Source organism: Bufo gargarizans, chromosome 3 (genome assembly GCF_014858855.1).
Source record: "Bufo gargarizans isolate SCDJY-AF-19 chromosome 3, ASM1485885v1, whole genome shotgun sequence".
NCBI lineage: Eukaryota > Metazoa > Chordata > Amphibia > Anura > Bufonidae > Bufo > Bufo gargarizans.
Genome location: NC_058082.1, coordinates 34350941 through 34495119, shown reverse-complemented (window position 1 = coordinate 34495119; position 144179 = coordinate 34350941). Strand labels below are relative to the sequence as shown.

At 44.7% G+C, this 144179-nt stretch overlaps 1 protein-coding gene across 1 annotated transcript; it reads right to left on the bottom strand.

The window, feature by feature from the left end:
* Positions 1–33981: 33981 nt before the first annotated feature.
* On the bottom strand, positions 33982–110823 carry RAB38 (RAB38, member RAS oncogene family). Its single transcript, XM_044287250.1, has 3 exons — positions 110454–110823; positions 66388–66668; positions 33982–34224 (listed from the first exon to the last, which is right to left on the bottom strand). Exons 1-3 carry the CDS (start codon positions 110653–110655, stop codon positions 34072–34074), a joined length of 636 nt encoding a protein of 211 aa, XP_044143185.1. The 5' UTR covers positions 110656–110823; the 3' UTR covers positions 33982–34071.
* Between the last annotated feature and the right edge of the window lie 33356 nt (positions 110824–144179).

Below are 144179 nucleotides of genomic sequence, written 5' to 3'. Positions count from 1 at the left end.
GGTTTAAAACTGTGTCAGTGAGGCGAAGACTGAAGGACCTGTGAGCTTCTATTGGCTAACACTGGCCATGTCATGGTGTCATATTTGCATTTTTGGGGATTATCTCAAGAATGGTACGTTCTAGAGAGCGGAGACTTTTATGAAAACCTTCCCATGCACCTGTACCTATGTGCCAAATTTGGTGTCCAACAGTTAAGAAGTTTGGATGCCTATAGAGGACAGCCATTGATTTTTATTATATATATACAGGGAGTGCAGAATTATTAGGCAAGTTGTATTTTTGAGGATTAATTTTATTATTGAACAACAACCATGTTCTCAATGAACCCAAAAAACTCATTAATATCAAAGCTGAATATTTTTGGAAGTAGTTTTTAGTTTGTTTTTAGTTTTAGCTATTTTAGGGGGATATCTGTGTGTGCAGGTGACTATTACTGTACATAATTATTAGGCAACTTAACAAAAAACAAAATATATACCCATTTCAATTATTTATTTTTACCAGTGAAACCAATATAACATCTCAACATTCACAAATATACATTTCTGACATTCAAAAACAAAACAAAAACAAATCAGTGACCAATATAGCCACCTTTCTTTGCAAGGACACTCAAAAGCCTGCCATCCATGGATTCTGTCAGTGTTTTGATCTGTTCACCATCAACATTGCGTGCAGCAGCAACCACAGCCTCCCAGACACTGTTCAGAGAGGTGTACTGTTTTCCCTCCTTGTAAATCTCACATTTGATGATGGACCACAGGTTCTCAATGGGGTTCAGATCAGGTGAACAAGGAGGCCATGTCATTAGATTTTCTTCTTTTATACCCTTTCTTGCCAGCCACGCTGTGGAGTACTTGGACGCGTATGATGGAGCATTGTCCTGCATGAAAATCATGTTTTTCTTACCTTGCAGACTTCTTCCTGTACCACTGCTTGAAAAAGGTGTCTTCCAGAAACTGGCAGTAGGACTGGGAGTTGAGCTTGACTCCATCCTCAACCCAAAAAGGCTCCACAAGCTCATCTTTGATGATACCAGCCCAAACCAGTACTCCACCTCCACCTTGCTGGCGTCTGAGTCGGACTGGAGCTCTCTGCCCTTTACCAATCCAGCCATCTGGCCCATCAAGACTCACTCTCATTTCATCAGTCCATAAAACCTTAGAAAAATCAGTCTTGAGATATTTCTTGGCCCAGTCTTGACGTTTCAGCTTGTGTGTCTTGTTCAGTGGTGGTCGTCTTTCAGCCTTTCTTACCTTGGCCATGTCTCTGAGTATTGCACACCTTGTGCTTTTGGGCACTCCAGTGATGTTGCAGCTCTGAAATATGGCCAAACTGGTGGCAAGTGGCATCTTGGCAGCTGCACGCTTGACTTTTCTCAGTTCATGGGCAGTTATTTTGCGCCTTGGTTTTTCCACATGCTTCTTGCGACCCTGTTGACTATTTTGAATGAAACGCTTGATTGTTCCATGATCACGCTTCAGAAGCTTTGCAATTTTAAGAGTGCTGCATCCCTCTGCAAGATATCTCACTATTTTTGACTTTTCTGAGCCTGTCAAGTCCTTCTTTTGACCCATTTTGCCAAAGGAAAGGAAGTTGCCTAATAATTATGCACACCTGATTTAGGGTGTTGATGTCATTAGACCACACCCCTTCTCATTACAGAGATGCACATCACCTAATATGCTTAATTGGTAGTAGGCTTTCGAGCCTATACAGCTTGGAGTAAGACAACATGCATAAAGAGGATGATGTGGTCAAAATACTAATTTGCCTAATAATTCTGCACGTAGTGTATTGTGGTGTTTCGCTCTGGTAGATAGGGTAAGCGGACGCAGTACAGAGGCAAAAGACAAGTTCTTAACGCAAAACTTCAGTGTTTATTCACACTTGAGGCAAATGCACAAAACAATGCGTTACTTTGCAGTCTTGGTGTTTACTTCACACAAATTGGAAAGTTCATATAAGACAAGTGACCTTGATGTCAGTTCTGCCTCCAGCAGTCCACCGCAGGCTTTAGGGGGCCTGTTTCACACAGAGATCCTGCTGCTGAGCCCAGCTGCCTATTTAAGGACAGCCATTTGCTTCAAAAAACCCGGACCGACAATTAAAATCCAGTCCAGTATTTGACCTCACCTGGCTGCAAATCAGACCAGCAGCACACACTGGGAGGAAAATACCTGTTTGCCCAGACCATTACTCTCACTGTGTCACTACACCCCTGTTAAAATGTCAGGTTTCTGTGATGTAAAAAGATGAGAAAAAGATAAATCATTTCAGAACTTTTCCCACCTTTAATGTGACCTATAAATTGTACAACTCAATTGAAAAACAAACTGAAATATTTTAGGTAGAGGGAAGAAAAAATATAAAAATAAAATAATATAGTTGCATAAGTGTGCACCCTGAGGTCTCATGCACACGACCGTTCTGAGCCACAGTTTTTGTGGCTTGGATGCAGACCCATTCCCTTAAATAGGGCACTAAAAGATGCGGACGGCACTCAGTGTGCCGTCCGCATCCGTTGCTCCGTTCCGTAGCCCCGCAAAAAAAATATAACATGTCCTATTCTTGTCCATTTTGCGGACAAGAATAGGCATTTCTACAATGGGCCGCAAATTGCAGAAGGCACACGGACGGCTTCCATTTTTGGCGGATCCGCGGTTTGCGGACCGCAAAAAACAGAACGGTCGAGTGCATGAGGCCTTAAACTAATACTTTGCTAAAGCACCTTTTGATTTTATTACAGCACTCAGTCTTTTTGGGTATCAGCATGGCAGAAGCCTGAAGGTTTTGTGCCTATATTGACTGGTATTTGGAACTGTTCATAATTCCCTGTAGCTTAACTAAGGCCCCAGTTCCAGCTGAAGAAAAACATTCCCTTGGCATGATGCTGCCACCACCATGCTTCACTGTGGGTATGGTGTTCTTTTGGTGATGTGCAGTGTTGTTTTTGCGCCAAACATATCTTTTGTAATTATGGCCAAAAAGTTCAACCTTGGTTTCATCAGACCATAACACCTTTTCCCAAATGCTATTGGGAGACTTCAGATGTGTTTTGGCAAAATGTAGCCTGGCTTGGATGTTTTTCTTCAGAAGAAAAGTCTTTCGTCTTGCCACTCTACCCCATAGCCCAGACATATAAAAAATACAGAATATTGTTGTCACATGTACCACAGCCAGTGCTTGCCAGACATTCCTGCAGCTCCTTTAATATTGCTGTAGGCCTCTTGGTAGCCTCCCAGACCAGTTTTCTTCTCGTCTTTTCATCAGTTTTGGAGGGACGTCCAGTTCTTGGTAATGTCACTGTTGTGCCATATTTTCTCCACTTGATGACTGTCTTCACTGTGTTCCATGGTATATCTAATGCCTTGGAAATTCTTTTGTACCCTTCTCCTGACTGATACCTTTTAACAATGAGATCCCTCTGATGCTTTGGAAGCTCTCTGTGGACCATGGCTTTTGCTGTGAGATGCGACTAAGATCATTTCAGGAAAGACCAACTAGAGCAGCTGAACTTTATTTGGGATTAATCAGAGGCACTTTAAATGATGGCCGGTGTATGCTGACTCCTGTTTAACATGATTGTGAATGTGATTGCTTAATTCTTGTAAATTTGTTTTTATTAACAAATATAATAATAAGATTAATACAAGCTTACCAAGATATCAAATGAGGTAAATATCACCATTACAAGTGGAAGTTTGTGTACATTATAACTAGGGATGAGCGAACCCGAACTGTATAGTTCGGGTTCGTACCGAAATTTGAGGTGTCCGTGACACGGACCCGAACCCGGACATTTTCGTAAAAGTCTGGGTTCGGGTTCGGTGTTCGTTGCTTTCTTGGCGCTTTTTGAAAGGCTGCAAAGCAGCCAATCAACAAGCGTCATACTACTTGCCCCAAGAGGCCGTCACAGCCATGCCTACTATTGGCATGGCTGTGATTGGCCAGAGCACCATGTGACCCAGCCTCTATTTAAGCTGGAGTCACATAGCGCCGCCCGTCACTCTGCTCTGATTAGCGTAGGGAGAGGTTGCAGCTGCGACAGTAGGGCGAGATTAGGCTGATTAACTCCTCCAAAAGACTCCATCCAGTGATCGATCTGCAGCTGTGGATGATTGAACTGCTGCTATTAAATTGCTCACTGTTTTTAGGCTGCCCAGAGCGTTTTTCAGTCACTTTTTTCTGGGGTGATCGGCGGCCATTTTGTGTCTTGTGTTGCGCCAGCACAAGCTGCCACCAAGTGCATTTAACCCTCAATGGTGTGGTTGTTTTTTGGCTAAATCCTACATCAGGGTGAAGCTGTCACACCAAGTGCATTTTTACCAGCAATAGTCTGTTTATTTTTTGGCCATATACTACATCAGGGGCAAGCTGCGCCTGTCACCAAGTGCATTTAATCCTCAATGGTGTGGTTGTTTTTTGGCTAAATCCTATATCAGGGTGAAGCTGTCACATCAAGTGCATTTAACCAGCAATAGTCTGTTCATTTTTTGGCCATATACTACATCAGGGGCAAGCTGCGCCTGTCACCAAGTGCATTTAACCCTCAATGGTGTGGTTGTTTTTTGGCTAAATCCTACATCAGGGTGAAGCTGTCACACCAAGTGCATTTAACCAGCAATAGTCTGTTTATTTTTGGGCCATATACTACATCAGCGGCAAGCTGCGCCTGTCACCAAGTGCATTTAACCCTCAGTAGTGTGGTTGGTCAAGCTGTCACACCAAGTGCATTTAACCATCAATAGTGTGGTTATTTTTTGGCCATATCCCAGTCTAATTCTGTCAGTAAACGTATACCTGTCACCCAGCGCCTAAATACTAGGCCTCAAGTTTATATCCAGTTAAATCTGTCGTTACTGGTGTGGCTGGTAAAGTTATTTAGTGTCCGTCAAAGCACAGTTTTTGTTCTGGGTTGAAATACAATTCCCAATTTAGCAATTTCCTAATTTAGTGGTTTCTGCTGTATCAGGCCTACTTTAAATTTATCCCTAAAAGGGTATATCAGATTCAAGGTGCACATAGAGTCATTCTGAATAACGTCACACACACGCTACTGTGCATTTCCAAGTCTAATTCTGTCAGTAAACCTATACCTGTCACCCAGCGCCTAAATACTAGGCCTCAAATTTATATCCAGCTAAATCTGTCGTTACTGCTGTACTGTTGTGGCTGGGCAAGTTATTTAGTGTCCGTCAAAGCACATTTTTTGTTCTGGGTTGAAATACAATTCCCAATTTAGCAATTTCCTAATTTAGTGGTTTCTGCTGTATCAGGCCTACTTTAAATTTATCCCTAAAAGGGTATATCAGATTCAAGGTGCACATAGGGTCATTCTGAATAACTTCACACACACGCTACTGTGCATTTCCAAGTCTAATTCTGTCAGTAAATCTATACCTGTCACCCAGCGCCTAAATACTAGGCCTCAAATTTATATACAGCTAAATCTGTCGTTACTGCTGTACTGTTGTGGCTGGTCAAGTTATTTAGTGTCCGTCAAAGCACATTTTTTGTTCTGGGTTGAAATACAATTCCCAATTTAGCAATTTCCTCATTTAGTGGTTTCTGCTGTATCAGAGCTATTTGAAATCTATCCCTAAAAGGGTATATAATATTCAAGGTGCACATAGGGTCATTCAGAATAACTTCACACACACCCGCTACTGTGCATTTCCAAGTCTAATTCTGTCAGTAAACCTATACCTGTCACCCAGCACCTAAATACTAGGCCTCAAATTTATATCCAGCTAAATCTGTCGTTACTGCTGTACTGTTGTGGCTGGTCAAGTTATTTAGTGTCCGTCAAAGCACATTTTTTGTTCTGGGCTGAAATACAATTCCCAATTTAGCAATTTCCTCATTTAGTGGTTTCTGCTGTATCAGAGCTATTTGAAATCTATCCCTAAAAGGGTATATAATATTCAAGGTGCACATAGGGTCATTCTGAATAACTTCACACACACGCTACTGTGCATTTCCAAGTCTAATTCTGTCAGTAAACCTATACCTGTCACCCAGCGCCTAAATACTAGGCCTCAAATTTATATCCAGCTAAATCTGTCGTTACTGCTGTACTGTTGTGGCTGGGCAAGTTATTTAGTGTCCGTCAAAGCACATTTTTTGTTCTGGGTTGAAATACAATTCCCAATTTAGCAATTTCCTAATTTAGTGGTTTCTGCTGTATCAGAGCTATTTGAAATCTATCCCTAAAAGGGTATATAATATTCAAGGTGCACATAGGGTCATTCTGAATAACTTCACACACACGCTACTGTGCATTTCCAAGTCTAATTCTGTCAGTAAACCTATACCTGTCACCCAGCACCTAAATACTAGGCCTCAAATTTATATTCAGCTAAATCTGTGGTTACTGCTGTGCCTGTATTAGTGTAATACGGTACCTAAATAGATAGCCAGATAGTGTTAGGTGTCTGTAAAAAAAGGCCTGAATTTGAATTCAATACATTGGGCCAAATAATATTTTTGTTGTTGTGGTGAACGATAACAATGAGGAAAACATCTAGTAAAGGACGCGGACATGATCGAGGTGGTGTTAGTGGACCCTCTGGTGCTGGGAGAGGACGTGGCCGTTCTGCCACAGCCACACGTCCTAGTGTACCAACTACCTCAGGTCCCAGTAGCCGCCATAATTTACAGCGATATTTGGTGGGGCCCAATGACGTTCTAAGGATGGTAAGGCCTGAGCAGGTACAGGCATTAGTCAATTGGGTGGCCGACAGTGGATCCAGCACGTTCACATTATCTCCCACCCAGTCTTCTGCAGAAAGCGCACAGATGGCGCCTGAAAACCAAGCCCATCAGTCTGTCACATCACCCCCATGCATACCAGGGAAACTGTCTGAGCCTCAAGTTATGCAGCAGTCTCTTATGCTGTTTGAAGACTCCGCTGGCAGGGTTTCCCAAGGACATCCACCTAGCCCAGTGGTCAGCAACCTGCGGCTCTAGAGCCACATGCGGCTCTTTAGCCCCCTGATATTGGCTCTTCCAGGTGCGGGCTCACATGTACAGTGCGATAGCATTTTCGTTGCCCGTAGCAAAAATAGGTAGGAGGGTGAAGACCAGGAAGTGGTGAAGGCTCTGTACTCACCGCTTCCTGGTCCTCGGTTGTAGGCTGTGCAGGGCTGCGCACAGTGTGAGGCGCTCTGTGACGTCACTCTGTGCACGCCAGTTCACAGCACAGCCGACAACAGGAGGAACACAGAGAGCGGGTGGTGAGGAGCAGCGGCATCCAGGAGCCGGAGAGGTAAGTGCTTTTTTATTTTATGAAACTTGGGGCTGATCTGAGGCAATGAGGTGATGAGAATCATAATGGGGGATATGAGAGGCATCATGGATGATGAGAGGCATCATGGATGATAATGGTGATGATGAGAGGCATCATGGTTGATAATGGGGATGATGAGAGGCATGGGGCTCTTATCTGAGGTCTGATTGAGGGGGTCATTTACTTTGGGGTCTGAGCTGACATCTGATCTCAGGGAGGTCTTATTAACATTGAGGTTCTGCTTAAGTGCTTGAGGCATAAGGTCACTGACTTTTTGAATGTTCGTATTGCGCTTCAAACAATACCTTCATGGGAATAGGGGTTCTAAGTTAGTCTCCAACCTTATTAAGAACCAAAGAAATAAATCCTTTATTCAAGCCATCAAATCAGCCTCAGGCCCCCGACTTATTAATACTCCAGCGATAGCTCAGGAGTTTTGCTCCTTTTATTCAAATCTGTATAACCTCCCAATACCCCTCACCAGCCAGCAAATCGAGACACGCACGTCGGAGTTCCTTAGCTCTATTAACATCCCAAGAATTTCTGAGGTCGATATACATCAGCTGCTTCAACCGTTTACAACGGAAGAGGTAGAAAAGGTTCTAATGTCTATCCCTTCAGGCAGGAGTCCCGGACCTGACGGTTTTCCAAGCTCATATTACAAAAAGTATAAAGATATTTTAGTCCCACATTTTGTCACGGCATGCAATCTCCTCCTTACAGGTGGCTCTCTGACCCCACAAGCCTAGGAAGCGCACATAACGATTATCCATAAAGAAGGGAAGGATAAGGAAGCATGTGGAAGTTACAGGCCGATTTCACTGCTGAACACCGATTTGAAGTGGTGGGCTAAACTGCTTAACAGCAGGATGTCAGGGTTGCTCCCTGGGCTTGTGGGTGAAGAACAGGTAGGTTTCGTTGCAGGTAGAGAGGGTAGGCATAATATCAGTAGAGTCATACATGCGATCACCCACGCCATCAAATCTAAGTCCCCTCTTGTACTCCTGGGCACAGATGCGGAGAAGGCGTTCGATAGGGTTAGCTGGGCCTATATGGAGAAAGTACTACAAGCCTTTGGCTTCCCTGAAGGCCTCATCAGAGCTATCTATACTCTATACTCTGCACCATCTGCGAGAGTACTAGTCAACGGCACCCTATCGAACGCCTTCCAAATTAGAAACGGTACTCGTCAAGGATGCCCATTATCCCCCACCTTGTTTGTACTCACCCTAGAGACGCTTCTTCTTAAGTTCCGCCAATCCCCCACGATCAAAGGAGTGAAACTAGGCAGATTTACTGCTCCTGATGATTTACTGCTCCTGTTGTCAAATCCTGAAGAGGCTTTGCTGGAGGTTATGCAGATTTTCGAAACTTTTGGGGTTATCTCAAATTTTAAGATAAATTTCGATAAGTCGGAGGCCCTTGGCGTTTCCCTCCCAGCTGTCCTGCGTACTAAGGTCAAAGCCCTCACACCATTCAAGTGGCCTACACAAGCAATAAAATATTTGGGGGTGACGATCCCGATGGACCCCAAGTTGTTGTTTAGTCTTAATTTCCCCCCGCTACTCTCCAAAGTCACCTCTATTCTCTCTAAGAGCAGCTCTCCTTTCCTAACCTGGCTAGGCAGGAAAAATGTCCTCACCACCTACATCCTGCCGCTGATAATGTACACCTTGAGAGCCCTACCCATATCGGTACCTGTTAGTTTCATTAATAAACTACAATCCATCATGAGCAGTTATTTGTGGGATAAGAAGCGCACTAGAATGTCCTTTCGCCTTCTTTCCCGAAGAAAGAAACATGGGGGTATCTCCCTCCCTGACCTATCAACCTATATACAGGCTATTAGTTTGGAAAGGTGGCTTAAACTGGCCAGACAAGAGACATTCTGTATGCATGTAGATTTAGAATTGGCCCTGTTGGGTAAGGAATTGTTCCATAGGTTATGGACACCTGAGAGGACAGGAGAAGGGACCAAAGTAGATAGCGTACTCACCAGAGGAATGCTGCATATTTGCCATAAGTCTTTGGTCTTAACATCTGCTCAGGACAAGATTTCTCCCTTAGCTCCTATCTCAGTTATCCCCACACTACTGTTCCCACAAATTAAATCTCCATCAGACATTTGGCTATCAATGTCACATCACAGATTAGGAGATTTGAAAGGGTTACAGATCACTTCCGACTTCTATACTGCCCTCTCGGGTCTACCTGCCCTTGGTAAAGATTTCATTCAAAGAAATGACTTTGAGAATGCTTGTAGGCAGTTTATGATTTCCAAATTTACCCCTCTCCCTCATCCATCATGGTTGGAGAATTATGTTCTGCTGCCAAATTTACCTCATAAATGCACCACCCTCATTTATAGGCAGATTCTAAGTGAGAGCTATTCTAGCGTACCGCCCTGGGTTGCTGAGTGGGGAAAAGAACTCCACCTTGAATTTAGTGACACTGACAGTAAATGGATTCAGAAATCTTCGCACGGCTTTTCCAAGTGCATAAAAATTCAAGAAAACTCTGTTAAGACAGCGTTGCGTTGGTACAGAACCCCCGAGTTCCTTTTTAAAATCCGGTTGCTCTCTACGGATCTTTGTTGGAGGTGTGCTGCTGCCACCGGATCCTTATCCCACATCTGGTGGTTATGTCCTGCCATCAGATCCTTCTGGACAGATGTAGAAAGCGCCATTAACAGGATCTGTGCAATGACCCTGAAACTTTCAGCCCAGCTAGTACTACTCTGGATCCCTACCCCAGATTTTCGCCCCGGAAACAAATAACTTGGCCACGCATCTGCTTATGGCCGCAAAGCTCTTAATCCCAGTAAAATGGAGATCAGTTAACCCACCAACACTGAAGATGTGGCGGAGTAGGGTCCAACAGATATGCCAGATGGAGGAACTGATAGGCTGGACATACCATAGCAGAAATAGATTTTTACAGATCTGGCAACCGTGGTTAAATTATAGGACAAACCTTCTCAACGCTCAACAGTGGGACTCTGATTAAGGATATGGGAAGACGGTCACTTCTTTCAATCAATATGCAGAACCCCCTTTTTTTTTTATTTCTTTTATTTCATTACATTCCTTCTTTTCGGCACGCCTCCTATCCTCCCCTGTAGTTGTCTCCATTGATATAGTCAAAACTTGTTTGTGCCAGGTTATAGATAAATATACATAACCTTAGATAAATATAACTAGTCTTAGTTATATAGACGTTCCTGAGCGGGACCCTAACTGCACCTTGTGTTGACACACTGTTAGGGCTGTTATCCCCATCCCACCTCCCCTCCCCTTACTGTTATGTATCTAATGTTACCCGCATTTGTTTTGTAAGATCAATCACTTTAAGGGCCCCTTGCCCTAGCTGAGTGGTTGTCACATCCTAACCTGTATTGTTAGGCTATGCCTTCGATGATCTATGACTAGATTTGTTTGTGATGTGTCACCCGCTGTACTGCGCTACATGCGATTTGGTGATATTTATTTGCTTGTCTAATAAAAAGAGATTTCAAACATTGAGGTTCTGATTAGTGGTCTGACCTGAGGTGTAATGAAAAATATTTTTTTCCATATTGTCCTCCTCTAAAACCTATGTGCGTCTTATAGGGTAAAACGTTGTGGAGTGAAAGAAGATGTAGTGTCGAGGATTGAGAAAGGTATGTTCAGATGGTTAGGAATACCCTTATGAAGTAAATAACAATGTACCTTCCTATATATTTGAAGTTTAAAAAATTTGGCTCTCCAAAAAATAAAAATCGCTGTTTTGTCGATATTTGGCTCATTTTACTAATAAGGTTGCCCACCACTGACCTAGCCCTTCCCCAGCGGTGAAAGACATAGAATGCACTGACGCACAACCACTTATGTTTCCTGATGATGAGGACATGGGAATACCACCTCAGCATGTCTCTGATGATGATGAAACACAGGTGCCAACTGCTGCGTCTTTCTGCAGTGTGCAGACTGAACAGGAGGTCAGGGATCAAGACTGGGTGGAAGACGATGCAGGGGACGATGAGGTCCTAGACCCCACATGGAATGAAGGTCGTGCCACTGACTTTCACAGTTTGGAGGAAGAGGCAGTGGTGAGACCGAGCCAACAGCGTAGCAAAAGAGGGAGCAGTGGGCAAAAGCAGAACACCCGCCGCCAAGAGACTCCGCCTGCTACTGACCGCCGCCATCTGGGACCGAGCACCCCAAAGGCAGCTTCAAGGAGTTCCCTGGCATGGCACTTCTTCAAACAATGTGCTGACGACAAGACCCGAGTGGTTTGCACGCTATGCCATCAGAGCCTGAAGCGAGGCATTAACGTTCTGAACCTGAGCACAACCTGCATGACCAGGCACCTGCATGCAAAGCATGAACTGCAGTGGAGTAAACACCTTAAAACCAAGGAAGTCACTCAGGCTCCCCCTGCTACCTCTGCTGCTGCTGCCGCCTCGGCCTCTTCTGCTGCTGCCGCCTCGGCCTCTTCCTCCGCCTCTGGAGGAACGTTGGCACCTGCCGCCCAGCAAACAGGGGATGTACCACCAACACCACCACCTCCGTCACCAAGCATCTCAACCATGTCACACGGCAGCGTTCAGCTCTCCATCTCACAAACATTTGAGAGAAAGCGTAAATTCCCACCTAGCCACCCTCGATCCCTGGCCCTGAATGCCAGCATTTCTAAACTACTGACCTATGAAATGCTGTCATTTAGGCTGGTGGACACAGACAGCTTCAAACAGCTCATGTCGCTTGCTGCCCCACAGTATGTTGTTCCCAGCCGCCACTACTTCTCCAAGAGAGCCGTGCCTTCCCTGCACAACCAAGTATCCGATAAAATCAAGTGTGCACTGCGCAACGCCATCTGTAGCAAGGTCCACCTAACCACAGATACGTGGACCAGTAAGCACGGCCAGGGACGCTATATCTCCCTAACTGCACACTGGGTAAATGTAGTGGCAGCTGGGCCCCAGGCGGAGAGCTGTTTGGCGCACGTCCTTCCGCCGCCAAGGATCACAGGGCAACATTCTTTGCCTCCTGTTGCCACCTCCTCCTACTCAGCTTCCTCCTCCTCTTCTTCCACCTGCTCATCCAGTCAGCCACACACCTTCACCACCAACTTCAGCACAGCCCGGGGTAAACGTCAGCAGGCCATTCTGAAACTCATATGTTTGGGGGACAGGCCCCACACCGCACAGGAGTTGTGGCGGGGTATAGAACAACAGACCGACGAGTGGTTGCTGCCGGTGAGCCTCAAGCCCGGCCTGGTGGTGTGCGATAATGGGCGAAATCTCGTTGCAGCTCTGGGACTAGCCGGTTTGACGCACATCCCTTGCCTGGCGCATGTGCTGAATTTGGTGGTGCAGAAGTTCATTCACAACTACCCCGACATGTCAGAGCTGCTGCATAAAGTGCGGGCCGTCTGTTCGCGCTTCCGGCGTTCACATCCTGCCGCTGCTCGCCTGTCTGCACTACAGCGTAACTTCGGCCTTCCCGCTCACCGCCTCATATGCGACGTGCCCACCAGGTGGAACTCCACCTTGCACATGCTGGACAGACTGTGCGAGCAGCAGCAGGCCATAGTGGAGTTTCAGCTGCAGCACGCACGGGTCAGTCGCACTACGGAACAGCACCACTTCACCACCAATGACTGGGCCTCCATGCGAGACCTGTGTGCCCTGTTGCGCTGTTTCGAGTACTCCACCAACATGGCCAGTGGCGATGACGCCGTTATCAGCGTTACAATACCACTTCTATGTCTCCTTGAGAAAACACTTAGGGCGATGATGGAAGAGGAGGTGGCCCAGGAGGAGGAGGAAGAGGGGTCATTTTTAGCACTTTCAGGCCAGTCTCTTCGAAGTGACTCAGAGGGAGGTCTTTTGCAACAGCAGAGGTCAGGTACAAATGTGGCCAGCCAGGGCCCACTACTGGAGGACGAGGAGGACGAGGATGAGGAGGAGGTGGAGGAGGATGAGGATGAAGCATGGTCACAGCGGGGTGGCACCCAACGCAGCTCGGGCCCATCACTGGTGCGTGGCTGGGGGGAAAAGCAGGACGATGACGATACGCCTCCCACAGAGGACAGCTTGTCCTTACCCCTGGGCAGCCTGGCACACATGAGCGACTACATGCTGCAGTGCCTGCGCAACGACAGCAGAGTTGCCCACATTTTAACGTGTGCGGACTACTGGGTTGCCACCCTGCTGGATCCATGGTACAAAGACAATGTGCCCACCTTACTTCCTGCACTGGAGCGTGATAGGAAGATGCGCGAGTACAAGCGCACGTTGGTAGACGCGCTACTGAGAGCATTCCCAAATGTCACAGGGGAACAAGTGGAAGCCCAAGGCCAAGGCAGAGGAGGAGCAAGAGGTCGCCAAGGCAGCTGTGTCACGGCCAGCTCCTCTGAGGGCAGGGTTAGCATGGCAGAGATGTGGAAAAGTTTTGCCAACACGCCACAGCTAACTGCACCACCACCTGATACGCAACGTGTTAGCAGGAGGCAACATTTCACTAACATGGTGGAACAGTACGTGTGCACACCCCTCCACGTACTGACTGATGGTTCGGCCCCATTCAACTTCTGGGTCTCTAAATTGTCCACGTGGCCAGAGCTAGCCTTTTATGCCTTGGAGGTGCTGGCCTGCCCGGCGGCCAGCGTTTTGTCTGAACGTGTATTCAGCACGGCAGGGGGCGTCATTACAGACAAACGCAGCCGCCTGTCTACAGCCAATGTGGACAAGCTGACGTTCATAAAAATGAACCAGGCATGGATCCCACAGGACCTGTCCATCCCTTGTGCAGATTAGACATTAACTACCTCCCCTTAACCATATATTATTGTACTCCAGGGCACTTCCTCATTCAATCCTATTTTTATTTTCATTTTACCATTATATTGCGAGGCTACCCAAAGTTGAATGAACCTCTCCTCTGTCTGGGTGCCGGGGCCTAAATATATGCCAATGGACTGTTCCAATGTTGGGTGACGTGAAGCCTGATTCTCTGCTATGACATGCAGACTAATTCTCTGCTGACATGAAGCCAGATTCTCTGTTACGGGACCTCTCTCCTCTGCCTGTGTGCCGGGGCCTAAATATCTGACAATGGACTGTTGCAGTGGTGGCTGACGTGAAGACTGATTCTCTGCTATGACATGCAGACTGATTCTCTGCTGACATGAAGACAGATTCTCTGTTACGGGACCTCTCTCCTCTGCCTGGGTGCTGGGCCTAAATATATGACAATGGACTGTTGCACTGGTGGCTGACGTGAAGCCTGATTCTCTGCTATGACATGCAGACTGATTCTCTGCTGACATTAAGCCAGATCCTCTGTTACGGGACCTCTCTCCTCTGCCTGGGTGTTGGGCCTAAATATATGACAATGGACTGTTGCAGTGGTGGCTGACGTGAAGCCTGATTCTCTGCTATGACATGCAGACTTATTCTCTGCTGACATGAAGCCAGATTCTCTGTTACGGGACCTCTCTCCTCTGCCTGGGTGCCGGGGCCTAAATATCTGAGAATGGACTGTTCCAGTGGTGGGTGACGTGAAGCCAGATTCTCTGCTATGGGACCTCTCTCCAATTGATATTGGTTAATTTTTATTTATTTTATTTTTATTTTAATTCATGTCCCTATCCACATTTGTTTGCAGGGGATTTACCTACATGTTGCTGCCTTTTGCAGCCCTCTAGCCCTGTCCTGGGCTGTTTTACAGCCTTTTTAGTGCCGAAAAGTTCGGGTCCCCATTGACTTCAATGGGGTTCGGGTTCGGGACGAAGTTCAGATCGGGTTTGGATCCCGAACCCGAACATTTCCGGGAAGTTCGGCCGAACTTCTCGAACCCGAACATCCAGGTGTCCGCTCAACTCTAATTATAACCTGTTAAGTCATCACAGGAATAATACTTCCTATTTTTAAAGCGCATATTGAACAAGGGAATCATTCGAAAAATTCAATATAAATCATTGCAAAAACTGACTTGTAAAATGGTGAAAGGAAAGGTGGGAAGGGGAAGGGGAGAGGAGAGGGAAACAAAACAAGGGGTCAAACAATGTGGGGAAAAAGAAAAAGTTGTCACATCTTTCGTTAGATAGTTCAAGAGAGTAAGGAAAAAAAAAAGTAAATAGAGATCAGATATACAAATTTCAGTCAAAAAACTTAGATACTTTGTCAGTGGAGATATAATCACACCACTTGGTCCAGATCCTGAGGTACTTTTTGGGGTTGCCGGCAATTGTCCATTTAAGTTTTTCGAAGCGACTAATAGTTAAAACCTCCTCCATCCAATCCTGAATAGTCGGAACCTCCACGCTCAGCCAGTGTCTGGGAATTATGGTTTTTAATGCCGCAATTAAGAAAGGAAACAGACGGTCCTTAATGAAGTTGTGTTTTTTGTTATATAATCCAAGCAGAACCAGTTCTGCATCCCCTTCTATTTGTGACCCATATATTTATGTAATTATTTGATAAAATTTTTGCCACAGGGGTGCAATTTTAGAGCAGGAGAACAATATATGTGCTATAGACCCGATTCCTTCACCGCATCTCCAGCAAAGCGCAGAAATTTCCGGGTTAATTTTGTTCAGAATGACAGGAGTCCTGTACCATCTGCAAATTAGTTTATAGTGTGACTCTTGGAGTCTAGTAGACGTAATTTTGGGAATAGAGGAATGTAGAATTGACATAGTTTCTTGTTCATTGAATGATTTGTTAAGCTCATTCGACCAGCTAGACAGGAATGGTGGGGAGGATACCGTGCTATTGACAATGGAATAAAACCTAGAAATTCCGTGGCTTATGGGAGTCTTATTCAACATCAACTTGGTAAGATCATGTTCGCTATCTTGAGTCGTGAATTGAGGATTTAGCACTGAGAGATGCTTCAGTATCTGGTCGTATTCCTTCCTAGAAAATTGGGGGAGATCACCACTTTCCAGATATTTTGCGTATTCCACTGGAGAGGTAGCTGAATATAGAGCTTTCAAGGGTAGCATATAACCATTGGGGTGTGAGGCAATTTTACTCCTAACCAGTCTCAAACCGTTTGGGATCGATGCTAGCAAGGGGAGTTCCAGGCAATTAGGAAATGGAATAGTACGTTTCTTGATAAAACTATGCCAAACGTGAATGGCATGTTTGGTGTAGGGATTATCAATTCTAGCATAGAAATGTTTATTACTCTTAGTCTTCCAGATCAGGTAATGGAGGGGGCAAGGAGCACATCCCTCTTCCAGATCTACCCAGAGTTTTCTAGGTGGAAAGACATTCCATTCCTTAATTCTTGTCAGGGTCGCAGCAGTGCTATATTTACCAATATCCGGAAGACCAAGTCCACCCCTATATTTCGATCTTGTCAAAGTATCAAACGATAGACGGTTCTGCCCTCGCTTCCAAACAAAGGAAAGAATCTTCCTTTTGATAGCAGTATAGAAATTTTTAGGTAATGCCATAGGAATACCCTGAAGAAAGTATAAAACCCTGGGGAGGGTGATCATCTTAACTAAGTTAATACGACCAAACCATGAGATGGATAGGTCATTCCATTCTTCCAGGTCTGTCTTTATCTTCTGCATGAGAGTGGTGAAGTTCAGTCGGTAAAGGTTATTCAGGTTATTTGAGATGTTTACACCCAGATACTTAAAATATGTAACCGTAGGCTTAAGGCCACTAATCGATTTTATGGTATCCCACGTACGGCTATTTATGTTTACATTAAAAATTGTAGATTTGGTTAGATTAACTTTAAAAAATGATAAGGTACCAAACTGGTCTAGCTCCGAAAGAAGAGTTGGAATAGAAGTAAGCGGGTTGGTGACAAAGAACAATATGTCGTCTGCATAAGCTGCAGACTTATGGGTAAATCTATCCGTTTTCAAACCTGATATGTTATTATTCTGTCTGACTTTGGCTAAAAGCGGTTCAAGAGAGATAATAAATAGAAGGGGAGATAACGGACACCCCTGCCTAGTGCCATTTCGGATCCGGAAGTCTTGAGAAATAGTACCATTTACCAATACCCGCGCGGAAGGAGTGGTGTACAAGGCTTGTATTTTCCTAATGAAGGAAACGGGAAGACCGAACCTGGAGAGGGTAGCCAACAGAAAACTCCAATTAAGCCTATCGAAAGCTTTTTCAGCATCGGTTAAGATAAAAGCCAAAGGTATCTTATTCTTTTTACAATACTCCATGCCTAACAAGGCCTTCATTATATTGTCTTTGGCTTCCCCTCCAGGCATGAAGCCCACCTGCTCCGGATTTATAATTGAGGGTAAAATGGTCTGCATTCTATTTGCCAGGACTTTGGCATACATTTTCAAATCATTATTTAGGAGTGAAATTGGGCGGTAATTTTGGCATAAAGTGGGATCTCTATCCTCCTTAGGGATGAGTGTAATATTGGCCATCATTGTTTCCTGCCTAAAACTATTGGATAGACCGACTTCATTGAAATATTTAGTAATGTGGGGAACCAGGATTTCCTTATATTTTTTATAATAAAAGATTCCGAAGCCATCCGGACCCGGGCACTTACCAGATGGTAACTTAGCGATTGCTTACTCTATTTCGGTCTGGGAGAAGGGGGATTCTAATTGTTCTTTTTGAATTTTATGGTTCAATAAGATTTTATTGATATAATTATCATTTGTACTCATAAAAGAACATCACACATTGCAGTATACAAACCGCACACAAGGTTACATTGCGACATGCAACTGTAAACAGCAAAACCGCATCAAAGACAAGGCTTGCGGATGTAACTGTATTAGTATAATCAAGCAAACAATCAGCTTACAGAAGACGGCGGAGACATAGGCCCTGAAGGGCTCAACAAGGCCTCAAGCAAATGATGTAAGGGCCAATAATTCCAGACAATCTAGACAAAAATGTGGGGAGACAGGACGACACACAAAAGGAGGGGGGGGGGGGAGGAGAGATTGTAGGGCATAGCTAGAGAATAGCTGGGTAGTATTAAGGAGGGGAATCAGGGAGCACCCCGGATGCCACCCAACCCGAGAACGAAACAGAAGATCTAAACCTGGACCATGGCTCCCAACTCCGGAGAAACGCCGGAACCTGGTTACGATCAGAGGCACACATCTCTTCCATGTGAAGCAGCGCATCCAGAGCCAATGCCCAGGTGACCCTTTTCAATCTCTCAGTTGACTTCCAATTACGCGGGATAATTTGTCTCATGGCCAGCACAAAGAGCCTCAATGAACCTTTTTTAACATGTGAGATCCGCCCCGGGAAAATAGATAGCAGAGCGATGGAAGGGGAAAATGCTATGGAGGCCTGGAATAGAAAATTATACAGTTTGAGGACATCCATCCACAATGGGTGAAGCCTCGGACAACCCCACCATATATGGGTCATGGTCCCCCTATCACTATGGCATCTCCAACATAGGTCAGAAACCGAGGGGTAGAACCTATGCAATTTTTCCGGTGTCCGATACCATCTGGTGAGAATTTTATAATTGAGTTCTTGTAGATTACACGATATAGAGATCTTATGCGTAAGAAGCAAAGAACGTTTCCATTGATCCCCCGTAAATGTTTCACCCAATTCTGTCTCCCAATCAAGCATAAACCTGAGTTTGGGGTAGGAATCTCCAGATTGACTGCCCTCAGTCTCCTCGGCGTTCAACATGATATAAAGTAAGGAAATAGCATGGCCAGGGGCCGTCTGAGCAACACATAGCTTTTCAAAATCTGTTAAAGATGTGTGGGGCTGCAAACCAGGCATCAGAGAACCAACAAAACCCCTGAGCTGAAAGTAAAGGAACCATCTACCGGGAGATGGTGGGAGTATGTGCGATAGGTCCTCAAGGGGGCGTATCCCAGTAGAAGAACAGACGTCTCTCAGTCTGACAGTAGATGTGTGGTTAGTACGAAAGGCAGGAACCTGCCTTAGCCCCACAGGTAAATCTGGATGACCAGTGAGCATTGAGAGGGGACCTGGGATCCTAGCCAAATTCAGTTTGGTAGCAAACTTTATCCATGAGGCGGCTAAAGTAGGGAGAAGCATATCAGAATGGGCCAGCGGGAGGTTGCATAGGGAGTTAGGGGGCAACCAAAATATGCCTGTGGCAAGGTGGGGATTCGAAACATGCTCGATTTCCACCCACAGCTTAGTAGTCTTATTGTGAAAAAGATCTAAGACGCAGTTCAAAACTGCAGCTCTGTAATAAGACAAAAAGTTTGGTAAACCCGTTCCTCCCTTTATTTTAGGGCGAGTCAAAAGACTATGGCCAAGCCGGGCTCTGGACTGCTTCCACACGAATTGAGAGGTCAAGCGCCGGAGGCGAGTAAAGTAGATCAGGGGGATCTTACAAGGAATAGTTTGAAATAAATAGAGCAGGCGCGGCAATATATACATTTTAAGGGTGTTCATTTTACCAAACCAGGAGATTCGTAGGGGCAGCCATTTTTGTAGGCTCTCTGTAATGGATTTGAGGAGAGGAGTATAATTCAATTTAAATAGGTGCGAGGGATTGGCAGAAATGTGAACTCCCAAATATTTGATAGAATCTTCCGCCCAGTTAAAGGAGAAGGATTGTCCAAGGGATAGCACTTCCCTATGGGGAAGGTTAATATTCAGAATTTTGGACTTGTGTACATTAACTTTGAAGTTACTGACGCGTCCAAATATACCAAACTCCCTGAGAACGGACGGAAGGCCTATCCTGGGGGACGTAAGGTATAAAAGCAAGTCGTCCGCAAACAACGATAGCTTATGTTCAGTTTGTCCGATCCGAAAACCTTTGATTGCTGTGTTCGCCCTAAGGGCATTGGCCAGGGACTCCATAGTCAGTATATATAGAAACGGGGACAAGGGACAGCCCTGGCGTGTTCCGTTTCTAATCTGGAACGGTGAGGATAGAGTGCCATTGACCCGCACACATGCTGATGGCGTAGAATAAAGAGCCATGACACGCTGGAGCATCTTGACACCTAGGCCTAGGTGGGCTAGGGTTTCAGACAGAAACCTCCAGTCCACCCGGTCAAATGCCTTCTCGGCATCAATTGACAGAAGACAAAGCGGTGATTTATATTGTCTAGCTCTGGCTATGAGCCCCAGGGTCCTTTTTGAATTTTATTAAGGCATGGCAGATTTATCTGCTCAAGATAATCTTGGATAGCCGCATCTGTCGGGTTCGAGACCAGTTCAGTATCTTGCAAATTATAAAGTTTACTATAGAAGTCGCGAAAGACTACCGCTATTCTATCACTTAACTGCTCTATATTGCCTTTCTCGTTTCTAATCTTATGAATAGTGGATTTATTTTTTTGTTTCTGAGTCAATTTGGCTAAATCCCTTCCACATTTATTTGCGTGGATGAAGTGTCTAAATTTACTCATAAACAAATATCTTCCAGATTCCCTATTTAAGGCTTCTTTGAGTTCCATTCTAGATTGCATAAGTTCCCTTTCGGTATCCTTAGCGCAGGACGACTTATGTAATTTTTCTAATCTTTGTATTTTAATTGTTAGATCTAGGATCTTTTGCCTTTTTTCTCTTTTTTTCCGCACTCCAATCTGCATCAAGTGTCCCCTAATAACAGCCTTATGTGCCTCCCATAGGGTAGCCCAAGAGATATCATCCTTATTATTCTCCTCAAAGAAAAATTTAATTTGGGAGGCAATAAAATTACAGTCTGGGTCCGACGTTATCAGGGTATTGTTAAGTTGCCAATTAAAGGGCCTGGTACTTTTGTCCACAGCAGATAAAGTGAAAATAAGTGGTGCGTGATCCGAATGCAGAAAATAATTATACTTAGCTCCACAAATTGTATCAAGTGTATTTTGCTTTACATATATTTGATCTATCCGGGAGTACTGGTTATGTACTGTTGAAAATTATGAATAATCCCTATCCCCAGGGTTATAAAATCTCCAAGCATCCACAAGCAACCTATCATGTAGCATTTTCTTAATCTTTTTGAGTTTGTTATATGGAAAGGAGGTTTTACCTTGGGAGGTATCAATATTTGGTTCCATGGAAATATTAAATTCTCCGCCCAATATCAATTTACCTTCATAGAAGGAGTTGACCAGATCAAAGACATGTCTCAAGAACCCAACTTGTTCCCTATTTGGGACATAGATATTGACAAAAGTGATGAGTTCTTCTCCCATCCAACCCTTCAAGAGAATATATCTACCCTCTGGATCAATAATTTTATCCTTCTCTTTGAAGTCTAGTTGTTTATTGATTAGAATGGAGACTCCTTTGTTTCTTCTAAGTGGGGTATTAGCATTATACCACTGTGTATAAATCTTGTGCTTAGATTGGGGAGTGTAAGATTTTTTAAAGTGCGTTTCCTGGATCATGGCAACACCAACCTTTTTGTCCCTTAGGTACCTCAGGATCTGCGACCGCTTTTGTGGTATGTTAAGTCCGTTGACATTGTATGACACAACTATAAGCTCCTGCATAATAAGATAAGTAACAAAGTTATGCTCTTACATGTGACAAGTAAATCACAGTTCAACAGAACAGCGAAAATAAACATAATCAACTCAAAACAAGAACGTTTGACGCTGCACATCTCAACAACGAGCATCAGTACAGCAATGGGTGAAAAGAGAAAGCCTTGGACTAAACACAGGCCTGCTCTATGCCCGGTAGTCGTCCAAGTGTAAAATGGCTTCTACGGAGGGAGATCTCTGGGGGGGGGAAGAGAAAACTCCCTCAAGGTATTAATAATTTTGATCGTCCCGTGCAGGGCAAGAGACTATGCACGGGAAAAGCTAAAATATTTTAAATGTTACTATTTATGGGTAAGGGACAAAATCGACACATGTCCCCGACGCCTGTGAAAAAAAAAGATATCACCATAAATTTGAATTGTCTATCATTCAACATGGGTATGAATAAAAGAAAGAGGAACAGGATACTAAATAGCATGTAGATATAGAAAATGAAAAAATGCTTTGAGCAACTACACCATGAGTTACATAAGCATTACTTATATAGCATTACGAGACATACATAATACTAATGTATAAAGAATGGTAGTATGTGCACGAAGTCTATCTCAGTCACCACTCAGAGATCTACGATTCTTGTATGGAGTCTTCGGAAATGACTGGTCCAACGCTCTGGATTTTTTGGCTTGCGTAGGAGTCACGGAGTGCCAGTCGTCTCCCTTAGGAAGAGTGGGAAAGGGGGCTTCTTCGTCCCCCATCGTGGTCCAATCTTTAACCTGTATATGCGTAAGGTCCATTTTTTGTAAAACCATAGGAAGGTCCTCAGGTGTCTTGATAGTGAAAGTTCTGTTCTGAGAGGAAATCAGCAAACCCAGCAGGAACAGCCAACGGTATTTGATTCCCTTCTCACGTAGCTCCCTCGTGAGTGGCTGGAGAACACTTCTGACATATAGAGTATATCTTGAGATATCCTGATAAAGTGTTACCTCTTGATCCTCCCATTCAATTTTTTTGGCTATACGAGATTTTTGCAGGATAGCTTCTTTAGTACGGAAGCTTTGAAGACAGCAAAGAACGTCTCTCGGGCTGTCACTCTGTATATGTTTTGGTCTAAAGACTCGGTGAGCCCTTTCAATAAAAAGCTCCGTCTTTTCATCTTGCTGTAAAAGTTCGTTAAAGATCTGGGTGAGAACAGCATGTATATCCTTGTTTAAGACCGTCTCGGACAGACCTTTGATTCTGATGTTATTGCGACGTGATCTATTCTCGAGATCGTCGATGTGTAGTTTTAGTTTGTACATTTCTTTGCGATAATGTTGCATTGTTTTTTCTATACGAGACACATGTTGAGTCAGTCTATTGGTAGATTCCTTTACAGCTTCGGTTCTAGAGGCTATTTGTCTCAAATCGGCTTTAATTTCTGAAAGTTCCTCCTTCATAGTGGATGAAAATTCCTTGAAGAGACCTTTGATACATTCAGCAGTCGGGAGCGCTTTCACGTAATTTTTGAGTTTGTTTAAAGTGCCCATATCGGAGTCTTCTTCACTGTCTGGGCCGCTATAGAGAGCTTCAGTAATTTTCCTATCTGGATGTTTAACACTCTCCGCCGATTTTTTTGGTGTTTTGATACTTTTGGCAGATGCCTCCAACAATTGCCTAGATTTACCCATGCTGGCTATTCACAGGCGCCGGAAAGAATTTTATTACTTTACATCACAAAAAGACAGCAAAGTGATCTGATTCGCTGTGTGATTGAAAGTCAATGGGACACGAATATTCGGGAGCGATTAATTACTCACATTATACATTCAAGTTCGCAAGTATTATGCTGGCTTGTGAACAAAATTGCGATTATACGTACTGTTATTAGTCGGAACAAAGTTTGCAAGTTGTTTTCACTGTTAATAATTCGCAATGAGCTGAAGATGCCGCTCTGTAACAGATGCGATTATTCTTGACAAAAAAGTTCGCAATCAAAGTCACATATAGGATTCTTTGATTGAATAATAATTCGTCAATGAGTTGGTGTGAATATTATGCTGGCTTGTGAAAAAAGTTGCGATTATTCATACTGTTACCAATCGGAACAAAATTCGTAAGTTGTTTTCTTAGTTAATAATTCGCAATGAGCTGAAGATGCCGCTCTGTAACAGATGCGATTATTCGTGACAAAGATGTTCGCAATCAAAGTCGCACATAGGATTCTTTGTTTGAATATTAATTCGCCAGTGAATTGGTGGGGCTGTTAGAGGAGGTGCGGTTCAGTGATGCTGATAGTTGAAGTGCAAGTATATAGGTTGTGAATAATAGTCCGCTGGATATATGCAGCAACGCAAGAGTCAGGCCGACTTGCGATTATTTTTGCGAATGTTCGTAAGGTTATAAATCGCTGCCAGACTTATAAACTGGCTCTCTTTTGGGCGATTGTCTATCGGTGCTCCGGTAGTATCGGGTGCAGGTCAGATGCCGTTAACATAGGTGGAGGGGATTACGGGAGATAGTGTTGATATGTTTGTGTCCTTGACTCTCCAAGACTTACCCCAACCACCGCGTGCACCGGAAAACCGCCGCTATGAGCTCCGATCAGTCCACAAGTATTTCAGACTTAATTTGGGTCCAAGTGATGGTCTCTGGACGTTTCAGATCTTCCACCAATCTTAGATGTAGTGGAAGTCCTAGTCGCTTCTTCAGCTGGCCGGGTCTGAGGCAGCAAATTTAGCCTGCGGCTCGTGACTGCACCGTAGGCCGCAGATATAAAAATCCGTCCAAAGTCTCAATTTTGGTACCGGAATGATCCGGACCGTGTGCTGAGCACAGAAAAGTAGGTTTTGTGGATTTACCACCAGGAACAACGCTGTAGCAGAGTTTTAAAGTTGTTATAGAGCAGAGCTCTGCAGCAGTGCGACTTGCTCCTTCAGTAGCTAGCTCCACCCCCCCCCCCCGTGATTGCTTAATTCTGAACACAGCTACAACCGCATTATTTTAGTTTTTGTTTTTTTTGTTTCTTCCCTCCACCTAAAAGATTTCAGTTTGTTTTTCAATTGAGTGGTACAGTTTATAGGTCACATTAAAGGTGGGAAAAGTTCTGAAATGATTTATCTTTGTCTCATTTTTTTACAGCACATTTTAACAGGGGCGTGTAGACTTTTTATATCCACTGTATATATATATATATATATATATATATATACAGTGGATATAAAAAGTCTATATATATATATATATATATATATATATATACACACATTTAATCCGTTTGCTCTGTGACACGATATTCATCTCTGGTGGCATCTCGTTCTCTTGTTTAGATATTCAGTTGATAAGAGTTGAATTGGAAAAACACAGCCCTGTCTATGTACATAAGGTCCCTTAGCTGACAATGCATATCAGAGCAAAAACCAAGCCAAAGAGGGCCTTGATAAGTCGGGTGACCAAGAACCCAATGGTCACTCTGGCTGAGCTTAAGATCCTGTGTGCAGATGGGAGAAACTTCCAGAAGGTCAACCATCACTGTAGCACTCCACTAATCTGGGCTTCATGGCAGTGTGGTTATATAAATCACAGAAAAAAAATGCACCACACGGATATGCCACTGACTATACTAGCTAGTCATACAAGCAGATATTAAAAGCTGAGACTTTTGCCAATATATTCCTGTCAGGAACACATCGGAGCCCATCATGCACCACGTCACGGTCTCTCAGCATGGCAAGGGTCCTACCACTGCACTAACTATGGTGTGAACACAGTCTGAAGGTGATGAAATCCAGCTCACAGCCAAGCTTCCACACAACCGCATAGCAGGACAACTAATGCAATGTGAACACAGCCAGACTGTAAGCCGCACCCATATCAGATAATGTAATGGAGGTTACCAGGTGCAAAAGAATGTTTAAATGCCAGGTGAAGGCACATTCAATGCATATAAAACAAAATATGCAAATATGGGGGAGCAGTCCCACCGCATGTGGACCGCAGCAAACAACCATCCCCAGCAAAAAATGCGTACAATGGAGGATGCCTGCGCGGTCCACATGCACCACAAATGCATCCTAAACAAAATGGCGCATTGTGCGGATGAAAATATAATTATATAAATCACAGAAAAAAATGCACCTGGTAGCCTCCATCACACGGTCTGATATGGGTGTGGCTTACAGTCTTGCTTTATTCACATTGCATTAGTTGTCCTGCTAGGCGGTTGTGTGGAAGCTTGGCTGTGAGCTGGATTTCATCACCTTCAGACCGTGTTCACACCATAGTTAGTGCACCATATTTAGCGCAGTGGTAGGACCCTTGCCATGCTGAGAGACCGTGACGTGGTGCATGATGGGCTCCGATGTGTTCCTGACAGGCCCCATAGCCCCTTCTTTTGGATTTGTTTCCTACACATACCTAGCTCCCCGTTTTGTCTACTAAAGGGCTCTTTTACAAATCTATATATTTGGAGGGAGAATTAATTACTATGTTTACAGAATGATTTCTTCTGGAGCGTTTTTTGACACAATGGATCTTTCTTTTCATACTAATAAATTCCTATGATTAACTATAATTACACAGAAGACTTGGCTTTTTCCAAACATTTTGCTCTTGTTTTCTGCTCTGGTTTCCAGTAAACGTGTTTATAGATGTGCCGGAGCGCGGACCAATATCCTTAATGTCGCATGTTGCATCTTGAGCTCAGCAGAAGGTTTCACGCTCTGATAAAACATTTGTTTCTTTTTAGTGATGAATATCCAGACAGCAACATTTCAAAAATATATAAAAATGGCCAAATCGACAAATATCGACTGGACTCGTTCCCGACTGTCCTCCGTAAATTTACAGCAGAAGTTGTGTACTTAAATATGGCACCCCTGCTGCACTTGCACTTGTTTTAAACATCAGACACCTGGGTCTAATGTCTGTGATCAGCGATAACGGCGATTGCAGACATTGAACCCTTCAGATGCCGTAGTCGAATGTGACCATGATTTCTGAAAGCCGAAAACACAAAAGCGCCTCCAGGATTGGCGATCGGGGGAGCTGGTCATTCCATGCATCTGCCTCGGTCCCCTTGAAGGATCCCAGGCTGCCGCAGCTACATTCCTGTGAAGGCCCTGTCTGTGTCAGGGCTCCATAGGAGCATAGTGAAATGCTCATATCCCTAGCAGGACATTTAAAAAGTTAAAAGAAAGGAAAAAATAATTTTTTTAATTCCACACAACCGCATAGCAGTCCTCCCCAAAATTAAAATAAAAAGAACAAACAATAAAAAAAAATAAACATCATTGTAATCACTGTGTGTGAAAATGCCTGTACTATCAAACTATAGAAATATTAATCCCATACGGAGAATGATGTCATAACTGAAAAATACATCAAAATCGATGATTTGCCGTTTTGTTTTTTTGACATTTGACTTCCCCCCTTTAAAAATTATCAAAAAGTCACACACTCCAAAAAGATATCAATAAAAACTACAGAAAAAATGATCCCCCACACAGCTCCGTACACATAAAAATAAAAAAGTTATGAATTTTTTTTTCCCCTCTGAAAAACACAAGAAAAACTACATAAATGTGGTATTGTCGTACGGTATTCATACTGACCCGGAAAATTAAGCTGACAGATCAGTTTCACCACATAGAAAACACTGTACAAACAAAACCTATAAAACTGTGGCGGCATTGTGTTTTTTTTCCAATTCCACCCCATTTTTAAAACATTTCCCACTTCCCACTACATTATATGCAAGAGTAAATGGTGCAATTAGAAAGTACAACTTGTCCGGCAAAAACAAGCTCTCCTACATCTATGTGAACCATGTCATAGAGCAGGAGAAGCTGTTACAGTTTTCTGTTGTCTTCCCACTGAGCATGAACATGTGTCAGCGCCTGCAAATGGAAACTGTCATCGCCCCGTGGACATTTCAGCGGGACCTCTAATGATATTTCTGTATAAATGAGATTTTACCTGCTCACATCTTATGATTAGTCTGTCTTTCATTCCGGCCAAGCAAAAATTGAAAAATACGGTGACATTTTACGGAGGATTTATAGAATTTATCAGTCTTGACCAGTGATCCTGATAAATTCTTGCAGCAGATAATTTCTCAACTTTCTTTAGGGCTACCATAAAAAGTCTTTGAGCCCTAAACAGTTAATTAGTCAGGGCCCCCCCTCCAGCTAGAAGGAGCTTATTACATATAGTACATTTATACAGTTCCTATAAAACTCTGTCATTAATCTGTCTTCAGTAAACTCCCCCTAGTGGTGGCTGCTGGCAGCCATAATACTGTATTATGGTGGTGGGTAGCTCAGTAGTATTTTATTTGTCTGGGCCCCAAGGGCAACACCATCTGTGCTCTTTCTTATTTCCAGTGATGTTATGTCCATGGGTGGGGCAGTGTAACCAGGTGGGTGGGAGGAGCTATAAACTAGCTGGGTATTGTTAGTGGCAGTGCCACATCTGTGATAGAGAAAGGAGAAGTGCATCATGGGTTTGGTTGGACACAGCAACAGGAAGTGCTACATACAGGAAGGAAACAAACCAGAGAGACGAGAGAGCAGAGTGACCACCAAAATCCTGCTTTACAGGCACTGCTGCTGTAACACCCCGCAGTGGTGTTACCACTACTACACTCTGCTACTATCTTTAACCACCTCCCGACCGCCTAACGCACGGATGCGTCCGGAAGGTGGTTGATTTACTCCTCCTGGACGCATCCGTGCGTCATCTCGCGATAGCCGAGATTTCCTGTGAACGCGCGCACACAGGCGCACACGCTCACAGGAACGGAAGGTAAGCGAGTGGATCTCCAGCCTGCCAGCGGCGATCGTTCGCTGGCAGGCTGGAGATGTGATTTTTTTAACACCTAACAGGTATATTAGACGCTGTTTTGATAACAGCGTCTAATATACCTGCTACCTGGTCCTCTGGTGGTCCCTTTTGTTAGGATCGACCACCAGAGGACACAGGCAGCTCAGTAAAGTAGCACCAAACACCACTACAATACACTACACCCCCCTGTCACTTATTAACCCTTTATGAACCACTGATCACCCCTGATCACCCCATATAGACTCCCTGATCACCCCCCTGTCATTGATCACCCCCTTGTCATTGATCACCCCCCCTGTCAGGCTCCGTTCAGAGGTCCGTATGATTTTTACGGATCCACGGATACATGGATAGGATCCGCAAAACGCATACGGACGTCTGAATGGAGCCTTACAGGGGTGTGATCAATGACAAGGGGGTGATCACGCATATAGACTTCCTGATCACTTCCCTGTCATTGATCACCCCCCTGTCATTGATCACCCCCCTGTAAGGCTCCATTCAGACGTCCGTATGATTTTTACGGATCCACTGATACATGGATCGGATCCGCAAAACACATACGGACGTCTGAATGGAGCCTTACAGGGGGGTGATCAATGACAAGGGGGTGATCACGCATATAGACTTACTGATCACTTCCCTGTCATTGATCACCCCCCTGTAAGGCTCCATTCAGACGTCCGTATGATTTTTACGGATCCACTGATACATGGATCGGATCCGCAAAACACATGCGGACGTCTGAATGGAGCCTTACAGGGGGGTGATCAATGACAGAGGGGTGATCAATGACAGAGGGGTGATCACCCATATAGACTCCCTGATCACCTCCGTCATTGATCACCCCCCTGTAAGGCTCCATTCAGACGTCCGTATGATTTTTACGGATCCACTGATACATGGATCGGATCCGCAAAACACATACGGACGTCTGAATGGAGCCTTACAGGGGGGTGATCAATGACAAGGAGGTGATCACGCATTTAGACTTCCTGATCACTTCCCTGTCATTGATCACTTCCCTGTCATTGATCACCCCCCTGTCATTGATCACCCCCCTGTAAGGCTCCATTCAGACATCCGTATGTGTTTTGCGGATCCGATCCATGTATCCGTGGATCCATAAAAATCATACGGACGTCTGAATGGAGCATTACAGGGGGGTGATCAATGACAGGGGGGTGATCAGGGAGTCTATATGGGTGATCACCCCCCTGTCATTGATCACCCCCCTGTAAGGCTCCATACAGACATTTTTTTGGCCCAAGTTAGCGGAAATTGGTTTTTTTTTTTTTTCTTACAAAGTCTCATATTCCACTAACTTGTGTCAAAAAATAAAATCTCACATGAACTCACCATACCCCTCACGGAATCCAAATGTGTAACATTTTTTTGACATTTATATTCCAGACTTCTTCTCACGCTTTAGGGCCCCTAAAATGCCAGGACAGTATAAATACCCCACATGTGACCCCATTTCGGAAAGAAGACACCCCAAGGTATTCCGTGAGGGGCATATTGAGTCCATGAAAGATTTAAATTTTTGTCCCAAGTTAGCGGAAAGGGAGACTTTGTGAGAAAAAACAAAAAAAAAATCAATTTCCGCTAACTTGTGCCCAAAAAAAAAAATTTCTATGAACTCGCCATGCCCCTCATTGAATACCTTGGGGTGTCTTCTTTCCAAAATGGGGTCACATGTGGGGTATTTATACTGCCCTGGCTTTTTAGGGGCCCTAAAGCGTGAGAAGAAGTCTGGGATCCAAATGTCTAAAAATGCCCTCCTAAAAGGAATTTGGGCACCGTTGCGCATGTAGGCTGCAAAAAAGTGTCACACATGTGGTATCGCCGTACTCAGGAGAAGTTGGGGAATGTGTTTTGGGGTGTCATTTTACATATACCCATGCTGGGTGAGAGAAATATCTTGGTCAAATGCCAACTTTGTATAAAAAAATGGGAAAAGTTGTCTTTTGCCAAGATATTTCTCTCACCCAGCATGGGTATATGTAAAATGACACCCCAAAACACATCCCCCAACTTCTCCTGAGTACGGCGATACCAGATGTGTGACACTTTTTTGCAGTCTAGGTGGGCAAAGGGGCACACATTCCAAAGTGCACCTTTCGGATTTCACCGGTCATTTTTTACAGATTTTGATTGCAAACTTCTTCTCACGCATTTGGGCCCCTAGAATGCCAGGGCAGTATAACTACCCCACAAGTGACCCCATTTTGGAAAGAAGACACCCCAAGGTATTTTGTGATGGGCATAGTGAGTTCATGGAAGTTTTTATTTTTTGTCACAAGTTAGTGGAATATGAGACTTTGTAAGAAAAAACAAAAACAAATAATCATAATTTTCCGCTAACTTGTGACAAAAAATAAAAAGTTCTATGAACTCACTATGCCCATCAGCGAATACCTTAGGGTGTCTACTTTCCGAAATGGGGTCATTTGTGGGGTTTTTCTACTGTTTGGGCATTGTAGAACCTCAGGAAACATGACAGGTGCTCAGAAAGTCAGAGCTACTTCAAAAAGCGGAAATTCACATTTTTGTACCATAGTTTGTAAACGCTATAACTTTTACCCAAACCATTTTTTTTTTACCCAAACATTTTACAAAGACATGTAGAACAATACATTTTGCGAAAAATTTATATATGGATGTGGTTTTTTTTGCAAAATTTTACAACTGAAAGTGAAAAATTTCATTTTTTTGCAAAAAAATCGTTAAATTTCGATTAATAACAAAAAAAGTAAAAATTTCAGCAGCAATAAAATACCACCAAATGAAAGCTCTATTAGTGAGAAGAAAAGGAGGTAAAATTCATTTGGGTGGTAAGTTGCATGACCGAGCAATAAACGGTGAAAGTAGTGTAGTGCAGAAGTGTAAAAAGTGGCCTGGTCATTAAGGGGGTTTCAGCTAGCGGGGTTGAAGTGGTTAATGGTGTAACCTAAATACCATCTTAAGTATTTCATGACCAGGTCCTCTACACTGTGCATTCCTAATCTTGTTATGCTACAGTTTTATTCCATGTAATGTGCCTGGTTCACCAGCAGGTGGCAGTGCAAATGGTAGAGCAGAAGTGGATCAGTCCTGCTTGCTACCAGAAGGAGGGGTGGCAGTTCTAGATTGTTCCGGTTCAGACTCCATGTTGGAGCCGAGAAGACCTGAATGAAGTAGCAGTCAGAGGAAATAGTTCTTCGGCTGAACATAAGTTATTTACTGAGTGTCAGGAGGAGAATAACAGTCTATGGCACTCCATCCAAGAATACTATAACAGACCTAAAGTACAGGAACCAGACTAAAGCAGGGTTTAGTGCAGCATAAAGAAAGGAAATGAAGTAATTAAGCAAGCCTGTCAGTACATCAGAGATAGAGAGAAAGCAGAGTTATTGAGTTTGTCTGCCAGTTTATGCTAAAGCCTGCTGGAACCAAGACAAAGCCTGCCAATCGTTTGGATAAACATTTATTCAAGTAAAGCTGCCATTGAATTCATCACAAGGTCTGGACTCAAGTTATTTTTCCTTCATCCCTCAATTATTCCCCCTTTATTTTGCTTTGGAGCCAAAGCCTAGGGTCCAGCAGTATCCAGGTAGGAGCACTGTGACTTATAAAGAGACATTCAGGCCACACGCACTACGCCAATTGGCATTCTTACGACACCTAAAACGCGATAAGGATCCTGGGGGACAGCGTGTTGCACTGCAAGGTGAGGGATTACATCTTGGACACCCATCACCTATACCACCACTAGGCCAGATCACGTTCAAGCCTGAACCATTTATGAGGTAAGCAGCGAGATAAGCAAATCTATTTTAACCCATGGTAATCCTGGAAAATCCCTTTAATATCGTCCTTTCAGTTTATCCCATTACATTGCAATCAAAAAATTTTAAATATATAATTTTCTAATAATGTCCCTGGAGATCAGTCAGCCCCTCCCCCTTATTCTCAGAAATGTGTATCTGGCTGTAAGGCTACTCTCTCCCTATTAGAATAAGTATTATTAAAATAAGTAATAAGTAGTATAAAAAAAAAGTCACCTTACTGATCCCCGCCATTCCAATTCTGACATTTCCCAGTTTCCTGCCAGTCTCTGCTTCTTACTCCCTCTCCATACGAGGGAAATGACCGCTCAACCAATCATGGCCCTCAGTAGTGACCAGCCTCAGCCAGTGATTGTCTGTGCAGGCACTTCCTGTGGAGAGGGACTAGGAATCAGATCAATGGAGGACCAGGAAATTTGGAAAGGGAGTGGTGGGTGATCAATAGTGTTGATCGCAAATATTCTAATCGCAAATTTTTATTGCGAATATTGGCATTTCGAGAATTCACGAATATCTAGAATATAGTGCTATATCTTCGTAATCGCTAATATTCTAGTTTTTTTTTCTTTAGTACCCATGATCTCTCACTGCTTCTTGCTTGTGGGCAAATGAGAAGGCTGCAATATCTTTGACTTTAAGAGTAGCGTTGATCGCAAATTTTCGTATCGCAAATTTTTATTGCAAATTTTCCGATTGCCGATTTTCGCAATCAAGAAATTAATGACTGGAGATCACGAATTCTCGAATTCGCGAATATATGACGAATATTCACCCAAATATTCACAAAATATCGTGAATTCGAATATTGCCCCTGCCGCTCATCACTGGTGATCAGTGAGTATCACTTATTGATCAGATAACCCTTTAAGCCACAGAGAAAATTCAATTTGCAGCAAAGACAAATTTCCTTGTGGTATCGAATTGATTTTCCCTAAATGGTGGTAAAAAATAAATACAAAAATAGTACTTAGTTTGTCCGTTTGAGCCCGAAGAGCCAGCTGCTGCCATTTTGATTGAATTTCTCACACGAAAACTGGTGCCCGGTGACGTACGACGTCACCACGCAGCGTGAGATTTTGTGCTTGATCTTGAATCAGGAGGCTCTGAGGTAAGTTTTTTTATTTATTTTATTTTACACTGTTATTGCTTACAGATGCTGCGATCAGCTATGAATACGGCATCTGAGGGGTACAATGACGGGGGGCGGCGCAATCGCTGATCCCTGTCATTGCACCCACTACTTACAAAGAAATGCAGTTCATGATGAAGTAATTCAAATTTGTTTGTAAAATTTGTCGAAGCAACCAAATCGAATTTTTCAACACTTTATTCATCACTAGTTATCATACCCGATCCCCTGTAAATAACTTAGTGCAGTACCTGCTTTAGCATGAAGATGGCGCTTGAAGAAAAGTTTTTTATTTTTATTTATTTTTTGTTAATCAATTCTTACTATAAAGCTTATTATACTTTGTGACTGTTCTTGGTTCTGAAGGTATAACCGTGAATCTCTCTTATAGAATGGTGTTTGGTGTCTTAGAAAAGGACAAGACACGACCTTGGTCCAGAGAGCAACGTTCCCTTTAACAGATGAGTCATCCGGAGGAATCATTACCGCTGCTGCAGCAGGCTTAGTGGATTTTATTTAACAATTGAACCAAGGCAACAACAACAACAAAAATATATAATAATACAAATTAGGATTTAAAGCAAGCAGAACAACTAGCTATTTTGGAGGAATTCATTTGGGGTTTTACAATGTCCGGCTCCACGGATTGCATGAGGTCGCTCTCGCTAGCAATGATATGCTTCACCAGACACCGGGAGGCCTCGTCAATGTTTATGTTCTCCTGCGGAAACAGAAAAATCAAATATGAGAATTTAAAAATGAAAATATCTGTCCAGATAGTGACATAATAAAAGGAAAGATACAATAAAAAGGGGAGTTAATCTTTGATAATGACCCCCTGTAAGACAAGGAACATGAAATATTAGAAGTTTCTCATAGACTACTGTACATTGATGTATCCATCTTGTAGCTCTTAGCATCATATATTCAAATTTAGTTTGAGTTTAGTTTGTTATTTACTACATATTTACTAATATTATGTAGTATCCCAGACCTGAGGGTGCTAAAATCTGTATATACAGTAGTTTGCATTGTTATGTATTTTGTATTGTTTTTGTAATACCCCAGAGTGGTATTACCATTTCCTCACTCTGCTAATGTCTCTAATGGGCTAACTATAATGTCATCCTTGTATTTATTCCAGGTCCTTCACATTGTGCATTAATAATGTTGTTATGAAACTTTTATGTTTATGTAATATGCCTGGTTCACCAGCAGGTGGCAGCGTATATGGCAGAGCTATCCTTAGATGGAACTTACCATTCCATTTTCCCTCTTTTGGGCAAAAGTGGACTAGTCCTGTTTCCTACCAAAGTGAGGGGTTGCAGTTCTAGATTGTTCCTAGTTTAGACTCGATAGTGGAGATTAGAAGACATGAAAGATGTAGCAGCGAAGGGAAAGTTTCACCTCCTGCAGCAGAAGTCTCAAAAGGGAAGTAGCTCCTAGAGCACCATGACTGCCTTAGAGATCTACAGACAGAGTGTCACTGAGGGGGTCAGCAGCCAAAAGCACCCCACTCCAGATCTATCAGAACAGTCCTAAAGTCCAGCTACCAGACTAAAGTCCATGTCTAGCACAGTGAAGAGAGAAAGCAGAGTTATCAAGTTTGCCTGCCAGTATATGCCAAAGCCTGGAACCAAGAGAAAGCCTGAATATTGTCTGGATACAAGTTGATGCAATTAAAAAAGTAAAACTGTTGAACTTTATCAAAGTCTGGATTCTATTTATTCTTCATCTCCACCATTACTATTCACCTTTATTGCTTTGGAGCCAAGCCCTGGGGAGCGATGGTATCCAGATAGGAGCACAGTGACACAAACAGAGATTGTTAGGGCCACACCACACCACTTGGCATTCTTATAAACCTGGGACACGATTGGCCCTTGGGGGCGGCGCATTGCATTTTATTGTTTTCTGGCCAATAAACAGGATATGGGTGGCAAGGGTTGACAAGGAACAGGGCTAACCCTCTGTTTCTCCCCTCTTGGTAGTATTTGGGAGTTCCTGTCCAGAAACAGAAGGGAGGGGAAGCACATAGCAGAGCTCCTGCTCCTACTACTGATTCTCCTCAAACCTGCCTCAAGTAACATTTTGAGATGCTAGACAGCAGAGTGAACTGCTACAACCAGCATAAAAGACACTGCTGCAAGGTGAGGGACTACAGCCAAGACACCCATCACCTAGAATAATACTAGGCTAGGTACCATCTAATTGCTAAATTGCCACCATACAACCTGCCTCCATATCCTTGCTGGTGCCAGGGAAGATTTGCACTAGTAGTAGTAGTCTTCTACTACTGAATGTATTTAAAGTTCTATTTTGCACTTAGTAAAAATACTTTGTTACATTTAACTTTAGCCTCATTCTTCAGTACTATAAATTGACTGCTTCAATCGCCAGGGAGGAACGTACAATGTGACACAACACTTCATCGGAGCCACTACTACTCCCATCCCCTGCACTGGCTTCCCCAGGCAGTGTAAACTGAGAGGGTCAATGTATGAAAGGCTTAAGTTCCAGAAAATACGGATGTGTAGAGTGATTTTGGCTGGGAGTAGTGTCATTTTTATTACATATTGTATGTGGTTTGTGACATGCCCGGTCTTTTGCATTTACTAAGGGGCGGGTGTTGTTATATGGGCAGAGCTGCATCTTTAGCAAGATTTATCAAGTGCAACTTTTTAAATAGTCTCAAAAAAGTTTCACGTGTGTTAGCCCAGCGGTCCGTGCCGGCGATGCTGCACCTAACAGCGGGCAAGGGCGCCGGGCTCCCTCTTTCCCTGCCGTCATACGCGCGGGCAGCAGATAGCTTAACTATGGTTTCTGTGTTTCCTTCCTGCTGGAGACTTGTACTGGTGTTTGAAGTTGCATAGGTGTGTCTCTCTCCACCTATGAAGCAGCACATACACACCCTCTGTGTCACCAGCCTATGGTTGGAGTGCAGCAGATATTTATAGGCGCTTCCTACCACAGGAAGATCACTGAGCAACCTCATGTTTTAGCTTGTCTATCTCCAAGTGCTAAGGTGTCTCTCTTGTCTGCTTCGCTGTGTATAGGACCTTGCTTACTGAACTCCTGGACTTTGCCTGTTTGCCGCCTGCCTCTGACCTCAGACTTCGTTTATGAACTTTGCCTGTTTGTCGCCTGCCCCTGACCTCGGATCTCAGTTTATGGACTTTGTTTACAGCCTGCCTCTGACCTCGGACTTCACTTACTGACTTCGATTGATTGCCGCCTGTCCAGACCCGGAACCTCCTGGCCACGCTTGCACTGAGTACTCTGACCCCCTGGACAGCTGCCACTGACTCGGGGACTGCTCTGGAGTAGCCTCTGGCAACTACCCTAATGGCCCAAGCCTATCCTCACCATCAGAGGCTCTAGTGTAGACCAGGTAGTGGCTTAGTTACGCCCCTCCAGAGTATACCCAGTCAGTAGCGCAGTGGGTCCACACCCGCTTGCATAACAGTTTGCTCAGGCATGGATCCCGCTGATCTACACCCTCCAAGCCTCACAGAACTGTGCTAGGAGTTGGCTCAGGAGAGAGAATGTCAGGTTCAGATTCTGTCATATCTGCACAATGTGAACATGCGCCTTAATGACCTGTCGCCCACCTACCCTGCACCTCCAGCTCCCACAGCAGCGGCTAACCTGGAACCAGCTCCGTCGACACCCAATGTGTGATGTCCTAGTCCTTGTTTGCCAGCTCCACCACGTTTTGTTGGAGACCCTAAACAGTGCAGGGGATTTATTAACCAGTGCACTCTGCACTTTGAGCTGATGCCGCATCAGTTTATTTATGACCGACCCAAAGTCGCCTTTTTAATGTCGCACCTTACAGGAGAAGCCTTGGCCTGGATCAACCCACTCTGAGAGAGGAGTGACCCAGTCGCTATGAATCTACAGGCGTTCCTAGAGGCTTTCCGTAGGGTGTTTGAAGAGCCAGGATGCACCACCTCAGCTGCGTCTTCTATACTGTGGTTGCGCCAAGGAAGTTAGTCCATGGGCCAGTATGCAGTCCAGTTCCAGACACTGGCCTCTGAATTGGGCTGGAATAATGAGGCTTTAGTGGCTGCCTTTTGGGATGGTCTCTCCAGGAAAATTAAGGATGAACTGGCCGGTCGGGATGTTCCCACTACCCTGAACGACCTTATTTCCCTGGCCACCTGGATTGATCTGCGCTTCCAGGAGCGTGCTAAGGAGGTAGCATGTGAGAGTAGACCATATCATGCAGCGTCTTCAGTCCCTCAGTCTTCTACGTCTGCGGCTGCACCACAACCCTTGCAAGGTGACCGAGTCAGGCTGACTAAGCAAGAACGTGGTCATCGACGTACAAGGGGGCTTTGCTGGTCATCTTCTCTGTTCCTGTCCTCCCGAGCCTAGGGTCTGTTGGGGTGGCGACTCTAGGTGAAGACAATTCCTCTCCTCCTCTGACTCTGCCAGTAACCTTGTCGTTAGGCAATGTTCGATTTACGGAGACAACGCTTCTGGATTCCGGAGCAGCAGGGAACGTCCTGCAACAATGCCTAGTGGATCATCATCAGATACCTGTTCAATGCCTGCAGAGTCCTCTGAACGGTATTGTCCTGTCGATGGAAAGGCTCTATCTGAGTCCATACAGTTCATCATGGAACCTGTAAAATTACAGGTGGTAGCGCTTCATTCTGAAGAGATTTCGTTCCTGGTCTTCTCAAGTCTATCTCGTCCTCTACTCCTGGGACTTCCGTGGCTTCATCTTAATGAACCTGTCCTTGACTGGAGGTCTGGAGAGGTGCTTTGTTGGGGACAGTTCTGTCTTGGGAAGTGTCTTTCTTCTGTTCAGCCAGCTCTGTCACCTTGGGTACCACCCAATCTCGAGGGTCTGCCAGCAGCCTATCATGCTTATGCAGATGTCTTTGACAAGAATGAAGCTCAGATGCTACCTCCTCACAGGCCGTATCACTGCCTTATTGACTTGGTTCTGGGCTCCTCGCCTCCTCGAGGACACATATATCCCCTGTCACCAGCAGACACTCAATCCATGTCTGAGTATATCAAGGAGAACGTCGACAGAGGATTTATCTGCAAATCTTCCTCTCCAGCTGGTGCAGGTTTCTTCTTTGTGAAGAAGAAAGATGGCTCACTGCGTCCATGCATCGACTACAGGGGTCATAACAAGATAACCGTAAAAAATAAGTACCCTCTTCCCCTAATTCCTGAATTGTTTGATCGCCACAGGGGAGCTAAAGTTTTCTCCAAATTAGACCTATGTGGGGCCTACAACCTGATCAGGATTTGCCAGGGGGATGAGTGGAAGACCGCCTTCAACACCCGCGATGGTCACTATGAATACCTGGTAATGCCTTCTGGACTAAGCAATGCCCCTGCAGTTTTCCAGGAATTTGTTAACGATATCTTCAGACAATTGCTATATTCCTGTGTTGTGGTGTACCTAGATGATATCCTTGTTTTTTCTCCAGATTTGGCTACTCACCGGAAGCAGGTTCGTCTGGTCCTTCAAAGGCTAAGAGAAAATCGTCTATACGCCAAGTTTAAGAAATGTTCCTTTGAGCAGTCCTCTCTGCCATTCCTAGGATACATAATATCCAATACTGATCTGCAGATGGATCCTGAGAAGCTGTCAGCGATTAAAAGTGGCCTCCTCCTTCAGGTTTAAAAGCAATCCAGAGGTTCTTGGGATTCGCCAACTACTATCGCCAGTTCGTGCCGCAATTCTCGTCCTTGACTACTCCCATCTCTGCCTTGACCCTGTAAGGGAGCAAATCCAAAAAATTGGACAGCTGAGGCTGAATCAGCCTTCCAAGCCTTGAAGCAGACCTTTTCTGCGGCTCCGGTTCTCTATCGCCCTGATGCTAACAAGCAATTCTACCTAGAGGTGGATGCATTGTCTCTTGGAGCTGGGGCAGTGCTTTCACAAAAAGCTTCCTCCGGTAAGATGGTAAACTGTAGTTTCTTCTCCAGTGCCTTCTCTGCTCCTGAGCGCAACTATTCGATTGGGGACAGGGAGTTATTGGCCATCAAAATGGCACTGGAGGAATGGGGTTACCTTCTAGATGGAGCATCTCATCCTCTAGTGATCTACACCAACCACAAAAAGTCTGCACAAAGACTGAATCCTCATCAAGCCAGATGGTCCCTTATTCTTTGCCCGTTTTGATTTCGTTCTTCATTTCCGTGCCGCAGAGAAGAATATCAATGCAGATGCTCTCTCGAGGTCCTTTGATGCTACTGATCGGGAGGAGGAGCCTCGACACATCATTGATTCCGCAAAAATTGCTGTTTGACAAATTGTCTGAGATTCCGCCTGGAAATTTTTTGGGTTGCACAGAACCTCAGGAAGCAAGTTCTAATCTGGGGTCATTCCTCAAAAATTGCAGGTCATGCTGGACAAAGAAAGACTTTCAACTTCATTGCTCAATGGTACTGGTGGCCATCCATGCGGTAAGACATCCAAGAGTTTGTCGCTGCCTTTCCGTCATGTGTGCAGTATAAAACCTCCAAGCAACATCCAGTGGGTCTCTTACTTCCTCTTCCTGTTCCTGAGGCTCCTTGGCAACAGATAGCCATGGATTTTATTACTGGTCTACCATTGTCCTCTGGGTGTTCTGTGATCTGGGTTGTGGTGGATCATTTTTCCAAAATGGCGCACTTCGTCCCTCTGCCTGGTCTTCCTTCTGCTCCTCAGCTGGCGAAAATATTTATTGAACACATTTTTTGCCTTCATGGTTTTTCCCACCGTATTGTGTCAGATCGAGGTGTGCAGTTCACGTCTAAGTTCTGGAGAGCTCTTTGTAATCTTTTGAATGTGTCTCTGGATTTCTCTTCAGCTTATCATCCGCAGTCTAATGGTCAAGTGGAACGTGTCAATCAAATTCTGACCAATTTTTTGCGACATTTCACCAACCTCCATCATGATGACTGGGTTGAGTTATTACCTTGGGCTGAGTTTTCGTATAATAACCATGTCAGTGAGTCTTCCAAGAAATCACAATTTTTTGTTGTTTACATTCAATAGCCTAACATCCTGCAGCGGATGCAACTTTAAGAGAGTTCTCTAAAATCTGTGAGGAGACCAGGGCAGCTTGAAATAGGCTTCCGTGCGCATGAAGGAAGCTGCTGATAAAAGACGTAGAGATTCTCCTAAGTTCCATCCTGGTGATAAAGTGTGGCTTGCCTCCAAATACATTAGGCTTAAAATGCCCTCTTATAAATTGGGTCCATGCTTCATTGGTCCATTTGAGATCCTCAGGCAAATTAATGATGTTTCCTACAAGCTTAAGCTGCCTGCCTCTCTTCGGGTACTGAATTCCTTCCACGTCTCCCTGCTAAAACCTGTCATCCTAAATCGTTTTGTAAAAAAACTTGTCTCAGCTCCTGTTGCGGTCAGTGATGAAAACATCTATGAGGTAAAAGCTATTCTAGGGATGATGAATAGTAGAGCTAAAACCCTGTTTCTTGTGGATTGGAAGGGATTTGGTCCTGAGGAAAGATCTTGGGAACCTAGAGAAAACATCAATGCCCCATTTCTTCTGAAAAAATTCTTGTCCAGGACCAGGCCTGAGAAGAAGGGGTGTAAGGGGGGCTATTGTTAGCCTAGCAGTCTGTGCCGGCGCTGCTGCCCCTAACCACGTGCAAGGGCGCCGGGCTCCCTCTTTCCCTGCTGCCATGCGCCATGCAGCAGATAGCTTAACTATGGTATTGCTCCATGTCAGAGTTTCCTTTCTACTGGAGACTTGCACTGGTGTTTGAGCTTAAGTGGGTCTGTCTCTCTCCACCTATGAAGCAGTACATACACGCCCTCTGTCTCACCAGCCTATGGCTGGAGTGCAGCAGGTATTTATAGGCGCTTTCTACCACAGTAAGATGCCTGAGCAACCTCATGGTTTTAGCTTGTCTATCTCCAAGTGCTAAGGTGTCTCTATTGTCTGCTTCGCTGTGTACCGGACCTTGCTTATTGAACTCCTGGACTTTGCCTGTTTGCAGCCTGTCCCCTGACCTCGGATCTCGCTTATGGACTTTGTTTGTTTACCGCCTGCCTCTGACCTTGGACTTCGCTTACTGACTTTGATTGATTGCCGCCTGTCCAGACCCTGAACCTCCTGGTCACGTAAGTCCCCTCGGTGCTTGCACCGAGTACTCTGACCCCCTGGTCAGCTGCCACTGACTTGGGGTCTGCTCTGGAGTAGCCCCTGGCAACTACCCTAACGGACAAAGCCTATCCTCACCATCAGAGGCACTAGTGAAGACCAGATAGTGGCTTAGTTACGCCCCTCCAGAGTATACCCAGTCAGTGGCGCAGTGGGTCCACAACCGCTTGCATAACAACGTGTACTCCCGTTCCTCGGTCGAGTAAAAACTGACAGCACAATTTTAATAAATAATAAATATTAGAAATTTTGATTGATAAATCAGATTTAACAAATGGCAAGCAACATAAACAGTATTCAGAATATCATTTACATAGGACTGCAGCAAAACCTTCTACATCATCTACAGATTTAAGCAGGGCTGCAGAAAAACCTACTACATCATCTCGAAATTTACATAGGCCTGCAGCGAAGCCTACTACATCATCTACAGATTTACACCGGACTGCAGGAAAACTTACTGCATCATCTACTAATTGATTTTCCTTTAAATCCAGAGGAAAAAAGCAGTCTGGTCTGAAGCTGTTTGGGAGCTGCACTTATACAAGCAGGCAAGCAACGCTTGTTAGCGTTCGTGTGTTTGATTTCAAGTGTGTGTTTGTATTAAGTGTGTGACTTTAGATTACGTGACTTGAGATTCAGGGACTTTAGGAGGGGACTACAGTAAGTTAGATTCTTATCACTGCACTGTATTGTATTTTTTCTTGTGTAATCCCCATTTAGTTTGTGTTCCATTACTGACAGCGCAGTCCAGTGCACATCTTGTCTAATGTATGCAGTCCTGGAATAGCCGTTTGAGGGTGCATATGTTTGTTCAAAATGTGAGCAAATTGCCCGTTTGGAATCGCACATTGAGTATCTAACCGGGCGAGTTTCAACACTGAGAAGCGTAAGCGTTGACAATTTGGAACAGAGTTTGCTGCTCACTGAGCAGTCACTCTATGGGGTAGATGTGGTGGAGGGTAGTACCGTAGTAGGCTCAGGATCAGAAAATGTGAAGTAGGTAGCTGGGTAACAGTTAGAAAGCGGGGATAGAGGGAAGAGTGCCAGGGAGGCTAGCCCTGATCTGACACACCCCAACAAGTTTGCAAGGTTGGCAGATGAGGGGGATGTCAGTTCAAGTAGAGCGCTGCTGCAGCCGGACACTTCCTGTGCCAGTCAGGAAAATGTCAGCTCCAGTAAGCAGGGGACCAGGAGAGCAGGGCAGGCCAGACGGGTGCTGGTAGTGGGAGACTCAATTATTAGGGGTACATATAGGGCGATCTGTCACAAAGACCGGGATCGTCAAATGGTGTGTTGTCTTACTGGCGCTAGAGTTTGACTCATTGCGGATCGGGTTAACAGATTACTGGGAGGGGCTGGAGAAGATCCAACAGTCATGGTCCATATTGGAACCAATGACAAAGTTAGAGGTAGGTGGAACATTCTTAAAAATGATTTTAGGGATTTAGGTCGCAAGTTTAGGGCAAGGACCTCGAAGGTAGTGTTTTCCGAAATACTACCTGTACCACGAGCCACACAAGAAAGGCAGCAGGCGATTAGGGAGGTTAACAAGTGGCCTATGAACTGGTGTAGGAAGGAGGGGTTTGGGTTCCTGGAGAACTGGGCCGACTTCTCTGTCAGCTACAGGCTCTATTGTAGGGACGGGCTGCACCTCAATGGGGAAGGGGCAGCTGTGCTGGGGAGAAGATGGCTAGAAGGTTAGAGGTTTTTAAACTAGGGACTGGGGGAGGGTAATTACATTATAGGAGGGGAAGATAGTGCAGATAGAGACCGGGGGTGAGGTAGTGGGACTGGGGGAGGAATGGAAGGAGGGACTAGAACAGTTCATAAGGAAAGGTGTAGCGTAAAATAATATACACAAACCTCTCAATTATATGTATACTAATGCCAGAAGCCTGACTAATAAAACTGGGGAACTGGAATTAGTGATGTGTGAGGAGGACTATAACATAGTGGGAACAACTGAGACATGGCTGGATGATAGCTATGACAGTGGGAATAACTGAGACATGGCTGGATGATAGCTATGACTGGGCAGTTAACATACAGGGTACAGCCAAGAACAATAATAAAATACTAATAGGAGTTTATTATAAGCCACCTAATATACCACAGGAAAAAAAACAATGTGGATAAATAGAAATGTAAAGAAAGCAATAAATGACAAAAATAAAGCATTTAAAATCACTAAAACAGGAGAGGGTTTGAAAAACGATAAGGAAAAACAATAGAACATGTAAAAGACAAATAAAAGCGGCCAAACTAGAGACCGAGATATTAATTGCCAAAGAGAGTAAAACTAACCCTAAAATGTTCTTCAATTATATAAATGTTAAAAAGTATAAATCAGAAGGTGTCGGCCCTTTAAAGAGTAATGAGGGGGGAGTCGCAGAGAGCGATGAGGAGAAAGCAAAGCTGTTAAATATTTTTTTTTCTCCAATGTATTCACTGAGAATGTACAGATGACATGCAGAATGTAAAAATAAATTCCCCATTAAAAGTGTCCTGTCTGACCCAGGAAGAAGTACAGCGGCATGTTAAAAAGATTAAAATAGACAAGTCGCCTGGACCGGATGGCATACACCCCCGTATCCTAAGGGAATTAAGTAGTGTCATAGCCAGAACCTTATTTCTGATATTTGCGGACTCTATACTGACAGGGAATGTCCCACAGGATTGGCGCATGGCAAATGTGGTGCCAATATTCAAAAAGGGTCCAAAAACAGAGCCTGGAAACTATAGGACGGTAAGTTTAACATCTGTCGTGGGTAAACTGTTTGAAGGTTTTCTGAGAGATGCTATGTTAGAGCATCTCAACGGAAATAAGCAAATAACGCCATATCAGCATGGCTTCGTGAGGGATCGGTCATGTCAGACTAATTTAATCAGTTTCTATGAGGAGGTAAGTTCTAGACTTGACAGCGGCGAATCAATGGATGTCGTGTATCTGGACTTCTCCAAAGCATCTGACACTGTACCACATGAAAGGTTAGTATATAAAATGAGAATGCTCAGACTGGGAGAAAACGTCTGTAAGTGGGTAAGTAACTGGCTCAATGATAGAAAACAGAGGGTGGTTATTAACGGTACACACTCAGATTGGGTCACTGTCACTAGTGGGGTACCTCAGGGGTCAGTACTGGGTCCTATTCTCTTCACTATATTTATTAATGATCTTGTAGAAGGCTTGCACAGTAAAAGGCCCCATTCACACGTCTGCAATTTCATTCCGCATTATGCGGAACCGAATTGCGGACCCATTCATTTCTATGGGGCCGCACGATGTGTGGCCCGGCTCCGGAAATGTGGACCCGCACTTCCGGGTCGCATTTCCATTCCCCCAAAAAATAGAACATGTCCTATTCTTGTCCGCAATTGCAGACAAGAATAGGCATATTCTATTAGTGCCGGCTATGTGCGGTCCGCAAAATGTTTTGCGGATCCATTTTTGCAGATGACACCAAACTGTGTAAAGTAATAAACACGGAAGAGGACAGTATACTGTATATATATACTACAGAGGACTTATAAACTACGTTACTATGTTACATAGGACTGCAGGGAAACCTACTGCATCATGTAGAGATTCCCAAAGGACTGCAGGAAAACTTGCAACTCTACAGATGATGTAGTATTGGACTGTAGGGGAACGAACCTACTACAGTACATCATCTACAGATTTACAAAGGACTACAGTGAAACCTACTTTGTCATCTAGAAATGTACATAGGCCTGCAGGGAAACCTACAACACCATCAACATATTTACATAGGACTGCAGAGAATCCTACTACATCATCTACTACTGATTTACATAGTTTTGCTGTGAAACAGACTATGTCATCTGCAGATTTATATAGGACTGCAGGAAAACTTACTACAGCATCTACAGATTTACATAGGACTGCAGGGAAACGTACTACATTATCTAGAGATTTACATGGGACTACAGAGAAACCTATATAATCTACGGATTCCCATAGGCCTACTGGGAAGCCTACTACATCCTCTACAGATTTACATAGGGCTGCAAGGAAACCTACTGCAGCATCTAAAGATTTACACAGGACTGCAGAGAAACACAGTAACTAATTAACTCACTGCACAAAAAGGAACAGTTAAAAGACGAATTCAGCTCTGCTACATGTCACATATCAGTAAAGTTACGTCTCAGAGATCCCAGGAGGGTGTCTCGGGGCCAGGTTCCCAGATTTCACAGCTCCATAACATATCATTTTCAGAGCTCTGTGAAAATCGAATCAATTCAAAGAGCCAATCGGCAGCCGGCGCTTCCCAGCGGGTTACTCGCCTAACGGGAGATTAGGAATGCAGAGCTGAAAATAGTTCATCACAAGGGTCAGGGAGACCTCGGAGACTAGGGATGTCTATATTCCCAGTGTGGGGGCTCGGATCTTCTGCAGGTGTTCAGAAGTAGCTTATGTGGACTGTATCTTTTTCTGGAATTAGGATACAGCCACGCGGCCACAGCAAGTCCCAGAAACAAAAAAAACATGTGTGACTTGTCTCTGCGCCAAAACTGCACAGAAACCGCACATAAATCTGCACTATTTATTGTGAGTTTTGTTGCAAATTTTCTATTTATGTTAACAGCCCCATTGAAGTCTACGGGGAAAACCGCCGTTCAGAAGGTGCGGAATCGCGCAAACAATTAACATGCCGACGATTTTAATAACCGCACAACAGGAAAAAAGCTAATTGTCCATGGGATCTATTATTATTATTATTTATTATTATTATTTATTATTAAAGCGCCATTCATTCCATAGCGCTGTACATATGATAAGGGGTGCACATACATAATACAGACAATTGCATCTATCTAATCTCCTGCACTTTGCTGGCGCTGTATTAGGAATGTGCAGGTATCCTTAGGGTAGGGCTACACGGTCACATTTGATCTAATCATTGTCAATGGTGTCGCAATTCAAAACATGACATGCTACGATTACGATGCCACTGTCACGAAAACCCAGACTTGATGGATTTTTGTGTCGCAGGTTTTCACAGCCAAATCACAGTTCTAAAATGTCACGCAACAGCAAGTTGTAGACAAGTAGCGTGTACTTTTGTGTTGGGCGACTTTTCTGTGTTTCGCTGTCCCGCGACACATGTTGCCGTGTAGCCGAACCCTTACAGTTCCCATTAAACTCTCAGAGGATCATAGGAGTGACATTAGATTTAGCTGCACACATGCAGAAATGTATCACAGCATTATTTTCATGCATCTCTATATAATGTGATATATTATGGCTTAGGCCTCTTTCACACTTGCGTTGTCCGGATCCGGCGTGTACTCCATTTGCCGGAATTACACGCCGGATCCGGAAAAACGCAAGTGTACTGAAAGCATTTGAAGACGGATCCGTCTTCAAAATGCTTTCAGTGTTACTATGGCACCCAGGACGCTATTGAAGTCCTGGTTGCCATAGTAGGAGCGGGGAGCGGGGGAGCGGTATACTTACAGTCCGTGCGGCTCCCGGGGCGCTCCAGAATGACGTCAGAGCGCCCCATGCGCATGGATGACGTGCCATGCGATCACGTCATCCATGCGCGTGGGGCGCCCTGACGTCACTCTGGAGCGCCCCGGGAGCCGCACAGACGGTAAGTATGCTGCTCCCCCGCTCCCCACTACACTTTACCATGGCTGCCAGGACTTTAGTGTTCCGGCAGCCATGGTAAACATTGAGAAAAAGCTAAACGTCGGATCCGGCAATGCGCCGAAACGACGTTTAGCTTAAGGCCGGATCCGGATCAATGCCTTTCAATGGGCATTAATTCCGGATCCGGCCTTGCGGCAAGTCTTCAGGATTTTTGGCCGGAGCAAAAAGCACAGCATGCTGCGGTATTTTCTCCGGCCAAAAAACGTTCCGTTCCGGAACTGAAGACATCCTGATGCATCCTGAACGGATTTCTCTCCATTCAGAATGCATTAGGATAAAACTGATCAGGATTCTTCCGGCATAGAGCCCCGACGACGGAACTCTATGCCGGAAGAAAAGAACGCAGGTGTGAAAGAGCCCTTATGCTCTAGTCCCTTCTAAAGCTGCATTCAGACTTATGCGGGTTGCTTCTTGGAATCCATTATAATCATCCAGCTGCATTCTGTTGAATTGCATTGTAGGATACGTACTGTGATTCTTGTCTATATTGGTGTGATTAGATAGAGATAGATACATACCGTACTTTTTGTTTTATAAGACGCACTTCTGTTTACTAAAGTTCAAGGAAAGAGTTACAATTGACTCAATAAATTAATAAATCAATGCTTAAACTTCCTATAATCCCATTAGTTAGACTATATTAAGCTGATTATCAACTTTAATTTATTTAAACACCCCCCTTTCCCTTTATTAACCCTTTAACTCTACCCTTACTATTATATTCCATTAGCTTTTAATAAATATTATTTAAAAAAATTCTACGTACACATTTGCCTTGTTAATCATTCTATACTTTTATAATCTTTTCTCACTTATTATCAATAGCTTCTCTCTATCCTTATTATGGTACCTATCATACACACCTTTTTTATAATTATTATCTTATATGTCACTAATAACTTTTATTATAGATATTATCCTATTAATCATTGATAATTTCCACCTTCCCATGTTGGGTCAGTGATTTCATCGTCCACTTCCACTTCCTCACTCTGGTCATCCTCCTGACTTGTTAACCTAACAAGAACCTCACATTGACAAAAGTGTCTCATCCTCATCATGAACCTCTTGAGAAACTAATTGGTGTTGACTTATTGGCAACTGTGTCTCATCATCATCATCCACCTTGTGAAACGCTAATTGCCATTCCCCACCGTCATCATCTTCTGACTGTGGATGCTCAAGAGTTTGGTAATCGGTGCACACGATCTCCTCATGTCCATCTTCAAGCGGGCTTGGCGAGAGGTCCAAATCAAGGAATGGTGCTGAAAAGAGCTCCTCGGAATATCCGAGTGTGGGATCACTTGTTTGTCAAGACTCTCCATGGTGGGAGGAAGGACGTTCAGGGTGAGAATTCTGTTGACCAGACTCTTGGCTACGGAGACTGGACTTTGTTGAAGACAGGGTGGTGCTTAACCGATCTGCTGCAATCCAACCGACCACCTGGTCGCACTAGTCTGACTTCGAGAGTGGTGTCCTGCGCCGCCCTGCAAACTGGGACATGAAGCTAGGTATCATGGATGAGTGTGTTTCTTGTGCTCCGGCAGCAGGCACAGTTTCACCGCGCCCAGGGCCAAGGCCTCTGCGTGCACCATCAGCATCACGGCCTCTTCCCCGTCCCTTACTGCTCGCCTTGTGCATACTAAATGGTATATATGCTTGCAAGTATGTCACACGTACAGTACCGCAGGTTTTGTAAGTGTATGCGCAAAAAAATTCCACTGAATGTCACTGATATTTAGGATGCGCAAACGTTATACAGGAGATGTAGCGCAGGTAATGTCACTGTCACCAGTGGCTAATAAAAAATGACACTGAATGTCAGAGATATTTAGGATGCACAAATGTAACACAACAGATATAGCAAAGGTTATGTCACTGTCAGCAGCGGCCAAACAATTGCACTCAATTTAGCGCAGGTTGCGCTAATAATATATATTGCAGCCAGATAAAACAATAGTCCTTAAAGGGTTTCTGTCATCAGAACTGACGTTATGTAGCTGACTGACATTAGCGATGTGCTAATAGTACATGCCTGCCGCCGTTTCTTAAAATAAACACGTTTAAAATATGCTAATGAGCCTCTAGGTGCTATGAGGGCGTTGCTTCAGCACCTAGAGGCTCAGTCCACTCACCCTTTGGCACGCCCAGGTCCCGTTGATAGACTGGCGAGTTCTCCTCGTCTAGTAAATACCGCGCCTACGCCGTCCCATTTACTAGTCGGCGCAGTGAGTGAAGGACGCGCTCCTGTTGCCGGCCTCACTCACTGCGCCTGCACCGGCTTCACTCACTGTGCAGGCGCCGGCCCGCTTAGTATTCGGCGCAGGCGCAGTGAGTGAAGAACGGCGGCAGGCAGAGACTTATAAAGCACACTGTTATGTACTGCTGACATTAGCCCATCGCTAATGTCAGTCAGCTACATAATGTTATTTCTGATGACAGAAACCGTTCAAATGGACTTTTGGCTCTCTAACACCTTTTAACACTAAACCCTGCCTAAAAAAAAGAACAATTCCTGTCCCTACACTATCTGTCCCTTCTGCTGCAGCTCTCTCTGACTAAGACTGAGTCGAACCACGTGTCATCGGGTGCTATATAGCACCCCATGACGCATTCTAGCCAGCCAATCAGTAACCAACATGACTACGGCATTACAGTGAGTGCCAGTACCCCGGCACACGTTTATTGGCTGCGTAGCAGCCTACAAACATGCGGGGAGGAGACTCGAGCATCGCGCTCGAGCACATGCAGTGTTTGGCCGAACACTGCAATGTGCCGAGCATTGCGATGCTCGAGTCAAAATGGTGTTTGGCCGAGCATGCTCACCTGCTCACCTAACACTAGTTCATACAACTTTCTGCATGTTCTGCAAGAAACAATTTTTTTTAAGTATGAACAGCCAGCCAGTTCATAGGCTGTAAACACTGATCAATTACCCCCCTTTTTCTTAAAGTTGGAAATTTTCTGAGATTTCAGTGCATCAATATACCCATGTTATTGAACGCATTGTATTATAGTAAGATAGTATTTGATTGACAGCACAGTTGCAAAGCATTTCACTGCAATCACATGCATACCCATGTTAGTGAATGCATTGTAATACTGTAAGACACTGTGTAGTTACAGCAAAAGCATTTTACTACCAAAAACTGGATAACTATACCTGTGTTAGTGAATGCATTTTATAGCAAAAAAAATTGCATTACCATACTTATTTTAGTGAAAGTGTTGTATTACTTCACTATATTGTGCAGTTACAGCAAAAGCATTTTACTACAAAAACTGCATTATACATTGTCAGTACCAGCGTTCAGTGTGTCTTTAGTAATTAGTAAGGGAGGCATTTAATTGCACCTCTGTCTTTAAATCATTTGCAATTTTGCTAGTACCATTTAATAATCTGTGTACAAAACCTGTGACTGTTCATTTATAGGCCTCATGTTAATATGAGGCCTATAATGGCCCATGCCTCATCATCTGAGAGTTACAATGTGAGTACTAGTGAAAACAGCAGCAACAGAGGGGGCCAAGGAGCCCACAATGACATATCATAGTCTGATAAAAGTGTCGGGAGGGTGAGGACTGTAACGACGACTGTGTGTTGGGAAGGACCTGGGAACACACTGAAGTGCTGAGGAGGAGGTGACCTCTAAGGAGGAGGGTGGTGGCCTCGCTGGTGGCAATAAAGAGCAAAGGCAATGTAAGGCCAATGGCCCCAAAAAACTGCCAGGGCTAGATCTGCTTTTACTATGGTCAGCTCAGAAACTGGTGGTGGGGCTGATGCTGGAGGTACAAGCTCGGCTGCCGCTAGCTCTATTCAAGTATCTTCCATGTGGCAATTTTTCTCCTCAGTACCGACAGACAAAAGCACTGCTTTGTGCAAGATCTGCAACATAAAAATATGCTGACTTGCTACAATTGTTACCTCTGTGTTCTATCAGGCATTCAATGAGAGGAACAGCAGACTCTTAGCTATATGTATTATACTAATTAAATGCAACCTCCTTCATTCCACAGGTTTATTTTAATTAGTGTGATACATACTGTATAGCTGAGTCTGCTCTTCCTTTCATTTGATAACTGATGGTACACAGACGTAGCAATTGTAGTAACACAGTATACGTGTGGGTTCCACTCTCCTAAATTTAGATGCCCATATGACATAGAGATAGGTATTAAATAGAGTAGGTTCCCGTCTAGATTCGGGTCACCTTGTCGTGGTGGGTGGGCACAGATATTTTTTGCCAAAATATATTTATCATTCATCAAATGGGGTATTAGTTTATATATAGATTTTGCATTTAGTGCTTTGACAGTGACTGTTATATTCTGTTTTTTTCCCCATTGCGTTAAAGAGCTTAAAGGGGGGAGGGGAGAAAAAAGAGCTTTAGATTTAGGTAGAATCGATTCGGCCACAAATCAAATATTTGGAAAAATTCAACGAATTGGAGACAAACACTAAACGAATTTCAAGAAAATCACTCATCTCTACCTGGATCCAGCTAGAAGAGGCTGGCAGTAGAGCCAGTAGCCAAAAATGCCTGTTATTCAGCACACCTGTACGTATGGCAGTCCCATTTCAACTCCTTTAGTGAGGGTCACGATACTCAGCTTACCCAGGACTTGGGTGCCTTTAGCTGCTCCCGTCATTTATTATCTGGATAATGTCTTGCAAGAGGGGAGCTAGACCAATTGGGATTAGTACAGGGATTAAAGGGTTGTCCATTGAGGCAAAACTTTTAGTAATGTGCTCAGAATGGTGTAAAAAAAACAAGGATCGATACTCTCTTCACTGACCTCTTGCTGCTGCCGTTCTGACACTTTCCACACCCCTGCTGGGCTCCACTTCCTGGTTTTGGACTTCACACACAGAAAGTGGTGGGAGATGACTGCTCAGCCAATCACTGGTGGTAATTAGAGATGAGCAAAGTTTTTAAAAATTTGATTCTCGGCAACTTCGCCAAAGTTTGTCAAGAAATTAGATTTTTTTTCCGAATTCGGCATGAATCGCTATAAATCAGGTATACCCAGGCCACTCTGCCTTAGGGTACAGCAAGACGGAGCAGCCGTGCTGAAGGCAGGTTGCGGCCCTTCTGTGGTAAAGAACCGTGCAGCCAATTCGCCCGCAACGGCCTTTAATGTAATAATGAAGACCGCACTGTATAGTCCTTCTTCATTGTTAATGGCCACTCAGCACCTGTAATGCACCTTTAAACAGGGGCTGTTGCTGGTATGGGGTTTGTCTGGTTAGGTGGGGGCACAATATGCATATTATTGCTGTTCTGGCCTGCAATCTCCTGCAGGTTATTTGACAGTAAACACAGAATATTAATCATCTCTGGCAGACCCACTTCTCCAACCCCAGCGCTCTCCTGTCCTACAGGTGGGAGCCCTTCTTCTGCCATCTTCTTTTCCTCCTTTTCCACATCATCTAATATCGATGAGAATATGTCATCAGAAACATCCAGCTTCTCCTCTCTCTGCATCTTGCTGACTTTTTTCGGACATGGATTGGAGACCACAAAGGATGATTTGGAAGAAGTAAAGCCAGCAAAGGGGTGCGGACTGGATGGTATTGGTTGGCACGTTGGCAGTGGAATAACAAAGGCTTCCATCTTATTGGTATTGTATTACATTTACGGGTGATGTAGGAATAAGTAAATGTAAGAATAAATAAAACTGACACAAAATAAGTCTCCCTGCAATCTCTCTGCAGTCTCCCTTTACTGTCCCGGCAGTCTCCCTGCACTGTCCCTGCACTCTCCCCATCCAATATTCTTCTATTAATAGTTTTCAGCAACACTTTCCCTAGTGCATGAGCGCTTTCCACATCTCTCCCTATGCTCAGTTCACCGGACAATGTTGGAGACCGCACATGACGAGGGTTTTATAGAGCTCTGACATCACAGGGGATGGCTATCTGCGGATTGGCTGGCTGAATGGCATTATGGGTGATCTTGAGTTCCTGGGATTTTTTACTTCCACTTTGTGACACGTAAAGCTGTCATTTTAGGAAAAACCACGAAGAGCAAGGAAATTCGTATTCGTTGCAAATCAAAGTTTTCCTAAACTTTGGACCGAATTCCAATTCGAATGGTTCGCTTCATTAAATACTAGTGGTTATCCACATCAGCCACTGATTGGCTGAGTGATCATCTCCTGCCATTTCCTGTGTGCTGAGTCAAAACCAGGAAGTGGCATCAGTAAGATTGGTAGGGGTACACAGTTCTGAGAACTTTACTAAACATTTTGCTCTGCTGGACAACCCCAAAGCATATTTGGTTGAACCAAAGGTTTGGTAATGTAAGTAAGCAGGAGTAGGCATTTGTTACTGTAGGGGAAGTACTGGAGAGTAGTCAAATGAGCCAAGTGTTAGGTGAGGTGGTCAAGCAGAGACAGGTATATGGTACTGTAGGAGTATTACAGAAGAATAGTCAAACAAACCAAAGTGTTGGTGAGGTGGTCAAGCAGAAATGGGTATGTGGTACTGTATGGGTAGTACAGGACAAGGTTTTGGTGAGGTGGTCAAGCAGAGATAGGTGTGTAGTGCCACAGGAGTAATACAGAAGAGTAGTCAAACAAGCCAAGGTTTTGGTGAGGTAGTCAAACAGAGATGAGTGTGGAGTTCTCTAAGGCTAGTCCAGGAGACTAATCTAATGAGACAAGGTTTTAGTGAGTGGTCAAGCAGAAATGGGCATATAGTGTGATGGGGGTAGTACAGAGTAGTCAGACAAGCCAAGGTTTTGGTGAGGTGGTCAAGCAGGGACGGTTATGTAGTACCAAAGGGGTAGTGCAGAGCATTAGACAAACAAACCAAGGTGTTGGTGAGATGGTCAAGCAAAGCTCAGTATGCAGTACAAAATAGTAGTCTTGGAAGCCGTTACAACAGTAGTTTAGGATAAAAACACAAGCCAGAGTAGCGGCACAGAGGCCAGTGTATTGCTCATTTTGAATGTTCTTGCAGCTATGTGCCCTCCACCGACCGGCATGCCTGCCAGTCCTGCCAAGAGAGTCCGCATGAACTGACAGGTCATCGAGATGTAGCTGGGCCACAGCTATGTGACTGCATCACAATTGTGATAGAGTAAGAAAAGTATGTGCGCCCACCATGAAAAAAGCAAGCGTGACTGAGGCTTTAAATGTATTGTTTGTTTCAGCTGTTGGCTGCCTCTGCCACCAATGATGTGAACACCTGTGTTACCAGAAATACTTCTGTCACCTCGTTCCATTCGTGCCTGGAACAATGGAGAGGATTTTTATAGTAACCATTGTTTTCCATCTCCTTCTCCTGATGAATCCGGCTCTCGGTAATTCACAGCTAAATTTACAGTACTTTGTAATCAGCAGACTGGATGTGAAATCAATAGTCCTGGGTTTCATGAACGCTCGGGCCTGTTTATTGGTAGACTACACGTCGGCTGCTTGTTTTACTGCAAGCGTTTAGCAGAAACATGAAGATTAAGAAGCTGAGAATAAAAGATGCCAAATTCAAGACTAGCACAGGAATGTAAGAGGTAGCGGCATTTTAGAGGCGTATTTTCAAAGGCTGCTAGCTTTTACCATGAAAGGAAGCTTGCTTAATGCAAACTAATATTGCTTCCTTTGACTTCAATATGAGTATTAAATATTGCTTATGTAGAGAATAATGAGCCTCTAGGAGCAACGGGGGCGTTGCTATTACTCCTAGAGGCTTTACTTTCTCTGCATCTGCCTCACCCTCTCCACTTTGTTCCAGACATTATGATATTTTCATTGCCTGGCTCTGTCAATTAAAGTGCACGGCAGTTGCAGAGAGAGCAGAGCCTAGGTGTAACGGTAACGCCCCCGTGGCTCCTTTGCATATAGGAAAACATCATTTTTTCCAGAAGTTAAGGCATATCTGAACATGGGACCAACACAGATGCCTTCAGCTGCACATGCAACAGGTCATCCAGTTGTATAGGTACAAATCTACTGACAGATGCCCTTTAAAGAATAAAAGGATCCCTTGTGGCCGAGGATGGGCTTGATGGAAGCATCCCTAATGGTCTAGTGTGGTAAAAGAGTTAATATCTGTAAAGGGGTTAAAGGCTATGTACACCTGTGGGGGCATTTTTATTATTATTATTACATTGTACTCATTTTGAGTTGAAATAATATTTTGAATTGGTATTTATAAAAAATTTGAACCACTGTCTTTGTGCAGCCTTGAGTTTATCTAGTAGCAGGATCTGAATTTTCACTCTGTTCCGTCAGGCAGCACAGCTGAGGGTCTTCCAAACTCTGACCTTATAAACACTCATTATAGCTCAATTCTTATTTTACTGATAAGAATGTGGCTTATATTAGTGTTTATCACCTTTTAGTAATTTAGAGGTAAGGGTTATTATAAGACAGGCACAAAGTGAAAGTAAAAAACAGTTAACGCTTTGTGACAGAACGGCTCAATATTTTTATAAAAGTAAGACCGGTGAAAAAAATGATTTTTAGCCCAAAATGAGTAAAATACAATCATTAAAAAAAAATTGCCCCCTGAAGGTGTACATAGGCTTTAACGTCTGTATTCTAGTGTGGTAAAACGGGTAATGGTACCTGATGTCTAGGAAGTTACTCACCTCCTCCATCAGAGCAGGGACAGAGAGGACTCTGTGGCTGTGACAGGGTTATACTTATATTCAGACAGATCTAACAGAAGGGGTCAGAGGTTAGAGGGTTATTTTTGGTGTCAATGCACAGGCCAATCAAGGCATGTGAGTATTTTTAGTGTGCATCTCACCTGTACTGGGTCTAACCAACGAAGTATCATAAAATTAAAGGGGTTGGCCCACAAAGTATTTATCACCTATGCTGAGGTCCCTGCAGCAGAGCCTTCAGTGATCAAACACCTATCCTATGAATAACTAGTAAGTCTCCTTGTACAGCAGCGGCTGCTGGCTGCCGCTGTTCTGCTGCACTCACCCGCTGCTCCACACCCACCTCAAACTGTCTTCTCCTGGGTTGGCCCAGCCGATCTATTCCCTCTCGCAGACTGCAGCCTGCTTGCCAGAAAATCCTCTCATCTAGTACCCGTAGAGCGTGGGCACTCCCTCTGGCTCTTAAAGGGCCAGTGCACATACACCCTAATCTTCGCCAGCCAATAGCTGGTAACCTTGGGTTATTTCAGACACCTTCCACAGTGGGAGGATGCCTGAGCAATAGGTTTGTTAGCTTGCAAGTACCTGCTAAGGTGTGCTGTATCCTGTTGTCCGCTGATGTACCGACCTCTGCCTGTTTAACTGTATTGACTCTTTGCTGCCTGATCTGACTTGTGCCTTTTATCTGTTCTGATCCTACGTTGCCTGCCCTGACCTTGGACCATTTACCGTATTGCATGTACTCCATGTCCCTGACTATGATTTTGCTTGACCTCTTGGTACACAAGAACAGTGTCCCTAAACCCCGTGGGTCAACTGTTAACCACACAGATACTACTCCAAGAGGTCGCCATATTTTGGCTACCCTGAAGCGAAGTCCAGATGCCTGTATAGGTGTTAAAGCGTGAATATCAGGGGACTACCAGGATAACGCGTTTAGGTTTAGCCCAAAGCTAAACTAACTCCTTTAACTCTTCAATGTGTTTGTTAATGGGGGGCACTCTGCTGGCATTTTTGTTTATATAGAGCACTTTTTTGGTTTGTACTAGTGAGTGCTATTTCCATTAAGGGGTTTATGTTAATATTTCAGGTGGTCTATGATATTGAAGGTGTTCATGTTATCAACCTTGGTGGTCTAGGGAAAAAAAATGTTTAATATAAGCATTTCTGGTGGTAAAGGTAAGTGGTAAATGGAAGAATCCCTTGTGGCCTTGGAAGGGCTTGATGGAAGCATCCCTGGTTGTCTTGTGTAGTAAAGGAGTAAATGTCTGTATTCCCAGTGGTCCGATATGGTAAAGGAATTAATGTCTGTATTCTAGGTGGTCTAAGGCAATTAAGGAGTTAATGTTTGTATTCTTGGTGTCCCAGTGTGGGGAAGAGGTTAATTTCTGTATTCTTGGTGGTCTAGGGCCTTAAAGGAGTTAATATCTGCATTCCTGGTGGTCTGGTGTGGTAAAGGAGTTAATGTCTGTATTCTTGGTGGTCTAGTATAGTAAAGTCTGTATATGGTGGCCTAATGTGGTAAAAGGGATAATCATACCTGATGTCTAGTGTTTTACTCACCTCCTCCTTCCTTCACAGCAGGAACAGATAAGGCTTTGCGGCTACGACAGGGTTATCCTTATGTCCGGACAGAGCAAAGTCAAGGGAGTGGATGTTAGGGGTTTTCTAAGGTGGAAAACTACACGCCGGTCAAGGCATATCCGTGTTTTTAGTGTGCCATCTGACCTCCATCTACCACCCAGAAACCTTACTGTCCAACATTTACAGTAGATTCCCAGAAACTCCCACTTTTGGGCATATTCACATAAGTTTCACGGCCCTGTTATGTCTACTTTGCAGGAAATTCACTTGGAAAAAGGAATATTTGGGAGGTATGCAGAGACTATAAGGGGGTATACATTGGATGTATGCTTATGTCCTGCTGTATCTCACTGTCTTATACCTCTGTTGTACAGTATGCCACTGTTGGCCGTAATGATAAAATGAATGGTTAGACTGTGCTTTATTATACCATAACTGCCAAATTACCAGCAAGTTCTGAATTTGCAGAGGCTGTCCCTAATTTTGAGAGACATTCCCATAAGTGAAAATAGATAAGGCTTATATAAGCCCCATTCATACAGTGAGGAACAGAAGTATTTGAACACCCTGCGATTTAGCATGTTCTCCCACTTAGAAATCATGTAGGGGTCTGAAATTCACATTGTAGGTACATTCCCACTCTGAGAGACAGAATTTAAAAAAGAAATTCAGGAAATCACATTGTATGATTTTTAAAGAATGTATTTGTCTCGCGCTGCTGAACATAAGTATTTGAACACCTGAGAAACAGCAAGAATTCTGGCTCTCAAAGACCTGTTACTGTGCCTTTAATCTAACTTAGTAGCACCCGTCTGAGCTCTTTAGACCCCTGTCCATCCCACAGTAAGTCAGACGCCAACTACTACCATGGGCAAGACCAAAGAGCTGTCAAAAGACACCAGAGACAAAATTGTGGACCTCCACAAGGCTGAAAAGGGCTACGGGGCAATTGCCAAGCAGCTTGGTGAAAATAGATCAACTGTTGGAGGAATTGTTAGAAAATGGAAGAGGCTAAAGACGACTGTCAGTCTCTCTCGGACTGGGGCTCCATGCAAGATCTCACCTTGTGGGGTATCACGGATGATAAGAAAGGTGAGGAATCAGCCCAGAACTACAAGGGAGGAGCTGGTCAATGACATGAAGAGAGCGGGGACCACAGTTTCAAAGGTCACTGTCGGTAGAACACTACGCCGCCATGGTTTCAAATCATGCATTGCACGGAAGGTTCCCCTGCTCAAGTAATCACATGTCCAGGCCCGTCTGAAGTTTGCCAATGACCATCTGGATGATCTAGAGGAGGCATGGGAGAAAGTCATGTGGTCAGATGAGACCAAAGTAGAACTTTTTGGTCTAAACTTCACTCGTCGTGTTTGGAGGAAAAAGAAGGATGAGTTGCATCCCAAGAACACCATCCCTACTGTGAAGCATGGGGGTGGTAACATCATGCTTTTGGGGTGCTTTTCTGCAAAGGGGACAGGACGACTGCACTGTATTAAGGAGAGCATGAATGGGGCCATTTATTGTGAGATTTTGAGCAACAACCTCCTTCCCTCAGTCAGAGCATTGAAGATGGATCGTGGCTGGATTTTCCAACATGACAACGACCCGAAGCAGACAGCCAGGATAACCAAGGAGTGGCTCCGTAAGAAGCATATCAAGGTTCTGGAGTGGCCTAGCCAGTCTCCAGACCTAAATCTAATAGAACATCTTTGGAGGGAGCTGAAACTCTGTGTTGCTCAGCTACAGCCCCGAAACCTGACAGATCTAGAGGAGATCTGTGTGGAGGAGTGGGCCAAAGTGTGTGCAAACCTGGTCAAGAACTACAGGAAACGTTTGACCTCTGTAACTGCAAACAAAGGCTTCTGTACCAAATATTAACACTGATTTTCACAGGTGTTTAAATACTTATGTTCAGCAGTGCAAGACAAATACATTCTTTAAAAATCATACAATGTGATTTCCTGAATTTTTTTTTAAATTCTGTCTCTCAGAGCGGGAATGCACCTACAATGTGACTTTCAGACCCTCCATGATTTCTAAGTGGGAGAACTTGCAAAATCTCAGGGTGTTCAAATACTTCTGCTCCTCACTGTATGTGGGTGGCACTGGGTGGGTTTGTGGTGTTCCTAGGATGGGGCTTATATGCTCTGAATTGCCAACTACAATGTTGGTAAATGTGTACCTGCACATACCATCCCAAAAGGGGCCACGAAGAGCCAGGGCTATGCGCCAGAAGTAAACTTATGCTGTGTTCATAGCTTAGTAATGTATAGGGATCAAAATCTGTTGAGTTTCAGGAGGCTGAAACCTACAGTATATCAGCATCAAGCAATGCAAAAAAATCTCTTGTGTCCTGCAGCTGAAACTTCTCCAGACAAGAACACTCCAGCAAATTATGACCTACCTCTAAGTGCTCTTAGCACAGCATAACCGTACCAAATCCTTGCAAATGTTACTCTTATTCAATTTCTAGGAAATCTGAGAAGTGGCAGGGACGAGATTACTGAAGACCAGTAAAAAGAAGAATCATCTGCCAATCTGAAAGTTTTACTGGTGATGTTAAAGAGCAAGTACAGTCATAAACCTACAGGGGCTCTCCAACTGTTTACGGCAGGCATGCTCAACCTGCGGCCCTCCAGCTGTTGCAAAACTACCACTTCCAGCATGCCCGAACAGCCTACAGCTATCAGTCTACAGCAGGGCATTGTGGGAGTTGTAGTTTTACAACAGCTGGAGGGCCGCAGGTTGAGCATGCCTGGTTTACGGTGTAGGATAGGCCATCACTATGTGATCTGACACTCCGTGCCCCCGCCAATTATCTCTTCTGCAGTAACGTCAGCTCCAGGGATACACAGCTCCATCCGTTGTGCAGTGGATGGAGCTGATTACTGCAGCGCTGTTCCCATTCACTTCAGTCTTAAGTAACACCCCTTTTCTCAATGAAGCGACACCCACTTTCTGCGAATTAACACCCCATCATTGGGCACATTGGAAAAATGGTGTAATAAATGTGGTTTAAGGCATTTAGGCCGGAATCTGATGCATTTGCCTTGATGCCAGGGCTGGAGCACTACAGGGGACATTATAATACAGGGGGCACTAAGGGGTACACAATAATACAGGGAGCATTATACATATGGGTATGATGGAGGCTTAATAATACAGGGGACTACACGGGAGTTAAAATTGTAGGTGGGCATTATAAATGCTGGGGTGCTACAGGGGGAATTATAACTACGGGGGTTGGCACAGCAGAGGCATTATTAATACTGGGGGCACTACAGAAGGGCTTTATAAATGTTGAAGCTACTACAGGATGCATTAGAAATGCTGGGCCATTATAGGGGCCTTACTACTGGGGGCTCTATAGAGGAGCCTTGTTACTGCTGGAGGCACAATAGGGGGACATTATTTCTACGGGGGGCACTACAGTGAAATTATTACTACTGGGGGTACAGTGGGGATATTTTTTGGGACATAATATGGAGGGCATTGCTACTAATGGGGGTACACTTGGGGAGTATTATCGCTATTGGTGGTACTGTATGTGGCAGTCTGGGAGCACTAGTACTATTGGTGGGACTTTGGGGAGAACTATTAGTATGGGGGCTATCTGAATGGCACTTTTATTTCTGCAGTATAGTGTTTGTGGGCATTGTGGAGCACATGGCGGCATAGTATTCGGGATAGCATTGCGATGACAATGTTGGGGTACCCGGAGGGGGGAATGATTTAAAAGTGAGTGACTTAAGATGTCTGTGTGGCAAGCTCTGCATTGACGATAGGCAGCTGAAAGAAATCACCAAGAAGGTCCTAATGTAGAAGATGAGGAAAGAGAGCGTCTACATTAGAGGAGACATCACTGGATATAAGAGGTATGTGGTATTGTATTTCTCTTTATGTTTTGTAGTGCTGTATGTAATGTCCGCCCAAAATCTGTTTTTAACACTAGGGCTGGGGGAACGGCAGGGTTGTCAACCGTCCTGAAATTTCTGGACGGTCCGTAAAAATAGCAATTTTTTTTCCTGTGAAAAAAAATTATTGTGTCCATGATTATTTTTTTTTGAGGCTGGTGGAATATTTTGGTGATAATTATCATCATGCTGGTAATGAGTTATCAGTATATTGAGCTATTCACATGTATTACTTTTTATAATTCATTATGGTTTTCCAACATGTCCATAAAAAATATTGGCTGTCCTTGATTTTGGGACAACTTCTCCAGAAAAAATTCTGTTTGGCAACAATGCGAAGGAGTTGGACTGAGAGTTTGGCACAGAGGAAGAGGAGAGGCCCCATTTCAATTTTACCCTCAGGCAGCAGAAAGGGCAGGTGCACCCCTGCTTACAGCATTATGGTCCTAGGTTGGAATTCGGTCAAGGACATCTGAATGAAGTCTGTATGTTCTCCCTGTGTTTGTGTAGGTTTTCTCCAGGTAGTTTGTTTTCCTCCCACACTCCAAAGATATCCCGATAAAGAACTTACAGTAGACCGTGAGTTCCACTAGGGACAGCGGGTGATGATAATATCTATAAAGCGCTGTGGAATATGGAGGAGGTAGGTAGGAGGAGCGAGGGACTGGTAAGTACTATGTAAAATATGCTCCCTACACAGGTTGATACTGATTAGTGAATATGTGAAAGGGCTGGAGAACCTCTTTAAAAGGAAGATATCGTTATAGACATTATTTCAATCAGGTTTTTATTATAAAAATATTAAAAAAACATTTGTGGTTGCTTTATGTTGCTATCAACATAAAATCTCGAAATATACTAAAAATTTACACATGCTCGGTAGAGCAGTCAAAGTAGTCTGAAGATGTCCTCTGGAGCTCATTTGCCAGCTTTGCTGTGTAGACTGGGACAGAATGAGCAGAGTCACCTTATTATTAAAAGTTAAGGACAGGTCTGTTATTGTTAAGTCAAGATTATGTACACAGATATACCTGTGTATGCATCTCCCCTGCCACACCCTGGTCTCTGGGGGAGGAGCTAGCACTTCCTGGAGACTGTAATAATCTATGATATCTCTTTGCCATTAACTCCCATCTATTGCAGCTGCCATAAAGCACACTCAAACAGCTTTACTGTCTAGACCAGAGTAGTCAGCTAGTTTTAGTAAAGGCCTGTGGTCAGATGAAGGTCAGAGCTGAACACCAACGGTAAATATGGCATCTTCTTATACATTTCAAACACTTTTTGGAACTATTTTTTTTGTGGAAAAATCAAACAAGCCCAAAAAATAATGAAAACCGCGGACCTCCAAACTAATTCAGACCCCTAAACTAATTGAGACCCCAGATCAGATGCCTAAACTCATTCAGACACCCAACCAGGCCCCCAAAACAAATCCTTCCCCCGACCTTCTTAATTCCAGGTGCAAGAACCTGCCTTGTCCTGACACTATCCAGCATCTGGACAGCTTTAGTTCCACTCCTGACAGCAGACCTGCTGTCAAAGACGCATCCGAAAAGAGGCTGGCCTCCTCCAATGCAGGTGTTCAGGGTCCAAAGAGATGGCATCCCAAGTGGACCTCGTTCCATCAGTTGAGGACCACGTTCCACCAGTTGAGGGATCTCCTGAGAACAGGGGATGATGTTTCCTGGCCTGGAGAATGTCAATGAAGCTGCAGGAGGAGGGGTGCGGGTGGGGAAAGCCTGACTTTCAGGAGGTTTGCATCGGCCTCCTTGACTTTAACAAGTTAATTTACATACCTCGAGAACTAGAATAAAGGTGCATTTTCACAAAGAAATTAAGAGTCACTTCTGGAACACCATAACCAGATGAAAATGGTACTGTGGGCAGTTTCAAACACAGATGTCAGGGTCCCTTTAACCTTCCCAGTTCCCACGGCTGATTAATGTTCTGAGCTGTTGATTGTTCCTGTTACTAATTGAAGCTTAAAAATATGAACCTTTGAAAGTTTGTCACTGCTAAATTAAATCATTCGTGGAGGCTGAAAAAGTAAATTGGGTGGAAAATGTAGGTACAAAAAATGTTGTATTCATTGAAAGTGGTCGGGTCAAGAGTTTAAAGAGGTATTTCCACAGGATATGTTATGAATGTCTGATATACTGTATGCCAGTCCCACACCTTTGGGATCCTCATCTATCTCAAAAATGGGGGTCCTCTGTCTCGCCTCATCTCACTGGCTGTCACATTCAGACTGCGAGAGGTGTCCGGGTTCACCGAATCAGCTGAGCCGACTGTGGAGTTATGAAAGCAATGTAGCACGGCTCTTTCCATGCCTCCTCTTGCAGTCTGGATGTGGTGACCACTAGGATGGGGTGAGGTGGGATGGGGTTAGGGGACCCCCTATTTTACAGACAGGTGAGGGTCCCACAGTTTGCAAATCTGAACATAGTCTCATGGATCTGTTTTGGACAGATCCATAGGACAGAGCTGTTTTTAAAACTAAGCACATCTAAAATGCTGATACTGCTGCAGAACCTCATATTACACACCTCAGCTGCTGCAAAACCTCATAATACACACCTCAGCTGCTGCAGAACCTCATAATACACACCTCAGCTGCTGCAGAACCTCATAATACACACCTCGGCTGCTGCAGAACCTCATAATACACAACTCAGCTGCTGCAGAACATCATTATACACACCTCTGCTGCAGAATCTCATAATCCACACCTCAGCTGCTGCAGAACCTCATAATCCACACCTCAGCTGCTGCAGAACCTCATAATCCACACCTCAGCTGCTGCAGAACCTCATAATACACACTTCAGCTGCTGCAGAATCTCATAATCCACACCTCAGCTGCTGCAGAATCTCATAATACACACCTCAGCTGCTGCAGAACCTCATAATACACACCTCAGCTGCTGCAGAAAATCATAATACACCTCAGCTGCTGCAGAACCTCATAATACACACCTCAGCTGCTGCAGAACATCATTATACACACCTCTGCTGCAGAATCTCATAATACACACTTCAGCTGCTGCAGAACCTCATAATACACACCTCGGCTGCTGCAGAACCTCATAATACACACCTCGGCTGCTGCAGAACCTCATAATACACACCTCAGCTGCTGCAGAACCTCATAATACACACCTCGGCTGCTGCAGAACCTCATAATACACACCTCAGCTGCTGCAGAACCTCATAATACACAACTCAGCTGCTGCAGAACCTCATAATACGCACATCAGCTGCTACAAAACATCATAACAACACCTCAGCTGATGCAGAACATCTTAATACAGACCTCAGCTTCTGTAGAACCTCATAATACACACTTCTGCTGCTGCAGAGCCTCATAATACACACCTCAGCTGCTGCAGAACATCACTATACACACCTCTGCTGCTGCAGAATCTCATAATACATACCTCAGCTGCTGCAGAACCTCATTATATACACATCAACTGCTGCAGAACATCATAATACAGACCTTTGCTACTGCAGTAACTCATCATACACACCTCAGCTGCTGCAGAACATCATAATACTACATTTAACTGGAGACCTGGGTAGCACAGCCAGAGTGTCATGAACTATGTCTTCCCTGCATTACCCTGTATACAGATCACAGTAACAGAGACCTAATTGGCATTAAAGAGACATCATCTAATGAAGACACCTTTGAAAGAACATGTCCTTCTATCAACTGAGCTGTAACTTATATATTTTCTTATTTTAATAGTAGCATTACATGCTGCCCATTTAAATCTGTGGGTAGATAAGCCAGGTCCTGCTAAGTGGGGGCTTCTCTCTGAAGCAGTTCTGGTTGATAGAGGAGGGTCTGGAGTTGAAGACCCCCTGCTATGACTACTCATAAAACAGACAGTCACTTTAGAATCTTAACGTGGCTATTTGTAAACAACTAATGATGATCTAGGGCAGTAAAGGGGTTAATAGTAAAATCACTGGTAGTCTAGAGCAGGGTATAGGTTAATGAGGAGATCCCTGGGGTTAGTGGTAACATCTGTGGCTCTCTAGGGCAGTAATCCTGGTGGTCTAGGGCAGTGAAGGGGTTGATAACATCACTACTGCTTTGAATGATTAATGGTAATATCCCTGGTGGTCTAAAGTAGTGAAAAGGTTAGAGACAAAACATGCAAACACATGATGGTTTGTGAAGAAGGGATGATTGGAAAGAGAGAATGTCTCTAAAAATGAAAGGGTTTGTCTGACCAGAATTGATGGGAACAAACGTTTAGTCACACACTCGCCCAGGTTTCATTATAATGTATGGACCCTGGTCTTAGAAAGTTTGAGAACTTCTCATTTATAGTTTTTTTCCTAGACTTTATTATAGATGGCCTATCCTTAGGGTTGGCCATCTATATCTGATCAGAGGAGGTCCGACTCCTGTCCGTACCTGTAACCGTTGCTTTCATTGTCTTCATACACAAGGCTGTACATCTGGTTGTGGCTGTAGACATAACTACATATACAGCTCTCGGCTTGGTATAAAGGGTACAAAGAAAACGCAATGCCTTCATTCACCTGATCAGCGGTGGTGGTAGGAGTTGGACCTCCACTGATGAGATACTGATGGACTATCCAAGTACTGGAAACTCCTTTAAGGTTGATGCAGTGCTCTTACTGACCAGGAGCATGTGGGTCACCTCTGAATAGTCAGTCCTGAATGATTATGCCCTCTCCTTATCTCTTTTATATATTGGTCTTTTTTTAAGGGGACCCCTCTAGAAGACCATTTGCTATTGCAGCTATGTTATCAAAGATGTTTCACTGTATTAATAATAAGCTATAATAAAGTTGTAAAACAGGCTGTGGTGGGGGTAGAGATGATTATACAGAGAGGAGACCAATGCGGCCATTGCCTAGGGTATCACAGGGTAACTTTACGAGCCACGTTTTTTTGGGAACGTACCTTTGCTGAGGTTTCAAACCAGCCCACAAAGCCGTGCTCCTTGCAGAACTGGTCCATTTTGGTGCAGTTGTTTTTAAAGCCATCTTTGCCCTGGTCACATTTGTTGGCTAGAAGTACTGCAGAAACTGGCAAACCATTAGAGAGAGTCAATTTTGAGTCTAAATCCTCTTTCCACTTTGTTACGGCCTCAAAGGTAGCCGGCCTTGTTACATCAAAGACGATGAAGGCTCCAACAGCTTCTCTGTAGTAGACCCTTGTCATGTTCCCAAATCGCTCCTGGCCTGGGGATGAAAGTAAAACACAAATGAGAATGAAGAAAACTGAGGATTAACGTCTGCTCTGACATCCTCTGTGCTGCTGTAGACATTCTACCCCCCCCCCCCCCCTGTGATCTCAGTCCAATCCAACACGCTGATGGATCACAGCAGAATGTTCCAATTCACTGAAAACAAGCAGAGAATGGCAGGGAATTAACGCACAAAGGTAGTGTGACCACTTTCATAACCCCCCAAAAGGAGGACACCATACCCGGGAAAGGGGGTAACAATACAACAGACAGAAGGAATAATGTAATATACAATATATACTGGCATCAGAGGACATTATAGGCATAAGGTATAAGAGGAGAGCACTACAACTCCTAGCATGTCCAGGCTGATAAAATGTAATAGCAGGGCGCATTACAGAATTGTACCTTGAGAATCGGGGATATTTTTGGTAATTTATAAATCTCGGACAGATAATTTTTTTAGGTCCCAGAAAGAGGACGTGTCCGGGAAAAAGAGGACGTATGGTCACTCGTCTGACATTAGAAAGATGCAGAGCAGCCACACTATAACATGGTTCAACATTACAGTATTTTCATAAAGTGCCAATCTGAACAAGCGGAGCTGCAGTTCAAAGCACAGGGGATGGACCCGGGGGGAAGGGAGCAACATCCTGATTCTCTGACATCATCAGAAGTATGAGAAGAGAGGTGGAGGATATCTGACTCAGTTGTACAATGTGGAGGAGATGGAGTCTGTGAACCATCAATGGTGTTTTTACAGTGCTAAGGAACATTGTGACTGGCACTATTACGGGGGCACTATAGTTGTCACATGATGCCAGTGTGGCTGGCTGTCACTGCTATGGGGGTAGTCTGGTTGTCAGTCATGATGGCAGTATGGCTGTCACTGTTATGGGGGTAGTCTGGTTGTCAGTCATGATGGCAGTATGGCTGTCACTGTTATGGGGGTAGTCTGGTTGTCAGTCATGATGGCAGTATGGCTGTCACTGTTATGAGGGTAGTCTGGTTGTCAGTCATGATGGCAGTATGGCTGTCACTGTTATGAGGGTAGTCTGGTTGTCAGTCATGATGGCAGTATGGCTGTCACTGTTATGGGGGTAGTCTGGTTGTCAGTCATGATGGCAGTATGGCTGTCACTGTTATGAGGGTAGTCTGGTTGTCAGTCATGATGGCAGTGTGGCTGTCACTGTTATGATGGCTGGCTGTCACTGTTATGGGGGTAGTCTGGTTGTCAGTCATGATGGCAGTATGGCTGTCACTGTTATGGGGGTAGTCTGGTTGTCAGTCATGATGGCAGTGTGGCTGTCACTGTTATGGGGGCTCTATAGCTTTCACTGTTACAGTATAACAGCACTATGGTTGTCACTAGAGATGAAACTTGTCATTTAACCCCTTGGATGCTGCGATCAACACCGATCGTAGCATCTGAAAGGTAAGGCAGAGGGATGCCTTCTGATCGGAGCCCCCGCAGTGAAATAGCTGGGCTCCAATCAGTTGTTCTGAAGCTTTCCAGGCCTGCCATTCAGGGGCGGACTGGGCCGGGGGACAGGGGGGCAATTGCCCCCCGGGCCTCTCTGTTAGCTCATTGTCCTGGCCGGCCGGCCGGCTGGGCCGGAATGATCTGTGACTGAGTCTGTCAGGCTCAGCACTGCGGCCTGCGGAGGGAGATGGGGAGCAGGGGAGGCGTGCTGCCGGCAGCCTATCAGAGAGGCCGCCGGACCGGTGCAGGCGGCGCAATGACGTCAGTATGGACATCGTAAAGTATGGACATCGACAGCAGCGCTGGAGGCAGGACGGGAGTATTTCAGTGAAGGTGCTGGAGGTAGGAGGTAAGTATAAGTCTGACTGACTGACTTTTTTTTTTCTCTCATTTCTGTCACTGATAGGGGGCCCTATCTGGCTACTGGCACATTATAGTGGGGGGCCTATGGGCTACTGGCACATTATAGTGGGGCCCTATCTGGCTACTGGCACATTATAGGGGGGCCCTATCTGGCTACTGGCACATTATAGGGGGGCCCTCTCTGGCTACTGGCACATTATAGGGGGGCCCTATCTGGCTACTGGCACATTATAGTGGGGGGCCTATGGGCTACTGGCACATTATAGGGGGCCTATCTGGCTACTGGCACATTATAGGGGGGGCTATGGCTACTGGCACATTATAGGGGGGCCTATATGGCTACTGGCACATTATAAGGGGGCCCTATCTGGCTACTGGCACATTATAAGAGGGCTATGGCAATTGGCACATTATGGGGGGGCTATGGCTACTGGCACATTATATGGGGGGACTATGGCTACTGGCACATTATAGGGGGGCCTATGGCTACTGGCACATTATAGGGGGGCCTATGGCTACTGGCACATTATATGGGGGGCTATGGGTACTGGCACATTATATGGGGGGCTATAGCTACTGGCACATTATAGGGGGGCCTATGGCTACTGGCACATTATAGGGGTGCCTATGGCTACTGGCACATAATAGGGGGGCCTATTGGCTACTGGCACATTATACGGGGGCTTATGGCTACTGGCACATTATAGGGGGGCCTATTGGCTACTGGCACATTATAGGGGGCACTATGGGGACATTAGCTCAACTGGGGACATTACAAGGGGGTATTTTTTGCACTGTCTATTATAAGGAGAATTATTTCTACTGGGGGGGGGGGGCATTATGGTGGGCTTTATTACTCCCCCATGGTCTGAGCCCCCTAGTAGCAGTACCAGCCTCTCCCTGCTCTGCTATCCCTCTGCCTCTTCTCCAAATCCTTATTATGATATTTTTCTCATTAGGATAAAACACATCAGCTCCGCCGAGCCCCCGGCCAAAGTGGTGAAGTGGCGTCCGAGATCCCCAAGCGTCAAGCCAAGTAATTGTAAGTTTTCATATAAAATATGTTTATGTTATACACATAAAGCATATACCGTGCCCCACAATATACAGTTTCTTCTGCAAAAGTCATCAAGTGTCATGATGGGGGGGGGGGGGGGGGCGACACAGAGCAGCACCCAGCAGGGAGGAGAGAATACACAGATGCAACACTGTATCAGCCAGAAAATGACACTTTCGGCATTATACCAAAAATGCCATTTTCGGCTGATATGTTTCGGCGGCCGATATATCGGAGCATCCCTAGTTTATTTTGTTTTCCTGTGTTGTAATTTACATGGCTGACGAAAGTGGCGAGGGGGGTCAGGAGGAGGCAGGGGATATGGGAAAGCAGGAGGGGGGCTCAGTGGGCCTCTGGGTGTTACTTGCTCCCTGGGCCAAAAGTTGCCAGTCAGCCCCTACTGCCATGGTAAACTCTATGCTAACTCTAAATCTCGGTACACTAAAACATGGTGCACACCGTGATACACTCTCCCTGCATTCTCCCTGCACTGTCCCTGCAGTCTCCCTGCACTCTCCCTGCCCTCTCTCTGCACTCTCCCTGCCCTCTCTCTGCACTCTCTCTGCACTGTCCCTGCAGACTCCCTGCACTCCCCCTGCTCTCTCCCTCTCCAATATTTTTCTATTAATCATTATTACCAAGACTTACCCTAGTGCATGAGCGCTTGCCATGTCTCTCCCTATGCTCAGCTCACAGGACAATGGCGGAGACCGTTTGGGATGAGGGTATTATAAGGCTGTGACATCACAGGGAATGGCGATCTAAGGATTGGCTGTCTGCACAGCATTATGGGTGATCTTGCGTTCCCGGGCTTCTTACTTTCACTTTGTAACATGTGCCGCCGTCATTTTATTAAAAACTGATTTGTTACAATGAAGCGCAAGGAAATTCAGATTCGTTATGAATCAAAGTTGACCTAAACTTTGGACCTAATTATGCTTCGATTGCTTTGCTTTGGTACCGCGGTACCAAAAGCCAATTAGGATTTCTATTTTAAAATGTTTTTAAAGGGAACCTGTCATCAACTTTATGCTGCCCATACTAACGTCAGAACAGAGTAGAGACAGGTGAGTGTATTTCGGCGGTCCGTCATTTATAAGTTAAAAGTAAGTGGTTGCCGAGAACCAACATCACAATCATTGCAGACTGGGCCTGGAAAAGAGTCCCAGCCACCTGAGAAGAGTCCTGGTTATTCATGAATTCCTGCTCTCCTGCTGATGGCTGACCGTCTTCTACCTAAGTTTTCTCCCTTTCTCTCTAGGAGAGAACTGCCAACCATCAGCAGATGGGCGAGAGCACAGGAGATTATGGATAACCAGGACTCTTCTCAGGTAGATTAGACTCTTTTCAAGGCCTGGGCTGCAATGATTGTGATGTTGGTTCTCAGCAACCACTGACCTTTAGCTGATGAGTGACACACCGCTGACATCAGCATTTCTGTCACTATTTTATGCTGCCCTCAGTGAGGTCAGCATAAAGTTGTTGACCGGTTCCCTTTAAAGAGGCAGATGTGATTACTGAATCAATTCACTGGAGTCTCACACGACTTCGGCCAATACAAATTTTGCCTACTTTGAGACCATATATTTTAATAATGTACGGAGACAGCATTAAAAACTAAGGGGGTCATTTATCAAGCTGAAATACGCCTAGGGCTACTTTCACACTCAGATAATACAACCGTCTGCATCCGTTCAGAACGGATCCGTTTGTATTATCTTTAACATAGCCAAGACGGATCCGTCTTGAACACCATTGAAAGTCAATAGAGGACGGATCCGTTCTGACACACAATGTAAGTCAATGGGGGCGCATCCGTTTTCTATGACACTATAGAAAACGGATCCGTCCTCCATTGACTTTCAGTGGTGTTCAAGACGGATCCGTCTTGGCTATGTCTTTGGCTCAGTTTCGTCAGACGGACACCGTTTTGGTGTCCGCCTCCAAAGCGGAATGGAGACGGAACTGAGGCAAACTGATGCATTCTGAGCGGTTCCTTTTCCATTCAGAATGCATTAGGGCCAAACTGATCCGTTTTGGACCGCTTGTGAGAGCCCTGAATGGATCTCACAAATGGAAAGCCAAGACGCCAGTGCGAAAGTAGACTAAAATTAGGCATATTCAGGCTGAACTGAATGGACAGATGTCTTTTTTCAGCCCTTTAAACTATGTTACTATGTTACATCCCATTGTCATAAAGGAACGTGGGGTCACTTATTTACAGTTTACCGTATTTTTCGCCGTATAAGACGCACCGGCCTATAAGACGCACCTAGGTTTTTGAGGAGGAAAATAAGAAAAAAAATATTTTGAACCAAAAGGTGTGCTTTTGGTGGGTTTTGAACTAATTGTGGTCTGTGGATGGCACTGTTATGGGGGATCTGTGGGTGACGCACTGTTATGGGGGATCTGTGGGTGACACTTATGGGGATCTGTGGGTGACACTTATGGGGAATCTGTGGGTGGCTCTTATTGGGGTCTCTGTGTATGACAGTTATGGGGGGGATCTGTGGATGACACATATATAGCATCTTATGCTATGTGTCATCCACAGATCCCCTCCATAAGTGTCCCTGTAGTGAATGACCCTCAATACAGGGCTGGGGGCCGGCATCTGGTTTTATAATGACAGCGGGGCCCGTGCAGTGACTGTATTCTACTACACGGGCCCCGCTCACTGTATAATCGTATGTCTAATAGTAAATAGTTATGTGCATAATCGCATAATGAGCGGAGTACTTACAACTACAAGCGCTCGCCGAGAGGAGGGAGGAGGCAGGAGGCAGGCTGGGAGGACAGGCGCTGGCAGCGTGAGTCATACGTCATGCGCCCACGCCGCCTGCTTCATTCATAAAGTGGGCGGCGCAGGCGCGTGACGTATGACTCACACACTGCCAGCGCCCGTCCTCCCAGCCTGCCTCCTCCCTCCTCTCGGCGAGCGTTTGTAGTTGTAAGTACTCCGCTCATTATGCGATTATGTACATAACTATTTACTATTAGACATACGATTATACAGTGAGCGGGGCCCGTGTAGTAGAATAGTCACTGCACGGGCCCCGCTGTCATTATAAAAGCAGACGCCGGCCCCCAGCCCCTCCTCCCTCACAGCTGATACATGAAAATGTATCATTGAAAATCGCAAAATAATTTGCGCAAAAAAAAATCGCGCTAAAATTCGCGCAAAAAATCGCGCAAAAATTTGCGCGAAAATTCGCAAATCGCAAAATAAGCTGCATTCGCCGTATAAGACGCACTGCTATTTTCCCCCCACTTTTGGGGGGGAAAAAGTGCGTCTTATACGGCGAAAAATACGGTAACTGAATTGTGTCTCATGATGGCAATGAGTGGAGATATCAGATAAGCCGTGGAGTCATGTGTCCTTCAACAGAAGCTTTCTTACCCATCATTTCCTGGCAGGGCGTAGAGTGGAAAGATAATCAGAGATACAAACTAAAATATCCCCTCTGTCTGTTGTGATGTGCAGTATGTTACTTCTGACTAGAAAGCCTAATCAGAATATTTTGACAATCCCGTGACAAGGTTAAGGTGTTTGGACCACTAGTGATCGCAGTAATCTGCAGAGAAAACTGTCAGCACATGTTCGATTTCCCTGCAGCACTCCCAAAGGGAAAATGAGGTATTGCACTGTTTACTTTGAAATCAATAGGTCACTTGTTTGATGGCTGACCATTCAGAGTCCTCCAGAGAGAGAGAGAGAGAGAGAGGGATGCTCTTTGTAGCTGCTCTCCAGAGTTCAGAATTCCCTAACAGGGGATTTGACAGTAGGTTTTATAAAACCGACCATACCTTTGCGTCCTAACTTGTGCTGTTGCTTTTTTTTTTTATAATCCATTAACTACTCTTGGGGTTCAGGAAGCTGAGATATGAGAAGTTCTCTGATGGGGTCCTACCGCTGGTCACTGAAAATGTTCTTTACCAACAGTACTTAACAAAGAGTGGCTCTGTAGGGTCAGGTACTCAAACTAACATATGATAGTAAGTCAAAGATAGAAACTTTTGGCATTATCTGGCTATTACCTACTGTGACAGGACCAGGGGGAAAGTGGTCACCTAGGTTCCTGTCTTATACATTCTAAATAGCAGCCAGGGAGTTCAAGCAGCAAGGAAAACTATGTTTTCTGTTTGTAAGGGTTTTATCAAAAACCTGGTTAGAAGGGCCTGACTGCGTGGGGCAGGGAGAGTTGGGTGGATCCTTGCTCCAATTAGCCACACCAGGTATTTGTGGTAACTGTGGCATAATGTCATTGTGGGGTGTGAATTTCCTCTGTTTTGGCAAATGTGGAATATGCTTGAAAAGTGTTTCTGCTGTAGAACCTATCCCACTGACTGAACAGGAAAATGTGCAAGCTCAGGAGAGTCAGTCCCGGGTTTACAACGGGTCTGCTAAACTTTAACCCTGGTGATAGGGTACTCGTCCTTGTTCCCACTGTAGAAAGTACATTTTTGGCTAAATGGCAAGGGCCTTATGAAATTATCGAGAAGGTGGCAGAAAGGAATTACCCGTTCATCAACCAGGTAGACTTAAGCCCTACCAAATTTATCATGTGAACCTAATCAAACCCTGGAAGGACCAAGAGGTGTTAGCAGCTAACAATAATTGCAAAAAGGAATTTAGCACTGAGATACCATAGATAAAGATTGCAGACACCTTGTCAGGATCTTAAACCCAAGAGACAAAAGGTATTTGTACAGAAAAATAAAGATGTCTTTTCTGAGCTACCTGGTCGAACATATATAATCAAACATGATATCATAACCGAACCAGGGGTCAGAGTAAACCAAAAGCCTTATAGAATACCTGAGGCTAGGCATAAAGCTAATTTCCCCAAAAATCCAAACAATGCTTCAGTTAGGGGTTATAAAGGAGTCCCATAGTGACTGGTCTAGTCCTATAGTCTTGGTTCCCAAACCTGGTGGCACCATACGTTTCTGTAATGACTTCAGAAAACTGAATGCTGTCTTAAAGTTTGATGCTTATCCAATGCCTCGAGTGGATGAGCTAATTGATAGGCTTGGTAATGCCAGGTTTTTTACCACATTAGACCTTACAAAAGGTTACTGGCAAGTACCATTGACTGATGAGGCCAAAGAAAAAAACAGCTTTCAGTGTCCCGGATGGCCATTTTCACAAGGTTCCTGTCTTATACATTCTAAATAGAAGCCAGGGAAAGCTGAAGCAGCAAGGAAAACAATGTTTTTTGTTTGTAAGGGTTTTATCAAAAACCTGGTTAGAAGGGCCTGGCTGCTTGGAGTAGGGCGAGTTAGGTGGGTCCTTGCTCCAATTAGCCACTCCGGGTATTTGTGGAACTGTGGCTAATCACCTGAGAACCTGGGCTCCTGGGAAAGCTCTGATGTGAGTAAAAAAGCAACTGTGTGTCTTGTTTATGGTGCTGAGTACAAGGCTCAGTTTCCTTTAGTTAGGCTGCTTGATGTCTAGAGGTATGCGGCCAGACAGCCAGGGTTTCCTTTTATTTTGTACTGTTTTGTTTAATACTTTTTTCTGCAAAAGCAAATAAAACTGACTGAGGCCAATTGCACCATACCTGCTTGGACTAGACTGTGTTTTGTGTGCCAATAGCGGCCGTCTATCCCAGGAGACGGTGATCCCTTGAGCTAATCCCGTTATACCACCTGAAACCTAAAAATACTTATGTGAAGAGTGGTAGCCAACGGCCTAAATGTCTATCCACTGGTTGGTATGTTCCCTTATCTTTTAGATGGATGGGTGAGCAAAGAAAAAGAGCTGTATACAGAGCTTCTAATAGTAATGAGATGACTCTGTTGACTCTGACCTAGCCTACACAGCAAAGCAGCAAAGTGAGCTGCAGCAAACACAAGGAGTCAACCTATTGTGGAAAAAAGGGGAAAAACTGGAACAAATTAAATTTCTGAGAATTGTTTTAATTACATTTATAAAATGTTATGTTAATTGTAGGAATTTTCATAATATAACATAATACTACATTTTGCATACACCTTATAAGCCCAGATTTCTAGTAATTATTTTCTCCATTTAATGAGGAAATGCTCTTTAAGGAAAACTTAGACCCCTACGAGTTCTATGTCAGACTTCTGCCTAAACTGCATTAGATAGGACGCGATTATAATCTTTATGAATCAAAAGTCACAATTATGCAAATGTTCCTTCAGGCTCATGAGAAGCGGCTGCCTGTAGGGATAATGTGATCATTTCAATCACTAGGAACTCCCTGTGAGAAATTACATCCACATGATTTGTGATGATATTATTGACTGCTGGCATTTTAAGGTGCCATTGCGCCTTTGTATAGAAAATGCGTTTCTGATTTATTTCCGGGGCGATCAGATAAGAAAGAAAAATATGCAATAAAACAAGATTGGATGCATTGCCTTGGAAATGATTGAGTTGGTTGGAACATTGCAACTATCTGACCATCTGTGAACTATATCAGCAGGACTGACATTTAAATCACTAAGTAGATGTCTGCCTTGTGTATCACTACAAGTCTTTTCATAACCGGTGACTGAATTTACTTAAAGGGAACCTATCATGTTGAAAAGGCAGTGTAATCTTCAGACATCATGTTACAGAGCAGGAGGAGCTGAGCAGATCGATGTGAACATCTGTGGTGAAAGATTCAGTAGAACTTGTAATTTATTGATTAAAATCTTGGCTCTTTCAAGGTGTAGGAGTCCAGTGGGTGGTCCTATTGGTGACTTTCAAGGTGTAGGAGTCCAGTGGGTGGTCCTATTGGTGACTTTCAAGGTGTAGGAGTCCAGTGGGTGGTCCTATTGGTGACTTTCAATGTGTAGAAGTCCAGTGGGTGGTCCTATTGGTGATTGACAGCCCTCCCTTATTGACTAATGCTATGTCTGTCCTCAGATTGGATTGCATTGGTAATGGACTTTCTCAAATCTGTATTTTATAATCCAGAAAGTCAGAAATTCTAGCACTGGCTTCCCTTACAGATTTTCAACTTACTGGGAGCTTAATAGACTGAGTGGAGAAAATTTGGAAATATTATAAAGTTAAAATTGTTATAATATTGGATTGTTAAGTAAAATGTTTGGATTAGCTGTGTTTGTATACCAGTAGCACTATATGGATAAGTCAGGGTTAACACTTTGATTTAACCTCTTAATTAGATTAACATTTTTATAATATTGTGTTGTTATAATGTAGAGATGAGCAAATCGAGTCCCATGAAGTGGAATTCGATCCAAATTTCAGGATAAGTTTGATTCACTTCGAAGCCAAATTTTCTCGTGCTTCGTGTTAGCGAATCGATTTAACCTGAAATAGTGTAAAAAATATCATACTTACTGCCTCCATTTGCTTGCCAGCCGCCATCTTGATTGAGGTTCTCGGCTGAAATCTTGTGCGCAGTGACGTATGACGTCACCACGCCAGCCAGCGTGATGATGTAATCTCGCTCTGCACAATATTTCTCACCAGATCTTCAAGCAAGATGCCGGCGGCCAGCCCGTCGTGAGCAAACAGAGGTGTAAGTATGATTTAAAAAAATATTATGTTAATTTTACACTGTTTTTACACTCAGGTTAGTATATAAAATGAGAATGCTCGGACTGGGAGAAAACGTCTGTATGTGGGTAAGTAACTGTCTCAGTGATAGAAAACAGAGGGTGGTTATTAACGGTACACACTCAGATTGGGTCACTGTCACTAGTGGAGTACCTCAGGGGTCAGTATTGGGCCCTATTCTCTTCAATATATTTATTAATGATCTTGTAGAAGGCTTGCATAGTAAAGTATACATTTTTCGCAGATGACACTAAACTGTGTAAAGTAATTAACACTGAAGAGGACAGTATACTACTACAGATGGATCTGGATAGATTGGAGGCTTGGGCAGATAAGTGGCAGATGAGGTTTAACACTGACAAATGTAAAGTTATGCACATGGGAAGGAATAATGCAAGTCACCCGTACATACTAAATGGTAAAACACTCGGTAACACTGACATGGAAAAGGATCTAGGAATTTTAATAAACAGCAAACTAAGCTGCAAAAAAACAGTGTCAGGCAGCTGCTGCCAGGGCCAATAAGATAATGGGTTGCATCAGAAGGGGCATAGATGCCCGTGATGAGAACATAGTCCTACCACTTTACAAATCGCTAGTCAGACCACACATGGAGTACTGTGTACAGTTCTGGGCTCAAGTGAACAAGGCAGACATAGCAGAGCTGGAGAGGGTCCAGAGGAGGGCAACTAAAGTAATAACTGGAATGGGGCAACTACAGTACCCTGAAAGATTATCAAAATTAGGGCTATTCCCTTTAGAAAAAAGACGACTGAGGGGAGATCTAATTACTATATATAAATATATCAGGGGTCAGTACAGAGATCACTCCCATCATCTGTTTATCCCCAGGACGGTGACTGTGACGAGGGGACATCCTCTGCGTCTGGAGGAAAGAAGGTTTGTACACAAACATAGAAGAGGATTCTTTACGGTAAGAGAAGTGAGACTATGGAGCTCTCTGCCTGAGGAGGTGGTGATGGTGAGGACAATAAAGGAATTCAAGAGGGGCCTGGATGTATTTCTGGAGTGTAATAATATTACAGGCTATAGCTACTAGAGAGGGGTCGCTGATCCAGGGAGTTATTCTGATGCCTGATTGGAGTCGGGAAGGATTTTTTAATTCCCCTAAAGTGGGGAAAATTGGCTCCTACCTCACAGTTTTTTTTTTGCCTTCCTCTGGATCAACTTGCAGGATAACAGGCCGAACTGGATGGACAGAGGGCTTTTTTCGGACTAATGTACTAATGTACTATGTAGATGTTGCGATCATGTATGAACATGGCATCTGAGGGGTACAATGACGGGGGCGGCACTATCACAGCTCTCTGTCATTGCACCCGCTACTTACCAAAAAATGCGCTTTGTGACGAAGTAATTCGTCACAAAGCAAATTTTTTTGTAAAATTTGGCGAATCGAACGTTTCAAAAATTCGCTTATCTCTAGTTATAATATTGTATTGTTAAGTAAAATGTTTTGATAAGCTGTGTTTGTATACCAGTAGTACTGTATGGATAAGTCAGGATTAACACTTTGATTCAACCTCTTAATTAGATTAAAATTGTTATAATATTGGGTTGTTATAATATTGTTTTGTTAAGTAAATGTTTTGATTAGCCGTGTTTGTAGATCAGTATTACTGTATGGATAAGTCAGGGTTAACACTTTGATTTTAATCCTTAGTAGGCCAGGAGATGAACCTGGGTCCGTCCCCTGGCTAGTGAGTAGTTCTTTTTTTAAAATAAATATATATTTTTATTTTCCAAGTCATAATATTAATACATAAAACAATATTAATCACGGCGGTGTGCCCAGCATGGCAATCATAGACGTCATTACAAGAAAAATTCTACACAACATCCTAAGGACAAAGTGAGTAGTCAGGGCGAAGGCACGCCGAAACGCACGTTGGGGTAGCGCCATCCTGGTTTTCTTGTCCACACTTGGTCCACTTTTGGTAAGTTTTAGGTCATAGCCTCCCCCCTACGGCTGTGTGCTGCCGATGTTGAGATTCCTTACTGGGCTTATCTCACTGTTCTGCTGGTCCTATACAATTTTTGTATTACTTTTTTGGTCAGCACACTATGCATCACAGCTGTAGTCGGTTCTCTCACTGACCTTTCACTTGCCTTATATCTCTTTTCATTTTTTTGTTACACCTGGTTTATGAGTTGGTCATTGTACCCTGTATATCTTTCTCATGACCTTACCAATTTTGTACTATATACTGTGTGACCTGTGTGTTCATCCAGGGTGGCGCTTTTCTTCTTTTCCCTGCTCCCTCTACCCTGTCCATGGCATCATTTGTATGTGTGTTTTTAATCATGTTTCTGATACAATAAAATATTTATTTATTATTATCCTTTTGGTACTCTGAGCTCCTTTTCTTTCCTTCGTTATTATACTCTGAGCTTGTACCGAGTCACCTCTTTTCGGGTACCCCATTACAGTTATATTGTGTAGGCACTGTCCTCCATTTGCTTTTGAGATACCCGGGGTCTTTTCCTTTTCTTCTGAAGGTATTGTATCAGTTTATGGCAGAGAGAAAGAGACTTTACTGCTGTTAGAGGGAATATTGCTAACACACCCTTCCAGGCTTAGAGATGATTTGGCCAACTGCAAGTAAATTTTGTCTGGGAATTACAGAAACATCTACTACGAGCCTTAATTGCATAACTAAGGTTCTACAGAGTGACTTTAGAAAGACAGAGAGCAAGAGTACCACAACCCCCATTATTGCTGCTATCCATACATTGGTGCTGGGGAAAATATACACTGTGAACTGACCAGAACTCTGCCTTGATATTGTTGGCTGTACTAGTACTCCTACCCTGCACTTTACTAAGGAGATAATTATTTATTTACTTGCCTGGTTTACGACTCCCCAACCATCTGCTGGCCACTACATCCACACCCCTGCCTCGCACTTTGACAAAATACCTAAACAGGAAGGAACTCCATTCACCATCAAGTAGGAGCACCAAGATTGGGGTGTGCCACAGGGAATGAAAGGGTGTGCCCTCTATTCACTGCGCAGCCCTAAGAAGCCAAGGCGCGAGGGCTGCCACTGTGATCCATGAATAAAGCCACCTTTGCCAGAGAAACACTACCATCATTCGCTCACTTAACCTGGGGTCACTTTCTAATTTTTTGCAGGATCAACTCCATTAAATCAGGCATACCGTCTGGTAGGACTGATCCTGCTGATTACAATGATACCTGTCTTGTGAAAATCGGTTGCGGAACTCCCGAGAACCGAGACTTTTCTTTTTTATACAAATAAAGGCTTCAGTGCACTGATTGCACCCTTTAAATCCCTTCCCATACTGCATCACTTTGCGGTTTATACAACTTCCTGGACTGTGTGAATGCTGGATGCTACTACTGAGTCTTCTACAGATAAGTTTTGTTCGTTCATTTGTGTTTTTCTGTTTGCTGGATCCCAGGTGACCCTGACTCCCTCCGTATCAAGTGTAGGGAGCCGGTGGTCGTGTCCCCTCACTATTATAGGGTGTTCAGGTGTTATACAGTCGAGGTACGAGGATATGCGATCATCTACCATTGAGATTTTGGCATAGGCTGAGCAGTCAGGGAGAGAGCCAGGTCTGTTGCAGGGCTTTCCCTTTGGTTCCTTAGTTTTGGATCCAGTCAGTCAGATCTTCATTTTGTGTCTTCTAGTTTTCTGTACACCTTCCGTGACAGACAGGTGCCCTTTAAGAATACTACAGTCAGCAGGAACATTGCTAGAACCGCTGACTCTCCCATAAGGATATATCGATTAGTCTGTAGTAACAAGGATTATAAAATTCTTCCCTCGTCTCCCACTCTCTAGGGCAATGAAAGGGCCACAGTGAAGTCACGTCATATTCTATCTGTCTGATCAAATAGCTAGAGGCCATCAAACAAGGTGGTCATGTGACATCAAGTTGTCTTTCTTGGACAACCCCTTTAACAGTGGCAGTGTTATGACCCCATTAACAGTATCAGCGCACTCTAAAAAACAGTGCCAGCCAATGGGAGCCTCTTGTATATAAATGCATGTGCAGTAAGCTCCCCGCAGTGTCAGCTAACTACTACCTTTGCAGGACACCTGCCTATTCTGCCAGGAGTCCAGGAGACAAACTGTACCCTATTTTGGGAGACTCCCGGACAATCGGGGAAGGGGGGGCATAGACCTGTGAGGTACTGTATCCTCACTAGTTCTATGAAATTTCACAGTAAATTGGCTAACTTTATAATGTTTATGTCATTAAAATTTCATGCCAAAGGATCTCTGGGTAAAAGCTGAGAGACTACTTTCAAAGAATCACACAAGGATCTGAGCTGCTTGTGAAGTGCAAATGAAAGCGACTGATGTCAGCCAGACTGTCTAAGAGAACACGGTTTCAGGCATGTATCATCTTTACAAACTACAAGCCTGGAAATGTGAACGGTCACCCAGAGTTAAAGGGTGAGAAGTCTTATACTAACTTCAGAACATCAAAGAATTTAGTGACTTCTCAGAGGTCCATGAAGTGGTCAGCCCAGATTAACATCTAAATCTCCGGCTCTGTCGCATGTTCCCAACTTTACGCTCTTCACATTGATGCTGAGAACATTTCTGTTTAGAATGTCAAGTGTTTAGGGGGGAACTTAAAGATAATTTTCCATCACAAGCTAGGGTTTATGGTAACATCTTGGAGTATAGGGCAGAGAAGAAATTAATACCTAGAACTCTGGTGATCTAGGACACTAAATGGGTTAATGACTACATCTCTGTAGCTCAGGGCAGTGAAGTGGTTAATATTTGAATCCCTAGTGTCTAGGGCAGTGAAGAGGTTAATGTTAGTATCCCTGGTGGTCTAAGACAGAAAAATAGTTAATGTTACTCATTTGTACAAGTAAGGATGGGACTAGGAGAGAGACAAATGTCATTCATGCACCCATGTCTCTCATAGACTGTTCCCCATGCTTTCCTTTTCTACACAGACTGCTCACTGTGACTACACTATTACACTGTCTACTTACTGTGCCCCCTGTCATAGACTGCTTCCTCCTCCTCATGCCCAAACTCTCACTATTCTGCTGGTGCAGTCACTGTGTATATACATTACTTATCCTGTACTGATCCTGAGTTACATCCTGTATTATACTCCAGAGCTGTACTCACTATTCTGCTGGTGCAGTCACTGTGTACATACATTACATTACTTATCCTGTACTGATCCTGAGTTACATCCTGTATTATACTCCAGAGCTGCACTCACTATTCTGCTGGTGCAGTCACTGTGTACATACATTACATTACTTATCCTGTACTGATCCTGAGTTACATCCTGTATTATACTCCAGAGCTGCACTCACTATTCTGCTGGTGCAGTCACTGTGTACATATATTACATTACTTATCCTGTACTGATCCTGAGTTACATCCTGTATTATACCCCAGAGCTGCACTCACTATTCTGCTGGTGCAGTCACTGTGTACATACATTACATTACTTATCCTGTACAGATCCTGAGTTACATCCTGTATTATACTCCAGAGCTGCACTCACTATTCTGCTGGTGCAGTCACTGTGTACATACATTACATATCATGTACTGATCCTGAGTTTTACAGCAAGACACGGAGGCTCCTATTGCTATCTCCTTCTTTACTGTCCACCAATAGCAGCAAAGAAAGGTTTACATAACAGAACGTAACCATAGTAACATACACCCTCCCCTCACAGTCCATATAACAGACGGCTCCTCCTATAGATCCTCCTCTTTCTTTGCTGCTGCCACCAAGATAAGTGCAAGTTTTTTTTTACAGCTCCTTTTGTTTCAAGCTGATTGTGTTTTTTCACTTATTTTGCTGGTATTTGGAGTTTTTTTCTCCGCTTTACTGCGCGCTCCCTGTAGCGCTATTGTACTATTGTTATCCCCTGTGCTGTTCTCTCCCCTCTGTGGGCAGCCTTTTCGCCAGGGTTGTAATTATTATTGCTGTTTCTGCTTCCCCCTTTTATCATATTTGTTTCCACACTTGGCGGTGACACTGTCACCCCTCTATCTGTTTCCGCTTGTGCATATTACCTGTCCCGGCGCATCGCTTCCCGCGCTCTTTCCTCCGGTGTTCCCCAGTGGCCGCAAGATCTCGCGAGATCTCGGCGGCCATCTTGGTTCCCCCCTCTTCGGCCGTTCCCGCCTATTCTCGCAGGATTTTGGCTGCCATTTTAGTTTCCTTTGGCTTGTTCCCGCCGGGCCTCGCGAGACTTTGGCGTCCATTTTCATTTCGCCGCATGTTACCTGCGATCCGGTCGTCGCTCTTCTGCGATCTGCATACTGGGTGACTAACCCGGATCTTTACGTTCTCCCTGTCATTGTCCCTCATCTTTAGGCTCCCACCTGTCCCTAGGGGGTTAGATTTATAGATTATCAGATATATTTCTATATATAATACTACTTCCGCCATGCCTCGCTCCGATCCACCTGAGGCTACCTCACCTCCTTCCCCCTCAGGTTAGGGATGAGACCCAGGCAGTAGTGCTGCAGCGCTCTGTCTCAGCCGCAATTACTGCTGCAATGGACTCTATGTCCTCTGTGCTGTCTCAGACGATACCACATCAAAAAACGCTTTGCAGTAAATACAGTATATGTAAGGGAACAATAAATCAATATGCACTGGAACACCTTCCCAATTAAAATATACCTTTTATTATTCGTCTACTAAAATCTGGCCTACAGCCGGACTACATATAACAGGAGAGTCAAGAATACATACAATACATATTATGTTATTATTTGGTCAAGAGGTATACTGGCAGTACACGTAATTACACCCAAATACCTCAGTATGTGTGTCAAAGGCAGCTGAGGAACTAATCAAATACACAGAACCGATGTTTACAGCTTAGTAATCACCTGATCTTTATAAGACCATCATAGGAATAATTATACAACATGGTCAATTCACTGGAGACGTATTCTGTGGCTACTCACGGTTTGCTGAGATACCAGTGGATGTGGTGCTTCTTAACCAGGTGGGGATCCAACCCTGGTGAAGGGAGCAATCAGGTGGTCAGTTAGCACTGATGATATCCGGGGTGGTCCGGAGGCAGTGGTAGTGATGGTACAGCTCTGAGAAGTAGTATCCAATAGTTAAAGACACTCCTAAAGGAAGTCAATAGAGGAATTCTATCCTACACAAATCCCTCCGTAACCCTAGCTGGACTCAGCCCAGGGATACCCCTTAAAGGTAGAGGTTCCCTGTCCTCATGCCTAACCTGGCTCACCCTGTATTACCCTGTCCTCAGTGACCAAAATAAGATAACATGACAAAAACAATATAGAAAACAAAGGAAAAAAAACATCAGATCCCAATGTTACGTTTCCCCAGCCAGTATGACTTCTGACTGGTTCGTCAGGGGAAGTGGAGATCAATGCTCCAACAGCAGTGTCTCATAATAGAGATTTTCAATATTGCGTCCCTCAATCAAGACCCTTCAGGAGTAAGAGCCCAGATGCAGGCAATAGATGACCGGTCATCTATTGCCTGCATCTGGGCTCTTACTCCTGGAGGGTCTCAATTGAGGGACGCAATATTGGGCGGCAATAACATTCGACCCTTGGGTTCTAACCACAATAGAGGGTTTCCAAGTGGAACTCGTGGGGTCTCCGGACCTTATTCCCCCCCCCCTTCCACCTCCCTGCTGTCTCGTCCCGACTCCGCACTGGTAGATATAGAACTCATGTCCCTCTACCACAAGCGGGCGATCGAGCGGGCCCCGCCATCCCCGAGGGGAGTCGTCAGCTCTATTTTTCTGGTCCAGAAAGGGGGTCAGATGCGCCCAGTCATCAATCTGCGAGCTCTGAATGCGATTGTCTGCTATCGCCACTTCAAGATGGGAGGCATCCATCTGCTCCGAGATCTTCTCATGCCGAGCGATTGGCTAGTGAAGCTGGACCTCAAGGACGCTAACTTGACGCTCCCCATTTCCGTCCCCTCCAGGGACTTGCTGCGTTTCCTATGGAAGGGAGAGATTTGGCGGTTCTCATGTCTCCCGTTCGGCCTTTCCTCGGCACCTTGGTGTTTCACGAAGCTAATGCGGTCGGTTGTGGCCTGGCTCCGCAGTCGTGGGGTCCGCCTTATAATATAACTGGACGACATTCTTCTCATGCACCAGTCGGCCGAGACCCTGCTGGATCACCTTCGCTGGACAACGGATCTTCTCTCCCGTCTCGGGTTTCTCGTCAATCACGAGAAGTCGTGCTTGGTGCCATCGCAGAGGATGGAGTTCTTGGGATTTACAGTGGACTCAGTGTCAGAATTCCTCTCCCTGCCCGGGAGGAAACTGTGTTCCATACGCAAGGAACTCAGACATACCCTCTCCATGCCTCAGTTGTCTCTGCGCCATCTGGCCAGGATTATCGGCCTCCTCGCATCTTCGATCCAAGCGGTGTTTCCGGCCTCATTGCACTACATGGCCCTTCAGCGTTTGAAGATAGCCCACCTCCGCTCTGGCACTGCGTTCGCAGACACTCTGACCCTGGACCCGGAATCACGGCAAGAACTCACGTGGTGGATCGACAACCTGGAAGCGTAGAACGGCAGGGTGATTTTCGGTTTCCAACCCGAATTTACTGTCGAGTCGGACGTGAGTCTTCACGGTTGGGGTGCTCACTGCAATGGGATCTCCATGGGCGGCCGGTGGTCTGCGGACGAGGCATGCCTACATATCAATGCATTGGAGCTTCTTGCCGGGTCCTTCGCCATTCAGAGTTTCACCAACGGGATTGCTCAGGCGTGCATCGGTTTACGGATGCACAATGTCTCTGCCGTGCGCTACATCAACCGGTTGGGAGGAACGCGTTCGGCAACCTTGGCTCGGTTGGCGAAGGATTTCTGGTCGTTTTGTCTTTCCAGGGAGGTCATGGTTCAGGCGGAATATCTCCCGGGACTTCACAACAGTCGGGCGCTGGGGTCCGTTTGCTATAGACCTCTTTGCTTCGCGCCTCAATACCCAACTTCCACGTTTTTTTAGCTGGCGCCCGGATCTGGCGGCGGAGGCAGTGAACGCATTCTTTCAGCCCTGGTCCGAGTCTCTGATGTATGCGTTCCCTCCATTTGCGATGATCCCGAGGATGCTGTTGCACGCTCGTCGTCAGCTGGCCGAATTGGTGGTTCCCTTTTGGGGGACTCAAGCTTGGTTTCCGTCTCTCCTAGGTCTCCTGATAGATGTTCCTCTTCTTCTCCCGAATCGTGTGGATCTCCTCCAGGACCCTCAGGGATTTCACCACCCGCTCCTGTCGGACGAATCCCTGCGACTGATCGCGTGCTGGATCTCAGGACGCCCGGAGAGGTCAACGATATTTCGGAGGTGAATAGACGCCTTTTGGACAACGCGTGGGCTCCCGGCACCAGAAAATCTTATCGGGCAGCCTGGTGATCTTGGTCTGGCTGGTGCGTGGAACGGGACTTGGATCCCGTTTCGGCCCCTGTAATCCATCTTTTGCAGTTTCTTACCTCCCTTTTTGAGGCGGGTAAGGCTTATCGGACTATTAATTTGTTCCGGTCCGCTATTTCTTCTACGCATCAGGGTTTTGATGGTGTTCCTGCGGGTCAGCACCCTTCTGTGTGTCGTTTGCTTCGTGGCTCCCACATGTCTCGTCCTCCCCATCCTCGTTTTACGACGACTTGGGATGTGTCTTCTGTTTTGTCTTTCCTATCCAACTGGCCAGCTAATTCGGATCTCTCATTACGGCAGTTGTCTGCCAAATTGCTGGTTCTCTTTTGTCTCATATCCTGTAAACGGGTCTCGGATGTTCGGGCTCTTGATCACGATGCCAGATCATTTACTCCTGAAGGGGTCACCTTCAACATCTCCAGGCGTACGAAGACCAACATTAGGTCTGTATCTTATCCATCTTTTCCGTCTTCGCCGGCTCTTTGTCCGGTGGCTTGTTTGAAGGAGTATGAATCCCGGACACGTGCTTACCGATCGTCATCGGTTCCTCAACTCTTCCTGTCTATTCGGCATCCGTTCTGTCCTGTGTCCAGCCCTACACTTGCTCGCTGGATGAAGTGGGTGATGTCCTTGGCAGGAGTAGATACCTCCGTTTTTACGGCGCATCTGCTACCGCCTTAGCCGCTTCGGGGGCACGGTTGGAAGATATTCTGCATCTTGCGGACTGGTCTTCGGCCTCAACATTCAGGGAGTTTTATTTTAGGCCGCCTCCACATTTGTTTTCAGCTGTTATTGCTCAACTTTAAACTTAGCAATAGGAGCCTCTATGTCTTGCTGTAAAACTACATGATTTTCCTAGTCTATGACGTAAAGTCATGGTTTTATTAAAGACACGGAGACGAGTATTGCCCACCCTGTTGTTCCCTCCCTTTTGATTTTATAGTAGAGTTTTCTGTAGTTATCAGTTTTGATTGCATGCTCTGTTTGCATAGTTTGCTTCTTATGATTCTTCCAGTGGGATCGCGTAAGATTTGCTCTGTATACTCCTGCCCATTATTTAATCTGGCTATATATTGTCTGTTCCTTTCAGGTGGAAGTTGAGTCTCTTCGTGCTTCGGTTGCTCTTGTCGGGTTATAGCCACGTTGGCTTTCGGGAGATATTCAAGTGGATCTGAGCTGTTCGTGTTCGTTGAAGGTGTTCAAGTGGATCCGAGCTGATCGTTTCCCAAGTTCAAGGTTCCGGTCTCGTTTTCGGTGGTTTCCGGTCATGGTGTCAGGCTCGTAAAGAAAGAGGAGGATCTATAGGAGGAGCCGTCTGTTATATGGACTGTGAGGGGAGAGTGTATGTTACTATTGTTATGTTCTGTTATGTAAACTTTTCTTTGCTGCTATTGGTGGACAGTAAAGAAGGAGATAGCAATACTCACCTCCGTGTCTTTAATAAAACCATGACTTTACGTCATAGACTAGGAAAATCATGTAGTTACATCCTGTATTATACTCCAGAGCTGCACTCACTATTCTGCTGGTGAAGTCACTGTGCACATTGGTGGTTTAACTGTGTACACAAGATACATGGCTTATCTTGTACTAAGTTATATACAATAAATTATTCTCCAGAGCTGTTTTCACAATTCTACTAGTTTCAGGGCTGGTCAGTACAGGACAAGTAATGTGATGCATGTACATGACTCAATGTTATATTTAGAATATCTCTCAGGTGGACATACTCTCAGGGGTGCACCACCAATGAGGCCAGGTGAGGCGATAGCCTCAGGTGGCACCAGGTAGGGTGCTAGAGGGAGCAGCGGAAGGGCCATGGGCAATGAGCGCTTTGATTGTGGTGAATGGGTTAGATGAAGAAATTGGCATGAGTGGGGGAGGGGGGGTTATGCCGTTTAAGTTTTTGCCTCAGGCAGCAGAAAGCCTAGGTGCACCGTAGTCTGGATTACAGCTAGAAATCAGCTAGAAAGTTATTTAACCCATTTAGTACAATGGAGGTTTAAATAACCTTCATCATCTTAAAAGTCAACTATGCAGTTTCTTAGGCTACTTTCACACTTGCGGCAGAGTGATCCGGCAAAATGTATGCCAACTGATGGCATTTGTAAGACTAATCAGGGTCCTGATCAGTCTTAAAAATGCATTGAAATGGCGGCTCCGTCTTTTCGGTGTCATCGTCAGACCGGAATAAAGGATCCGGCATTCCGGCATTTCAAATGCTGGATCCGGCACTAATACATTCCTATGGAAAAAAATGCCAGTCTTCAGTTTTTTGGGCCGGAGATAAAACCGTAGCATGCCTGATCAGTCAAAATGACAGAACTAAAGGCATCCTGATGCATCCTGAACGGATTGCTCTCCATTCAGAATGCATTAGGATAAAACTGATCAGTTCTTTTCCGGTATTGAGCCCCTAGGACGGAACTCTATGCCGGAAAAGAAAAACGCTAGTGTGAAAGTACCCTTAAGGAGAGATAAGGGGAGTGGACCAATAGGCCAAGCAGTGAGCTCAAGAACATTTCATCTAATAGCATGTGCTTCTGTTTCCAAATGTTTCAACTGTGATATAAAAATAAAAGTTGTAAAAATCACTCTGCTGGATGGTTTCCAGAAGACAACAGAGGTCATGTGAGCAGCTTGAAATTCCTCTTTAGTTCCAGGCAAAATGAATAGAATAGACTGTAGATGTTTCTAGATAACTGGATTATTACAACATGACTCAAGATTACCAAATATTAGAATGTTTATTTAATTGTGAATTAACCCACATTAAGTCCACATTTTAGGTCTCCACCACCACAAATAGAAGTCTGAGTTTCCATCCCTACAAGAAGCACCCAGGGCCTTCTTCACAGCTGGAGCCTCAACCACCACAGTAATAACAGTAATGTTCAGCACCACAGCCAGAGCTTCCTCCACCACAGAACAGCCAGGGCTTTCTGTACGACAGGTAACAGCCAGAGCTTTCTCCACCACAGAACAGCCAGGGCTTTGTATGCCACAGGTAACAGTCAGGGCCCTCTCCACCACAGGTTGCAGCCAGGGCCTTCGCCACCACAGGTAACAGCCAGTGCCTTCTGCACCATAACTAACAGCCAGGGCATTCTCCATCACAGGTAACAGCCAGGGCCTTCCCCACCACAGGTTGCAGCCAGGGCCTTCTCCACCACAGGTTGCAGCCAGGGCCTTCTCCAACACAGGTTGAAGCCAGGGCCTTCTCCAACACAGGTAACAGCCAGGGCTTTCTGCACCATAAGTAACAGCCAGGGCATTTTCCATCACAGGTAACAGCCAGGACCTTCTCCGCCATAGAACAGCCAGGGCTTTCTCCACCACAGAAGAGCCAGGGCTTTCTCCACCACAGGTAACATCCAGGGCCTTCTCCACCACAGGTAACATCCAGGGCCTTCTCTGACACAGGTAACATCCAGGGCCTTCTCTAACACAGGTAGCAGCCATGGCCTTCTCCTTATTGATAACAGTTGGGGCCTTAACCACCACAGTAACAACCATCATGTTCAGCACCACAGGTACCAGACAGGGCCTTCTCCACCACGGGTAACAGCCAGAGCCATCTTAACCACAAGTAACCCCCAGGGCTTTCTCCACCACAGGTAACAGCCAGGGCCTCCAGTTGTCATCACCAAGAGGTAATGTCCATGGTTTCCTCATGTCAGGCAACAACCAGGACTTCCACCACCATGAGTAATAGCTGCTGTTTTTCCCACCATAGGGGTCCCCATCACAACAGGTAAGAGCCAGAGCCTTCACAACCACAGGTACCAACATGGGCATTCACCACCACAATTATCAGCCAGGGTGTCCATCACTACAAGTAACAACTGGGGTCACCACCAACACAGTCAAGAACGAGGAGCTTTACCACCACAGATAACAAGTAGGGCCTTGAACACCTCTGGTTTTGGCAGGGCCTTCACCACCACCACTGGTTATGGCAGATCCTTCACAACCACCATCACTGGTTATGGCATGGCCTTTACCACCACAGATAAGCACAGTTCTCTCATAACAGGGGCAGCTGCTGATCCGCATATTAAACTGATATGGTGTCCCTGATAATTAAGATTCAGTACCCCAAACAGCCATAATTTAGGGGAGCGACCACCTTATGGATACAGTGGACTTCTTACTATGTGTTGTGCCTTTATGCTGCCTTTAGATCGGAGTGCATCTGGAAATGACAGATCTGCTTTGATTCAATTCTTTATTTAATCTCAACACAAAGCTTCCATCAATGGGTTGCCATTTCCAGAAGAATTTTTAACATTTTTCTTGATTTACAAATTAGATCTCGTCAGGTCAGACAGTTGAATGTGATCTATGCTGCGGAGCCACCATGGGTGAAATCCTTCTCATATGATGGGTGCTATGAATGGCTTTAAAGCTCCTACCTGATAATTGTATAATCGTTTAAACTCTTCCCGCTACAGCCATTTTATTTTTTTGCTTTTTTCGCATTTGTTTTGTCAGCTTTGCCTTTAAAGAGTAATAGGACTAATACCATGGCAGGCCTGAATCTTTCACTATGCCCCTGGCTGCCTTGACAACTGGTCTGCACCCTGCTATTGTGCCTGTTGGGGGCCAACTGTGTTACAGAGGGAGTCCCCTCTGTCAAAGTACTCAGATACAGCAGTGACCCGGTTGTTAACTGCTAAATGGGATTATTATCATTATTAATTAATTTGAATGAGCCATTAATTACATGTATATCTATTAGGGGTTACACATACATAATATAAAAATATGAGTACAATAGGCATGAGCACATTTACAGACTGGTACAGAGGGGGAGAGGACCCTGCCCATAAGAGCTTACATTCTACGAGGGAAGGGGGAAGGACATAGTAGGTGAGGGTGAAGGCCACTGATCTGGCTGTGTGGTGGCAGCATGCTTATTGCAGGTGGTAGGCTTTCCTGAAGAGGTGGTTTTCAGGTTGCTTTTGAAGGTTTGGAGGTTGAGGGAGAGTTTGATGTGCTGGGGTAGCAAGTTCCAGAGTAGGGGAGAGGCACGTGAGAAATATGGTAGGTGATTGTGTGAGGATTAGATGAGAGGAGAACAGAGGAGGTCCTGTGAAGATTGGGGATAACAAGTGGGAATGTATTGGGAAAGCAATTGTAAGGAGGGGACCGGTTGTGGCCCGCCTTATATATCATTGTTAGTATCTTGAACTGAATTTGCTGGACAGTAGGGAGCCAGTGGAGGGATCAGCAGCAGGGGAGCGGCAGAGGAGAAATTAGGGGAGAGGTGGATTAGCCAGGCAGCAAAATTAAGGAAAGATTGGAGGAATTTGGGGGTGCTTGACGGGAGGTCACACAAGAGGATGTTGCAGTAGTCCAGGCGGGAGATGAAGAGGACATGCACTAGCATTTTAGTTGAGGAATGAGCAAATACAAAAGATATGTGACATACTGTGTATATTATGTCCCACAGGCTGAGAGACATATAGTTAATCTTTTGTCCTAGACTAACGTTGGGTGGCCCGACCCCTCTGAACTTGGATCTGTAGGATAGGGTGTGGTGTATAGCTAGCAGCTGTTGTGCAGCCAGCAGCCAAAAAGTGATCAGACCAGAGTGACCAGAAAAGTGACTGGAAACCTGTGTCAGCCTCTGTGAGCATTGAGCTTTGCAGAAGGTTGAGGGCCATTACAAAAGGACAGCACATTCTACCAAACGTCAGTGAAGGTAACACACATATTGAGGCTGTGGACTTCACTGCATTTGGTTAGGGAGAAGCCTTAGACAGTCTGGCCATCTGTTTAAGACTACCCCCCGCAGATGGGCATTGTAGTGCTATTTGAAAAGTTAGAATTACTTGTGAGTGAGACTTTGGGAAGATTGTTTGGATTAGCTGGAAAAAGACTCAGGGAGGTACAGCAGAAATGTTTTAATATTTTCAATACTGGTAGTATTATTTAAGCACTGTATGACAGTAATATTATAGTACTATATGCTTGTATTATTTGGGAACTGTATGGCAGTAATAATTAAGCGTTGTATGTCAGTAATATTCTAGTAATGTATGGTATTATTATTTGGGCACTGAATGACAGTAATATTTGTGCATTGTATAGCAGTAAAACTTTATTATTGTATGGCAGTACTTGGGTACTGTATGATGCTGTATGTCAGTAATATTTAGAACTGTATGGAAGTATTTGCGCACTACCATACAGTACTATGACATTAATATTTGAGCACTGTATGGTACTATTGTTTTGCCCTCTATATGTCTTTAATAATTGTAATTCATTTTGGACACTATATATACACTCACCTAAAGAATTATTAGGAACACCATACTTAGGGCTCTTTCACATCTGCGTTCTTGTCTTCCGGCATAGAGTTCCGTCGTCGGGGCTCTATGCCGGAAGAATACTGATCAGGATTATCCTAATGCATTCTGAATGGACAGTCCGTCCTTCAGGATGCATCAGGATGTCTTCCGTTCCGGAACGGAACGTCTTTTGGCCGCAGCAAATAGCGCAGCATGCTGCGCTTTTTGCTCCGGCCAAAAATCCGGAACACTTGCCGCAAGGCCGGATCCGGAATGAATGCCCATTGAAAGGCATTGATCCGGATCCGGCCTTAAGCTAAACGTCGTTTCGGCGCATTGCCGGATGCGACGTTTAGCTTTTTCTGAATGGTTACCATGGCTGCCGGGACGCTAAAGTCCTGGCAGCCATGGTAAAGTGTAGTGGGGAGCGGGGAGCAGCATACTTACCATCCGTGCGGCTCCCGGGGTGCTCCAGAGTGACGTCAGGGCGCCCCAAGCGCATAGATGACGTGATCGCATGGATCACATGATCCATGCGCATGGGGCTGCTCTGACGTCACTCTGGAGCGCCCCGGGAGCCGCGCGGACTGTAAGTATACCGCTCCCCACTACTACTATGGCAACCAGGACTTTAATAGCGTCCTGGGTGCCATAGTAACACTGAAAGCATTTGAAGACGGATCCGTCTTCAAATGCTTTCAGTACACTTGCGTTTTTCCGGATCCGGCGTGTAATTCCGGCAAGTGGAGTACACGCCGGATCCGGACAACGCAAGTGTGAAAGAGGCCTAATACGGTGTTGGACCCTCTTTTGCCTTCAGAACTGCCTTAATTCTACGTGGCATTGATTCAACAAGGTGCTGATAGCATTCTTTAGAAATGTTGGCCCATATTGATAGGATAGCATCTTGCAGTTGATGGAGATTTGAGGGATGCACATCCAGGGCACGAAGCTCCCGTTCCACCACATCCCAAAGATGCTCTATTGGGTTGAGATCTGGTGACTGTGGGGGCCATTTTAGTACAGTGAACTCATTGTCATGTTCAAGAAACCAATTTGAAATGATTCGAGCTTTGTGACATGGTGCATTATCCTGCTGGAAGTAGCCATCAGAGGATGGGTACATGGTGGTTGTGAAGGGATGGACATAGTCAGAAACAATGCTCAGGTAGCCTGTGGCATTTAAGGGGCCTAAAGTGTGCCCAGAAAACATCCCCCACACCATTACACCACCACCACCAGCCTGCACAGTGGTAACAAGGCATGATGGATACATGTTCTCATTCTGTTTACGCCAAATTCGGACTCTACCATTTAAATGTCTCAACAGAAATCGAGACTCATCAGACCAGGCAACATTTTTCCAGTCTTCAACAGTCCAATTTTGGTGAGCTCGTGCAAATTGTAGCCTCTTTTTCCTATTTGTAGTGGAGATGAGTGGTACCCGGTCTTCTGCTGTTGTAGCCCATCCGCCTCAAGGTTGTGCGTGTCGTGGCTTTACAAATGCTTTGCTGCATACCTCGGTTGTAACGAGTGGTTATTTCAGTCAACGTTGCTCTTCTATCAGCTTGAATCAGTCGGCCCATTCTCCTCTGACCTCCAGCATCAACAAGGCATTTTCGCCCACAGGACTGCCGCATACTGGATGTTTTTCCCTTTTCACACCATTCTTTGTAAACCCTAGAAATGGTTGTGCGTGAAAATCCCAGTAACTGAGCAGATTGTGAAATACTCAGACCGGCCCGTCTGGCACCAACAACCATGCCACGCTCAAAATTGCTTAAATCACCTTTCTTTCCCATTCTGACATTCAGTTTGGATTTCAGGAAATTGTATTGACCAGGACCACAACCCTACATGCATTGAAGCAACTGCCATGTGATTGGTTGACTAGATAATCACATTAATGAGAAATAGAACAGGTGTTCCTAATAATTCTTTAGGTGAGTGTGTATATATATATATATATATATATATATATATATATACACATATATACACACACTGAACAAAAATATAAACACAACACTTTCAGTTTTGCTCCCATTTTGCATGAGCTGAACACTGTTGCCCGTGAAATGAATGTTCATTTCTCTACCATAAGCCGTCTCCAAAGAAGTTTCAGAGAATTGGGCAGTACATCCAACCGGCCTCACAACCGCAGACCACGTGTAACCACACCAGCCCAGGACCTCTACATCCAGCATGTTCACCTCCATGATCGTCTGAGACCAGCCACTCGGACAGCTGCAGCAACAATCGGTTTGCATAACCAAAGATTTTCTGCACAAACTGTCAGAAACCGTCTCAGGGAAGCTCATCTGCATGCTCGTCGTCCTCACCGGGGTCTGGACCTGACTGCAGCTCATAGTCATAACCGACTTGAGTGGGCAAATTCTATGGCATCTGGCACATTGGAGAGGAGTTCTGTTCACGAATGAGTCCCGGTTTTCACTATTCAGGGCAGATGGCAGACAGTGTGTGTGGCGTCGTGTGGGTGAGCGGTTTGCTGACGTCAACGTTGTGGATTGAGTGGCCCATGGTAGCGGTGGGGTCATGGCGTATGTTATGGACAAAGAACACAGGTGCATTTTATTGATGGCATTTTGAATGCACAGAGATACCGTGACGAGATCCTGAGACCCATTGTTGTGCCATTCATCCACGACCATCACCTCATGTTGCAGCCTGATAATGCACGGCCCCATATTGCAAGGATCTGTACACAATTCCTGGAAGCTGGAAACATCTCAGTTCTTACATGGCCAGCATACTCCCCGGACATGTCACCCATTGAGCATGTTTGGGATGCTCTGGATCGGCGTATACGACAACGTGTTCCAGTTCCTGCCAATATTCTGCAACTTCGCACAGAAGAGGAGTGGACCAACATTCCACAGGCCTCAATCAACAACCTGATCAATTCTATGCGATGGAGATGTGCTGCACTGCGTGAGGCAAATGGTGGCCTCACCAGATACTAATCAGCACCTTGATATGCCACACCTGTGAGGTGGGATAGATTATCTCGGCAAAGGAGAAGTGCTCACTAACACAGATTTAGACAGATTTGTGAACAATATTTGAGAGTAATGGGTCTTTTGTGTATGTAGAAAATGTTTCAGATCTTTTAGTTCAGCTCATGCAAAATGGGAGCAAAACCAAAAGTGTTGCGTTTATATTTTTGTTCAGTATATATATTGTGGGGATGTGCTCGTGGTAGGCTACGGTAGCGGCGGCAGTATTGAGGCAATCATAGACAGTCTTTGTGATACACTGTGACTTTATTCACACCAACGGCATAACAGGCAATGTGCAGACCACACAGGTGCATATTCACATAGTGCATAGAACAAAAGTCCTTCCATAGAAAATAAACAGCAGGTTTGAGTCACCTTGGTTTGGACAGACCACAGCGGTCGTGCAGGCTTCTAGGCTATCTGCCTTTGTCTCCCTCAGGCCAGAGCCCCTTCGGCTCGTAGCACCACAGGTCCCAGGGCTATCCTTCAATGTGTGCTGCGCCCAGACTCTCCTTCACCAGCACTCACTCTGTCTGTGGAAATCTCCAGCACAGCAAGACACACCCCACCCCCATCATCAGCAGGCTGGGTTCTTAAAGGCCCAGCTCCACCAAAAACCTGGGCTGGCCGTGGGGAACAGTAAGAACCGGCCCTGACACGCTGCGCCAGCAGCATTCGCCGCTGTAACCGCAATGATCCGGTTCTTACTCCACCGAGGCCAGGACCTCTGGTGGCACGTATCGTCCGTCCATTATTATTCCGGGGACTCTCCTACAATATATATATATATATATATAGTGACATAGTGAGAGGTTTGGTCTAGGTATTTTCCTCCTGCTGGGATGATTTACAGCTAGGTGAGGTCAAATACCGGACCGGATATTAAGTGCCGGTCTTGGTTTTGGCAGCACCTGGCTGTCCTTAAATAGGCAGCTGGGCTCAGAAGCCAGGTCTCTGTGTTGGGATCTGGAAGCCTTGTGTCTGGATGAAGGCTTGCTACCTGTTTGGCGTCAAAACAGGTTGGTGCTGCTATGGTCAAGGACTCTTTGAGGCAGAATTGCCGCATGGTGTGAATTACCACCAACACCGCAAGGTGACTTTTTGTTTGAATATGACTGTTTGTTTTGTCACTTGCCTAAAGTGTGAATAAAACACTGAACTGTTTGATCCAAAGAACTTGTTGTGGCCTCTATACTGCGTCCTCTAATCCTGTCTACCAGAGCGAAAGCCCACAATTTATATATATATATAGCCGACCCATCCCACCAGGCACATCAATGTGAAAACTGTGATCCATTTACACGGACTGATATTGGAGCAAATGTTGGGGATGTTCCTAGGAATGCTCATTCCCAATAACTGCCCAGGTGCCGCCGATCACCTGAATGACAAGAAAACACTTGTTAATCTTGTGATTGTATTTTTCAGCTGGCCCCCAAAGTCATCATTTCTTGGCAGCAGATTGTGCTGTGTAAACAGGAATCTGCTTCCCAGAAACAGCGAACTTCTATGGGGACAATCAATCCCCGTGCAGAGATAATTGCTGCATGTAAATGCAGCTCTCACCTCCGCTGACAATCAGGCAATTATCGAGGTCATTAGCTCCTTCCCAATAATAGCCTGTAACATAGGTCCATGTAAAAGGACCTTCAGGGACAAAGGTGGTCTATGTGTACCGAATGGTTTATAATACGCTAATCTTTCTACTAATAGTGGCTCGTTGTAGCAAAACCAATGTGCGCCGCACTTCTAAGTCTTTGCTAAAACTTCTTAAAGTATGGAAAATAAGAAGATCTCTATTCAGTCTGACCGGCGGTCGTCTCCATTCACAGGTTTTATTTGGAGGCTTATTCTCTAGCCACTGTACAACTCCGCACTACGGGATTTACAGCGGATTTACCACACATGGGATTTTGTTGGAAACCTTTAAAGAGCTACAGTATTCCCAGGATCAGCATTGCTTACTGCAGGTAACTGCAGCCTTTCATATGTAACTGCATGAGGTCTAGCAGCTACTTACCTTTCTGGATCATGAGTACAATGCCAGAACTGCAGTGATAACTGACACAGGCAGCAGAAACTATATTATGCAGATTTACATACCATTAGGGGCTGTGACAACTTGCATAGGCGCTGTAATGGCTGGCATTAGTTGATACACAGAGGAACCAATCCCCTACAGGTCCTTATGGACTTTGTGCACCAACCCACAGTGAAGGATGGGAGGAGTGGTAATGGCTATGATGGGGATAGTAGCACTCACAGTTCACAGTGGCAGTCCTCACTCCAAAACTCCCTTGGGCTGTGCAGTGAATAGAAAACGCACCCTTTCTTCCCTCGAGGCACACCCTGGTATTGGGGCTCCTGCGTGGTAGTAGCTGAGGTGCCCTTGATGGGGGGAGAGTTGGTAGGGTGGGATGGTGGGGTCAAAAGCCAGGCCCCTTTGGTTGCGAAGCATAACGTCTTTCAATGATGAATAGATAATGGGAGGAGTAATTCATACAGCAGCAAAGGCACAGTTCTATGGTATAGCACAGAGTGGTATTTTTTTCCCAATAGCTGTGTATAAGCAGCAATGATGAGGGTAGTAGTCCCCGAGTCACTCGCTATGCACTTTGCAGTCTTTACAAGATAAGCACAGGCATGCAATAACAACTCTTTTTGCAATTCTCAGGCTGAGGGTTGCGGATCTTAGATCTGGGTGGATTGGCCAGTCCTTCTCAGAGTGCGGTGGGCACCAAAGCAATTAACCCATTCCACAGCAGTAAAGTCTTTTGCCATAAACGAGCGGTACCTTACTGTCTGAATCCAGTATATGACCTTTATGGTTCTTGATCTTCTATGGTTCTCTGTTCTCTTTCTGGGTTAAAGGCATTGACCCATGAAAAATATTTAGCAGTTTTCAAAACCAGCACCTGGATCTGAATGCCTTTGTAATTGCATGTAATTAAAAGTTTAGCATAGCCGCTGAGTTATTCAATAAAATGTATCTGTATAGCGCCACCTGCAGTTTGTTGCTTTTCCTATTTCTCTGTCCCCCTCGCTGAGGAGGACGCACATCCGCAGTTCCATCCTTCAACTGCCTCCTGAGTTGTGATAGGGACAGAGCTGCAGCAGAGAGGACACACCCCCTAACCTGCAGCAGAGAGGACATGTCCCCTGAGCTGCCAGCTTGATTTAAATCTATCAGAGCAATGAATGGGGAGATCCCTGGATCCATGTGAGGTACAGGGCTGGTTCTAATTTTGTTAGAAGGAGGTTGTCATGTCCTGTATGATGTCTGATTTTCATGGGATAGCCCCTTTAAGTAACTTTCTGGCAGCTTTTCAGTTTCAGGAGTGGAGTCTCCTGGATGAGGCTCCTCTTTGGGCCTACTTTACAGGAGCTCTCACACACACGTCTTGCCTGTAGTTTCTCTCAGCTAACAGTAACTAACCAAGAGCGGGCTAAGTCCATCACCCTGGTAACCTAACACAGTCTACCAGTGTTAACTATATTTTGCCCATTAGGGATACATAATGTACAAAGAAATTAGTCCATCAATAACAAATCACTATATTTAACTCAGTAACATCAAATGAACTCTTTGCAGTGATTCCCTGGGGTACTGCACTTGTAGGCTACGAGGCCTACACTGCTGTGTGCATGAACCCTAAAAAGAACATTAAACTTAGAAATGAATGATAAAAGGATTGTTCCATTTTTTGGCTGGAGAACAATGGAGGGGATGTGGTTTGTCCAACATGCAGGTCTTAGTGTACACAGGGCAGAGGGGAGAGGATCCTGCTGTAGCCAAAGGCCTTACAGCCAGACACAGGACAGTGGAGATGAGATAAGGGGGGACATTGCTGAACTCCTGGGGCATACAGAGAAGATATCTTTACATATTTATCAGTTTTGATTGTCATATGAGACAAAATGGGATCCAAGAAAAGGAATGGATTTACGGAACAAGTGCTGGAAAGTATGTTTTCAATGTTTCATGTACCTTTAACCCCTTCTTGACCTCCGCCATACATTTGGGTCTTTAAAGATGGTGCCCACTTCAGAACAGAGGGGGCACCATGGCCTCCAGGTTTCTGCTGTTTCACAGAGCAGAAATCCAGAGGCATTGTCCATGAGCTGCAATAACACTGAATGAAGACATTTAACCCCTCAGATGCCATGATCAATTGTAAGCAAAGCATATGAGGTCGGATCGGGGGAGCCGTTCATTCCTTGTGGCAGCCTTGGTCCCCCTGAGAGATCGGAGGGTAGCACAGCAATACTTCCTGTAGCAGGGCTCCTTAGGAATGTACTGTATGTCTCAGTGACTGCAATGGTAATTAATTGGTCATTGAAGTCTATGCGACAAATGATATAACAGTTGCATATTCAAGTCCCTAAGGGGACTTATAAGTGTAAAAAAAAAAATAATAAAAAAAATAATATATAAACACACTGTATATGTAAATGAATTCCCCATAATAAAAACAAACAGTAAAAAAATAAAGATCCTATGCACTGCCGTGTCCCAAAATGCCTGTGCTATTAAAATGTAAACATAGTTATCTTGTACGGTGAATGTCGCAAGGGAACAAAAATCAAAATGGCTGATTTGCCGTTTTTTGTTGCTTCACCTACCCAAAAAATGCTATAAAAAATGAACAAAAAGGCATGTTTTCTCTGTCTAAACTCTCAGATGTTGGGGTTGCTATTGACCATGGCATCTGAGGGGCTAAATGGCCCTGGATTGGAGTTATCTGTGAACTCGGTCGCTGTGTAACACAACTGGCACTTGCTGTGTATGGAGCGGTAGAGTGGCCACTTGCTTCAACCCCACTGGGTCACTTTGTGCCTGCAGCTCATGCTCAGGAGACAGCAGCATGCAGAAATCCGGACTATCCGGCCTTAAACCGGACGTCTGGCCACCCTATGGAGCGGGCTCAGCTCCACATATACAATCATTGATTGTTAAAAGTTATTACATATACGATCATTGGTTGCTAAGAATCTACATTTACGATCCTTGGTTAATACATACGCAAGTTAAAGATGAAATGATCTCCAAAAGGAATAAAGGGATAGGGGTTGTCTCATCTTGCACAATGGGATCATATTGCTAGGATATGCTCTCAATTTCTCATAGAGGTGGGACTCGCACCTATCAGACATTGGGGCATGCACTTTTCAACATTTTTTAGCAATATCAGTGTATTATTTTGGTTTTAGAGTGAAACAGGAAAGGTGTACCTTGCACAAGTATGGGAAACCTAAGGAGATTTGGGCGCTCAGATAACTTTGACTAAGGTCTCAGACCTTAAATAGCCTGTTAGGGTTAAGGCTAGTTCACAATTATGGTTAGGAAAGTCCAGGTGATGCGAATGTCAAATATTTATAAATACACAGACTCCTCTAACCTTGTCCCAAAAAACAGCAGCCATGGGTTCTTCTAAGCAGCTGCCTAACACTCTGAAAATGGTTGAGGCCCACAAAGCTGCAGAAGGCTTCAAGAAGATGTGTTTTCAGGTTGCCATTTCCTCAGTTAACAGGAACAGTGGAAGATCTTGAAGACCAAGAAAAATTTCAATGACAGCTGCTTGTAAGATTGCTCTTAGGGCAAATCAGAACCCTCTCTTGACTGCAAAAGACCTTCAGAAAGATTTAGCAGACTCTGGAGTTGAGGTACATTGTTCTACTGTTCAGCGACACCTGCACAAATATGGCCTTCATGGAAGAGTCATCAGAGGAAATGAGGATGGCTTCTACAAGTAGCTAATGATCCTAAACAACTTCAAAAGGGGCAAGGTGAAGGTTTTACTATGGCCCTCACAGTCCCCTGATCTGAACATCATTGAAAATCTGTGGCTAGACCTCAAAAGAGCAGTTCATGCAAGACGGCCCAGGAATTTCACAGTTCTGGAAGACGCCTGCAAGGAAAAATGGATTAAAATCCCTGAAACAAGAATTGAAAGACTATTGTCCGGCTATACCAAAAACATTTACAAGCTGTGATACTTGCCAAAAGGGGCGCTACTAGGTACTAACCATCACACTAATATACAAATGGCTCCAAACTGTGTACATCAGAGTTGATCCACCACACCAAAAGGAAAATACATACGCAGCACTACAAAATCATTAAAAAATCCTTTATTAGTATCAAAAATACAGTCAGGTCCATAAATATTAGGACATCGACACAATTCTAACATTTTTGGCTCTATACACCACCACAATGGATTTGAAATGAAACAAACAAGATGAGCTTTACCTGCAGACTGTCAGCTTTAATTTGAGGGGATTTACATCCAAATCAGGTGAACGGTGCAGGAATTACAACAGTTTGCATATGTGCCTCCCACTTGTTAAGTGACCAAAAGTAATGGGACAATTGGCTTCTCAGCTGTTCCATGGCCAGTTGTGTGTTATTCCCTCATTATCCCAATTACAATGAGCAGATAAAAGGTCCAGAGGTCATTTCCAGTCTGATATTTGTATTTGGAATCTGTTGCTGTCAACTCTCAAGATGAGATCCAAAGAGCTGTCACTATCAGTGAAGCCATCATTAGGCTGAAAAAACACAACAAACCCATTAGAGAGATAGCAAAAACATTAGGCGCGGCCAAAAGAACTGTTTGGAACATTCTTAAAAAGAAGAAACGCACCGATGATCTCAGCAACATCAGGAGACCACGGAAAATAACTGTGGTGAATGACTGAAGAATTCTTTCCCTAGTGAAGAAAACACCCTTCACAACAGTTGGCCAGATCAAGAACACTCTCCAGGAGGTAGGTGTATGTGTGTCAAAGTCAACAATCAAGTTCTGTTCACTTGAATGGAGCTTAGTCCGCGCCCAGGCCAGTGATACTAGTCGTGACGTAACTGGGCCGGCGGTAAACAGTGAGAAGGCCGCGGCACTGCTGCCTTCTCAAACAGCTGATCGGCGGGGGTCCTGGGTGTCGGACCATCGCCGATCAGATGCTGATGATCTATCCAGAGGATAGATCATCAGTTTAAACAAACTTCAGAACCCCTTTAATGATTTTGTAGTGCTGTGTATGTATTTTATTACTGGTGTGGTAGGTACTAACCACGCAGGGTGCCCAAAGTTTTGCTTCGGGTCCATTTCCTTTTTGTTAATAAAAAATAGTTTTCGCCTAAAGTACAAAGGGAATATGTCATCTCAGATGTTATGCCTTTTGGAAATCACTTTATCTTCAACTACTAACAGTAATTATGACCAGGGGTGCCCAAACTTTTGCAGGCCACTGTACATGATCATTGACTGCTACGAGGTTAGTGCATATCTGATCATTGGTTTCTAAAAGGTTAAACGGAAACCTGAGCTCTGATTGGCTTACAGTTTTCATGAAGGGCACAGGGGGGCTCTGGTTTTATAGCCCACCCTGTAAATGTTTTTGGTATCTTTGCTCCACTTTGAGACGGGAGCGTTCCCTCCACGCGATCTCCCTGACACACTCTGGTTGCTGTCAGGTGCCCTGAATCTCAACATTCTTTCAGTTTTTTTTGTGCAGGAAGCGGCATCATATGATCGGACAACACATGAGCGGCAGCGGCTGACACAAGCTGACATTGTGTGGGGAGAAGTTATGCCCCTGTTGTGTTCTCATCTCATGTACAGTGCACGTGTTCCCATGTTACTGCACACGCATGACGCCGGAGCATTACAGAAATAGTTAGAATTAGTGTTGAGCAAATTGAAGTGATACAAATTGATCCGAATTTCAGGAAATATGTGATTCGCTGCGAAGCCGAATTTCCTCACGCTTCGTGGTAACGAATCAATTTTTCCTGAAGTGGCGGTAAACAGAAAAACAAACCATAGACATAGCCTCTCCACGAGCAAATGGATAAGGTGACTATGTTTTGGTTTGTGTTTACCCCTGATTAACCCCTGAAAGCCCTAAATGTTAATCACAGATGCTGCTGCAATTGGAGATGACCGCGGCATCTGAGGGGTTAAATTATGGTGACGACGCGATCACTGTTGCCTGTCATTGCGCCCGCTACATACAATGGAATGCGATTCGTAACGAAGATCGGTAGAAAATCACACTCAAATATGTGCCCCCTTCACAGTAGTTATGCTTAGACATGTGCCCCCTTCACAGTAGTTATGCCCAGATATGTGCCCCCTTCACAGTAGTTATGGCCAGGTATGTGCCCCCTTCACAGTAGTTATGGCCAGGTATGTGCCCCCTTCATGGTAGTTATGCCCAGATATGTGCCCCCTTTACGGTAGTTATGCCCAGATATGGGCTCCCCCACACTAGCTATGCCCAGATTTGTGCCCCCTCACAGTAGTTATGCCAGGTATGTGCCCCCTCACAGTAGTTATGCCCAGATAGGTGTCCCCTCACAGTAGTTACGCCCAGATATGTGCCCCCTCACAGTAGTTATGCCCAGGTATGTGCCCCCTCACAGTAGTTATGCCCAGGTATGTGCCCCCTCACAGTAGTTATGCCCGGGTATGTGCCCCCTCACAGTAGTTATGCCCAGGTATGTGCCCCCTCACAGTAGTTATGCCCAGGTATGTGCCCCCTCACAGTAGTTATGCCCACGTATGTGCCCCCTCACAGTAGTTATGCCCAGGTATGTGCCCCCTCACAGTAGTTATGCCCAGGTATGTGCCCCCTCACAGTAAGAAAAAAAAACAGTACTGTAAATATTCAGCTGAACGGTGAAGTGGGGAGCGGATGGCTCCCTGCTTAACTATTACAGGCACCTCTCTCTATGTATATGGACGCAGAGAGAGCTGAGAGCGGGACATCCCTCAGCCGTTCCGGGACCACCAACAAAATCCGTGACTGTGCCGCCGCATTGGGGACGGTTAGGAGGCATGGGCGTGTCCTGTAGGCTGCAGCTGGTGGCAATTGAAGGATGGAACTGAGCATGTGCTTCCATCTCAGTGAGCAGGACAGAGAAATTTGAAAAAGAGCAAACAGCAGGTGGCGCTGTACAGATAGATATCAGTGAATAACTCAGTGGCTATACTACATTTTTAATTACATGCAATTACAAAAGTATTCAGATCCAGGTGCTGGTTTTAAAACTATAGAATATTTTTTGTGGGACAACCCCTTTAAGACTTTGGGTGAACCTGCTGCCATATCTGAACTCACAGAAGAAATAACTCAATGACCACTTCACCTCTGTTGCATCTCTAAGTCTTTTAGGCCCAATATAAAATAGGAAGATGCCGGGCAGGGTTAGAGGGGTATTCCCATCCGGGCAGTTATGGCATTTCAATGAGATGAGGCATAAATGTCCGATGGCTGCAGGACCCATCTCAAGAGGAACGCCGCTATGGGACTTCCAAAAATAGCTGGACCAGCGCTCATAGGAGTGAATGGAGGAAGCCGCATGAGCTATATTCATTATGGGGCCCCGTTCTTGAGATAGAAGCAGATCCCCGAGGCAGGAACGGCATCTATCGGACATTTATGGCATATTCTATGTTCCTTAATTGTCCATATGGGAATATTCCTTTAAAGGGGTGTTTGATATTGATGACCTGTCCTTAGGATAGGTCATCAATATCAGATTTGGTGGTTTCAACTCCCAGTACCCCCGCTGATCAGCTGTTTGAAGAGACGCGGCGCTCCATTGAGGGCCACAGCCTCCTCTCAGCTTACCAAGCACAGCGCCATCTGTTGGATAGTTGCGGTGCTTGGTATTGCAGCTCAACCCCATTCACTTGGATAGGACTGAGCTGTACATTGGCCATGTGACCGATAAACGCGTTGTCACTGGCCTCAGTACTCCCTGGAGTGCCACGGTCTCTTCAAACAGCTGATCGGTGGGGGTGCCGGGTGTCGGACCCCCACTAATCTGATGAAAATCTCAGACAGCCCCTTTAAGGCTAGTGAAAGCCCCTGGGCAAACATTGGGAGCCACACGCGTGCGCCTCCTGGCTAGATAGGATCGCCAAACCGCCACCATATGCTTGTTTGGCTCCATTGAAGTGAAAGGGGACGCAAGACTGAGGCCACTGATTGACTGCATCGGTCAAATCGGTCATATGATGTCATTACTGCGCCCACGTCTACAAGGCCCGGCGGGAGCCAGTGACGCTCAACGTTCTAGGTAAGTAATTACATTTTGTTTGTTTTTTTGCTTCAACCAGACAACCCCTTTAAAAATGGTAACAATCCCTCAGCCATAGGGCTCATGCACATGACCGTATGTATTTTGCGGTCTGCACAAAATACGAATGATGTCCGTGTGCATTCCGTACGGAACAGCTGACCTCTAATAGAACAGTCCTATCCTTGTCCGTAATGCGGAGAATAATAGGACAAGTTCTATTTTTGTTGCGGAACGGAAATACGTAAACAGAATGCATATGGAGTAACTTCCGTTTTTTTTATTTGCGGACCCATTGAAATGAATGGTTCCGCATATGGTCTGCAAAAAGAAAAGGAAAGGACACGGAAAGAAAATACGTTTGTGTTCGTGAGCCCATATTCAGGATATAATGGAATTCGGCCGGAGGAGTGAAATGCGTTGGGATAACTCCGGCTGAACTATTTTTATCATGGCAGGATAAGCGTCGGTCATGTGAATGATTTCATGGAATCTGAGGAAACCTTTGGTACGGTCATTCCAAGTTCAATCCAGTCCCTGGCCATGTGTTTGGAGTAACCCTTTATCCTTTCTTCATCGGGGCATGGCGCTCAAATACTGTGCCCAGTATGACCTGATGCTGTGCGAGGTTTGGGCACCCAGACAGTGCTGCACGAAGAGCCACAGCGCCTGTAGGAGGAGAGGGGAGTATTTCTTTTTTCTGGTCTGAGGTCTACATTTAGGGGACCAAGGGACGACAGGGGTCTGATCTGGGGTCTGTATAAATTTTGGGGCTGATCTGGGGTCTATATAAATTTGGGGTCTGTATAAATATTGGGGCTGATTTAGGGTCTGTATAAATTTGGAGGCTAATCTGGGGGTCTGTTTAAATTTGGGGACTGATTTGGGGTTCTGCATGAATATTGGGGCTGATCTGGGGTCTGTATGAATTTGGGGGCTGATCAGGCGACTATAAATTTGGGGACTAATCTGGGGTCTGTCAAAATTTTGGGGCCAATCTGGCGTCTGTATAAATTCGGGGTCTGTATAAATATTGGGGCTGATCTGGTGTCTGTATAAATTTGGGGGCTCATTTGCAAAATCTATTACATCCCCCCATCTACCATATATTAATACCAATGTCTTCTTATGTGGCAGAGGAGACCGCACACCCCTGACCAAAGACGTCTGCCCATGATGGTCTGGACCAGATGGAGAAGAAACGGGAAGTGAAGAACTGAGATCTGTGGAGACGTCAACTGTAAGGGCTCATGCACACGACCGTATTTTATTACCGTGTCCGTTCCGTTTTTTTGTAGCCCATCTTCTGAACCATTCACTTCAATGGGTCAGCAAAAACAAAAGTAAATGAATCCGTGTGCATTCCGTTTCCTTATGTATACATTCACACGACCGTATGTGTTTTGCGGTCTGCAAATTGCAGATCCGCCCAAAAAAAAAAGAAATGGATGATGTCCGTATGTCATCAGTTTTTTTAGGTGGATCCATTGTAACAATGCCTATCCTTGTCCGCAAAAAGGACAAGAATAGGACATGTTCTATTTTTTTGGCGGGGCTACGGAACGGACATACAGATGAGGATAGAACACTGTGTGCTGTCCGGATTTTTAGCGGACCCATTAAAGTGAAAAAAAAAAACGTAACGGACATTGAAACAAAAAATGTATCCTAAGTCCGCAAGTCTGTTCCGCAAAAAAATAGAACATGTTCAGGCATTGTTAAAATAGATCCGCAAAAAAAACGGATGCAACATGTATGTCGCCCGTTTTTTGGGGTGGATATGTGTTTTGCGGATTGCAAAATAGATCCGGTTATGTGAATGCACCCTTAGACCACCGGGGCCCCTGAGAACTGGTTAGCTCTTGCCTCCTGGCTAGTGCAGGCCTTTCATTTCAACATTTCAGGGCCCTATATAATAAAATGGTTGGGGCCCATTCTCATGTTCATAAAATGTCTATTCTTGTCCGCGATTGAGGATAAGAATAGGACATGCTCTATGTTTTTTGCGGGCCGCGGAACGGAACTACGAATGCCGTCAAAATTAATAGGTCCACACCCGTTCCGCAAAATTGCATAATGGATGAGGACCCGTTCATACGGTCGTGTGAATGAGCCCTAACAGTGAGGTTGAAACAGACCCTGGTGTCTGAGGGGCACAAAGAAGACAATACACGGTGGGTGGGGCCCTGGGGGCCCTGTTACAAATTTTGTATTGGGGCCACTGTTACACCTCTGATGGGCCACGTCTACGATGTGTATACGCCCGTGCCCTTTGCTGGGGCATCACATGATACGCCTAGAACGTCACCCGACTGTAGTAGTCATGTGATTTTAAATAAAGCTGCAGGCGTTTAATACTCGTAACAAAACATGTTGTATATTCATTCTGTGATCCCCCCCGGGTCTGACTGCAGTTGTAGCAGAGCTGAGTTTGTTCTTTGGAATAACAATTTTTCATTAAAAATCTACCACAAAAAAATAATAACAATCACAATGCTCAAAAGATAAAATTCAGCTCTGCTACATCTGGAGATCGAACATACGATTGTAGCCTTCTTTCCAGTAAATACTTGCTGCTGAGTAAAGACATTTGGGTTGAGCTGCAACAAGCTTTATACCTGCTATGAGACATTTGGCATATCCGTGTGAATATATATTTAGAAATGCCTGTTCTGGGAGGTCTGCACTAGTCACGGGTAGTAGAGCTGAGTTTGTCATATTCTCATAAGTAAGGCCTCATGCACACGGCCGTTGTTGTTATGGCTATAGGATTAGTCTGATAGAAAGACACTAGAGTAACTGTAATAACATACATTCAATTATACCGATGTAGCAGAGCTGAATTTGTCATTAGCCAAAACTAGATTATCCCAATCTAAGAGCTTGTGCAAACGACCATGTGCTGGCCTTGCCCCAATGCACGGGCAACATCCGTGTGCGGCGGCCGGAATGGATCGAGACCCATTCAACTTGAATGGGTCTGTGATCCGTCCGTACCGTAAAAAAATAGGACACGTTCTATATTTTTGCGGAGCAGAGGCACGGACAGATTCACATTCAAGTGAATGGGTCCGCATCCGTCCGTGATGCGGGGTGCACACGGCCCGCATAGTGATTATTCAAGGGGTCGGCGTACACAGACAGCGGCCGCACAGTCGGTGCCCATGCATTGCAGACCCGCAGCATGGGCAAGGCCAGCACATGGTCGTTTCCACGCGCTCTTAGATTGGGATAATCCAGTTTTGGCTAATAGTAATGACAAATTCAGCTCTGCTACATCCGTATAATTGAATGTATGTTATTACAGTTACTCTAGTGTCTTTCTATCAGACTAATCCTATAACCATAACCACATTAGACCAGGGCTCTGCGGTGACACTAGGGCGTTTGTGAGTCCGGTAAAATCGGGATCGTTGCCACAACTTGCACACGACCGCACTGTTTTCTGTTGCCTGTGACTGTCCCCCCCATTAGTGTTACATGTGAACCAAATGTTATAGCGAAAATCATATCAAAAATAATAATAATAATGAAATGAATGAAATAATAAAAATCAATTGTAACATAAAATAAAAATAACATTATAATAAATAGAAAACATAGTTGCAATAATTTGTTATGGATTCTGCAGTGTTGCGAGGACACAACGTCACGGCAGCGGGCAGCCCCGGCAGCGGGCAGCCCCATAATGACAGGGTGAGCAGAGTGTAAGCATGGGATTAATGGGGGTCTGTCCTGTGTCCACTGAGACCCCCACCCATCACAAGAATGGGGGGCATGCATGCATACTGTGGCTGCAATCAATCTCTATGGGACGTGAGACCCCCCCCCCCCGTCCCCCATTACTGTTCAGACAGTTGTCACCTATCCTGTGGATGGGGGGGGGGGGGTCAGTGCTGATTACGGGATCACCCCTTTAATTAAATTACAATTAGAGATGAGCGGATCGATTCTGTGGAATCAAACTTCATCCAAAACTTTTTCAAAAATTCTCATGAAGAAAGAGAGAGACAGAAGGAGCGAGAACCAGAACGTCATCCACTGCATTTAAAGCACTTTCGATTTGGTCTGAATCTGACCCGAAACGAATTTCCGGAAATTCGCTCTTCGCTAATTACACTAATATTTATTATTATTTTAGGGAAAGGAAACTGTACAAGTTTAAAGGCGTTCTTCGGGATTCCAAAACCTTCTAATATAGGCTCCGGTCAAAGCTTTGAGGTTTTCAGTCCATTTGCTCATTTTTGACCCATTTCTGCCTAGAAATTGATGTCCACGTAGGCAAAAGACGCACAGACACTACTACAGTTCTCAGAAAACCTCTGACGTTTGCATAACTGCAACTTTTAGCATGCTGGGAGTTGTAGTTTCTCAAGTACAGGTCAGATAGAACTGTACGGATGACCATTTGGGATCAAGCCCACCATAAGATCTCGAACACATGGTAGTAATGCCTAAGAACCTACTACTACTAGTACTACTACTACTCCACTCACCTGCAATGTCCCATAGCTGTAGTCGGACCACAGTATCCGAGTCCCAGTTTAGAACCTTCAAAGCGAAATCGACCCCGATGGTGGCGCGGTAATGAGGCGAGAAGTTCTGGTGGACATAGCGTTTGATGATACTTGTCTTGCCAACTCCCAGGTCACCAATCACCAGGATCTTGTAGAGATGTTCCGTGTGATGGCTTTGCATCTTGATTCCCAAAACTCCCAGAAGACTAATCCCATGCTCTGTAGCAAATTCTTGCCAGGGTCAGGAGGATGGAAAGGGGGAGGGATGAGGGAACAGCACTGACTGAAGGGACAAAAAAAAATAAAAAAATGACCGACAAAAAGTTATGGAGAAGAAAGTCAAGATCTAATGTTGTGCTTGAATGTAGCAAGATTAAAGAAGACGGAAGCTTGTGTGGTTACATTGTAGCAAGATGAGTCTCAGATCGATATCAGCGCAGATATTACAGTATTTCCCCTGTTCACATGGAGATGGGTCACAAACAGCCTCATTCTCATGCCTTTTAACCTATCGATTTTACCCTGGGAATTGCAAATCCGTGGTGAAAATCCACAATTTAAAATCAAATCTGCACTGCGTGGATTCCGCACCGATTTCTTCAAGATCTTATGGATGAAATTTCGGAAAATCTCATCCACTTTGCTGCTACTTTAAATGCTGAATGCCATTCCGCCCTGTGTGGACTTACCCTTAGACCGTATTCACACTGTGGATTTTCACGCATATTTTTACAACACAATCTACGTGGAATCCGCTCTCATTTCGCCTTCTATTGTTTTTGGAGCTGTGGTTCATCCATAGTTTTTTTTTTTCTGCATATGTATGACCATGTTCATTCTTAGGGCTCATGCACAGCTCATATTGCAGCCCGCAAACAGAGGGTCCGCAATATACGGGCACCGGACGTTTGTGCACCGCATCACGGATGCGGACCTCTTCACTTGAATGGGTCCGCAATGCGAAAGGTCCGCTGCAGAATGGAGACAACGGAACCCCATGGAAGCACTACGGAGTGTTCTATTTTATTTTTTTTGCGGCACGGACGGATCACGGACTGGGTCTGGATCCGTCGCGTCAGCTGCATGGATGTTGCCTGTGAATTGGGGACTGCTAATTGCGGTCCTCAATGCACAGAACGGCTGGGTTCATGAGGCTTTAGGGTGGATTTTGCATGGAAATTCCCACTGAAATCAATTGGGAACCTAAAAATGACACCAAAATCAGCACAAAGAAGCAGCTGAAATGGAAAACTACATAAAAATTAAAAAAAATGCGTGGAAAACATATGGGATGTGATGCAGATTCCACCATTAAATTTTCATTGTGCTATGATGACTTAGGGCTCATGCACAAGGCCGTAGCCTGCAAATTGCAGGTCCACCAAATACGGATACTGGCCGTCAGTGATGGTCAGTTCGCAGTCCAGCGAACACATGCGGGCTGCCATCTTTAGTAAGGTAGACTCACCCGTCCGGCGATGCACAGGTAAGCCCTTACCTGTGCCTGTGCCGGGAGACGGTCTGAAATCAAATGCGGTCACCGGGAACAGGCAGTTCCGAGAACAGCTCTATGAAGGCCCCCAGCGGCTGTTTTTGGAACTGCCTCCTCCCGGTGACTGCATTTGATTTCAGACCGGCTCCCGGCACAAGGCACAGGTAAGGGGTTCACCTGTGCATCGCCGGACGGGTGAGTCTACCTTACTAAAGATGGCAACCCGCATGTGTTCGCTGGCGAACACTGCGAACTGACCATTACTGCTGGCCGTGTGTGTTCTGCCATTTTTGTTTTACCCCGGCAGAAATGTCCTTTCCTCATCCGCAAAACAGACAAGAATAGGACATGTTCTATTTTTTTGCGGGGCCGTGGGACGAACCTAAGTATGTGGATGGCAGATGTTGCGCTGTCCGCATCTTATGTAGCCCCATTGCGATGAATAGGTCCACATCCGAACCACAAAAAATACAGATCGGGTGCGGAGCAAAAACAAGGCCATGTATAAATGAGCCCTTAAGGTATGCTTAGACTGTGAATTTTGCAGAGGTTTCCGCTGCCGTTTTTTTCTTTGAACGCAACGGACCCGCTCCCAGTTTAGACCCATTAGCCCCGCAGCTTCCAGCAGCATCTGTTCAGACATCGAATAAGAAAGGACATGTAGTTTCTTGGCGTGGTCACAACTTCAAACTACCAACCGTGCAAACGTCAGCAGCACTGCCTCCTATTGAAAAGAATGGTGTAATTTTGGCGCAGAACCAGCACATGTGAGCATACCTTTGGGGTATGGTCACACAATTGTATTAGCACACTGAAAATGTAGGTGTGGAATACACATCAAATTCCACCTGTTTTGGATTTTTTTTATTATTATATTCATTTTATTTTCATGCACTTTTCCATGTTTTGTTTTCGATGGGAATTTCCATGCTGAATCCAGAGAATGAACATGTTTTTTTTTCCCAGCAGGTGGAGTTACAGCGCAGATTTCTCGCAGGTGGGAGGCGGATTATGTGCAGAAAATCTGCCATGTGAACATGGTCCTAGGGTAATGGCACATGTGTAACACACCAGAGTTGTGTTACTACACACCTCTACCCCGCTACTATCTTCTAAGCGGTGTATATTGTCATCTGATATAATTTATATCATGTCTTCACAAATGTGCATGTAAAACCATGTTAAATACCACTGTTCTTGTAATTTTCCAAGTTCACCAGCAGGTAGTAGCAACACTTTGTCAAGGTACAAGTCTCCGTTTAGTGAATCTAGGCTGGAATGGATTATTCCAGCTTATTTCCCCCTCTGTGAGCGAAGTGGGCTGTTCCCACATCCTGCAGCATGGGTGGAGAAGGAAGTTAGAGTCAGTGTAGCCCACCCCCTGCTAGGGGTAGGGTGTGTGTATGTGAGGAGTTCCCCAGCTTAGGGAAGACAGCAAGGATCTTGTCTCAGCTAAGACTTGATCATATTCCCAGTCTGAGCACCTTCAGCCTCAGCTGGATGGAGAAGCAGAAAACTAACCACAACCTCCAGAGTTCCAGAAAGAAAGCATCCCCTGAGAATCTAACTGTGAGTAAAGTCCAGAGACCTAAGAGAAGCCATTCCTCCTCAGCTAGTCTGTCCCCATAAAACAGAAGTTACAGAAAAGTGCAGAAGATTAATTCCTGTCACAAATACAGAGATACCAAGCAGACGACTTATCCTGCAAGCTCCAGATTTAAAGCAGAAGCATTAATTTCCTGCCAATACTTGCTAAAACCTGCTGGGACCAGAGACCAAAGCTGTATACTGCTTGGATACAAGTTATCTTCAGTAAAGAAACATTTGAACTTCATCTAAAGGTCTGGACATCATTTCTGATGCTAAATTCCTCTATTACTCCTACTATCACTACACTCAAATTTATTGCAAGTGAGCCAGGAGTCCAGCCGTACCCAGGTAGGAGACACCGTTGACACAATTATCACCACCTTATAGAGACATGATAGGGTATTACACCACTCTGGCATTCCTAATCTGGGACGTGCGTTATAACACCTTAGAAGGGGCCTGGGGTAATACCCTGGGCACGCTGCAATTGGCATCAAGACAAATACAGAACTTTAATCAACATGTATCCTGGCCATTGCACATGGATCAGAATTTTTCACAGCGTTTCCGCAGCAAAATCCCCAACAAATTCGGGCAAAGCAGATTAGTCGTGGATTTTGCTACTGCTTCACCTTGTGCACCGGAAAGTCGTAAATCCTTTGGTGGAAATCCACTGTAAAATGACATGCTGTGGATTTAAAAAATCTGGCCCATGTGGATTGAAGAAACTCTTTTGTAAAATAAATAAAAAATATTTTATTTAGTCTGTAATCACGGAGACCTGATAGATGCTGGATTATCAAACATTACAGATTTTCATACCGCCACACTAAATTATATGAAGTTTCCATCCTCGTGAAGCTTCTTTCCCATCACCGTTCAGCCTTTCCGTTCTCCTGCTCCGTTTAGGAGCAGGAAAACGGAAAGGACGGATTCGGCATATAACTGAGCCTAACGGAACCTAAGGACCCCATAGACTATAATGGGGTCCGTTATGTTTCAGTTCAGAAGATGATTTTGAAGCGGAGACAAAAGTCCTGAATGCGCAACTTTTGTCTCCACTCCAAAATCATCTTCTGAGCGGAAACATAACGGACCCAATTATCAGTGGCGTATCTATCACGAGGCAAACAAGGCATTTGCCTAGGGCGGCACTTGCCAATGGGGCGACAAAATGCCTTGTTTGCCCCTTGTCCCATCCGTCTTATACGTCGTTATACTCAGAAGATCCAATGGTATGTTCTAACCTCCAGGCGTCCCCATGGTGACGGGGACGCTTGCCTGGGGGTTAGAATATGCCATCAGATCTGAGTTTTCACAACCTGGGGGTTAGAATATACAGGGCCACGCCACTCACAGGAGTATATTTATAAACTGTAATTAGTAACTTTAACTTTAATCATTGCTGATCTCTTTACTTGGATACCTTACTCTGTCTTAGCTCCGGTAACAGCAGGCAGTGCGGGCGGCGCTCACTCACTGACGTCACGCGCCTGCTCCTCCCACTAGGCGGCGCAGGCGCGTGACGTCAGTGAGGGAGCGCCGCCCGCACTGCCTGCTGTTACCGGAGCTAAGACAGAGTAAGGTATCCAAGTAAAGAGATCAGCAATGATTAAAGTTACTGATTACAGTTTATAAATGTATTCCTGTGAGCGTTGGGGGAGGGTGATCTGTGTATGGCACTGTTTAGGGGGGAGATCTGTGGATGGCACTGTTTAGGGGGGTGATCTGTGGATGGCACTGTTTAGGGGAGGGGGATCTGTGGATGGCACTGTTTAGGGGGGAGATCTGTGGATGGCACTGTTTAGGGGGGAGATCTGTGGATGGCACTGTTTAGGGGCAATCTGTGGATGGCACTGTTTGGGGGGGGATCTGTGGATGGCACTGTTTAGGGGGGAGATCTGTGAATGGCACTGTTTAGGGGCAATCTGTGGATGGCACTGTTTGGGGGGGGATCTGTGGATGGCACATAGAAAGGGGTGGGGTTTAGAGAGGAAGGGGTTTGGCCTTGACAGGAAGGGGTGGGTCAAACTTATATTAGGGGGTGCCCGAGCCTAGGGCAGCACAAAACCAAGATACACCACTGCCCATTATAGTCTATGGGGTCCTTAGGCTCAGTTCGGCTCAGTTATGTGCCGAATCCGTCATTTCCGCTCTCCTGCTCCTAAACGGAGCAGGAGAACGGACAGGCTTAACGGTGATGTGAATGAAGCCTAAGGATTCTTTTACACTTGCATTGTTGTTTTCCGGTATTGAGATCCAGCAGATCTCATGCATTCTGAATGGAAAGAGATCCATTCAGGATGCATCAGGATGTCTTCCGTTCCGGGAGCGTTCCGTTCAGTTCCGATAAATATAAACAAAAATAAAAATGGATCCTGGATTTTGTGGAGCCTAAAAAAACAGATCTTCCAGGAGTGTGCGCCTCAGCGCAAGCGCACTACCACGGCTCGGGTAAGGTAAAATTACAGGGAGCGCTGACTCACGGACACCGCGCGTGCACCCTCAGGGGTAAGGAGATCTGATGGCCTTTTCTCCTTACCCTCAAACTGAGCGCGCGCGGGGATTGTGAAATCTCCTTTTGCTCCCAGCACTATCAGCCATCCGGGAGGTGTGTGCAGCATATTGGAGGGCCTAACCCTAACCTGGGTAAGGAGATTTCACAATCCGCGCGTGCGCAGTGTGAGGGTAAGAAGAAAAGACCGTCAGACCTCCTTACCCCTGAGAGCACACACGTGGTGTCCGTGAGTCAGCGCTCCCTCTAATTTTACCTTACCAATGCCGTGGTAGTGTGCTTGCGCTGAGGCGCACACCCCCGGAAGTCATGAGGGGTAAGGTATTTTCACGAGTAAGGATTTTTGTTAGAACACCGGATCTCAATACCGGAATTAATAATGCAAGTGTGAAAGTAGTCTAAGATTCGAGCTCCATGTGAACTTTTTTGGCTTACCCAAAGCCCTCCACCATGACATCTGCCAAGGCTGTAGGTTGGGTCCTAGTGGTCTACATGCTCCTATCTGGTCGTAAACTGGAAAGTATTTTTTCCTAAGGCCTCTTTCACACGAGCCGTGACGGATTAGGTCCGGATGTGTTCAGTAAAACTCGCACCATTTTGCAAGCAAGTTCAGTCGGTTTTATATGAGATTGCGTTAAGTTTTTTCCGTGCGGGTGCAATGCGTTTTGATGCGTTTTTCATAAGATAGAACATGCTGAGTTTTTCACGCAATGCAGAACTGATGTGTGAAAAAAACGCGCATGTGCACAGACCCAAATGAATGGGTCAGGAATCAGTGGGGGTGCTATGCGTTCACGTCACACATTGCACCAACGTGGAAAACTCGCTCGTGTGAAAGGAGCCCAAGTGTTTTCCAGAAAAGTCTGAAGCGCTAGAAACTTCTTCGACTTTAGATGTTTGCCAAGATTTATTACACAAGTGGGCCGCGTGTACCGCGGAGTGATAGATGAGGCGGATTGTGACAGATTTGGGATTTCGAGATGATGTGTTTGTTATCGAGGTGTTTACTCTGTCAATATAATTACTGATGTATGCAAATTACAGCAACAATTTTCCGTTTATCCTCGGTGGGAAAGGAGGCTTTTTGCATGATAATGAGACACAAAACACTCATTTGCTGCATATATTTAACACCCGACGCCGTCCCTCTGTGCATTCAGGCGGATTCAGAAATTTACGAGGCTTTTATGGTGTTTTATCCCTGGTGGATTTGTTAACTTGTGCAGAATGAATGCAGAAAATGGTGCGGACACTGAGAGAATTCATAAAGTTTGAAGGGGTGGGGGGGGTGGGGGGGTACGGTTATCCTGAGCTGCTGCCTATACACACCTAGAATCTGAGAATTATGCATATACAGTGCTGCCCATAATTATTTATACCCCTGGCAAATTTTGACTTAAAGTTACTTTTATTCAACCAGCAAGTAATTTTTTGAAGGGAAATGACATAAGTGTCTCCCAAAAGATAATAAGACGATGTACAAGAGGCATTATTGTGGGGAAAAAAACATTTCTCGGCTTTTATTTACATTTAAAAAATATAAGATGTTCCGCACTGTGGAAAATCTCAGAGGACGTGGTCGGAAGCCAAAAGTGACAACTGTGCTGGCCAGGAGGATAGTTAGAGAGGTGAAAAAGAATCCAAGGATCACCACCAGGACCATCCTGGTGAATCTGGGCTCTTCTGGTGGCAATGTCTCAAGGCAGATAATCCAACGGACACTGCACACTGCTGGGTTCCATGGATGCAGACCAAGGAGGATGCCACTTCTCCAGATAAGGCACACAAAAGCTCATCTGGACAAAGAAGAAGACTTCTGGTCTTCTGTGTTATGGTCAGATGAAACAAAAATTGAATTGTTTGGTCACAATGATGTTTCCTTCATTTGGCGTAAAAAAAAAGAAGCCTTCAACCCAAAGAACATCATCCCCACTGTCAAACATGGTGGGGGGAACCTAATGCTTGGGGGGGGGTTTCCGCCAATGGACCAGGGAACCTAATCACAGTAAACGGCACCATGAAAAAAGAGCAATACATGAGGATTCTCAACGACAACATCAGGCGGTCTGCAGAGAAACTTGGCCTTGGGCACCAGTGGACATTTCAGCATGACAATGACCCAAAACACACAGCAAAAGCGGTGAAGAAATGGTTAGCAGACAACAACATTAACATTTTGGAGTGGCCCAGCCAGAATCCAGACTTGAATCCAATTGAGAATCTGTGGAGGGAGCTAAAGATCAGGGTGATGGCAAGAAGACCCTCCAACCTGAAAGATTTGGAGCTCATTGCTAAAGATGAATGGGCAAAAATACCTGTGGAGACCTGCAAAAAGCTGGTCTGCAATTATAGGAAGCGTTTTATTGCTGAAATAGCCAATAAAGGCTTTTCTATTGATTATTGAAAAGGGTATGAATAATTTTGGACTGGACACTTTTTGCTCAAATGTAAATAAAAGCTGAAATTTTTTTTTCCCCCCCACAATAATGCCTCTTGTACATCGTCTTATTATCTTTTAGGAGACACTTATGTCATTTCCAGTCAAAAAATTACTTGCTGGTTGAATAAAAGTAACTAAGTCAACATTTGCCAGGGGTATGAATAATTATGGGCAGCACTGTACACCAGTCAGCCATAACATTAAAACCACAAGAGCGCGATGCAGCCATGTTGTGGTCAAGTACCGCACAACCAAATGGGATGCAGTGAATTAATCAAACAAATGAAGACTACGCTACTTAGGGAATGACCACATGATGCAGTCGTTGGTGCTTGCAACGCTGCTACACTGCATTCGAGTACTGCATGTCTGTATGGGCTGCAGCAGGCTCTAATTTAACTAATCAAAACCACATGGTTCAGTGGGTCTGTATTGTTGATGGCCACGCAGCAGGTGTCCTGCAGCCATTAACAATGCAGACTGACTAAACAGTGTGGTCTCCATAAGTTTATTTGTAGCCCTCTGCTGCCATTATGGCTTCAGCATGGCTGTGCCACAACCATGACATGACCGTGCCGACATCGTAACCAAACTCGTATGGACAAGGCCTTCAAAAGTGTTATCTGCCACAAGCAGTCCTATAAGGTTTGAGGTGCGGCCTCCATGTGTCACGGCTGGGGATGGGGGAAACCCTCAGCCGTGCGGTACCCGTAGATGTTTGGTTGCTGCTTGGCCAGGACCACAGGATCAGGGAGCAGGTCACCTCCTAAAGCCTCCCTAATCTGACCCTAACTCCTAGCGGCATGAGCCGATCTTAAAGGTAGGAGGACTCATGCTCTGGAACCTCGGTTCCCTACTAACCCTCCGCAGGTCCCTAAGCTAGGAGCTGGGTAGACTACCTGTTCCTCCTGGACATAGAGGAACAGGAGCCTAGAATGGCCAAGCTGTAAATAAGGGGAAACCAATACAACTTATGGCAGTGGCAGGTACGTGGAAACTACAACCTCACCTACCTGCCACAGACACACAGCCTGGAACCCATGTGCAAGTGCTGCTATCCACAACCAACACAAATGACAACAGCACACACCATACATCACACGGGAAACCAGGAAACCATAAGGTGCAATAAACAAGCAACCGCATACACATAAACATCACATCAGACAAGGTAACAATTTATGACCAGAAGGGAGGCCCCCACTGGCAGTTGGTAAATAACCAGGAGGATGTCTCCAGCAAGCATGGCTGAAGCACCCTCTCTGACTACTGCCTTCCACTGAGGCTTTATAGGGCCAAGAAGCCACACCCAACAGTCAGACACACCCAGTGCACACACACACTAGGAAGGAAGTTAACCCTTCCAACACCAGGGAAGGGAAAACATCAACTTAAAGGGGAAGTGCACACAATAACCCCCGTGCACACCAGACAAGGGAAGTGCACACAAACACACGTTGCCAAGGGCAACCACACGCATACCTGTTGTCCACGGCAACCGCACTTGAGGCAAACAACTAGGTGCCCCCAGCTGCGGTTGACACAACACCAAACCGCGGGCAATTGCATGCGGCTCCCAAGGAGTCACGACCATGACCAAGGGTCGTGACACCATGGATTGGACTTGTTTTTCCAGAGTATCCCACAGATGACAATCTGATTGAGATCTTGGCGAATTTGGAAGCCAAGTCCCCTCCTTGAACTACTGGTCACGTTCCTCATTCCTGGACAGTGTTTGCAGTGTGGCCGGGGAATTTTCTTACTGAAAGATGCAACTGTCATTAGGAAGCACTACTGCCATAAAGTGGGGTACTTGTCTATACAATAGGTAGGTTGTACGTGTCACATCCACGTACAACCCAAGGTTTTCTTGGCAGAACATTGCACTGTCTACGCCGACGTGTCTCCTTCCGATAGTGTTACCCCAGGAAAGTGACACATACCCCCAGCTGTCCACATGATGTAACGTGATTCATCAGACCAGGCTGTCTTCCTCCATTGCTCCATGCTCCCGTTATGAGGCTCATGTGGAGGCTGCAGGCACTTTTAGCAGTTTTCAGGGGTTAGCATGGTCACTCTGACCAGTCTGTGGTTAAACAGCCCCATACACAGCAATCTGCAATGTGTGTCCTGACACTTTTCGATCATGACTAGCAGGAACTTTTTCAGCAATTTATACTCCCGTAGCTCTACTGTGGTATCGGAGCAGAGGGGCTAACCTTCACTCACCTTGTGCATCAATAAGCCTTGTCACTAGTTCATCAGTCGTCCTTCTTTGGACCTCTTTTGGTAGGTGATAATTACTGTATATCGGGAATACCCCCAAAACACCGGGTGTTTTGGAGACCCAGTGTTCTAGACATCTTGACTTGTCCTTTGCTAAAGTGCTCAGATCCTCACACTTCCATTTTCCTGCTTCCAACACATCAACTGACTGTTCACTTGTTGCTTAGCGTATCTCACCCCTTGACAGGTGTAAATTGTGACTAGTTTCAATGTGTTATGGCTGTACCATGTAAGAAAAAATTGCATTAAATTGGTGGTCTTTTCACATTTCCTACGGATGTGCAAGAGATGGACATCCTAAGGACTTTTCTCTATCAAAGAAGGTGGGAGAGAAACTAAAAACGAGCGCCACTCTGGTGGACATCACCATCTCATTTGAATGGCCAGCTTGCAGTACTACATTTCTCCTGTAGTGGGCCAGGCATGAGAGAAGATCAGCTGATGGGCGGTTTCCTCTGCCAGCTCTTCCATCTCCTTCCTGATTAAAGGGGTTGTCTGAGTTCAGAGCTGAACCCGGACATATCCCCATTTTAACCCAGGCAGCCCCCCTTATATAAGCTGAATCGTGCAGGGCAAAGGCATTTTATGGAGTTTCGGTGACGTACTGGGTTCTGCATAGGGACTGCCAGGCGAAGCCCAGTGATGTCACCGGCACTGATGGGTGGGCTTCAGCGCTGCTCTAGCCTGTAAAACGGCTAGGGCAGTGCTAAAGCTGGCCCATCAGAGCCGGTGACGTCATCGAACACACTGTTGGGCGGAAGCCTCTGCCTAGCAGTGTGTGGAGGTAAACAAAGGGAGAGCATCGTAGCATGAAAGGCTCTAATGCTCATATTAGTGGGGCTGCCTGGGTGAAAATGGGGATATGTCGAGCTTCAGCTCTGAACCCGGACAACCCTTTTAACAGCGTCAGATAAGATGACCATGCACAATTGGTGATCTGTATCAGGTTGGAAGGTATAACTCCCAGCATTTCCACCGATAAGCTGTCTGCTGGATCCACTGCATGCCAGAACTAGCACTGCTCCGTACACTGGGAAATGTACTGCAAGCTCAGTCCCATTCAACTTTGAATTGACCATAAACCAAGAAGATCATTCATGAGAGGTCAGAGAGGTGCAGGAGACCAAGCCGTCAGCTAACCAGTCTGATGGATTTATTACTCTGCAATTTGCAGGAAGTCTATTACAAAAATGTTTTTAGCCCAGATATATCCAAATCAATCCATAGTCTTTACTATACCAATCTGTGAATACACATGTTCTGTGTAGCTTCTGTATTTTTGTTGATGGTGTGGAGTCAATTAGAGCACCACACCTCCCCTATAGTATCCCAGTTGAGTGGATGGTCACAGCTTCTCACATTATACAGAGATTATTTAGAGAACCAGAATGCTTTCATTCTGCCAGCCATTCCAGTCTTCCACCTATTAGCCAAAAGAGGATTACCTTGCTGATAAATCCTTGCCTGTACAACAGATTCTTAACCTGAGATTATTTAGTGGACAGTGGACTAAACTCTCCATTGGTCTCTTGGGTGAGACATATTCCCTATGTAATGGTTTTATTTGCATGTTCGGTCATTTAGGGTCAATGCACACCCAGTGGAATTTCTGAAGATTTGTGCAGACCCCCTTTCCCCCGCCCCCGACATGGATTACAGTACAACACACGTGGATGAGATTTTCTTACGCATTTTTGCCTCTTCAGCGGGTTGGCTATTGAACAGCAGGGAATTAGAAAGGAAGGTACTAGAGTTATTAGCGTAGCTTTAGCAACTGCTGATTGGCATCATGCATCGCAGTTGACGTGTTTGTGTTACTAACAAATGTGGAGGTCTTTTCAGTTCAGTTTTGGGGAAGCAATTCGGGGACTAAAAGGGTTGTCCAGGATTTTACTGTTGACAGCCTAGCTTCAGGAAAGGCCATCAATATCTGATCCGTGGTGGGCCTTCACCCCGCAACCCGCCAGATCTTTTGTTCTGCAGTAGCTCTGGTGACAGAATTTGTAGTCAGATCTACATAGCTCCGTCCAGCTCCGACACAACTAGTTACTGCATTATTCATTTCAGTACATACAGTACTGTGTGACAAGATCTTGCCCCCACAAGTCACGCACACTTCTCATTTTCACATATTTATGCTGCAGTATAGAATTCAGTAACCGGTTCTCACCTGCTCAGTACTAGTTCAGAGTATGAACTATTAATAGTGAAGACTTAGTGTCTGCAGGAAGCGCCCTCTAGTGAGGGCTGCGGGTATGAAGATTTATAATTTCACTTAAAGGCAACCTGTTAACCGGTTTTGGGACACTAAACCACCAGCATGCCATTATGCAGCTGGAGTTTAGGGTCTTCAAACGTGCCTGTATCAAACCCTTCTGTATCCGTAAAGAGTAGTAAATTAAAACTAAACTTATTGGGAGAAGAGTCCGGGACTCTTCCTCAGCCGCACCCCGGTATCATCAATAAAGTCTATAATAATAGGTTTTGATGCAAAGAAATAGTCTCTGTAAGACACTCTCCTGTTCCGCTATCCACTGGGGCCCACAGGGGTCCTCGTGGGGCTCGGCCTGCGGGGGACCCCGTTGGAGTAGCGGGACAGGTTATGCATGTACCTGGGGAATATTCGGTTCCGACTCCTTTGCGGGCAGACGCGGTAGTGCGTCGCCGGAGGGGAAGACCGTCGGGGTCTCGGAGGCAGATTGACCGGACTGGTAGCGGCACGCAGCGGCTGGTCCTGTCTCCGGTATCACCTGTGGGTTCCATTCCGGCGTCCATGCCGACACAATCGTGTATTCATGCTGGGCCGCTCGAGCGTCCACGTGCACGCTCGAGAGGGGGTTCGCAAAAGGATACGTGGCCGAACGTACGCACATCTTATTCGCTACGCCGGCCGCTGACAGGGAAAATACCTGTACGTAAATTCTAGTAGATTAGAGGGCAGGCATGGGTTAAGTGACTAAGGACCAACCTAGGCCGCACAAGTGTCAGGGGTTAGGATCATTATATGACCTATGAGGATAGACACATGGCACTTTGTGATTGGCTAGCAAGTACTTAAAAGGTGATCTCCCTGGCTGGTCAGTGCCCACCGTTGTTTTGACAACCCGGGTGTATGGTGCGGTTCCTATTCTCCCAGACCTACCTGTGCACGACCTCTGCCTTCCTCGATTTATCTCTAGAGACTGCCTGTGGGAAACTTCTATGCGGAAAAGCTTGTCTCGTGTATGACCTTGGATCGGACCCTGGAAATCCTGACGTCTCATCCCTAGGTACCACATTACACAGACTAAGGCCTCTTTCACACGACCGTTTTTTTTTTCCGTTTTGCGGGCCGTTTTTTGCGGTCCGTATACGGTCCGTATACGGAACCATTCATTTCAATGGTTCCGCAAAAAAAACGGAATGTACTCCGTGTGCATTCCGTTTCCGTATTTCCGTTTTTCCGTTCCGTTTAAAGATAGAACATGTCCTATATTTGGCCGCAAATCACGTTCCGTGGCTCCATTAAAGTCTATGGGTCCGCAAAAAAACGGAATGCATACGGAAATGCATCCGTATGTCTTCCGTATCCGTTCCGTTTTTTGCGGAACCATCTATTGAAAAAGTTATGCCCAGCCCAATTTTTTATATGAAATTACTGTATACTGTATTTGCCATACGGAAAAACGGAACGGAACAACGGAACGGAAACGGAACCACAACGGAAGCAAAAAACGGAACAACGGATCCGTGAAAAACGGACCGCAAAACACTGAAATGGACATACTGTCGTGTGAAAGAGGCCTAATACTGCGAGTAAGAACTTTGGCCTGGTCACTGACTGTCCCCTTGGTGTTTCCCTGCACAGGTGGTTATTCGGGTTGGTTACCTGTATATGCTTACTGGTTTGGACTGTACTGCCGTTTATTTAATAAATCCACTATTGTTTAACCTCTGTCGGGTTGCTTGGGGTTCTGCATCATTGCAGTCTCTAGAGGAAAGTGATTATCTCCAAATGTTTTATTTCTCCTGGATCTTCGGGGCTCACTATGGCATCTGAGCCTGAACCCACCAAAGATCTTCTAGTACTCCGTGGGCCAGTCTGACCCTGGATACGCACGCCATTGACTCCTGGCCTTGTGTCAATTTTATTGCAATTCCCCTTTAATTTTTTGCTGACATTGAGCTGGCACTGTGTGGCTGGTAGCATGTCCTGCCAACAACAAGTCAGATGGGTGCCATCTGGTGGTCGAAATAAGTTCCTTATTGCCGCTATTATCAGCCATTACTAAACATTGATGTATGCAATGATGTACGGATGGGCAGGTCTGGAGTTATGAAACTATAGGGGCTCCTGGGTTTTGTGACGAGCAATAACTGCAGCACAAGCAAAAGGCCTGACGTATCAATGCTCTTTTTGTTGCAGGGTAATTCTTGCTGTCTACATCAGATGTTCACATGACTTTAGAGTCTGACCCCATCAGTGTGACGAATCATATGAGCAACGAATGTCAAGGGTTTATCCAGTGTGACTTTCTCCTAGATTTTCTTTTCCTTTTTTTCGTCTCTATTTCGTTTTATAAACATTTGTGAATCTTTTAATTGATGCCTATGAGCTGCCAGCTATTTACATGCATAATGTGAATGATATATGGCCCTCTATGCTTCTCTCTCTCTCTCTCTATATATATATATATATATATATATATATAATTTATTTATATTGTGACACAGTGAGGGGTTGTGTCTGGCAAGGCCGGTATTTTCCAGCCTGGTACCAGCCAGGAAAGGTCAAATACCGGACCGGAGTTTAAGTGCCGGGTTTTGGCAGCACCTGGCTGTCCTTAAATAGGCAGCTTGACTCAGCAGAGACGTTTCTGTTTTGGGGATCTGAGGCCTTGTGCTGTGCTAGAGGGCTGAGCGCGGCACGCTGGGGAAACGGGCCCCCTAAAGCCTACTGTGGACTACTGGAGGCAGAACTGCCAGAAAGGTGACTTGTGTTATATGAACTTTCCATTTATATGTGAATTAACACCAAGACTGCAAAGTTACATGCTGTTTTGTGTAATTGCCTCAAGTGTGCATAAACACTGACGTTTTGAGTTAAGAACTTGTATTTTGCCTCTGTACTGCGCCCGCTTACCTTATCTACCAGAGCGAAACCCCACAATATATATAATTATTATTTTTTATTTATTTTATGCACTTATATAGCGCTACTATATTCCGCAGCGCTTTACTGACATTAGCATCAAGCTGTCCCTAATGGGGCTCACAATCTAAGGGACCCTATTGGTATGTCTTTGGAGTTTGGAAAGAAACCGGAGAACCCAGAGGAAACCCACGCAAACACGGGGAGCAGGGGTGCACCACCAATGAGGCGAGGTGAGGCGATCGCCTCAGGCAGCTCCAGGTAGGGGCAAGAGGGGGTCAGTGGAAGGGCCATGGGTAATGAGCACTTTTATTGTGGCAAAGGGGTTAGGTCAAGAAATTGGTATGGGGGGGCGCCGTTTCAGTTTTTACCTCAGGCAGAAAAAAAGGCTAGGTGCACCCCTGACAGGGAGAACATACAAACTCCATGCAGATGTTGTCCTTGGAGCTAGGACCCCAGCGCTGCAAGGCACCAGTGTTATATATAAAATATATGTATGTATATATATATATATAGTGGATATAAAAAGTCTACACACCCCTGTTAAAATGTCAGGTTTCTGTGCTGTAAAAAAAATGAGACCAAGATAAATCATTTGAGAACTTTTTCCACCTTTAGGGCTCATTCAGATGGCCGTATGATGTCCGCAAAAATGCGGATTTTTTTTGCATATTAGATGCTGTCCTATTCACTTCTCTGGGGCCCTTTTCTTCCATTGCACGGCTCAGCAAAACAAATGAAATATGTCCTATACTTGTCAGTGAAAATCAGGACATGGCCCTATTGAAGTCTATGGGTCAGCAAAAAAACTGAATGCAATCCGTTTTTTTGCAGACATGTTAAACTATCCGCATTTTTGCGGACAGCATATGGCCGTCTGAATGAGCCCTTAATGTGACCTATAAACTCTACCACTCAATTGAAAAATAAACTGAAATCTTTTAGGTCGAGGGAAGAAAACAAAAAAACTAAAATAATGTGGTTGCATAAGTGTGCACATCCTCTTATAACTGGGGATGTAGCTGTGTTCAGAATTAAGCAATCGCATTCAAAATCCTGTTAAATAGGAGTCAGCATACACCGGCCATCATTTACAGTGCCTCTGATTAACCCCAAATAAAGTTCAGCTGCACTAGTTGGTCTTTCCTGAAATTTTCTTAGTCGCATCCCACAGCAAAAGCCATGGTCCACAGAGAGCTTCCAAAGCATCAGAGGGATCTTATTGTTAGAAGGTATCAGTCAGGAGAAGGGTCCAAAAGATTTTCCAAGGCATTAGATATACCATGGAACACCGTGAAGACAGTCATCATCACGTGGAGAAAATATGGCACAACAGTGACATTACCAAGAACTGGACGTCCCTCCAAAATTGATGAAACGACGAGAAGAAAACTGGTCTGGGAGGCTACCAAGAGGCCTACAGCAACATTAAAGGAGCTACAGGAATATCTGGCAAGTACTGGCTGTGTGGTACATAGAAACATAGAATGTGTCGGCAGATAAGAACCATTTGGCCCATCTAGTCTGCCCAATATATCTGAATCCTATGAATAGTCCCTGGCTCTATCTTATATGAAGGATAGCCTTATGCCTATCCCATGCATGCTTAAACTCCTCCACTGTATTTGCAGCTACCACTTCTGCAGGAAGGCTATTCCATGCATCCACTACTCTCTCAGTAAAGTAATACTTCCTTATATTACTTTTAAACCTTTTCCCCTCTAATTTAAAACTGTGTCCTCTTGTGGTAGTTTTTCTTCTTTTAAATATGCTCTCCTCCTTTACCGAGTTGATTCCCTTTATGTATTTAAAAGTTTCTATCATATCCCCTCGGTCTCTTCTTTCTTCCAAGCTATACATGTGACAACAATGTCCCGTATCCTTCATATGTCTGGGCTATGGGGTAGAGTGGCAAGACGAAAGCCTTTTCTTACGAAGAAAAACATCCAAGCCAGGCTACATTTTTTAAAAACACATCTGAAGTCTCCCAAAAGCATGAGGGAAAAGGTGTTATGGTCTGATGAAACCAAGGTTGAACTTTTTGGCCTTAATTCCCAAAGATATGTTTGGGGCAAAAACAACACTGCACATCACCAAAAGAACACCATACCCACAGTGAAGCATGGTGGTGGCAGCATCATGCCAAGGGGCTGTTTTTCTTCAGCTGGAACTGGGGCCTTAGTTAAGCTACAGGAAATTATGAACAGTTCCAAATACCAGTCAATACTGGCACAAAACCTTCAGGCTTCTGCTAGAAAGCTGAACACGAAGAGGAACTTCATCTTTCAGCATGACAACGACCCAAAGCATACATCCAAATCAACAAAGGAATGGCTTCACCAGAAGAAGGTTAAAGTTTTGGAATGGCCCAGCCAGAGCCCAGACCTGAATCTGATTGAAAATCTGTGGGGTGATCTGAAGAGGGCTGTGCACAGGAGATGCCCTCGCAATCTAACAGATTTGGAGTGTTTTTGCAAAGAAGAGTGGGCAAATCTTGCCAAGTCAAAATGTGCCATGCTGATAGACTCATACCCAAAAATACTGAGTGCTGTAATAAAATCAAAAGGTGCTTCAACAAAGTATTAGTTTAAGGGTGTGCACACTTATGCAACCACATTATTTGTGGTACAGTTTATAGGTCACATTAAAAGTGGAAAAAGTTCTGAAATAATTTATCTTTGTCTCATTTTTTTACATCACAGAAACCTGACATTTTAACAGGGGTGTGTAGACTTTTTATATCCACTGTGTATTTACAGAATGATATAATGAAGTGTGCGTGGCTGGATTTCCTATAGGCACCATAGGCCCGTGCTTACACATTAATTGTACATATATATACTATACATTGTGTATTACCAATTATTTCTGCTCTTATATTCCCCAGTGCAGTGCAGATATTGTCATCAGCCCCGTCCTCAGTAGGGTTCACAATCTATTATTTAATCATACCCACTTAATTCAGAGTTTGGGAGGAATGTACAAACTTCAATGAAACCCAACACAAACACAGGGTTGTTTGAATGCAGATGTTGCCCTTGGTCGGATTCAAACCCAGGTCCCCAGGGCTGCAAGCCGACAGTGATCAAAGTGATAAGGATTGAGGGGTGGGACAGGGAGAAGCCTTCAGGGGGCGCTAGTTGAAAAACATCACGATTTATTTTGCAAGAGCAGACCAGCCTTTCATAACTCAAGCACTTGATGTGCTGGACAGTTTGTGCCTACAGGATCCTGTAAATCTGATGCACATTGTGCCTGAGTTTCCAGCATTTGAAGTTTACCATGAACCTGGACCATATCCCAATGAGTCAGCCTGAGCACTCACCATTTACATTGCCAGAAGACCTCTGTTTGTGGGTGCTCGCACAAACAGTGCCCCTCTATGAGGAGAGTCTGCGAGCGCCTCCAATGAGACCTGGTGCAAATGAGCAATTTATTTTACCATATGCAATTATTAACAATGTTAAAGCTCCATGAGAAAATGATTGGGAAGCTTGTAAAATAACCAAAATTGCATACTAAGGCCTCTTTCACACTTGCGTTGTTAGGATCCGGCGTGCACTTCCGTTGCTGGAAGTGCCCGCCGGATCCGTAACACCGCAAGTGAACTGAAAGCATTTGAAGACTGATCAGTCTTCAAAATGCTTTCAGTGTTACTATGGCAGCCCCGGGAGCCGCACGGGCGGTAAGTATACTGCTCCCCCGCTCCCCACTACACTTTACCATGGCAAACAGGACTTTAGCGTCTCGGCAGCCATGGTAACCATTCAGAAAAAGCTAAACGTCGGATCCGGCAATGCGCCGAAACGATGTTTAGCTTAAGGCCGGATCCGGATTAATGCCTTTCAATGGGCATTAATGCCGGATCCGGCCTTGCGGCAAGTCTTCAGGATTTTTGGCCGGAGCAAAAAGTGCAGCATGCTGCGGTATTTTCTCCAGCCAAAAAACGTTCCGGTCCTGAACTGAAGACATCCTGATGCATCCTGAACGGATTTCTCTCCATTCAGAATGCATTAGGATAAAACTGATCAGGATTCTTCCGGCATAGAGCCCCGACGACGGAACTCTATGCCGGAAGAAAAGAACGCAGGTGTGAAAGAGCCCTATATTATACTAAAAACTAGGTCTTAGGGTTTATGATGGGTCCCTTGAACAATGCCAGAAAACGAATGCCCTCATGATCAGTGCCATACAGAACATGCAGTCTATAATCAATGCCAGACAGAAAGCACCCCAAAAACCAGTGTCAGGGAATGCCCCCTAATCAGTGTCCAACAGAAATGCCTAATTAGTGGCAGATGCCTCTATAATCAGTAGTGTTGATCGCGAATATTCGAATCGCAAAAATTTTCATCACGAATATCGCCACTTCGAGAATTCGCGAAGATGTAGAATATAGTATATAACATCCCTAGCAACCAATAGGAAAGCTGCCTACCCTTACTATATAAGAACCTCCCCAGCAGCCATTTCTGCAGTTCTGAGAGAGAGAGCAGTGTCATTGCTGTGCTCTCTGCTTTCCACACTACATTAGATAGTTAGCTTATATATATAATACAGATAGTCAGTGTAGGTTAGATAGTGATATAGTGGAGCTGATAGGTTCTGCTGTCCATACATACAAGCTACAGACATAGCGCTGTGATGTCACAAGTTCGCAACAATACTTAGTGCACCAATCAGTAATATGTAGTCAGACCTGTTAAAATGTGAAGTTGCACATACTGCGCAAAAATATGCGCATCATTAATTGCCGATTTATTATATATTACAATATATTGGAGCACTCTATCTGCATATAAAGCCATTTGTAATGTTCTGCCGTGCCAACCATTTTCTCCAGTCTCAGGAAACTTCTAGCAGCTTGAAAAATGTTGAAAAAAGTGACCCACGCATATTACATTGCCGATTTTCGCAATCAAGAAAATAATTTGAGAATTCGCGAATTTATGATAAATATTCGCGAAATATCGTGAATTCGAATATTGCCCCTGCCGCCCATCACTAATAATAAGTATTAAAGAATGCCCACATAATCAGTGCCATAGAGGGAAAGCCCTCATTATACATATATCAAACATAAAACAGCTTTGTATTCAGTGTCAGAAAGAGAACGCCCAAATAATCAGAGTTAGTGAATAATGAATCCCATAGAGAGAATCCTCCATAGTCAGTGCCATACATGGAATAATCAGTATCAGACAGAGACTGCCAATCAGTGCCAGATAGCGAACACCCCAATAATTAGTGTCAGACAGAGAATGTCCATATCATGAGTGCCATACAGGTAATGCCCCAATAACCCATGCCATTGAGAGAATGCCCCATTGCCAGTGTTAGAATACACCCCCCATAATCAGTATTACACAGAGAATGCCCACATAATCAGTGCCATATAGGGAATGCCTAGAGGAAAAAAAGAGACAATGCAGCAGCACCCTGCAAATCAGATAAAGTACAATAATGCCAAAAATGATAGTGCTAATGCTACGCTTATTTATAAAGTGAGATGCTTGGCCAATGCATTTTGTACAAAACCATCTGAGCCCGTCTGTCGTACGTCAAGGCGATCTCAGTTAGACGGGTCCTAACACTAAATACTACCTGTTATGCACCATAATGGCCGCCATAAAGTTCAGGGAGTGTTGGATTCACATGCATGCTGGATCCACTCTGCTTTTTACCATTTCTGGTGCCATAATGGCCTCCATTACAAGGGATGCAGGTACCAACATGCATGCCGAGCCCACTCTATACCTTTCCTTGTGCCAGGCGGCTTCCAATGAATGTAGTGAGAGCAGGCTACAGCTTTATACGGAAACTAATTAAAATCAGCCTATGGGGCAGACGGGCTAATCAGGAGTGCATGACTCGCTGGAGTGCCACATCTCCAGCATTGTAAATCTGCAAAAAAAACAGAGATCGCCTTGACGTTTGGCAGACGGGCTCAGATGGTTTTGTACAAAATGCATTGGCCAAGCATCTCGCTTTATAAATAAGCGTAGCATTAGCACCATCATTTTTGGCATTATTGTACTTTATCTGATTTGCAGGGTGCTGCTGCATTGTCTCTATTTTTCCTCTAGGTCTTTGCCATGGCGGCGTGCACCTGCGCACTGGGAGGTGCTGACTAACCCCCTTTTTTTTGCATATAGGGAATGCCCCCATAATCAGTATTAGGCAAAGAACACCTCCATAATCAGTTTCAGACAGGGAATGCCAACACAATCGGTGCCATACAGGGAAAGACCCCATAATCAGTGTTAGACAGATAACATCCCACATAATCATTGTCATTAAGAATAATACCCCAAAAATCTGTATCAATGAATGCTCCCATAATCAATGCCATTCAGAGAATACCCCATAATCAGTACTAGATAGAGAACAACCCCATAATCAGTGCCAGCAAATATGCATATAATCAGCGCCATACAGTAATTTCCCCCAAAATCAGTGTCAGTGAATGCCTCCCTCATACCCCATACCATTGAGAGAATGTGCCATGATCAGTGTCAAATAGAGTACAACCCCATAATTAGTATCAGACACAGAATGCCCAGATAATCTGTGCCATACAGGGATTGCCTTAATAATCAGTGTCAGTGAGTGTTGACGTATTCAATCTCATAGAGAGAATATTCCCTAATCAACACCAGGGAACACCCGTGTAATTATTCAAATAGAGAACAACCCAATAATCAGTGTCAGACAGAAAATGTTCCCAAAATCATAGACAAAGACTGCTCCAATAATCAGTATCACCGTATAGTACAGTACTCTACACCGTAGAGTACACCGCCATAATAAATATCAGAGAATGCCCACATAATCTGTAATAATCCAGTGCTCAGCTATTTTCAGCCGTGCATGCACAGTCCGCTCTCCTTGATTTAAGGGCTCTATTGTAGAGATAGGTGTGGGTCCCAGAGGTGGGATCCGTACCTATCAGACATTGGTGGTTCTCTGTCTCGTCTGCAATTATATTCCCATGGATATCTTTTAGAGGACTAGGATTATTAAAAAATATATATTTTTGGCATTTATACATTTATTAAAATAAATTGGATTTATTTTAATGTTGTCTGGAATTTTTTTTCCTGATGCTAATTTTGCCAAATTTATTTCCTATTTATATTTGTAAGCCCGAAATTGCTTTTTGGTTTCCTTTTATTCCTGGACATTTTGCAACATGATACATTATTGCGGCATCTGATAGCAATAATTGGGTGTAAAACAAACAAACAATATACTTACCCCATCCATTTGCTTGCGATGGGTGGGCCCCCACCATCTGGATTGAAGATCTAGCACGAAAACTCATGATGTCATCACGTCATCCAGCGCAGGATTTTGTGGGATATCTTCAATCAAGATGCCGGCAGCCGGCCTGTTTCAAGCAAATGGATGAGGTAAGTATGCTTTTTTTTGCTTTTTACGCTATTTCAGGGAAAATCGATTCGCTACCACAAAGCACAAGGAAATTTGGCTTCACAGCGAATCAAATATTCCCTAAAATTCGGATCGAAGTCCGCTTCGATTCACTCAACACTACCATTGGATGTACTGCAACTCCGATTTTGCACTTTAGAAAAGAGAGACTTCTCTATTTTCTACAAGTGGCACCATTCGCCGGCCACATCGCCTACATCTCCTGCCTTGCACTAGCACCAAACCCACAACACCAAGGGCACCCCAACAGCCATCAGGCAGGAGCCCCAACATCAGGGTGTGCCCCGAGAGAAGAAAGGGTGAGCCCTCCTAATCACTGCCCTGGCACTAGGGAGCATTGGTGTGTGGATTGCCAATGTCAATAATTATTGCAGCCAGAGACACTACCACTACCATCCTCCACTCCTCCTGGGCTTACTGCATAAATGCAGTATAACCCTCCACATTTGTTACCCAGTCAGGTTTATGTTATGCCTACTACATAATAATGCATAAAAATTTCCAATTCATCAATTTTATTTGCCAGACTCCTCATATTCACCCGCAGACATTTGATGTTACCAACAGATGTGTACGTATTTCTACCCAGCCCCCACTAAATGCCCATTTTCCCTTTCAATATCCCACTCTCTATTTACTGTCTACATCCATATTGGTATGGTCACCCTCCCTTCTAGCCATCTAACCAGTCTTTCCCACAGCACAGCTGCACCCTCCCCAGTAAGGTACAGCCCATCCTTACCATAGAGTCATAGAGACAGATAAGTCAGCCCTGTTCTCCATGAACCCAAACCCTTCCTTCCTGCACCAGCTTCTGAGCCACTCACTTAACTGCCTAAGCTCACGCTATCTTTCTAGTGATGCTCATGACACTCGTAGAATTTCTAGAAATACTAGCTTGGAGGGCTTGGACTCGAGTCTGTCTCCTGGTTCCCTCTGATCTCACCATAGATCAAGACTCATCATCCAGAGTAAAAGAGTTCATCATCTGCCTGGAGAAAAATACTACTAAAGCAAAGGCTGTGAAAGAATATTTAGAATTCATTCCAATCTATACAATGAACCACTGAGGTGTCATGACCCCATAAAGTAACACGTTACAGAACAGCCCCTTGAGCTGCATGGCCAGCATCACATGAGCTAATTAAAGAAGAGTTCAGCAGAGCTGAGTCGGTCATTTGACACAGCTTATGGTGGTATAGCAACGTGTGATATGTGGTTCTGGGAACTGAGTCATTATGCACAAAAGAAACGAAGGGCTTTCCATTTTGGACAAACTATTTTGTGAGCAGGGTGACTAGCTGATTGGGCTAGGAGGAGGGCAATTGCATTGGGACATTTATCACAAGAGGATCTCCTGTATTATTATTATTATTTATTATTAAAGCGCCATTCATTCCATAGCACTGTACATATGATAAGGGGTGCACATACATAATACAGACAATTGCACTAATCATAAACAAGATGAGTTACAAACTGGTACAGAAGGAGAGAGGGCCCTGCCCGTGAGGGTTTACAATCTACATGTTATGGGAGAAGGACACAGTAGGTGCGGGTGAAGCTGGTCATGGCGGTATAGAGGCAGCAGGGTCACTGGTTGTAGGCTTGTCTGAAGAGGTGGGTTTTCAGGTTTCTTTTGAAGGATTCCACTGTAGGTGAGAGTCTGATATGTTGGGGTAACGAGTTCCAGAGTGTGGGGGATGCACGGGAGAAATCCTGGAGGCGATTGTGGGAAGAGGCAATAAGAGGAGAGGAGAGTGTGTGTGGGGATGTATCGGGAAAGTAGCTCAGAGATGTAGCTACTTGTATGTATAAGATCAATATGTGGCCTTGTATGTATCAATAATCAATAAGATCAATATAAAAATAGGGGAAATTAATACACACGGGTCCGAAAGCAACAAGCAAAGTACGGCAATTATTTTTTTTATAAATGTTTTTATTTTCAATATAAAAAAAATCACATACAATAAATATTACATGATTACCACTAATAATATCATATTTACCATCATATCATTATTTCATTTCACATAGAAAAAAAGAATACCCTCCCACCTCCCCTAGGTTGTCTTGGGTGCTTCCAGAAAAAATTAATTTCATGATCTCATATCAGGGGCTACAATCTTCCTTCAATCATTATTTGTTTGTTTATTTCCTTTTTTTCCCCTCTTCTTTTATCTTGCAGAAATACTCATATCTCTGCACCCTCTCGAAAAGATTCTTCCATTCTTCAATATTTGGTGGTCTATCTGCACCCCACTCCCTGGCTATAATAACCCGCGCCATCATTAATCCTTTTTCCCATTTCATCTCACATTTTCTTTCCCAATCTATTTCCCTAATATATCCTAACACAGCTACAGAAATCTCCAATGGCACAATACTACTAGTTACTAGTAAGTTCTTTAAATACTTGAGTCCAATAGACCTGTATAAGAGGACAGTACCAGATTAAGTGGGTAAAATCCGCGTTTTTCATTCTACATTTCCAGCATCTAGAGTCCTTTGTTTTATACATCCTACTCAACAAGCAGGGAGTTATATATGTACGATGGAGGATAAAGAACTGTATCAACCGGAAATGGCTAGCTATAGTAACCCTTTTTATACTTTTTTAAATAAATCCCCAATCTATAGTGTTAGAGTCCATTTCTTGTGCCCATTTACTGCGCCGATGACGTCACATCTACACCCGGCGCAGGCGCATTGAGGATGGAGAGGCCGAGCGAGCGGCCGCCTCTCAGTGCGCCTGCGCCGATTGAAGACAGGTACGGCCGCGGCGCAGGCGCCAGATTTTGAATGCAAACAGGCAGGGCCAGCAGAGAACGATTCCGTTCCCTGGCCCTGTCAATCACAATGCGGAGGGGGCGTCTTTAGGATCGGAGGATGCGGCTGCTACCAGCAAATAGCCGCCCTACTTGCTGGTAGCAAGGTAATTTGCATATTTTTAAAAGCACGTTTTTAACACAATCTACTGAACTAAAATGATTAATTAGATTATGTAGGCATAAATCGCAGTGTAGGGATTATAAGTAAGCAAAAAAATTAAAATGGTTTAGTGGGGTGACAGAAGCCCTTTAAAGTCGGTGTTGAGAAGAGAGATGGGGCGATATGAGTCCACCATACTCTCGTCCTTCCCCTTTTTCCCTACCAAAGTTATTACAGCCTCCGATAGAGACGCGGGGAGACCACCCTTATCCATTGATTCATTCAGAACCTGCAAAAAGACTGAAAGAATCGACTCTCCATATCGTCTATATATCTCAAAGGGGAGACCATCCAAACCAGGTGTGGAATTACCCTGGATGGATTTCACTGTTTCCCATAATTCCTCCAATTTAATAGGACCATTCAGAAATTCACTATCCTCCTCGGAGAGTCTAGGGAGCAATATGCCCTCCAGGAAGAGTTCTATATCTCCATCACTCCCTACCCTGTCCGAGGAGTAGAGGTCCTTATAGTATTTAACAAATTCTCGTTCGATTTCCCCCTGGTTGGATGTCTCCTCCTAACACTCTTAATTCTGTTATTTTCCTTTTGATTTTGTAGAAGTGTGGACAGCAGTCTCCCTGGCTTTCCAGACTCACTAAAATATTGTGCCATTTTTTGTTGTGCCTTATCAGCCAGATAGTTTTTTTTTTGCGATTTTAGCCTCTTCTAGCTGACCCACCTATTCAGGTACATTATTTACAAGAAGTTCCTCCTCTATTTCCTTTATTTTTTCTCCCAACTCATTCTCCTTTTTAGCGAATTCACGTTTTAGCCCCTTAATTTTACCATTAAAGATGCCACGTAAATACGCTTTGAAGGCGTCCCACACGTAGCCTATTTGTGTAGATCCTAAATTAATTCGCCAGTACTACTTAATATCTACGTTGATGCCTTCATCATTATCAATTAAGTTCAACCAGTGCGGATTTAATCGGAACTCTCGGCCTTTACACATAGAGCTTTTCTATTTGAATGTAAGGCTAATAGGGGAATGGTCTGAAATACTATTAACCTCATACCTCATACCTAATATCTGATCTAACAGTTCCGGGCTAACTAGTGCCAAATCTATTCTTGACATTATTTTACTTCCTCGACTAAAACATGAAAAGGCCCTCTTATTATCATAGAGGTACCTCCAGACATCTATTAATGACAATTCCTGGGATATTCTTTCAAGTAGTGTCTGTTGATTTGTATCATATTTATCATTTGAGGTAACCGAAAATCTATCTAACTTCCTACTCATAACATTGTTAAAATCTCCCATTATTAGTACTGGGCATTTACTTCTGGAGTCTGCAAACTCAACCAGGCGATGTATAACATATAAGGAAAATGGCGGAGGTATATAAACGAAAGTCATAATACAAACTATACCAATCCACTGACAATGAAGGAATACATATCTACCCCTATCATCTATTTTCTGATCAAATGGGAGGAAAAGATATAGACGCTGACCCCACATGAGTAAGTAGAGAAACACGAATGATACTGGTACTTAGCCCACTTCTTCATAAACAAATTCATCTTATCCTGTGTATTATGTGTCTCCATCAGTTCTACAATTGCCAGGAGATGCCTAGTAACAATATAAAAAACTATAACCCTCTTAACCTTATCTCCCAGTCCACGAACATTCCATGTCACAATCCTACTCATGAGGGCCTCCCACCTGATTTTTCACATATTTCTTCCATACTATATATACTGGATCCACCAAGACAACCATTCCACCTGTTCCCCCCCCCCCCTCCCCCCCCCCTTGCCTCACAACATCTCACCCACCTCTTACACCCTGCCCATTCCCTCCCCTTCACCTCCCATTCCCGTGTACTCCGATTTAATTTCATGAGCCTATCCCTTTAGCATCCAGCCACTCCACTGTTTCATCTGGGGAGCTAAAAAAGATTACTTGATCCCGATATATTACATGCAACTTAGTAGGGTATATCAAAGAATATTGTATCTGGGCGGCGGCAAGCCTTTTCTTTACGTCTCTAAACTCGCGTCTCTTTGCCTGCGTTGCTCTGGAATAATCTGGATATATATCTATATTACTTCCGTTATACTCTATTGTCTGCTTTTTCCTTTTAGATCTTATTATTACATCTCTATCCTTGGAGCTTAATATTTTAGCTAGAATTGCCCTGGGCGGGCTCCCTTTAGGAGGGGGCCTCCCCGGGATCCTGTGGGCTCTCTCAACTAGAAACCATTGAGATGAAACCTCTGTATTAAAGCTATCCTTCAGCCACTGCTGGATGAACCCAGTTGTATCCTCCTTTTCCACTCCCTCTGGGAATCACACTAACCGAATGTTAGATCTCCGAGACAAATCCTCCATTGTAGTAATTCTCTCTAGGAGGATTTTTTTCCCCCTTATCTATAACTTCTACTCTATTTTTTATTCCCTCAATATCCTTTTTCATTCCTCCAGAAGATATCTGCAGCTCTTTAACTTTTTCCCTAATTTTGTTCATCTCCTCTTTAACCACTTCAACCCCGCTAGCTGAAACCCCCTTCATGACCAGGCCACTTTTTACACTTCTGCACTACACTCCTTTCACCGTTTATCGCTCGGTCATGCAACTTACCACCCAAATGAATTTTACCTCCTTTTCTTCTCACTAATAGAGCTTTCATTTGGTGGTATTTCATTGCTGCTGACATTTTAACTTTTTTTGTTATTAATCGAAATTTAACGTTTTTTTTGCCAAAAAATGACATTTTTCACTTTCAGCTGTAAAATTTTGCCAAAAAAACGACATCCATATATAAATTTTTCGCTAAATTTATTGTTCTACATGTCTTTGATAAAAAAAAAATGTTTGGGCCAAAAAAAAATATAGGTTTGGGTAAAAGTTATAGCGTTTACAAACTATGGTACAAAAATGTGAATTTCCGCTTTTTGAAGCAGCTCTGACTTTCTGAGCACCTGTCATGTTTCCTGAGGTTCTACAATGCCCAAACAGTGGAAAAACCCACAAATGACCCCATTTCGGAAAGTAGACACCCTAAGGTATTCGCTGATGGGCATAGTGAGTTCATAGAACTTTTTAATTTTTGTCACAAGTTAGCGGAAAATGATGATTTATTTTTATATATTTTTTTTTCTTACAAAGTCTCATATTCCACTAACTTGCGACAAAAAATAAAAAATTCTAGGAACTCGCCATGCCCCTCACGGAATACCTTGGGGTGTCTTCTTTCCAAAATGGGGTCACTTGTGGGGTAGTTATACTGCCCTGGCATTCTAGGGGCCCAAATGTGTGAGAAGTACTTTGCAATCAAAATGTGTAAAAAATGGCCTGCGAAATCCGAAAGATGCACTTTGGAATATGTGCCCCTTTGCCCACCTTGGCTGCAAAAAAGTGTCACACATCTGGTATCGCCGTACTCAGAAGAAGTTGGGGAATGTGTTTTGGGGTGTCATTTTACATATAACCATGCTGGGTGAGAGAAATATATTGGCAAAAGACAACTTTTCCAATTTTTTTATACAAAGTTGGCATTTGACCAAGATATTTCTCTCACCCAGCATGGGTATATGTAAAATGACACCCCAAAACACATTCCCCAACTTCTCCTGAGTACGGCGATACCAGATGTGTGACACTTTTTTGTAGCCAAGGTGGGCAAAGGGGCACATATTCCAAAGTGCACCTTTCGGATTTCGCAGGCCATTTTTTACACATTTTGATTGCAAACTACTTCTCACACATATGGGCCCCTAAATTGCCAGGGCAGTATAACTACGCCACAAGTGACCCCATTTTGGAAAGAAGACACCCCAAGGTATTCCGTGAGGGGCATGGCGAGTTCCTAGAATTTTTTATTTTTTGTCGCAAGTTAGTGTAATATGAGACTATGTAAGGAAAAAATGAAAAAATAAAAAAATCATAATTTCCCGCTAACTTGTGACAAAAAATAGAAAATTCTAGGAACTCGGCGTGCCCCTCACGGAATACCTTTGGGTGTCTTCTTTCCAAAATGGGGTCACTTGTGGGGTAGTTATACTGCCCTGGCAATTTAGGGGCCCAAATGCGTGAGAAGTACTTTGCAATCAAAATGTGTAAAAAATGGCCTGCGAAATCCGAAAGGTGCTCTTTGGAATGTGTGCCCCTTTGCCCACCTTGGCTGCAAAAAAGTGTCACACATCTGGTATCGCCGTACTCAGGAGAAGTTGGGGAATGTGTTTTGGGGTGTCATTTTACATATACCCATGCTGGGTGAGAGAAATATCTTGGCAAAAGACAACTTTTCCAATTTTTTTATACAAAGTTGGCATTTGACCAAGATATTTCTCTCACCCAGCATGGGTATATGTAAAATGACACCCCAAAACACATTCCCCAACTTCTCCTGAGTACGGCGATACTACATGTGTGACACTTTTTTGCAGCCTAGATGCGCAAAGCAACCCAAATTCCTTTTAGGAGGGCATTTTTTGACATTTGGATCCCAGACTTCTTCTCAAGCTTTAGGGCCCCTAAAAAGCCAGGGCAGTATAAATACCCCACATGTGACCCCACTTTGGAAAGAAGACACCCCAAGGTATTCGCTGAGGGGCCTGGCGAGTTCATTGAATTATTTTTTTTTGCATAAGTTAGCGGAAATTGATTTTTTTTTTATTTTTTTTTCTCACAAAGTCTCACTTTCCGCTAACTTAGGACAAAAATTTCAATATTTCATGGACTCAATATGCCCCTCAGCGAATACCTTGGGGTGTCTTCTTTCCAAAATGGGGTCACATGTGGGGTATTTATACTGCCCTGGCTTTTTAGGGGCCCTAAAGCGTGAGAAGAAGTCTGGAATATAAATGTCTAAAAATTTTTACGCATTTGGATTCCGTGAGGGGTATGGTGAGTTCATGTGAGATTTTATTTTTTGACACAAGTTAGTGGAATATGAGACTTTGTAAGAAAAAACAAACAAAAATATATATATATTTCCGCTAACTTGGGCCAAAAAATGTCTGAATGGAGCCTTACCGGGGGGGGGGGGGGGGGTGATCAATGACAGGGGGGTGATCAATGACAGGGGGGTGATCACCCATATAGACTCCCTGATCACCCCCCTGTCATTGATCACCCTCCTGGTAAGGCTCCATTCAGACGTCCGTATGATTTTTACGGATCCACGGATCGGATCCGCAAAACACATGCGGACGTCTGAATGGAGCCTTACAGGGGGGTGATCAATGACAGGGGGGTGATCAATGACAGGGGGGTGATCACCCATATAGACTCCCTGATCACCCCCCTGTCATTGATCACCCCCCTGTAAGGCTCCATTCAGACGTCCGTATGATTTTTACGGATACATGGATCGGATCCGCAAAACACATGCGGACGTCTGAATGGAGCCTTACAGGGGGTGATCAATGACAGGGGGTGATCAGGGAGTGTATATGGGTGATCACCTCTCTGTCATTGATCACCCCCCTGTAAGGCTCCATTCAGACCTCCGCATGTGTTTTGCGGATCCGATCCATGTATCCATGGATCCGTAAAAATCATGCGGACGTCTGAATGGAGCCTTACAGGGGGTGATCAATGACAGGGGGTGATCAGGGAGTGTATATGGGTGATCACCCCTCTGTCATTGATCACCCCCCTGTAAGGCTCCATTCAGACGTTGGCATGTGTTTTGCGGATCCGATCCATGTATCCATGGATCCGTAAAAATCATGCGGACGTCTGAATGGAGCCTTACAGGGGGTGATCAATGACAGGGGGTGATCAGGGAGTGTATATGGGTGATCACCCCTCTGTCATTGATCACCCCCCTGTAAGGCTCCATTCAGACGTCCGCATGTGTTTTGCGGATCCGATCCATGGATCCGTAAAAATCATGCGGACGTCTGAATGGAGCCTTATAGGGGGGTGATCAATGACAGGGGGTGATCAGGGAGTGTATATGGGTGATCACCCCTCTGTCATTGATCACCCCCCTGTAAGGCTCCATTCAGACGTCCGCATGTTTTTTGCGGATCCGATCCATGTATCCATGGATCCGTAAAAATCATACGGACGTCTGAATGGAGCCTTACAGGGGGTGATCAATGACAGGGGGTGATCAGGGAGTGTATATGGGTGATCACCCCTCTGTCATTGATCACCCCCCTGTAAGGCTCTATTCAGACGTCCGCATGTGTTTTGCGGATCCGATCCATGTATCCATGGATCCGTAAAAATCATGCAGACGTCTGAATGGAGCCTTACAGGGGGTGATCAATGACAGGGGGTGATCAGGGAGTGTATATGGGTGATCACCCGTCTGTCATTGATCACCCCCCTGTAAGGCTCCATTCAGACGTCCGCATGTGTTTTGCGGATCCGATCCATGTATCCATGGATCCGTAAAAATCATGCGGACGTCTGAATGGAGCCTTACAGGGGGTGATCAATGACAGGGGGTGATCAGGGAGTGTATATGGGTGATCACCCCTCTGTCATTGATCACCCCCCTGTAAGGCTCCATTCAGACGTCCGCATGTGTTTTGCGGATCTGATCCTTGTATCCATGGATTCGTAAAAATCATGCGGACGTCTGAATGGAGCCTTACAGGGGGGTGATCAATGACAGGGGGGGTGATCAATGACAGGGAAGTGATCAGGAAGTCTATATGGGTGATCACGCCCTTGTCATTGATCACCCTCCTGTAAGGCTCCATTCAGACGTCCGTATGCGTTTTGCGGATCCGATCCATGTATCCGTGGATCCGTAAAAATCATACGGACGTCTGAATGGAGCCTTACAGGGGGGTGATCAATGACAGGGGGGTGATCAATGACAGGGGGGTGATCAGGGAATCTATATGGGGTGATCAGTGGTTCATAAAGGGTTAATAAGTGACAGGGGGGTGTAGTGTAGTGGTGTTTGGTGCTACTTTAGTGAGCTGCCTGAGTCCTCTGGTGGTCGATCCAAACAAAAGGGACCACCAGAGGACCAGATAGCAGGTATATTAGACGCTGTTATCAAAACAGCGTCTAATATACCTGTTAGGGGTTAAAAAAATCACATCTCCAGCCTGCCAGCGAGCGATCGCCGCTGGCAGGCTGGAGATCCACTCTCTTACCTTCCGTTCCTGTGAGCGCGCGCGCCTGTGTGCGCGCGTTCACAGGAAATCTCGGCTCTCGCGGGAGGACGCGTATATGCGTCCACCCAGAAGAGCAGGGCCGCCGGCAGGACGCAATCCTGCGTACGGCGGTCCTGGAGTGGTTAATAAGAGTGAGATCCACCTGTGCTGAGGCAATCTTCGTAGTCAGCTCCTCCAGACTATGGTTAGATTGTTGTACCGCACCTAAAATTTCCATTAGTTTTTTATCTACTGAGTTTATTCTTTCCTCCATACCTTCTCCACTACCTATACTCTTTTCACCCCCTCCACATTCCTCTGAGACAAGTAGATCCCCACCCTCTCTCTGACTTTCCCCTCAGTGAGCTCTTATTTTTTTTTTTTTTTTGGGGGGGGGGGGATTTAAGATATTTATCTAATCCAGTTATTATACCATTTCCCTTTCCCCCACTTGGTGAGGAGGTACCTATGGACTTTCAATTATATGACTTTGGAGGCATATTTACACCAAGAAGGAAGAGAGAGAAAACTTAAAAAAAAAAAAAAACTGTAGGAAAGGGAAAGGGAGAAAAAGAAAAGAACACCAGAGGGAAAAAAAAGAAAGAAAAAAAAAAAAGCAAAGGAGGGAAAAAAAAAAAAAAGAAAGCAGAGGAAAAAGAAAGAAGAGAGAAAACCCCACACTTAAATTTTCCACAAAAAAAAAGATAAAAATCTCTAA

Excerpts from the sequence above, each read along its gene's own strand:
- RAB38 (XM_044287250.1), bottom strand. The coding sequence starts at position 110,655 with ATGCAAAGCCATCACACGGAACATCTCTACAAGATCCTGGTGATTGGT. Across the intron at positions 66,669-110,453 it reads ACAGCTATGGGACATTGCAG|GCCAGGAGCGATTTGGGAAC; the intron begins GTGAGTGGAGTA and ends TTTCATCCCCAG. Across the intron at positions 34,225-66,387 it reads GGTTTGAAACCTCAGCAAAG|GAGAACATAAACATTGACGA; the intron begins GTACGTTCCCAA and ends CTGTTTCCGCAG.